Source organism: Anolis carolinensis, chromosome 1 (genome assembly GCF_035594765.1).
Source record: "Anolis carolinensis isolate JA03-04 chromosome 1, rAnoCar3.1.pri, whole genome shotgun sequence".
Classification (NCBI taxonomy): domain Eukaryota; kingdom Metazoa; phylum Chordata; class Lepidosauria; order Squamata; family Dactyloidae; genus Anolis; species Anolis carolinensis.
In genome coordinates this window covers 148730797-148874975 of record NC_085841.1, presented here as the reverse complement: position 1 = coordinate 148874975, position 144179 = coordinate 148730797, and the positions used below count along the sequence as shown (strand labels likewise).

At 39.5% G+C, this 144179-nt stretch overlaps 1 protein-coding gene across 2 annotated transcripts; it reads left to right on the top strand.

Annotated features, from left to right (window-relative positions):
* The first annotated feature begins 31534 nt into the window (after positions 1–31534).
* Positions 31535–135730, top strand: cyria (CYFIP related Rac1 interactor A). Of its 2 annotated transcripts, XM_062983957.1 has the most exons (13): positions 31620–31656; positions 74921–74973; positions 80773–80820; positions 106557–106636; positions 114624–114745; positions 116414–116519; positions 117913–118049; positions 118168–118245; positions 119583–119699; positions 119927–120006; positions 125714–125840; positions 127341–127411; positions 128216–135730. In XM_062983957.1, the coding sequence occupies exons 4-13, from the start codon at positions 106567–106569 to the stop codon at positions 128277–128279; spliced, it is 972 nt and encodes a 323-aa protein (XP_062840027.1). In that variant the 5' UTR covers positions 31620–31656; positions 74921–74973; positions 80773–80820; positions 106557–106566; the 3' UTR covers positions 128280–135730. The 2 variants fall into 2 exon arrangements, with proteins under 2 accessions (XP_062840031.1, XP_062840027.1); XM_062983961.1 differs by lacking the exon at positions 74921–74973 and having other exon boundaries at positions 31535–31656.
* Positions 135731–144179: the final 8449 nt, after the last annotated feature.

The window sequence follows — 144179 nt, the reverse complement described above, 5'->3', positions numbered from 1 at the left end:
ATTGCTGACTAGAATCCAACAAACCACTGTGACTTCAAAAGGCTTTGGAAATATAATACGCCATGCTGTGCTTAGTAAACTGCTCATTAATAGACAAAACTATATTCAGAAGAGTACCATAAGAATCTCAGAAATGATAGGAAAATCAGATCTGTAGAAATGTGAATTTCTTGCATGAGAGATGTTGTGGTTATTAAAAACAGGTTCCTAGCATTAGAGATGAACCAGTCACTATGTAACTGGTGTAGCAAAATTGAGGTCAGCTGGAGTTAAATCATTGTAGGATGTCATTGAATCATCCCTTCCATGTTCTGCCATAATAAGAGGAGACTTGCTGACTCCATTTCAAGTCCCAAATATTTTTTTAAAGAAGCACTTTGAAGACTTATAATGCTTCCAAAGGGATAGGTGCACGGGGGATGTGACAAACATCTAATGCTCTCAGTATGGCCACCTAGACTAACAAATGCCTTTGTAATGTTTTCCATCCTAGTTACATAGTATCTGTCTTAAAAACTGAAAACAAAACAGCGATATTCACCAATTATATGAATGGCTGAGCCATCGTGAAGTTTTACATGCATTATAGTATTTTTAAAGTACAAGTATTATTGCTTTTTTTTTAAAACCTAATTTTCCTAAATGGGGTTTAAGAGCCAAATGAGATGCTCAAATGTAAGTTAAATTTTCCCTTGTCAAATCAGGGATAATTGTATGCATATAACATGAATGTGCCTCTTTTTAAAAGGAGAGAGGCCATTTTGTTTCAGCACTGGACCTGTTATTCAGAATAAACTAACTCAATTCCAATAAATTTTGTAACTGTGATACAAGTCAGTACCTGTGATTAAAATGCAGGATTATAATGTTGTTATTGTTATTTTACAAATTCCAATCATAAAATCTTCAAATGAAATATTTCATCAGGAAAACAAAGTCATTCCTTGGCGATGTCACTGGAATTTTTATGATTGCTCAGTAGCCCAGACCTTGTGTTTCCAAATATTGGTGTCATTCTCAAACCTCCATTGACAATGCTAGTTGGGGTTCCTGAGAATTGCAATCCAGCAATATCTGGGTACTAGGGTTAAGAATCGCTAGTTAATCTGTTTAAAAGTCTACAAGTTCCTGAGAAAAGTTCCGGATTTAAAATATAATGGAAATACAGTATCAGTCTTTCAGGACTTGGCAAAATCAACTAGAGATGAAAGAGCCTCTCTCAAGGCCATTACAGATAGACTCAGAACAGAGAAGATTAACTACACCTGGGCCTTTCCAGTTACTACTGTTGTCTACAAAGGGGGTGGGGGGAATCACGGTAAGGACTCCACAAGAGGGAATTAAGATGCTAAAGGAGCTGAATTTAACTTGTCCTTCACCCAAGAGTCTCTCAGCTGATACAGATCCAGATGAAGGGACTGGCACAACAACTGAGGAAGAAGAAGAAGGAGCCGAAGCTCACACGAGGCCAGATCATTTTTTAAAAAAGAAGGGTCTTAGGGGAAAAAACCTGGGAAACAACAAGCATCCCAGTACAGGCCCCAAACAAGAAGGAACTACAAATAGTGGGACTTGAGATATCTGAGGTGTGGTATATGCACTCTGAACAAAAAAGGCTTATAAAATATGTGTTAAACTAACAGTTATAATTGTTAAAACACCTAATGCATTGTAAGAGATTTAAGACTGACTAATCTCAAGAAGAAAGTACTTTCTCTACTAAAAGTTGAAGAAGGGAATTTATCTTAAGGTGCTTACTAAACAATGTTTATTAAGGGAATCTAGAAATTGGACCATTAATTTTGTATTGCTAATTAGTTGATTAAGCAGGAAGAGAAGTATGTAACTGCTTACATGGGAAGTAATAAGTAGGTGTTATATGGGTTAAGGGGTAATACACGGTAGGGGGAAGCTGCAGCAGGGGACTCTGCCTTCAAAATTCTCTGGATGGGTGTGAGGAGGTCTTTCCAAGCAGCCCCGTCCTCAAGGAGGGGGGCTAGGGATCCAGAGGGGGGGAAGCCAGGGGCTTCAGGACAGGGATTAGGAACAGCTTTAAACCAAATTAAAATAGTGGAATAGACCTGGGGAAAGGGTGGGAAAAGTTCGAACCGGATTAATGGGGGATGAAATAATTGTTATATCAATTAATGTAAATGGACTATCGTCTCTGGTTAAAAGGCAAAAAAATGCCAAGTTGTTGTTGGAGGAGCACGCAGATGTATGCCTACTCCAGGAAACCCATAAGGGAAAGGACACATCAAAATTGTTGAACCTAAATAGATGGGAACTACAATATGAATCCTGGGGGACAAATAAGTGGCAATATTAATAAAGGATATACATAAATTCGAGTTAGAGAAACAAATAGTAGATAGGGAAGGACGTTTTGTGATGATTAGGGGAAAATTAAATAATAAAGAGACTACTATAGTAACTATCTACGCCCCCAATAAAAATCAGTTAGGATTTATACAAAAGTATTGCGCTAAAATTGAAAAACAAGCAAAAGGAGATATAATAATAGGGGGAGATCTTAATATGGAACTCTATAAACAAACCAAAAAAACAGGGCAGACCCCAGGCAGACTTGAATGCAAAATAAACTTTAAAAAATGGAACCTCATAGAAGCACAAAATAGATTAGGAGAGGAGGGAACTACCCCAACCTTTTATTCCCACAGGCACGCAAAATTCTCTGCAATAGACTACTTTATAGTTGGAATTAACAATATACAACCAATAAGGTAGATTAAAGTGGGGAATCACTGGCCAGGTGATCATGCTCCCCTCCTGTTAAAATTAGGAATCCCAATAAGAAAGTCCCCAAGGAAATGGATTTTCAACCCCAAGGCAACCTTTAATGAAAAGGATAAACAGGTCATTAAACAGCAGATTCAAGAATTCTTTCGATTTAACAGACAACCACAAATAAAAGAAGAGATCTTAAGGGATGCTTTTAAAGCAACCATAAGGGGTACTTGTATTTCAATGGAAATAGGAATCAATAGAAAAGAAAAGAATACAATTCAGAAATTAAGATCAGAGGTTGAAGATGCATTCCTTCATTTTCAAAAAATCCCATCAGATGAGAATAAAACAAAATGGAAAGAGAAAAAACAGCAACTAGACAACTTAGATAAAATAGAGACCACAAAAAAATACCTATGGATTAAAAACGATTATCAAATAAACTCAATTAATGATTCGAAGAGGCTGGCCAGAGTCCTAAAATCAAAACAAGCTAGAAACAGAATACTTAAGTTGAAAGATGATAGAGGACATCTGAGAGCTACAGATAAGAAAATTAGGGAGATTACGGCTAGTTATTATGAAAAACTTTACGAAGGTAAAGACTTAACCAAACGAATTGGCCTCTTGGGAAAAACTATAAATAAACAGTCAGAATCTATTCTAAATAGTACAATAACTAAATCAGAAATTGAAAAAAACAATAGAAAACCTAAAAACAAATACATCACCTGGGCCAGATGGATTTACATCAAACTTCTATAAAATATTCAAAGATGAAATTACTCCCAACCTATTTATACTCTTTAATGAAATAATGGGGAAACGATTTGTACCAAATTCTTGGAAACTCTCTGAAATTCTCACAATCTTAAAGCCAAATAAGGATGAAACGGATCCTAACTCGTACAGACCAATATCCCTATGCAATGTGGACTACAAAATATTCACTAAAATATTAGCTAATAGACTGAAAGATATAATCCCAGAGATAATTCATGAAGATCAATACGGATTCATAAAAAACAGGAAATTAGCGGACCCTATAAGGAATATTTTGAACATTCTGAATCATGCCACAGGAAAAAAAATCTAAAGTACTTATACTAAAATTGGACTTTTGCAAAGCATTTGATTCATTAGACCACAAATATTTGAACAGACTCTGTGAGGAAAGCAATATGGGGGGGGGGGGGCAAGTATGTAAGATAATAAAAGAACTATATAGTGAAAACAGCTACTATCTTAGTTAACGGGGAACAAACTAGACAAATAAACATTAACAGGGGAACTAAACAGGGATGCCCCCTTTCCCCAGCCCTATTCTCATTGGCCAATGAACCCTTAGCAAATTCAGTAAGGAACAACTCAGCTATTAAAGGTTATAAGGTGGGCAAGGAAGTCATCAAGATTAATCTATACGCTAACGATGTTATGATAATTTTAGGGAGGTGGAAAAGTCAGTACAATCAATAGTCAGAACAGTCAAGGATTTTGGTAAAACTTCGGGCCTCACAATTAATTTAGGGAAAACAGAGATTCTACACAAAAATCTAACATGGGAAGAACTTAAGAAGGTTCAAAACATCATGGGAATAAAACTGGGGAATAAGAAGATGAAATACCTGGGAGTAGATATACCAAAAAATATTAATAATATTATACCAATGAACTACAATCATTTATGGAAAAATATGAGCAAACAAATCATTTCATGGGGAAAGAAATTTCGAGATATCTCCTCAAGGCTAAAAATTTACAAGATGAAGATCTTGCCCAAGTTACATTCCAAAGGATCGTTTAAAATGTCATTTAAGCATTAGTTACTTTTGGTATTATGTATACTGAAATAAGACATGCATCGCTAAAATTTTGTTAATTGTTGGAATGTAAAAAAATTAAAAAAATTAAAAAAGAACCGCTAGATAGATGATGATAATACCACAGCAGTTTTGACATGGAAAATTATGATCAGATAATGAACATTTTACACTTGCAAAGGAAACAGAGGTGAATCTACTAATCTGCTAATGGAAAGTGCCTCTTTCTCCACCACTACCAATATGGCTGGTTTTGGGGAACTAGAGGCATTGCCACCACTGCTGTCCCCATTCCTTCTCTGGTGGGGAGCCTGCAGGCAAAGATATATATGTGGGCAATACTGAAAAACAGTAAAAATAACGGCTCTTTCCAAAGCGGGGGGTAGAAAGAAGGAAGTAGGTAGACCATCAGCCCATAAGACCATTGACTGAACGAGTGAAATCTGATAGCAGAAGTCTTCAGTCTTAAAACATTCCTGTTATGAAACTTTGAGGCAATAGCCATTCAGTTCAACCCACTGAGTTAAGAAGAAGTGAAAACAACAATTCCCAGGTTTTCCAGATGCACCAAATGCTTGCAACCATGTTTAGGAACACCAGTGCTTTGGGGATATAGGAATGATGCTTCCATCATGAATAGTCTCTCTCTCTGTGAAAACCTGAGAAGGGTTAGATGAGAAAAGTGATGGCAGACAACTGGAGGTAATAAAGCTTCCCTGGAATTGATCAGTCTGCTTTCTCAACTGAAAATGGTCATATCTCAGTGACATGGCATGAAGAAGGAACAGGTTAATGCCATGCCTTATCTTACATTGAACTAGAATCCTGACTCAAGCCATGGAGAAAAATGATTACAACAGTAAGTTGCTATCCCTCAGCAGTCATGGATAGTGGCAGCATACTGAGATGAGCTTCATCGCTATCACAGGTCTCCACAGTCAAGCAACTGTGCCAATTCACTTATTGAAACTGTTTGTAGTTATAGAAACTGGTTTTAACTTTACATGTTTTTGTTTCTGTTTTCAGCTTGGCCCCATGTGAGCCGCCCTGAGTCCCTTCGGGGAGATGGTGGCAGGATAGAAAAATAAAGTATTATTATTATTATTATTATTATTATTTATTATCTATGGTCCCATGCCTTACTTCTGGTTAAGCTTCCTAACACCATAACAGTTGTGCTGCTCCATCATTAAAATACATTAAAATAATTCTGTAATTACATCAAACTTAGTTAAAAATATTAAAAATATAACTTTAAATCAATGAATTACTGTGAAGGGGAGAGAAAAGTGAGAGGGAGAATTCCATCTCCTACATCACTTCATTTGTTATATCATTTCCTTCCGGCGCAGAAGTGGAACAGTGTCATTGCACCAGGTAGGTGACAGGAACGTGGCACAGTCTGTAACTATTAATGGATTTTCTCATTGATAGTTGCGGACGGGTGTATTGCACTTATGGATGGCATTGTGCAATAGGAACCATCAGCAAAAGTGATTGTCTTGCTTCAAAGCTAGTTTGCCAACCTTCATGTGATAAAATCCTCAGCTTTGACAGTGCAGATCAAATGATATGACTTGAAATATCACCCTCTGTTTCTTCCATTTCTTGTGATGACAAACCCTGAGCTTTCTCTGAGAGTTGAGAATGAATGAACCTATTACAAGCTGGCGAAGAATATTTCATAGAATCATAAAATCATAGAGTTGGAAGAGACCTCGTGGGCCATCCAGTCCAACCCCCTGCCAAGAAGCAGGAAAATCACATTCAAAGCACCCCCAACAGTTGGCCATCCAGCCTCTGCTTAAAAGCCTCCAATGAAGGAGCCTCCACCACACTCCGGGGCAGAGAGTTCCACTGCCGAACAGCCCTCACAGTGAGGAAATTCTTCCTGATGTTCAGGTGGAATCTCCTTTCCTGTAGTTTGAAGCCATTGTTCCGTGTCCTAGTCTCCAGGGCAACAGAAAATAAGCTCTTCCCTATGACTTCCCCTCACATATTTATACATGGCCATCATGTCTCCTTTCAGCCTTCTCTTCTTCAGGCTAAACATGTCCAGCTCTTTAAGCCACTCAAAAATAGCATTCACTGATAGTAAGACACTGGTGTTAACTGTAATTAAAGGAAGGTAATGGTGTTACAATAATAAATGCTCAGTGCTTGCAGTGGGACTGATTTGTGGAATGTTAGTCAACAGTAAATATTTAGAGCAGGGTTGGAACCTATTGGACCTCCTGATGTTGGATTTCAGCTTCCAGCAGACCCCATCATTGGCTATGCTGACTAAGATGTTTGGAATGGCAGTTCAAAACTAACTGGAAGGCTGCATGAAACCTTCCCTAAAGGCCACTGCTCTCCCTGATAGAATTTCCCTGTGTATAAATAATATGGTCACTTGGCAGTTAACATACTATTCCTCCATTTCAGGGCCTGCTTGATTTTGACAGAATGGTGATAATTTCTATAGCCCCAGAATCAATCAGATGAATATAGCAGGGCAATGAAATAGATCAGGATACATTCCAAATCATACAGCTGGCTGTGCTTGTTTTCCCCACTATATGAGTCCATCCCCTTTTCAAAGATGAAATTAAGTGCACACTCCAATAAACTTAGTACACATTTTTGGTTAATGTTAAACTTAGCATTATTTTTGTTTTGTTTTAATGGCATGGCCATGTGTTTCCTGCTTGAGGTGTGAGGGACACATTGACAGGATATGAAATGTTAACATGACAAATGTAATTATTGTGTAGGAGGAAGTTCATTGGGGTTAGAAAGCATATTATCCGTATTGTATTGTCACTTTCCCATTTTAGGGGAGATCCTGGAGAACATTTAGTGATACTGGGATCACGCGCTGGAAATAGAAGTTTAAGATAAGAGGAAAATAACCCACCTAGATTTAGTTTTGGAAAAAAAGAACAGGAATCCAGTCTTACTACTTCATCAGATGGGTTACTTGGCCCATTGTATGCTACTTGTTCTCCCCTTTCAGAACAGAGCCCATTATTATTATTTATTTATTTTATTATAGTATTTCTACCCCGCCCTTCTCACCCAATAAGGGGACTCAGGGCGGCTTACAATATAAAATGCATATAAACAATTACAATAGCATTACATTACACAATGTACTTCTGGCTGGGCTCTGTCCAGAAAGGAAGAGTGAGCACCGTATACTGGCCCTGCAACACAGGATCCTTCCCATGTTGCCTTACCAGCAATGGGGGGAAACCAGGTGGCAATGCTCCCCCCGCCCCAGTGGGATGGGGGCAAAGGTAAGTCACACAGGATGTGGAGCGATGGGTTCTCCATGCCCCCTGCCAGGAACTCATGGATTCGCCACGATGAGTGATAAATCCATGGGCCTTTGTGATGAAGTCCTTAGTATTGAGGTTAGAATGTGAGGCTTTGCTGTGAAATCACCCCATCTGAGTAACAGGATTTTAAGGGAGGAATCCAAATGAACATTAGGACAAAGCAGGAAAACCACAATTGTAGCTGTACGTCACGAAACGTCCTATGCTGTGTACATCCTGCTGCTGGTCTGCCTTCTCCATGTGATTATCCTCTCCATGGGAAAACTTTGGTCCTCAAAGTGTTTTGGACTGTTAGGAATTTTGGGCGTTGAAGTTCAAAGCACCTCGGGGGCTAAAGTTTGCCCATGCCTGCTATAGACAGTTCCCAATACCACAATGTTCCTTTTTCCTAGCTGAGTGCAATAGGTCTGTTCCCATTGTGTTCCACTATGCTGGCAGTAAAGGGGGAGGGGTTTTCCTCTTCTACCCCCTCTGCTCCAAAATTATCAGTTTTCCTAAAATTTTGTATTTTATAGTTATATTTGCTTCTTTTTTTTCAAAGATAGAAAATAAAAAAGTTACAGAACAGAACAGCGGAAGTGCAGGGAGGAAGGATTATAAGGGTATGCAGAAGTACAATTGTAGGGCCATGAATTATTGAGTTAGCACAACTGTACAATTGAGGAGAGGTGAGATATCCACTATCAGTGATAGCACAGCTGTAATGGAAAAGCAGATTCTTGAAATGAAGTATGTAAATCTCATATTGAGGAGAGATAGATTTGACTTAAATAAAGCCATGGGACTCATTTCCTCCAAGGTTTAAGCAAACTTGGAATGACTCATTTGGAATCTGAGAGTATCTCAAAATTGCTTCTTCTCTTCTCAATATAGCCACTGCTTTTTAAGACTAAAATTAGTATGTATACTTGGCTGCTAATAGAGACGTAGATTCTTTCTGAAAAGATGGGTAATTTGAATCCTATTTTTTCAATCATAGCTTTTAAAGGATAGCATGACATTAATTTGATACATACATGTTTTCTTGTAAATATAGAAAGTTTCTCTCATTCATAAACATCCCTTTGATCTCTACATACCCAATCCAACCTGGCTGTGTAGACTCATGGATTTTACATTGCAGTGGGTTGGACTAAACAGCCATTGTGGTCTCTTCCAACTGTATGATTCTATACTTATTTTTCTCAGTCTTAATGATTTATAAAGTACTAGCTGTGCCCGGCCACGCGTTGCTGTGGCGAAGTATGGTGGTATGGGAAATAAAGTATTGAGGAATTGGTGGTAGTTAAGGTAAAGGGTAAAGGTTTCCCCTGACATTAAGTCCAGTCGTGTCTTACTCTGGAGGTTGGTGCTCATCTCCATTTCTAAGCCGAAGAGCTGGCGTTGTCCGTAGACTCCTCCAAGGTCATGTGGGATGACTGCATGGAACAGCGTTACCTTCCCACCAGAGCAGTACCTATTGATGCACTCACATTGGCATGTTTTCGAACTTCTGGGTTGGCAGAAGCTGGGGCTAACAGTGGGGGCTCTCTCCGCTCCCCCAATTCAAACCTGTGGCCTTTCGGTCCAGAAGTTCAGCAGCTCAGCGCTTTAACACGCTGCGCCATCAGGGGATATTATTTCCTAAAGGTTGTGAATATACAATATTTCTGATTGGTTTTTTTTGTTTGTTGGAGGCAAGTATGAATGCTGCAATTAGGAAAAATGATTAGGATGTAATGGCCTTGCAGCTTTAAAGCATGGCTGTTTCCTCCCTGAGTGAATTTTTTGTTGGGAGGTGTTAGCTGGCCCTGATTGTTTCCTGTCTGGAATTCCCTTGTTTTCAGAGTGGTGTTGTTTGCGATATTTTATGTGCTTCTACTGTCTGTGGCCCTGAGAAAACAGAGGATTTGCCAGACTTTGATGATGGGAATACTTTGTTGGGAGGTGTTAGCTGGCCCTGATTGTTTCCTGTGTAGAATTCCCCTGTTTATTTACTGTCCTGGTTTTAGAGATTATATTGTTCTGCATTATTCTATCCCAGTAATTATTTCATATTAAAGAAGAATCTCACTTATCCAACATTTGCTTATACAATGTTCTGGATTATCCAACGCAGTCTGCCTTTTCATAATCAATGTTTTTGTAGTCAGTGTTTTAAATTCATTGTGATATTTTAGTGGTAAATTTGTAAATACAGTACAGTAGAGTCTCACTTATCCAACATAAATGGGCCGGCAGTACATTGGATAAGCGAATATGTTGGATAATGAGGAATTAAGGATAACCCTATTAAACATCAAATTAAGTTATGATTTTACAAATTAAGCACTAAAACATCATGTTAGACAACAAATTTGTCAGAAAAAGTAGTTCAGTACACAGTAATGCTATATAGTAATTACTGTATTTATGAATTTAGCACCAAAATATCACGATATATTGAAAGCATTGACTACAAAAATGCGTTGGATAATCCAGAACGTTGGATAAGCGAGTGTTGGATAAGTGAGCCTCTACTGTAAATACTACATAGCATTACTGCGCATGGAACTACTTTTTCTGTCAAATTTGTTGTATAATATGATGTTTTGGTGCTTAATTTGTATAACCTAATTTGATGTTTAATTGGCTTTTCCTGAATCCCTTCTTATTATCCAACATATTCACTTATCCTGCCAGCCTGTTTATGTTGGATAAGTGAGAGTCTACTGTTTATTGATAATCTTATATTATCTGCTTAGAACTGGATTATATGAGGCTCCTTCTTCACAGCTGTATAAAATGCACACTGAAGTGGATTATATGGTAGTGTGGAGTCAAGATAATCCAGTGCAAAGCAGATAATATAAGATTATAAATGGGTTATATAGCTGTGTGGAAGGGCCTTGAGTCTACACTGCCATATAATCCAGTGCAAATTAGATAATCTGTGGAAGAAGTCTAAGTAAGGCCTAAATCTGCCTGTCCCCTAACTGAAACCTGGCTGTCCCTTGGTTGCTAGGCAACCAAGTGGGCAGAGATTAGCCCTCTAAACTGGCAGCAATTGGATAAAAAAATTATTGCTCTCCCTCTAATTAGGACTTGATTTTTTTTCTTTTTGTTGTATCAACCTTGAGGCGTGGATGATGGGTTGTGTTGTCAAATTTTGAGGTTGGGGGGCCTGTACTTTTGTTGTTTTGTGAATTGCCGTGATGCCATCACTCTTTTATATATATAGATGATAGGTGAAGCATCAACCACAGATACACAGGGTATGCCATTTAAAAATACACACACCATTCCTTGTTCAGATATCAGCCAGCAAGCCAATGACTTAAATCAAGAAATAGCTTCCTAAGACCTACAGAGATACCCGCAGGAACAACTCAGCAAGCGAGAGTTCAAAAGTGGCAGGAAAAAAACCCGGAACCTCAACCAGTGGCTGATACCAGGTGAGAGATTCCTTCTTGGGAACACAAAAGATTGGGCAACTTGGAAGACACTGAACAGATTGTGCTCTGGCACCATGAGATGCAAAAGTAACCATAAGAAATGGGGCTACAAAGTGGAGTCCACAACATGCGAGTGTGGAGAAGAGCAAACCACAGACCACTTATTACAATGCAGCCTGAACACATGCACAATGGAGGGCCTTCTTATAGCAACACTAGAGGCACTCCAAGTGGCCAGCTACTGATCAAAGGACATTTAGTATAATGACAAGTTTAATTTTGTTCGTGTTTAAAATACATTATAACTTGTACCTTCAATTCACTTCTGACACGATATATAAATAAATATCTCATTTGTAGACAAGAACTTTCTCTCTATATTCCAATGGGAAACCAGTTCCCTGGATGCCTCTCCTTATATAACCAATATGGAACCTTCTCATTCTAGAAGGAAGTATTTGTAGACTAAGGAAACCTCTAGGCTTGTTTGTAGAAAAGTCTGTAATAAAAATTTCAAAGTTTAAGATCATCTGGGGAAGCCCTGCTCTCGATCCTGCCTTCTTTACAGGTGCGACTGGTAGGACGAGAGACAGGGCCTTCTCAGTGGTGGCCTCTTGGCTGTGGAACTCCCTCCCCAAGGAGATTAGATCAGCCCTCTCCCTCCTGACTTTCCGCAAAAAAAATTGAAAACATAGTTATATGACCAAGCCTTGGAGAACTGGTGGAATAAATAAATACAAAATGATGTGCAATTGACTATTGGAACGGCCCAGACTATGTTTGTGGATCACATGATTAATTGTGATGATATTGTTTGCAAATGTTTTTTAGTGTTGCTAATTGTATTTATAACTCCATTTTAAATGTTTATTTTATCATACTCTGTTTTTAAAGGCATCAAAAAGTTGCTGATGTCTAAAGCCACCTTGAGTCCCCTTCGGGGTTGAGAAAGGTGGGGTAGAAGTATCACAGATAAATAAATGAATAAATAAATAAATAAATAAATAAAATAATAAACCCAATAAGGACTAAATATATTCAGTGAATTGTTGACTGGCAGACAAGAAAGTCAATGGAAAATTGGGAAGTGAAATGGAATACAGCCTTGTGAAAAAGGGCAAGGCTAAAATCTCAAGAGTAGAACATTGATGAACATCATATGCCATTCACTATAGAAAGGAAAGATCATTCTGCATTCTGCCATAATGGATAGATGTAAAACAGCAAAAATAAATGTGTTGCTATCTTACAAATCCACCCATTTAATGCTCTTTGTCAGTTTATCAGTCTTCAGTTCATTAAGATCTACCTGGTGAAATAATTAAAATGGTGGTGATAATAGAAATTCTAAATATGCTTTTTAAGTAGGAAGGAAGGATGGAGAGATAAAAATGTAATGTCATACAACAAATGTAAGTAGCCAGGAAAAACAACAACAAAAGCACAGCTTTAAAGAATGCAGATGCATTATCGAAAGAGGTTTAAGGATTGTAGAATTCAGCACAGGCCTATGTCATTTTGCTATTTCCAAAGGTGACAGTCCAGCTACTGTGCTGGTTTTCCACTTCTGTGCAAGAATGTCTTTTATCACAGCTTATAATGTTGCTGCAGACCACTACTGGTAAGAGTATTTTACAGTGAACTACACATCTTATAAAGGGTTAATGGCTTTGCTATAATATGCAAAACCCAGAGAGAAACAAGGATTGCTCAGATATGTTAACATAGCATCAGCCTTGGGATGATCTGCTTACAGTCCCCAGTTTGGACTACAGAAGATATTATGCCAGACGTGGTAGTTATAAATATAGGCTCAAAATCCACTGCTATTTAAGATCATTTTAATCTTCTGAGATATCCAGGGGAAATGTATGGCAGAAAATGTTTTCTTTATAGCAGTGTCTGGAATGGAAGTTTATTTTTTCCTTTCCTGTTTTCTATATGCGTGTTTACAGGCCAAAGCTGACACAAGTCTAAGACTGCAGTTAAATTCTCCAGCCAGAACATGCGTGGGCTTTGTGGTTACTTTCTGCATAACCTCCTAAAATTTCCACAACTATTTCCTAACCCTTTTCTCATTATGCCACAGTGCACATAGCTGTTTTTTTTTTAAACTATCTGTTGTCGTTTTTACACTCTAATTCTCAAATGCTACCGAAACATTAATGACATAAAATGAATCCAGGCATTACACTATTTCGGTGATGAGCCATTCTAAGAACACAACTTGTACATAACCCAAGTAGAAATTTGACCTTAAACGTGAAACAAGTATGAGAGACAAGTATGAGAGACAGAGACAGATATCAGGCAACAAACGCCCAAAAGGGTGAGCGAAAGAAAGCAATGTGTATTAGTGCTCTATGGTTTACGTAATCACAATCTGGGCCTCAAATGGGTTCCAGGATTTCCTATGGAATCTTCTGCATGGCAAAGCCACTTTCTTCAATACTGGTTTGAAACTGCATTAAATGGTTAGTATAGATGGGACTTCCCTTTGGTTGTATCATAATCTGCATCATAAGATGTATCCGGTCATTTCCATGATGTCTAAATCAGAAATATAATGTAATTACAAGTAATATCCACATCAGTTGTAGAGGAAAGATGTTTCCATATTTGTATTTCCCTTTATGGATTCTTTCCATTGAATGAAACACTAGATAAGCAATCATTAAAATGAAAAACACAACTCCTTCCTGTTGATTTCCCTGACTGTTAGATCCTGAGTAATGTTTATAATTGTTGTTATATGTTTTGTACTCTGCTTTATGACTACCTGATACTAGGATTTTCTTGGTAAAATTTAGTCAGAGATGGTTTGCCATTACAGTCCTCTAAGGCTGAGAGAGTAACTAGATCTTCCATGGCTGAGCAAGACTTTCAACCATGCCATCTCATCAGACGGGTGATTTTAGTATCTTAGGATGCTTAGGACTGATGGACTTGCTACTCATCAGACAACACAGGGGAGCTTCCTGTGGAAGCCCCTCCTCCAACGGGAGTGAAAGCGTCGCTAGAAGCTTCCCCGGCAACACGGGAGGCTTCCCGTGATGGGCTGGCTCTATGGGGCCTCCTCGCAATGGCCATGCTTTCCCCATGTGATGGGGAAAGCGTAGTAGAGAGGGAGCTGCATGTGGGGTGACAGATTCACCCCGCTGCTCCCTCTTTCCTCCTCAGAAGCCCGGTGAAGCAGGATGCTTAGCCAGGGCTTTATGACGAGGTTGTTGGTCTCCTGGTGGTTCCACATTCAAACCACTAGACCAACCTGGGTCTTAGTGGATGTAATTATATGTAGCTCACATTAAAACTCACCATCCCTTTTGTAGACAATGCAGATCTTTCTGATAGTCCTGCAGAGAGCTTAAGTTTGATAATCTAGGACAGTGGTTTTCAACCTGTGTGTGTCCAGGTGTTTTGGCCTACAACTCCCGGAAATCCCAAACAGTTTACCAGCTGTTAGGATTTCTGGGACTTGAAAGCCAAAACATCTGGGGACCCACAGATTGAAAACCACTGATCTAGGAGAAGGCCTCAGTTATTTTCTTGATACAACATGAGAATGCCCAGGATGCACCTAGACTGTAGAATTAACACAGTTTGACACAACTTTAACTGCCATGTAGTTTTGTGTAGCATCAGTTTTTTGGCAGAGAAAACTAAAGACACGATTCCATAACATTGAGCCATAGCAGTTAGTGACGTCAAGCTACAGGCAGTCCCCAAGTTACAAACATCTGACTTACAAACAACTCACAGTTAAGAATGGGGGTGAAACAACAGGAAGTGAGTGAAGGGAAATTCACTCCTTTAAAGGTTATCATGGAGAAAAGATGTTTACACTGAAGCTTTATCACCAATCCTTGTTTCCACAAGAAACCACAATTTTCAAAATCCAGTTATCTCAGGGGCAGAAAGTGAGGTGAACTCTTCTGAACAGGGACACAGCCAGCAAAACAAACACCACAGGGATGTTAACGCTTCTGTCTTAGCCAAAGAGATATATATATATATATATATATATATCTCTTTGGCTAAGACAGAAGCCATATATATATGGCTGGAGTTACGCTTTAAAAATGTTTGTGTTCCAGCATCTTACATACAAATTCAACTTAAGTACAAAACTACAGAACCTATCCTGTTTGTAACTTTGGGACATCTTGTACATTAATTGTATAGTGTAAAGGCATCCCAAGCCGATTTGGAGCATAATTGAAGCTTTTCTTCATAATCTTTCACGGATGCTTACCTTCCCATTATATGTTTTCTGCTTGCTGCAGCTCTCAAATGTAGATTGTCATTCCAGAGAAAACTTCAAAGCCTTGCAAAATGCTTCTTGACAATTGTAACATGATATCAGAGAAAGATGCCAAGTTCTTCTAGAAAAAGACAAACACATGTGTTTATACTATTTCTGTCACAAAGGTAAGGCAACAAGATTCAACAAAATCACAACCTTTTAGACATTTCTTTTTCAGGTGCTCCAAGAATCATGGCAGAATGGCAGATAAAGAGCATGGGTTCTTTTGTAAAATGCATAGTGCCATGGTCTAAATCCGTGATTTACAGGCTAAGAACATATTATTTGGTATAATTCTGTTGTTGTGAATGACACAGACAATATAGTGGCAGGAGTAGTAGTAAACCATGGGCTCTGTTGGGGGAGAAAGAGAAAGTAGACCTAGCTTTCCTGATGGCTTCTGGAAAGCCATCAGGAAAGCCGCCTACACTCTCAAATAATCCTGATTATCAAAGCTGATAATCCACATTATCTACTTTGAACTGGATTATATGAGTCTACACTGCCAGTTCAAAGCAGATAATCTGGATTTTATATGGTAGTGTAAAAGGCCTGTTGTGTTGTGTTTTATCTGTCCATCTTAACCATGTTGTACCCCTATCGGAAGATAGGACTCCCAGGTCGGAAGATGGTCAAAATGCTACTGGGGAGGAGCAGAGGACTAGTCCAACTAGCCCCAGATGTGATGACGCAGTTAGCTCAAAGCTGAAAGGAAGATTAACGGCCGACGGTGCTGGAGGTGAACAACAAATCCGATGTTCTAAAGATCAACACAATATAGGAACCTGGAATCTATGAGCCAGGGCAAACTGGACATGGTTATTGGTGAGATGTCAAGATTAAAGATAGACATTCTGGGAGTCAGTGAACTGAAATGGACTGGAATGGGCCACTTCACAAAAGATGACCACCAGATCTACTACAAGAGGAACAAAGAAGAAATGGAGTAGCCTTCATAGTTAATAATAAAGTTGTGAAAGTAGTGATTGGATACAACCCAAAAAATGATAGAATGATCTCAATTTGAGTTCAAGGCAAGCCGTTTAACATCACAGTGATCCAAGTATACACCCCAACCACAGCTGCTGAAGAAGCAGAATTATATCAGTTCTATGAGGATCTGCAGCACCTACTGGATAACACACCAAAAAGAGATATTATTCTCATTACAGGAGATAGGACAACCGGGATCACAGGCAAATGGATCAAATGACAACCGGGATCACAGGCAAGCATGGTCTGGGACAACCAAATGAAGCAGGATGTAGGCTGATAGAATTTTGCCAGGAAAACTCAATGTGCGTTACAGACACTCTCTTCCAACAACCTAAAAGATGGCTTTATACATGGACTTCACCAGATGGTCAACACCGAAATCAGATTGACTACATCATTTGCAGCCAAAGGTGGCGGACATCCATTCAGTCAGTGAAAACAAGACCTGGAGCTGACTGTAGTTCAGATCACGAACTTCTTATTGCAAAATTTAGAATCAGACTAAAGAGAATGGAGAAAATACACAGACCAATTAGATATGATCTCACAAATATTCCTAGTGAATATGCAGTAGAGGTGAAGAATAGATTTCAGGGACTGGATTTAATAAATAGAGTCTCAGAAGAACTATGGACAGAAATCCACAACATTGTTCAGGAGGCAGTAACAAAGTACGTCCCAAAGAAAAAGAAAACCAAGAAGGCAAGATGGTTGTCTGCCGAGACACTGGAAGTAGCCCAAGAAAGAAGGAAGGAAACAGCGATAGGGGAGATATGCCCAATTAAATGCACAATTCCAGAGGCTAGCCAGAAGAGACAAAGAACTATTTTTAAACAAGCAATGCATGGAAGTGGAAGAAGACAACATAATAGGAAGGACAAGAGACCTCTTCCAGAAAATCAGAAACATTGGAGGCAAATTTCAGGCAAAAATGGGCATGATCAAAAACATAGATGGCAGGGACCTAACAGAAGCTGAAGAGATCAAGAAAAGGTGGCAAGAATATACAGAAGATATGTATAGGAAGGATAATAATATAGAGGATAGCTTTGATGGTGTGGTGAGTGAATTAGAACCAGGCATCCTGAGGAGTGAGGTTGAATGGGCCTTAAGAAGCATTGCTAATAACAAGGCAGCAGGAGACAATGGGATCCCAGCTGAGTTGTTTAAAATCTTGGAAGGTGATGCTATCAAGGTGATGCATGCCATATGTCAGCAAATATGGAAAACCCAAGATTGGCCATCAGATTGGAAAAAATCAATTTATATCCCCATACCAAAAAAGGGAAACACTAAAGAATGCTCAAACTTCCGTACAGTGGCACTTATTTCCCATGCCAGTAAGGTAATGCTCAAGATCCTGCAAGGCAGACTCCAGCAATACATGGAGCGAGAGTTGCCAGATGTCCAAGCCGGGTTCAGAAAAGGCAGAGGAATGAGAGACCAAATTGCCAATATCTGCTGGTTAATGGAAGAAGCCAGGAAGTTTCAGAAAAACATCTACTTCTGCTTTATTGACTATTCTAAAGCCTTTGACTGTGTGTATCATAATAAACTGTGGCATGTTCTTGGTGGTATGGGGTTACCAAGTCACCTTGTCTGTCTCCTGAGAAATCTGTACAAAGACCAAGTAGCCACAGTAAGAACAGAACACGGAACAACAGACTGGTTTAAGATTGGGAAAGGAGTACGGCAGGGCTGCATACTTTCACCCTACCTATTCAACTTGTATGCAGAACATATCATGCGACGTGCGGGGCTTGACGATTCCAAGGCTGGAGTTAAAATTGCTGGAAGAAACATTAACAACCTTAGGTATGCAGATGATACCACTCAGATGGCCGAAAGTGAGGAAGAGCTGAGGAGCCTTATCACCAAGGTGAAAGAAGAAAGTGCAAAAGCTGGGTTGCAGTTAAACATCAAGAAAACCAAGATCATGGCAACTACACCTATTGATAACTGGCAAATAGAAGGAGAAAACGCGGAGGCAGTGACAGACTTTATATTTCTAGGCGCGAAGATCACTGCAGATGCAGACTGTAGCCAGGAAATCAGAAGACGTTTCCTTCTTGGGAGGAGAGCAATGGCCAACCTTGAAAAAATAGTGAAGAGCAGAGACATCACACTGGCAACGAAGGTCTGCATAGTCAAAGCAATGGTATTCCCCATAGTAACCTATGGTTGTGAGAGCTGGACCATAAGGAAGGCTGAGAGAAGGAAGATATATGCTTTTGAACTCTAGTGCTGGAGGAAAATCCCGCTGGGGGCAGCGACAGCCGACAGGGAGCTCTGGCATTATTATTATTATTATTATTATTATTATTATTATTATTATTATTATTGACACAACGACATTGTATGACACAGCAAACAAGATAGATATGCTGGATTTCGTATCACAAAATCACAAGTCAAACACTTCCCAAGTGTTTAGGACTGTGTGATGTATTTTCGGATGATGTGCACAGATCCCAGTAGGGTGACCTTTTGCAGTTGGCAGATCGTAATTTTGTCAATATCTATTGTTTCCAAATGTTGGCTGAGATCTTTTGGCACAGCACCCAACGTGCCGATCACCACCGGGACCACCTGCACTGGTTTCTGCCAGAGCCTTTGCAGTTCGATTTTGAGGTCCTGATAATGGCTGAATTTTTTCTGTTGTTTTTCATCAATGCGACTGTCACCTGGTATGGCGACATCAATAATCCAAACTTTTTTCTTTTCCACAACCGTGATGATGATGATGATGATGATGATGATGATGATTGACACAAAGACAGAGTATGACACAGCAAACGAGATATATATGCTGGATTTCGTATCACAGAATCACAAGTTGAATCAAGGTGGTTAATTACAACATTCACACTGGCCTCCAATAGACAAGAGTTCATTCTCCCACCCTGGATCTTTCACAGATATATATACTTTCCTTTGTTAGTTTTCCCATATACCTTACAACCTCTGAGGATGCCTGCCATAGATGTGGGTGAAACATCAGGAAAGAATACTTCTGGAACATGGCCATACAGCCCGGAAAACACACAGCAACCCCACAAGCCGAACACTTCCCAAGCGTTTAGGACTGTGTGATGTATTTTAGGATGATGCGTGCAGATCCCAGCAAGGTGGTCTTTAGCAGTTGACAGATCGTAATTTTGTCAATGCTTATTGTTTTCAAATGCTGGCTGAGATCTTTTGGCATGGCACCCAGTGCACCAATTACCATTGGGACCACCTGTACTGGTTTATGCCAGAGCCTTTGCAGTTTGATTTTGGGTCCTGATAATGGCTGAGTTTTTCCTGTTGTTTTTCATCAATTCGACTGTCACCTGGTATGGGCTACAGAATCAAAATACAAATGAACAGTCACAGAAGTGGCAGAAATATACAATGCCAGAAAACTGCACTATTATTATTATTATTATTATTATTATTATTATTATTATTATTATTATTATTATTATTCTCTCTGTCTCTCTCTACATTTATCCATGGGATCTTAGATAGATAGATAGATAGATAGATAGATAGATAGATAGATAGATAGATAGATAGCCTGGCTGTCCCATGTTTGAAAAAATTGGAAGGGGAAATAATACATATTTTCTTAAAATCCATTTATTTCAGCAGAACTAGGATAGACAATGTCAATGTGACTTTCATTCTAATGACGCAGAAACAAACATAGGTACAGCCTTGTGAGCACCTTAAGCAAATTGTTGCTCTTCACACTTTGATCTTACGTATGTGGCCTACAGCTAGCATCTTGCAATCACTTGCATACAATAAGCAGAATACTTTGTGATCCAAAAATATAATGTCGTTGCCAAGGATACGGTTTGAGATGCAAGTGGGACTGTGTTTCCACGAAGTCGCTGAAATCAGCTTGGTAACCTAGTGATGTTAATAAGATCTAAGGGGAGATGGCAAATCCATTGAGCAACATCTGGCAATATAATTAAGAATAGCCTTTAAGTTATTGCCAGTTCCGAGGGAATCATCTCAAACTTTAGCAAAATACAATTTATGCTATTTATATTATGTCCAGGCCAACTGTCACTATGGAAGAATCATCATGTTGTATAACTTATTTTGTTTTGAATGTGTTTTCTTACATGAGAGAAGGTTTAACTGTTGTTTCATCTGAGGGTGAAAAATGGGCCTTCTTAAGGCAGAAGCAACATAATTTTCTGATTTGCTTTGTACTGTCCATTATTTGTCGTGGGAGGATGGTAGATTTTGATACGTACAGTTTTGGCAAAGGACTTTGTGTGGGTGAGTGAGCAGGCCTTTTATTTTATGTTTGCGTTGTTATTTCCATAGTCATGTTCGACCAAATCTGTGGAACTCAATGTTAAGACCGCAGGCAGGTTTACAGTGCTTTCCCATTTTCTGAGCCTCCCTCATACATATTAATCACCCTGTGCATAGAACATGAGTATTGTTGTTGCTTTTGGCAGCTTGCACAATGTATGAAAATAGCAGTAGTATTGTTCAACTATTAGCAGGGAACATAAAGCTCATTACAATACATAGGAAAGTTACTTTTTGGACAACAGCTCTTATGACTTCTCAGCCAATATGGCCAGTGGGATCCTGATGGATGTAGCCCAAAAATGCAGTTTCTCCAAGCTCTTGCCAAATGCATGAGGTTCCTAGATGCTACAAGGCAGAGCTTTCCAAACATTCATGTTGGTTTTAGACATGTATCATTTCGCAACACAGTAATTCAGTTTAACTAGCAAAGTGGAGGTTAAACCAACCCCTTTCAAGAGGTGCAGACACATACGTAAACTGCAATAACAAAATGTCTGGGGATACAACATATTTCATGAAAATCTTTTATTTGTATTTTTCTAAATATGTGATCGAGTGCTTATTTCACAGATTCAGAGATTCCCTGTTACGTTTGTGCAACACACCGACATACTTCAGATGACACTCTAACATGTCTTGCTGTAGGGAAATCAGGACCTAGAATCCAGGGCACAAATGTATAAATTCAGGCAGGGCAACATAGGTTTGATAAGTCCAGAGGAAATCCCGAAACAGTTGGGAAAGCTATGCTGGTGTGTAAAGAAATGAAATTTCCTTTTGCTGGTAGTTAATGCATATAGCAGTGGCATGAAATTGCTTCCTGCTCTTACCCATCACTTGCTTTGCCTTGCCTTAGGCACCTGGCAGGCTGCTGGGTGATGTTCATATGCTCACAGGCTGATTCCCAGCTGCTGCCTCTGTTGCTGTTTGCCAGCCCTCTGTACTCAGTGCATTCCTTATCCAATCCATTTAGCTCAGTGCTTTTCCCAAAGCCACGACCCTGCCCTATTCTTTTCCTGACCTGGAGTTTATGTTGAGTCGTGGAGCTCTGTAGTCAGACCATTCCTTTATGGCCCTTGGCCCTGTGCCTGTAGCCAGCTGAAGGCTGCCTCTCTTATCCCAAACATTACAAGCAGGCATTTATTTACCTTGCCATGTCTTTACCATACAGTGAGAAATCTGTAATAAACTGTCACAGCTATGACTGATATTTTGGCTACTGGTCATCATTGTTAAGGAGCCTTTTCAAAAGATATTGCAGAACCAGGTTTCCATGAAGCTGAGAGAGACAAGGCACCACTATCAGATATTAAAGCTAATATCTTTGACTCTCCTTAAAACTGCTAATTTAATAGCCCAGCTCTTTAGGATAGATTCCCATCACAGAGCTCTGCAAACGTTAGTGTGTTGGCTGCAATGTGTAGTAGGCTTGTGCAATCCAGGTAAACTGCTATCTGTTTCGGTGTCCCAGATTTTGGTAGGAGCCAAACTTCGAATTTGGGAGGACCAAAATCTGTTTTCAACCTGAGAAGCCAAAATATTTGTTTTCTATACAACCCATTAAGGGGAGGGGATTTCACAGGCTCCCCTTTCTGTCATTTTAGGCATTGTTTATCCTTATATCCTTTATTAAGACCTGAATTAAAAGCATCAGAGTTAAGATATCACTCTTTCTGCGATCCTTTCCCTTCTACCTTTAGAGATGACCTAAATGCTTCATTAAAGCTGTTTCTATTCTAGAGGAGACAAGAGCTGAAGATGTGTGCAACTCTCTCCCTGCAGGAGGCAGTTTTCCAAGGCATTTTAAGGGGGCTTCCCATTTCTCAGGAAAGGAAGAGGTATCGGCCTGGAGGTATCCTGCCCTGGGCTTCCTTTAAAAAGCCTTCCCTTTTCTCTTGATTTGAGGCCTCAGAAAGGAGAAATGACACCTTATTCCCTCGCGCTGCAATCTCCTTTCTGCTTCCAAATCAAGAGAGAAAGGAGGGCTTAAGAAACCTTGCTTCTTGGGACCCTTTTCCTTCTAGCGGCCGCCTCCCTCCCTGCACTCCCCGTGTAACTGAAAGAAACTGAAAGCAGTCGGTTTTTGATAGCTATTGTTCCATTGTGGTTGGTTAAAAAAATGGCTGCAGAGCCCATGCTGTTACAAGCTTCCAAACAAAACAAACCAGCCGAACACGCTGAAGGCAAACGCACAAAACAAATTTATGCACAAGCCTAATGTGTAGGTATGTCACGTGTTCTTAATGAGAAACCTCTCAGGCCCCTTCCACACTGTCTCATATCTCAGGATCTGATCCCAGATTATCTGATTTGAATTGGATATGTGAGTCTACGATGTCAGAAAATCTGGGATAAGCAGATAACCTGAGATCAGATCCTGGGATATAGAGCAGTGTAGATCCAGCCTATGTCTATGTGTAATAAACAAAAATATTTTAAAATATAAATTAAAGGTTTCCATGAGAGATGTTGTGTCCCCATACACTTCATTATTACCATTTATGTGTGTGCCCGTATCTTTTATAATGGGTTCGTTTAACCTCCAGTTTGCTAGTCAAAGGCGCCATCTACTCTCCCATATAATCAGTTTCTGAATCCAGATTATCTGCTTTGAACTAGATTATATATGGTAGTGTAGATATATATAATCCAGTTCAAAGCAGATAATCTGGATTCAGAAACTGGATTATATGGCAGTGTAGATCCAACCAAACTATGTCATGAAATGATTGCTATCTAAAAAGTGTGTCACCAACATGAAATATTTAGAAAGATCTGTCCTATCATGAAATAGTGGTAAATTTTCAGATGAGATGTGCAGTTATTATTATTATTATTATTATTATTATTATTATTATTATTATTATTATTATTTCTCACATTTATATCCCACCCTTCTCACCCGAAGGGACTCAGGGCGGCTTACAACAGTGGCCGAACAGTTAAAAGAAATTTTCTGTTAGACAGTCCAGCTCTCATTGAGAATGCTTAATTTTATTAAATCACATAGTAGGATATTTGAGTAAAATTAATGTATTTAAACTGGCACAGCTCAATGCTATGGAATCATGAAAGTGGTAGTTTTATAAGGTCTTGAGTTTTCTCTGACAAAGAGTGTTGGGGCCTCAGCAAACTACAACTCTCATTGAGTCATGGCAGTTAAAATTGTGTCAAACTGCATTCTTTCCACAATGTAGGTACACCATTTGTTTTAAAGTGTCACACTTTTTTATTGGTGCTAAGGCATAGTATTCACAATATTAATTAAAATTGAATTGCAGATTAAAGCAACTTTCCAGAATTATTTTCCCCTGAGACATTTGCACATAGCTAAGGGGAACATTTTGTTCCTTTGTTGCTTGTTTAACTTGTCAGCCTGCAAAAAGTGGGGTAAATATCTTTATTTGAACTGATTCAGAAGACTCTTGTATAATGGGAACATATGTAGCTCATATACATATGGAGGGGTGATTCATTGCACTGCCAGGCTTCTGGTTGCTGTGTACTTTTAACATGTTTTAGCAAACTAGTCACCCCAAAAGGGCAGACGTTATCACCTCTTCAACTAAATCTGTGAAATGAGAATTTTGATGAGAGTACCCATTTTTTTCCCTCCTGCTACTCTTAAATGACTTCACGATGGCATAAATATCGTATTGTCTGCCATGCAAAAGAGCCTTGTTGTGGATATGAAACTAGAATAGCTGGCAAGGGTTAGAGACCGTGAACAGGAATGACAAGGCAATAGATGCCTGTCTCTTTCTCTGTTTCCATGACCAAAAGAGATGGCATGCCACTTCTTCTTTGAATTTTTCAGCTGAAAAACCTTTAAAGCCTTTAAAAAGGTTTTTGGGAGTTTTGAGAGTAAAGACTCCCTAACTGTAAGGACTCAATAACTCCTTTGTATCTGTGATTTTTTTTTGTGTCAGCAGCAACTTGAGAAACTGCAAGTCACTTCTGGTGTGAGAGAATTGACCATCTGCAAAGATGTTGCCCAGGGGACGCCCAAATGTTTTATCATCCTGTTGGAGGCATTTCTCATGTCCCCACATGGGAAGCTGGAGCTGACAGGCGGGAGCCCACCCCGCTCCCTGGATTCGAACCGCCAACCTTTGAGCAGCAGCCCTGCCAGCACAAGGATTAGCCCATTGCGCCACCGGGGGTTCCTGTATTTGTAATGGAATTTTGTGACAATTTTGGATAAAAAATAATCTGTTTATGGAGCGGGGGCTGGAGGGGTACCTTGTGAGAAACTGGAGAGCTACAAAAAGTGGCTTTGGACAGTAGCACATGCTGTGTGCACATAGCACTTTCACACTCCTGTATTAGCATGCATCTACACTGTAAAATGGTGCAATCTGCAATCGCTTTGGCTGTTGAGGCTCAATGCTATGGAATCCTAGCTTTTGGTGAGGCACCTGTAGTCTTTGGTAGAGAAGGCTAAAGACCTGGTAAAACTAAAACTTCCATGATTCCCTAACACTGATAGTTAAAGTATCAAACTACATTAATTGTACATCATAGATGTACTCTCTGAGATTTCAGAATCTTGCCAAAGTAGAATGTAGCACAGAATGACTCCTTTATTTGAAAGACTGCAGTCCCAGTATGACCAAAGCCGAAGGTTGTTGCTACCCCCTTTATCTCTACACACCCCTTTTCCCTTTCTCCAGTTCTCATTCCCAAATCCCTCTCCCTCTTGACTTACTACACAGTGTCCTTGAATTGTGTCTTGCTTTTTAGACTTCTCCCCACCATTATGTTAAATATAGATTGTAGAGAGAGGGATCCTCCGCCCAGGTTTATGTAATCACCAATTTCATGCAGAGTGTAGAGTACGTAGGTGCTAACTGTATAGGACTAACTGTGACATTCAGTTCCAAGTGAGCATGCAAAGAACAAAGCTATTAGTATTCAGCTCACTGGGCATGCATTTACAGTGTGGAATTAAAGCAGTTTATACCACTTTAACTGCCATGGAACAATGTTATGGAACCATGGGAGTTGTAGTTTTACAAGGCCTTTAGTCTTCTCTGCCAAAGCAGGCGGATGCTTCCCCCAACTCTCATGATTCCATGGCATGGATGGTAAAGTGATGTCAAACTGCACTAATTCTACAGAATAGATGAATCCTTGGGCTGTTTTCAGAGAACTGCTCCTAACAAAGGGTGGGAACTGTTCTTAGGTTACTTTTATATTTGTCCTGATGTAATTCTGTTTTGAATGTTTTTCCCTTTTTGACATTGAATGTTTGCCATACATTTTGAAAAGAGCCCTGAGTCCCTTTGAGAAGATAGGGCAGTCTACAAATAAAGTTTTACTATATTATTATTATTATTATTATTATTATTATTATTATTATTATTATTATTATTGACACAAAGACACAGTATGACACAGCAAACAAGATATATATGCTGGATTTCATATCACAAAATCACAAGTCCAACACTTCCCAAGCGTTTAGGACTGTGTGATGTATTTTCAAATGATGTGCTCAGATCCCAGTAAGGTGGCCTTTTGCAGTTGACAGATTATAATTTTGTCAATATTTATTGTTTTCAAATGCCATCTGAGATCTTTTGCCATGGCACCTAGTGCGCCGATCACCACCAGGACCACCTGTACTGGTTTATGCCAGAGCCTTTGCAGTTCGATTTTGAGGTCCTGATAACGGCTGAGTTTTTCCTGTTGTTTTTCGTCAATTCGACTGTAATCTGGTATGGCTATATCAATAATCCAAACTTTTTTCTTCTCCACAACCATAAGGTCTGGTGTTTTGTGTTCCAAAACTTTGTCAGTCTGAAAGTCCCACATAGTTGTGCCTCTGTTTGTAGTCCGTCTGTGCGATTTTCTTATAGCAGCTGAGGATATGATCAAAAGTTTCGTCAGCTTCCTTGCACAGTCTGAATTTTGAGTCACTAGCTGATTTTTCAATCTTGGCCTTAATTGCATTTGTTTTGATGGCTTGCTCCTGGGCTGCAAGAATCAGGCCTTCTGTCTCCTTCTTCAGTGTTCCATTGGTGAGCCATATCCAGGTCTCTGGTCCAACCACTGGAAGATCTAGAAAATGCCTGGAGATGACATCTTTTGTCAGACGTGGGTAAATGAAAAGGCAGATACTGCTTCCATGGATACGGGGTCATGGTGAAAGTTTGAAAAATGATATTGTGCAGCTGTTCCCTCTTTTTATCCCAACAGAGTGTTTGTGGTGAGAAAAAACAAACAGGGAAAGCAGCAGGAAAAGACAGAAGAAAGGTAATACTGGGAACTAGGCCGGATGACTAGCTTAGTATAGTATATATAGGAGAGTATAGCCTTTCTACTGGTGTACCGCGCCTAATGCACCAGTGGACAGCCTATCACAGCTGCTGGAGGTTGTGTTGGAGTGGGCCTTGAGGTTCCCCAGGCTTATCGTTTTGGGGGATTTCAATGTCCACATTGATGCAGGCTCCTTTTCCTCAGCAGCTGAAGACCTGGTGTCGACCATGGCGACACTAGGACTCTCACTTTATAATACGGGGCCTACACATCAGGCTGGTCACACACTAGATTTGATCTTCAGAGTTGGAATCCAAGTGACACTAACCTCCGTTCTGGAGGTTCCATGGTCGGACCACTGCGCCCTAGGAATATGTATAGAGCATACCACCCCACCCAGTCTGGGTGCCGAACCTATCTGGGTTTGCCCGAAGAGACTTATGGATTCAGGTTCCTGAATGCTCTGAAGGCCATGGAACCTGTCAGCGACTCACTAGAGGTGCAAGTGGATACTTGGAACACCAATTTATCCAATGCACTTGATGAGATCGCCCCTAGACGTCCGCTCCGATCCCGCAAGAATCGGTCTCCTTGGTTTACTGAGGAGCTCTGTGCGATGAAATGGGAGAAGATACGGCTAGAGGTTGTGTGGCAGGAACACCGTGATGAGGAATCGAAATCAGCTTATAAGATTTTCAGAGAGTCTTATGAGCAGGCTATCACCGAGGCAAAAAAATTATTATTATGCTTCCTTGATAGCGTCTGCGAGCTCACATCCAGCACAATTATTCAAGATTATTAGATCGCTGACAACAATTCCTTCTGTCCAAAACAATAATGAGCTGGCCCCTTCTGCTGAGGTTTTCCAGAGCTATTTCGCAGACAAGATCTCGCTGCTCCGCTGGGAACTCCCTGCCACGATTGATACAGTAATTGAACTTGAGACCCCATGGCCACTCGCTGGGCCCATCCTGGACCGGTTTACCCCGCTGGATGCGGAGGCTGTTGATAGGATCATGAATGCAACTAGGCCAACCACCTGCTCCCTTGATCCGTGTCCCTCCTGGCTAGTAAAATCTTGCCTGGAGGGATTACGTGAACCTCTGTTGAATATAATAAATAGCTCCCTTGAGCAAGTTTTTCCAGAGGGTTTAAAAGAGGCGATGGTATCTCCACTGCTGAAGAAACCGGACTTAGATCGTTCGGTTCCCTCTAGCTACCGCCCAGCCTCGAATCTTCCTTTTCTGGGCAAGGTGGTTGAGAGGGCAGCAGCGGAACAGTTGCAGCAGTTCCTCAATGACACAGTCGGACTTGATCCCTTCCAGTCCGGCTTCCGTAGGGGGCACGGGACGGAGACTGTGCTAGTTGCCATCACAGATCAGCTTCGCTGCCAAAGGGATCAAGGCGGATCAGCGCTGCTCATGTTATTGGATCTCACAGCAGCATTTGATATGGTTGATCACAATCTATTGACCCACCGCCTAGTCATGATGGGGGTTAGGGGGATACCCCTTAAATGGGTGTCCTCCTTCCTCCAGAATCGGGGACAGCGGGTGGTGAGGGGAGGGATGGTTTCCGAGTGGTCTCTGCTAACTTGTGGGGTCCCACAGGGAGCTATTCTCTCTCCTCTATTATTTAACATCTATATGACCGCTTGCCTGACTGATCCGGAGCTTTGGGCTCGAGTGCCACCAGTACGCTGATGACACACAGCTCATTCTGAGGATGGAGGGCTGGCCGGACTCCGTACCCGATAGTTTCCATCAGTGCCTTGAGGCCGTTACTGGATGGTTGCATGCCAGCAGGTTGAGGGTGAATCCAGCGAAGACGGAGATCCTTTGGCTGGGCCATCCGGGTGGGAGTGAGATCCAGCTGCCTAACCTGGATGGCGAGACACTACGTCTGTCATCTTCTGTAAAAAGTCTTGGTGTCTTATTGGACCCTCTGCTCACAATGGAGGCCCAGGTCTCTGCTGTGAGCAGATCTGCGTTTTTCCATCTACGTCAGGCTAGGCGACTAACTCCCTACCTATCTAGGAACGACCTGGCTACGGTGATCCAGGCGACGGTCATCTCGAGGCTCGACTACTGTAACACCCTCTACATTGGCCTTCCTCTGTCAGTGATCCGGAAACTGAAACTGGTGCAAAATGTGGCGGCTCGTCTTCTCGCCAGGGTGCCGGCGAGGTGGCGTATCACCCCAATTCTACAACAGCTGCACTGACTACTAATTGAGTACCAGATTACTTTCAAGATACTGGTTCTAACCTTTAAGGCCTTTATATGGTTTGGGGCCAGCATACCTGAGGGCCCGTTTATCCCCCTACCAACCCCAGAGATTACTTCGGTCCAAAGACCAAAATTTGCTTGAAGTCCCTAACATACGGACTTATCATTTGTCTTCTACTAGGCAGAGAGCCTTCTCGATTGTAGCCCCTCATTTATGGAATGCCTTGCCAGTTGAAACTCAAACTATCCGAGACCTACTTGCCTTTCGGAAAGCCTGCAAAACCTTACTCTTCCGACAAGCTTTCGATGGGTGAAAAACTCGGGGCTATGTCTGTTTTTATTGTTGTTTTTATTGTTATTTTAAAGCTAATTGTATTGTTTTAATCTATTTCTGTAAACCGCTCCGAGCCAAACTGGGAGTAGCGGTATACAAGTCTAATAAATAAACAAACAAATAAATAAATGTCTGCTTAAAGAAAGCTTCATCTAGAAACACCCTGAGGAATGTCCATTTAAGGGCCCTTCCATACTCCCCTGTATCCCAGGATCAATCAGATCCTAGATTTTCTGCTTTAAACTGGAATATATGAGTCCCCATTGCCAGGTAACCTGGGATGAACAAATAATCTGGGATCAGATCCTGGGATAAAGGGGCAGTGTGGAAGTGCCCAAAGAGTGTGCTGCTTCATCATTACCAGAGATTTTTTTATTGTTATTGTTAAGACAAATGTCATATTCAATAAATACCTGGGTGTGGTAAACAAATTCTGAGAGAAGTGCATCCTACACATGCTGCATTTTTTTATTGTGTCAGAAGCGAATTGAGGCAAGTTGCTTCTGGTGTGAAAGAATTGGCTGTCTTCAAAGACGTTTCCCAGGGGATACCCAGATGTCTTACCATCTTGGGGGGGGGGGGCTTATCTCATGTCCCATTCTGCAATTATCTTTCTTTTATTTGTTTTGCCTCTCACTCTTCTTTTCCATAATTTCTTCCTTCCTTCTGTAAGATACTCAGGTACCTTCTGCATTGCCATATAATCCAGATAATCTTCTTTGAACTGGATTATATGAGTCTACTTTGCCATATAATCCAGTTCAAAGAAGATAATCTGTTTTTTATATGGCACTGTAGAAGGGGCCTCAGGGAAAGGGTCCAAGAACTGTGAACAACTGCTCAGGTTATGTGGTCCTTGGTCAAGTGGTCGCTGGTCAATGTTGTCCCTGGTCAAAGTGGCCTCTGGTCAAATGGGTCCTGGTCAAAGTGGGCTCTGGTCAAAGCAGTCCCTGGTTAAGTGGCCGCTGGTCAATGTTGTCCCTGGTCAAAGTGGTCGCTGATCAATGTTGTCCTTGGTCAAAGTGGTCTCTGGTCAAAGTAGGCCCTGGTCAAAGCAGTCCCTGGTCAAGTGGTCCTTAGTCAAAAAATGGTGGCCCCTGGTCAAGTTGTCCCTGATCAATTTATTTATTTTTATTTACATCATTTCTATCCCGCCTTTCTCACTTGAAGGGACTCAAGGTGGCTTACAGATCTGGCAAAAATTCGTTGCCGATAAAAACAACAATATAGTAAAAACAACAGTTAAAATGATTTACATTAAGCATTAATACTTATGGAACAGTATACAAAACTTAAAACATATAAAGTGCATAGTTCCGTTCATCCAAAAACCTTGCATCTAATCCTTAATCCTGGGCCCTGGTCAAAGTGGCACTTGGTCAAAAAAAAAAGAAAACGAAAAGGTTGGGAACCACTGGATTAGATTAAGCTGGTTAACCAGTTAAAATTCATGGGTAAATTAGGAGGGTTTTTTTTTACCTGAAAAAATTCGGGGGGGGGGGGGGAGAGATTGAACCCCTAGTCCGCCCCCTCTCCCTGGGGGCTTGATAGAGGAGGGGGAGGAAGCGAAGAAAGAAGAGGAGGCGGCTGCAACCTTGCAACCTCCCTCCCTCCCTCCCTCCTTGGTGGCCACTTGGCAACTGGCTGCGTCTTCAGCCTCTGTTCGGAGGAAGGAGGGGAGGAGGGAGGGGAGGGGGCGGGCAGCTCTTCCTGATTGACAACCAGCCCCAAGCGCCTCCCCTCCGCCGCCAAGGGGAAGGAGAGCCCTCCTCTTTCTCCCCCTCCTTCCCTCCCTCCTTCCCTTCCCGCTCTTCTCCCGCGCCGCTTTGCCAGAGGAGCGCCGGCTGGGCATGGCTGGGGTCTGCTGCTGCTGCTGCTGCGGGGCTCTGGAGCAGAGGGCGAAGGAGCAGGTGAGCAGGAGCCCCCACTTTGCGGGGAGTAGCGAGTGGGGAAAAGGAAGGAAGGAGCCCGACTTGGGCGAGGCTTAGTCGCAGGGCTGCTGACTTTGGGAGGGGGGAAAAAAAGGGGGGGGGGGAGTTGGAGCGTTTATCTCTTTGCCCCCTTTTCCTTGCCTTCCTTTTGGAAAGCCCCCCCCCTCCCCACTTTGGTACATCCCATCGTCCCCAGTTTTGGCTCCCAACTGCTTTCTCTCTGGGCGCATCTACACTCTAGAATCAAAGCAGATTGATACCACTTTTAACTTCCATGGCTCAAGGCTCTGGGATCATGGGAATTGCAGTCTTAAAAGGCCTTAGCAAGAGGGCTGGCACCTCATTAAACTGCAACTGATATGACTCCACTCTAACAACCACTATGTCAGACTACACAGACTTCCCTATGCTGTCAGTGGTTCCTTTGATCTTTGTCTTTGAGAACACAGAATGGCTGGACCACTCTTAACAACCCCCATGTCAGGCTGCACAGAGAAGCCATTGAAATCCACAAGCAGGGGGACAATTTCAACAGAAAAGAGGAAACCAGGAAAATGAACACAATCTGGCTTCCAATTTTTTTTTTAAAAACCCTCTAAAATCAGGACAGTAAATAAAGAACAACACTCCAAAAACGGGAATTCCAGACAAGAAACAATCAGGACCAGCTAACACCTCCCAGCAAAGGGTTCCCCCAGGCAGGAAGCAGACAGGCTTTGAAGCTGTAAGGCTATTCAATGCTAATCAAGCTGGCCAGTTACAACATTCACACTGGCCTCCAACAGACAAGATTTCTTTTTCCCACCCTGGACCTTCTACAGATATATAAATCTCCCTTGACTAGTTTCCAATATACCTCACAACTTCAGGAGAGAATGCTTCTGGAACATGGCCATACAGCCCGGAAAACCCACAGCAACCCAGGTATGATTCCATTGAGCCAGTGGCAGCTCAAGGGGTGCCACACTGCATTGACTCTGCAGAAAATGCACCCTAGACCTTGGGGAAGAGAAGCTGTTCTTTCTATTTCCCAGCACAGAGCCTCCCTCTTCTGCCAAGGCAGTGTGGCCAGTGAGGCCGGGTGGGTAGGTGGATGGCACAGGCACCTGTTGCGGATTTGGCCTGGCCCGCCTGTTGACCTCCCTTTCAACTGTGGCTGGCTAACAGGATTACAGATCCCGCTGAGCTGCCTCCCCCTCCAGCCTCCACTCCCAGCCGCACTCCTCTGAGCCGTCCACACTGCAGAGCGGATGCATATCCACACTGCTTGCACTGCCCAGGCTCAATGCTATGGGGTCCTGTGAGTTGTCATTTTCCTCCAAAGGACACCAAACTCCCATGAATCCATAGCATTGAGCCATGGTGGCTAAAGGGTGTCACACCACATTCTAGATGCTCCTATATTCCTTACTAGTTTGGGTACCCTGCATTGCCCAGATTATTAGAAGAAGTCATTTTTTTATTTTACAAAATGCATAAGGTTGTGGGTGTACTAATGCTGGATTAGCCCCATCTGCAGGATGAATTGCAACCCCCACCATTGTGGGTCAGTCCCGTCAAATCCCTCCAGTACGTTCAGTTGGTCATGGGGGTTCTGTCTGCCAAGTTAGGTCCAGGTCCATCATCAGTGGGATTCGGAGTGCTCTTTGATTGCAGATAAACTATAAATCCCAGTACCTACAAATAACAAATGTCAAGGCCAATTCCACCCCAAATCCACTAGTATTCAAATTTGGGCATTTTGGGTAGGCATGCCAAGATCCATTGTTGTTTGTGTTCACAGTGCTCTCTGGATGTAGGTGAAGTATAATCCCTATAAATCAAGGTGAATTTTCCCCAAAACCCTCCAGCATGTTTTGTTGGTCATGGGATTCTGTGTGCTAATTTAGGTCCATCATTGGTGGGATCCAGAGTGCTTTTTGATTGCAGGTGAACTATAAATAGCAGTACGTATAATGGCTATAAATCATGGTGAATTTTCCCCAAACGTCTCCAGTATTTTTTGTTGGTCATGGGGGTTCTGTGTGCCAAATGTGTTCCAGGTCTATTGTCAGTGGGGGGGGGGGGGGGGTTACAGTATTCTGACTTGATGCAGGGTGAACTACAATTTCCATCATGTGGAGTCAATCCCCCAAACTCCTTGAGTATGTTTAGTTGCTACTCAGTTCTGCTTTGTTTGTTATGTAGACACAGTTGAAAAGAGTAAGAAAGGGTTAAGGGAGAGGCAGTGGGCAGGATCATGCAAATTCTACACCAATAGAGAGAGTAAGAAACACTGAGATGTTTACGGTGGTGGACGAAACATTTAAAATCTAGGATGAAATTGTCCCCAAATGAAAGCATTCCTTGAGTGGTGGGCCATAGTGCTTGGGGAGGACATTGGCAGTGTTTAGACTACATGTTCATGGCGCTCGCTATAACCTGAAATGTCATTGGAGAGTGTGGTTTTGGTGGCTCCTCAGCACTGTGGGTTATAGCTGTTTGTGGAAGCAGGAGCCAGTCTGTGGAAGTGGGCACCCCAACCACATACACCCATACAGATTTTCATTTTTACTATGTGTAATGTGGGAGTCCTTCACTGTTTTGCCCTCTCCCTTTCGTCATCCCCTTGGGAATTGGCATTCTTTGGGTTCCCAATCCAATTTTGATTCCTTACTTTCTTCATATTACATCACAGCGCTTTCCCTTCAGCCCCTTCTTTTTTTTTTGTTTGTTTTTGTTTGGTATTATCCTCTTCTTGGCGAATTAGGGAGGTGAAACTGAGGTCACATCAAGTGAAATAGGGCTTTTGTGTCCATGGGCTGTCTGGCCCTGCCCTTCCTTGGTTGGTCATATGAGGCTGACAGGTATCCTGTGCTGTTCAAGCGCCGCCAATGCCTGGCAAAATAGAATAAGATGAAAATCAGGAACCCAACTTTTATAGAGTGGGTGAGGCTCCTTTAAAAAGTAATAGGCCCTTCCACACAACCATATAACCCAGACAATCAAGGAAGAAAATCCCACAATATCTGCTTTGAACTGGGTTATCTGAGAGCCCTTCCAGGCAAGCCCTATATTCCAGGATCCGATCCCAGGTTTTCTCCTTTAAACTGGATTATATGAGTCCACACTGCCAGATAATCTGATATGAACAGAAAATCTGGGATCAGATTCTGACATATAGGGCCTGTCTGGAAGGGTCCTGACTCCACACTGGCATATATTCCAGTTCAAAGCAGATAAGGTGGGATTTTATTCAACTGTGTGGAAGGGCCCGATGTAGGGGCTTCTTCTGGTGACATGGTTATTCTGCTCTTTCATGTGTGTATATATTTGTGCCTTAAGCTGCCTGTTGAGTTACAGTGGCTCTATGAACTTTGTAGGGTTTTCTTATGCAAGGAATACTCAGAGGTGGTTTGTAAGCTCTGAAATAGAGCCTACAGCACCAAGTATTCATTGGGAGCATCAGAATACTAACCACCGCTGATCCTACTTAGCTTCCAAGATAAGACAAGATCTTTAGGGTATTTAGCCTCTGTCAAGTCTCCATAGTTCCCTGGATCCCCCCCCCCCCTTTCTGCTTTTGACAACCTCGTGGTTTTTATGAATACTCAAGATCAGCTAAGCAATTCAGGTACAGGTCATCCCCCAGTTGCAAACATTTGACGTACAAATGACTCCTAGTTAACAACAGGAAGTGAGAGAAATCTATCCCTCAGAAGGGAAATTCACCCCTGAAAGAGTTATCATGGGGGAAAAGTCTCTCCACTGAAGCTTTATGTCCAGTCCCTGTTTTTACAACAAGCTAGTTTTTTTTTCAAAACCCAATTATCATAAGGACATAAAGTGAGGTGAGATCTTCTGAACAGGGACACAGACAGCAAAACAAACGCCACAGAAGTGTTAACTCTTCCCCATGCCATTAATATAGATAGATAGATAGATAGATAGATAGATAGATAGATAGATAGATAGATAGATAGACTGGAGTTACACTTATTTGTATGTTCCCACTTACATATAAATTCAACTTAAGAACATACCTATAGAACCTTGTTCGTAATTTGGGGACTGCCTGTATACAGAAAGGATATATGATGCTGATGTCTCAGGCCTGTACTTACTCAGCTTGATCTCTCTCTTATGTTCTGATGCTGTACAATTCTGTTCCATAGCAAAGGAAAGAGAGCTGAAATTTCTCTTGGGAGTGCTGCATTAAAGATTGCACTCTCATACCGTGATAAGTATTTCAGAGTTGGGGGAAGGATGTTAATGGACAGTGGGATTCTCTAAGCTAAAGTCTTTCATTTTTTAGTACAAATAATTTTCAGGCTTGTTTCTTAAGCTCTGCATTTAGCTTTGTTGTCTCCCTATGCAGAGTTGGGTTTGTGGCCGGGTGGGGTGGGTGGATGGTGCATTTTAGTACATAGTGATATTCACTCATTCTAATTTTACCATTATTCCTGAATTCTGGTTGAGAAGGTTATGCTGTCATCCACACCATCTGGATAATAGTTTAGATAATATTTTACCTTGTATCCAGGTTGTTTTACCTTTTGTTACCTAGCAGAAATCTGGTCTAGGTTGAAACAAGTATACATTGAGGATCCCTTGTCCAAAGTGCTTGGGATCAGAAGTGCTTTGGATGTTGGATAATTTCATATTTTGGAATACCTAAATTTGTATATGACCATAATGAGATATTTTGGAGATGGAATTCGAGTCCAAATGCGAAATCCATTAGTATTTCATATACACCTTATATACATAGTCTGTACACAATGTCATATAATTTTTAAACTTGTGTACATGAAATTTTATGTATACCCAGAACCATCTGAAAGCAAAGGCATCATTATCTCAACAACCCATTTGGGTTCTGAAGTATTTTAGATTCCAGAATTTTGAATAAGGTATACTCAGCCTTTTCATTGTTGGCATTGCACCAGTGCTATGGCAAACTCAAAAGCATCTCAGAATAATTGCATGGATGTAGGTCTTTAAGGAAGGCCTCTATATTTTTTTTAAAGGCACAAGATTCTGTCTGATCTTGGAAGCTAAGCAAGGACAGCCCTGGTTAGTACTTGAATAGGAGACTGCCAGTGAATATCGGGGCCTGAATGCTATATTTCACAGGAAGGAACTGGCAAAAACATCCTCTGAGTATTCCTTGCCTAAGAAAACTGTTTTGAAATTCATAGCATTGTCGTGACAGGGAATTTGAAGGCCACACAGATCTTTAAAGGTGCTAAATTTCCCATCCCTTGTGCTCCTTTTAAAAAACAAATTACTTGATTAACTATAATACTGTACTAGCATTAACACATGAAATCATGTTTCTTTTAATCTCTTATATATTTAAAAGGTGTATTTATTTAGTTTGGTGGGGTAGAAATTTGAATGAAACAGGATCTGCCAGAGTTTGTTGTGATTTGATGTAAATCAGCATTCTCCCCTTTGCCATGAATGTTACAATCTCCTTAGTTTTCAAAACAAGGTTGGGATTCAGCAGTTAAGACTTTCAAGAAACTTCCAAATGCAGAAAGAGTTTTTTGGAGTGGGCAGGGGGCCCTCACGAGTTGGTGATGTGGCTGTGATCCGTCCTAGTGGTTGCTACTTATTTGGGTCACGGCAATGCCTTGCAGTGCCAACAAGGGTTCTTGTGTTCCAGGATCTTCATTAATACATGAGCAAAGAGATGGAAAAATCCATTTCCCAGACAGCTTGTTGTCTTGTGCCAGGCTGGTGTGTGTGTGTGTGTGTGGGGGGGGGGGGCAAACAGAAAATTGCAAAATGAAAATTGTGTCTGAGGAAAGCAAACAAATGCTGTAAAGTTGGAGTTGCTGTGCTTTTTAAAGGTATTAGGTGTTTTTATAGCCATAATGAATGGGCACACCCAATCCCTCATTGGACAGACATAATTTTATTCTGGTTATTTATACATGTAGAGTGCATGACAAAAGCATAATGTAGTAATGTTTTGTTATCCTTGAATACCAAGTGCTGTAGGCTATGTTTCAGGGGAATGAACTGGCAAAGCCTTCTCTTAGTATTCCTTGCCTAAAAAAACCCTATGAAATTTATGGGGTTTCCACGAGTCGACTTGAAGGCGTACACACACACACACACACACACAGAAGGAAGATAAGATGCCATTGGTTATATATCCAATTTCCTTTTGAAAAGCATGTCTGTGCCTTAATTACTCTCCTGTGGCCTGTTTGTCTTTTGGTTGCTGCTGGAACCTAGCTGTGACACTATGAAAGTTCCCTTGCCTTGAGCAGTACAATTCACATTGTCTAAATTGAAGGCCAAAATGGCTAATGAAAGGATCTTTGTAGTGTTTGTTGTGTACTGTTGGTACGTCTCCTTGTTCCTTTCTCTACACTGGTGCTTTTTTTTAAAAAGGCTCTGGTGTTGGGATTGATTTTATTATTTTTCTTTGCCCTGATTGGTTTTACAGAACTCCCAATTTTTCCTTACTGTCGATCCACCCACATGTTATAGGACTGCACTCTCCTATCACTTCTCCTTTCCCGTTATTGTGCAAAGCAAATAACCATGAATACAAAGCTGCTTTGCACGGATAACCCTTAAAAGACAAGCACTTCCTATTTTCCTGTTGTTTCAGTTTTAGCATCCTACATGTATCCACCCCTCTTGGGTTTTCCCCTCTTTATAGACAGAGATAAATGCTGGTGATATGCACTTCCCCTTCTTTGGTGGTGGGAAAAGTGGAAATGTATTTCATATCATTTTCTTTCTTATAGTAGCTATTTTTTTTTCCTTTTAACCCCTTCACAGTTGTGCTACTCTTATGTCATATTCTCTTCCCATGTGTTATTAGTCCATAATTTTCTTTTTGTATTTCTCATTGTAGTGGTGCTGAAGTTCTAGAGGGCTTGAATCACTTGCATTTTTTTCTCTATTATGTTTTTTCTATTATTGAATTCTTTCCTATGATATTTAAGTAATGCATGGATGTAAGTCTGACCTAAATAAAGCTGTGTAGTCCAAGAGGAATATTTTAGTTAAACCCCCTATTTTCTGTTATTCTTTATAAACAGATCTAAGGATCATATTTTCTCGCCTCCTACTATCTCACACACCAAGCTGCTTCAGTGTGACAGTATCAGAAATACCAGATTTCTTACTCATTGGCACAGTCAGAGAATGGCAGGTGTAGCTGGCAGTCATTGTTCTCTGGGAAACAGCAAGAGAATACAGATACAATCACTCCATAGAAAATAGTGAGAAAACCTTGATGGCGCTCCTGCTATTTATTAGATTCTAGCCTTTATTATTATTTTTTTTATTACCAAGGAGTGAATTTTACTCCCTATGATGGGAGTCTTTCACACTCACTCAGCTGCTGTTCCCTTTCTAGGTTGCTTGAAACATGAAAGACGCTTTAAATACTGCCAACCCCACCCCTGAAGACTTCTCACTCAAGGCATAATTTTAGCCATGCCAGCGTCATACCATGATGTCATGGCAATACACGGGTGGGATTTGTCATTGAACACTTAATATCCAAAACAAGATAATGAAAGATTTGGCACTTGGCTGCCATATAGCACATCTGCTCTGCAAACCTGCTGACAATTTATGTGGGTTTTTTTTTTTGTAAAATCCACACATTGTCATTTTTTGCTTGAATTGTCACTATGTTTTTCTCTTTGGGGAACCTAATTTCATTTGAACACTTAATTCCCATATGCCCATTACAAAGCACATTTCTGTGCTGTGCTACTGCCTTCAGACAAATAAAAGAACATAAGAATTAGTCAGAACAATATTGTAGGAGAGATGACTATTGATTTCATTGTGTTGGCTCATCCAGGTGGATGAGCAAAAACGCATGCTCCCCAAAATGTTGGTTTGACATTACCATTTTTTTTACTCCCAATACATTTTCTATAAATAAGGTGATTTCAAAATTTGTTGCACATGTCTGTGCTTGCTGAATCATTTTCCCCATTAATTTTATGTAATGAAAAGTTTTTATACAAATACAAATCTATCATTATGATTTCTCACATCCCTCCTTCTCTCTCCTCTATTATCTGTTAAATTTGTTGTGTGCTTTCCAGTTGTTTCTGACTGACCTATGGTTATTGTAAAGCGAACCTGTTTTTGCTCTATTTATTTTGGTCAAGATTTGTTCATAAGGGATTTTCTGTTGCCTTCTTCTAGGGCAAGGGAAGTGTGATTTCCCCAAGGTCGCCCAATGTGTTTCCATGGCTAAGTGGGATTCAGACCCTAGTCTCTCAAGTTGTAGGGTGGATTACCACTGTAGAATTACATATCACTTTTAACTCCGTGGCTCAATGCTATGGAATCACAGAGTTTTTGTTTTACAAGGTTTCTCTATCAAACAATGCTGGTGTCTTACCAAATTGTAATCCCCCTGACTCCATAGCATTGAGCCATTAAAATGTAGTCAAGTTCAAAAGTTGAATGCTCAAAACAGCATTTGGTGAATGTAATCAATGTACTACTTACAATTTAATCTTTGACTTTGCTTGTTTTGAAATTGTCATGTTCCTCTGTATTTCTGGGATCCTGTGCATTTTGCCCAAGAGGGAATTACTGCAGTTGGCTTCCACGTTTTTAGACATTCTTTGAACTACAGTGCATTTCTAGGTGTACTTTAAGCCTACATACTTTTCAATTGTCATTTAGTCTTCAAGTTTTTTTTTTTTTTTGTGTATCAGGAATGACTGCAAGTCACTTCTGGTGTGAGAGAATTGGCTGTCTGCAAGGATGTTGCCCAGGGGATGCCTGGATGTTTTACCATCCTGTGGGAGGTTTTGCTCATGTCCCTGCATGGGAAGCTGGAGCTGACAGATGGGAGCTTATCCTGCTCCCCGGATTCAAACCACTAAATTTTCAATCAGCAATCCTGCCGGCATAAGGGTTTAACCCAGTGGTTCTCAACCTGTGGGTCCACAGGTGTTTTGGCCTACAACTCCCAGAAATCCCAGTCAGTTTACCAACTGTTAGGATTTCTGGGAGTGAAGGCCAAAACATCTGGGGACCCACTGGTTGAGAACCACTGGTTTAACCCATTGCACTACCGGGGGCTCCAATCTTCAAGTGATCATAACCTCATCCTCATGGAAACTAAATCTTTGGTTGTTTTTTTTTTCTTCCAATATCCTATATGTTTTGCACCATTAACCTCAATAAAAGTTCTAGAGAATTCAAAGGATAACTTTTGTGCTATTGTAGTTGATCATAGTCAAAGCAGTGCTTATCTGTGCACGTTGCTTTTTTTTAAAGTCTGAAGATTGTAAATCTTCTAGTTTGTTACATATTATATTCACATTAAAATAGTCAGCTAACACTTTTAATGTAGATCATTAATTCCCCAATACAGTTTTCAGGAAGTCTGGGCCAAGGGGAGCAACACAGCTCCTGCAACTCCAGCATGTATTCAGTTGCATGCATGCTGTTAATTAATCATTTTTTCTTTTTCATGTTCTTTCAGTTGCCTTTTTGTCTTACAGATATTTGCGTGCTTGCCATCTTGTTGACCTAGTTTAAAGTTGGCAGTGGCTCTTTAATATGACCCAATTTATTCCATAATCCCCGCCCCCCCCCCCCCCCAAGTGAATTTGGGACTATTTTATTATTCACAGTAGGAATACTGTTGAATATTGGGACATGGTAATTATTTGAACCGATACGCTATTATGCCTTCAGATCAGATAATATTTAAATCTCAGAGAGTAAGCTTGGTAATTAGATATATAAATTTGAAAAGAAAAATCATTAATCCAGAAAGTAAGTTGTAATGTTCCTGGATTTTACCCAGGTGTTTTCAATATGGGACTTCTTGATTGTCTGAAGCTGTGTCACCCATCCCTGTCCATCTCATTTATTGTTGAGAAAATATTGAAAGCATTTAAAATTGTATCTGCAGTTAATTAAAAGATTAGATCTAGGGCCTTTCTTCAGAGGCCTAAAGCAAGGCTTCTCAGGCTTTCTGATGTTGAGGCTTCCCATTTCTCCACCAATATGCCAGTGATTGGTGCTGTTTTTGTGTCCATTAGCTAAAATGGTTTCTTTCTTCTGTGGAAACTCACTGCAGACTGACAGAGGATGTCTTCAGGACCACCATTGCCTCGTGGATCATCACTTTGAGTAAACTCCTTCCATTTGCAGAGGGCTTTGGTATCCAGTACATCATTTTCATTGGGGTTACAATGGGAGAAAGTAGTCCTTTATCATCCACTCATTGATCTTTGGAATAATGGAGGTTGCATTAGAAAATGCAGAGAGAATAGAAAAATTGAGAACGGTTGTCTCTCATAGAATCATAGAGTTGGAAAAGCCTACATGGGCCATCCAGTCCAACCCCCTGCCGTGCAAGAAAAGCACATTCAAAGTACCCCTGACAGATAGCAACCCAGCCTCTGTTACAAGCCTTCAAGGAAGGAAATTCCACCACACTCCAATGCCGAGAGCTCAACTTCTGAAGAGCTCTTACAGCCAGGAAGTTCATCCTAATGTTCAAATGGAATCTACTTTCTGGTCATTTGAACCCATAGCTCCGAGTCATAGTCTTAAGATTAGTAGGAAACAATCCTGCTCTCTCTTGCTTATAGCATCCATTCACATATTTATACATGGCTATCATGTCTCTTCTCAACCTTCTCTTCTGCGGGCTAAACATACCCAATTCCTTAAGACGCATGGTCTCCAGATCTTTGATAATGTTAGTCTCCTTCCTCCAGACTTGTTCCAGTTTGTCAATATTCTGTGTGCCCAGAATTGCATGCAGTGTTATTCCAGGTGAGGTCTGACCAAAGCAAAATAGAGGGGTACCATGACTTCCCTCGATCTAGACACTATACTTCTTTTGATGCAGCTCAAAATCCCAGTGACTTTTTTAGCTCCTGCGTCACATTGTTAGCTCTTCTTTTTTATATGAAGGAGCATATCCTCAGTTGAATTCATTCCATTCAGATCTCTTAGTATTAGAAAAGAACCTGAACCTAACTATGTGTGTGACTTGTCAACATTTTGATCCTTCAGATGTTTTGGATCTCATCCCAGAATCTGTTGTCATTAGCCACACTGGAGGAAGCTTCTGGGAGTTGAAGTGCAAAACAACTGGGAGAACACTGGTTGAGAACTTCTGGGTTAAAATGCTATACATTTAGGATGGCCTGTTTCTATTGTTGAATTCAAAGTAAATTGAATTTGCTTAATATACAGAGTGTTATCTTCTGAGTTTGAAATAGTTCCTTGGAAAAGATAGTGAGTTGATTCCAGTAGAATTTAAATATACTTAAGAGCCTCATGTTTGAACTCAACTCAGTCATTTGAATCTGTGCAGTATCATGGTGGAGTTGGTGTATCCTTGTATCCAGAAGGATACTAAAGACTTAGAGTTTACTGAGGTAATAATTATGAAAGTGATATGTGATTTGGGTTATAACAGGGCCAAGGCACTGACATTTTTTTTTTTTAAAAAATCATAGAATCTTCCAAAGGCCATCTAGCACAACCTCCTGCCATGCAGGAATCTATAACTAAAGCACCACTGGAAGATGCCCATCCAGCCTTTGTGTAAGGATCTCCAAAGATGGAGGGTTCACCACTTTCTGAGGCAGTCTATTCCATGACTGAACAGTTTTCTCACACGAAGGAAGTTCATTCTAATCTTCAGGTGGAATTTCTTTTCTTGTAATTTAAATCCGTTCGCTTGTGTTCTAGTCTGTGGAGCAGCAGAAAATATGCTTGCTGCATTTTCTACATGACATCCCTCCAGGTATTCAGAAAGTGCTATCATGTCACCTCTCAGGCTTCTATACTTATCCGTCACTTTTAGTTGCTCTCATAAAGCTTGGTTTCCAGACCTTTGATCATCTTGATCACCTTTATCTGATGAAATTGGAGAAATCACAAGCTGCTTTGAAATCTATTCATTGTTAGGCATATTTCTCTTGCTCCACCCCATGAATACAATGCTTTCTAGTAGCCTTTTAGCATTTTCTGCCTATGTGGAAATAACATGCATTTATAAATGCATACTATGAACATTTGGCCCTTTATTTTTTTTCCTTTTTTGCTTCATAACTATTTATATCTGTAAGCAAATAAGCTAGGTACAATAATCCAACCAAGCATATATTGTACCTAGGTAGTACAGATAATTAGTACAATAGCTATAGGAAAAATATTCTGTGTGCTCAAACAGAATGGCAGAGTGCTTTCCACCAACCTGTTATGTGGCTTATATAGCTTTAGGGTTATATTGACTTGACTGTTTCATTCTAGAAATAGATCACTTCAGAAATGCTTCAGTGGTTGGGAAGTGGATCAATTTAAAGTGAATTTAAAGTGTTTATAGTTTCATGGGGATATTTTCTTGTTTGTCTTCATATACTAAATATTTACTGCAGTGTAGTTACATTCAAGTTCTTCACACTATTCTGTGTCAGTTTGGAAGACATTTTTAGTAGTGATATTAGGAGGTGATGATGCTGAACCTTGTCCTGATTTTTAGAAATGCATCATATTATTTTTAAAACCCATGTTGTGTTGATTTTTAGGCCATTGGACTACCACACTGGAGACTAGGGTTTGAATCCCACTGGTTGACCTTGAGAAAGTCATACTCTCTCAGCCTCAAGGAAGGCACTAATAATCTCTTTTGTACAAATCTGTCAAAGAAAACCCCACAATTGGGTCATCTTGAAGGCACATAACATTATGTTATTTTCTTGGCATCTCCCTGAATGATCAATTTTTTTCCCCATGGAGTTCCCTTTCTATACTAAGTGTGGTGCTTCATGACATGTGAGTGAGTACAAATGTTAGTATATTGTTAACATTGCAGAGTATTTAAGAATATTTCATCTGCCTTTTGGTGGTTTTTTTCACTTCTGAATTTTCAAGGTAAATTCTAGATGAAAGGCACTAATAGCACATAATGTGTTCCAAGCACTGTGGTTTTTCAGGGAGGCCTCTAGGTCAGAGGATAGCATTCAGCTCAATACAGTATTGCATTGATTAAATGTGCATGAATTAAGAGTAATGCTGACCACTGCTCTTCTTTGCTTTGAGGCATCTGTAGGGGATGTTAGGTTTTTCTTTTTTGAAAAATTACACTAATGGGCTGGTAAGTACAGCCTAATTGTTTTATCCCCACATCCATTTTGCCAGAAGTCAAAAACTTAATCCAGCGTGTCATGTGGAATCAAGAACTTTTGGGGGTAGGACATAGAAGAATCTTCTTAATAAATAAGGTGGGTTGTTGCTCTGCTTTTATTTGTTGTGGTTCCTGTAATTGTAGCTAGCTTTAAGTTTTAGGATTGCTGGATTTTATTCTTTCCAATTGGAAACTTCTCTAAATTTATGTAATTTTATATGTTTTATTATGGCAAACATCTTTTGGCAGGCTTTGATTTCTGAGAGTGTGACAAAATGGTAAGCCCATTTCTGAGGCATCCTTCTATAAGCATTGTGTGCTTTGTATTTTGTGATTGTGCAATGAGAATTAAGAGAGATTTAGTGGGAGTGGATTGATAGATTCTTTTTTTTTTTTCTAAATTTAGGCCATGCCTTGACACACAAGAGTGTCCAAACTTTGGGCTTCCCTGGGTCACATTGGAAGAAGAAGAATTGTTTTGGGCCAGACATAAAATACTGTAACACTAACAATAGCTGATGAGGATGAAAAAGAAAAGAAAAGAGGTTCATGCATAAGCAAAAAACAAAAAAAGGCCTCACAAAATAATCCTAATTATGCACCACCCTATTCAGAGGGTCTTTTAAAATTGTTGAGGAGGTCTTCTGGCTGAACTGTTTGCAATTATAATGCAACTTTTGGATAAAGCTCCAATATTTGTAGATGTAGAATACTCTGATTTTTCTATTCTGTTCCATTGTTGTCAAAAAGGTTTGTGCTTGAGAACTGCACAGTGGAGTTACAACAATCTTAATGTTTTAGGTAAGATTACCATTTTGTGTTGGGCTGCATTCGTAGGTATCCTGGGCTGAATGCAGCCCACGGCCCACAGGTTGGGCAAATCTATTGTAGTGTTTCCTCTTTACTATTTATAAGATTTCCGAGTATGCCATTACTAGCTGTAAAGCCAGTAACTCTCAAGGCAATGTGTGATTTAAATGCTGTAATCCATGTTCCTCATAAACATGGGTTAGGCATTATGTTTCTGAATTTAGCTGTGAGCCTGAATGTCCAGGAATTGGAAGTAACATTTGTCCACAGAAGATACTGTGCTTATTGTATCCATTCTTTTGAAGTATGTGATCTGGCCGCAATGGCACATGCCTTGGTTACATCCCACTCCTGTCAGGACTCCTGTCAGGTAGACAATGTAGAGATGCTTCTGTATTGCAAAAGTCAGCTAGTCCATATGGCCTAAGAGTTGATTGAGCAGGCAGGATATGATTGTCTTGGTCTGGGAACTGCAGCAGTTGCCTAGGCACATAATACATAATAATAATACACTTTATTTATATTCTGCTTTATCTCCCTGGAGCGACTCAGAGCAGATTACAGAACACATATAAGGTAAAAATTCAATGTTTTTGCACAACAACGACATACACTACACATACACAGACAAAAGTAAAGGCCTTCCCTCTTTTCATCTCTGGCGACTGAAGGCGATGCTCAACTCCAGCCATGGGGAAGTGCTCTTGTTTCTATTTTCCATGCTGAGGAACCTTTTGTCTGTAGACATCTCCAGTTGTATTTTGCCGGCATGTCTGCATAGGGCGTCCTTTTACCTTTCTGCCAAGGCATGCTTTCAAACTGCTAGGTTGGCAGAAGCTATAGCTAACAGTCAGGAGCTCACCCTGATTCGCAGCTTTGAGTTTCTAGCTTTCCTGCAGCTAGCGGTTTAACCCGCTGAACTATCCACAGTTCTAGTAAATAAACTGCATCACTGAAAATGGCCAGAATTATTGGTCTGGGCTTAGGCAACAGATCCATAGTATAACTGATTTCTAGTTAAAGAGTCAACCAATTTCTTACCAAAAATAAAAACCAAAAAATGACAACAGAAAAGCATGTGTTCAAATTGCCTGTCAACATAGGGCAACACATGACATTTATAGGCTTAGATTATGCAAAGAGTGATCACAAGTGTTTTGTCTTCTTCTGAAAGATAGCCTAGTATTCCTTCACTGTTGCCCATCCAAGTACTAATCAGCTCTAACCTTGTTTAGCTTTCAAGATCAGAAGGGATCTAACACCTTCAAGGTGTTTATACCTGTTGTCATAGCTGTAATGCTATGTAAAAACACAATATACCAAAAATGTCAAAGGTTCAAAGACTTCATATCACTTTCCTTCCTGGCTTGTTGAAGCCAAAAAATAACATTCTTGGAAAATGAAGTAGGTTGTTTCTGCAAATAGTTTTCTGTATTGAGCCTGTTATTGAAGAGGCCTGCCCTGAATATTTACCCATTGTTCCCAGTATGTGGAAACATCATGCTTGAGGAAAAGAACATCTTCAGAGACTGTGGCCCAAGCTATTAGATTAACCTAGTACTTTGAATTGGTCTCAAAAATGAAGTGTTGACCCCTTCTGTAACTTGTTATGTAATAAGTAATTTTAACAAGAGACTTTTCAGAGCAGTAATGTGTCTTGTTAGAAGCCAGTCTTTGCAAATCTGTTGTCAAAATCTGTTGTGTAGTCATAAAGCAGCCATTGGTTGGCTATTAAACCCCAGAACCTTTGATGGGATCAATTTCTTGAGATTGTGAATTTATTGTAAAGTGGCTGAATGAGATGCCCACTTCCAAGGTAAACAAGGCCCTCCATCAAGCACCATTGATCAAGTTTGCTGTTGCGAATGTAGTGTGGTTGATGTGTATGTGCGAGAAAGGAATGCACTTTCTTTAGGAGCAATAGCCCATATGTTGCATGGACATAATTCAAGTGATTCACATGCACATGTGTCAAACTGAAGAATGAGCACAAAAAACTAATAATTGCCAGATGTTCAGAGGAAGACATTTTTGTCCTGCAGATGTTGCTTTGTCTTTTCCATTCCTGGAGGGAAAAAAGCACTAAGTTCATTCTCTTCATGGGGATTTGTTTTGGCCTAGCCTTGCTCCAAGCCTTCAACATGAGGCTTCTGAATAATCCTTGTAGCAAAGATTGTGAGAACAATGTTTTCAGTACAGGCAAGAAATTCAAAAGAAGTGATGACAGATTTTATTGAAACATGCATTCTAGTGTAGGAACATGTCGACTTCCTTGTTGTGAAGCTGAATGGTGTGAGATTCAGGTCAGATAAATGGAACTCCTTCTTCATGTACCATGTAGTCAAACTGATAATCACACCTCCTTTCCAGATCTTTCTTCAGGCTTGTGTATGATATAAGATTCATGCTTATCGAGCATCTGACTGAAAGGTTAAAACAATATTTAAAACACAATAGTGTCTCTTGGCCGATTTATCCCACTGTTATACATTCTGCCAACAACTTGGCTGGCTTGGTTCAGAAACCAGGAAACAAAGAAGAGTCTCGAATCAAACAAAACTTGTGACAGCTTCAAAAGGGATTAATAATTCAATGGAGGATAAGGCTATCAGTGGTGCTACTTCTGATGCTGAGGGGGCCGAAACTGCTTGAACTAGTTGGGCCTGATTCTACATGATGATTCTTCATTAGGCAGAATGAAAAGGATGCCAAATAATGCTGAAACAATGATGAGAGATTCTGTCATGGGAGCAGCAAAGGAAGCTTAACTGGCAGAGTATAAAGATGACTAAAACTGCAGTGGCTCAATGCTATGAAATCATGGGAGTTATAGTTTGGTGTGACACCAGCACTGTCGCAGGAAAAGCTGAAAACCTTGTAAAAGAGAGATCAGGCAAGCCCCCACCCTCCTAATCTTTAGGAAGACCCTAAAAACTTCTTCCAGCAAGCCTTTGGTGATTGACCCTCGCCCCTGTAAGGCTTGTCCTGGAGATAATTTATTTGTTTGCACTGTATTCTATTCCTTCAGTTGGAATAGTTCCAATGTTTACCTTATCCTTAGCCCCTTACCTATAATAACAGTCTCAGGCATCTTTTTTGACTTCATTCTTCACTGGATGCACTTTATGGCCCAGTCATTTTTATGCGGTTTTATGTTTTTATTCAATCCATGTCTTATGGATCTGTTTTATTGAGATATTGTATTGTTTGTTTTACTTGATGTGTTTTCATTATGTCTGTTATTTTTGGGATTGGCCCCATGTAAACCGCCCCGAGTCCCTTCGGGGAGATGGTAGTGGGGTATAAAGTTGTTGTTGTTGTTGTTACTACTACTACTACTACTACTACTACTACTACTATTAAAACTACAGTTCCAATTGCATTTGGAAATGTAAGTTGAAGTGGTGCCAAACTGTATTGATTCTATAGTGTAGTACACCTTACCATTTTCCCCCTCTGGCATCCCAAAAGGCCAGAAAGAGTGTTGCACCAGAGAGAGATATTCACATTGGTTCGTGTGGAACCAATTTGGGGGCCAGTTTTTGTCATTTCTCCCCTTGATTTATACATAAGCTTATATGTTACTTAAAGATGACATGAAAGTTTACTTTCATGTTCAAAATTCTATAATTACATCATATGAAAATACTTGAATGAAGCCAGAAGTTTAACTCAAGATAGTAAATTTGTTCAGCTATGAGTTGTCAAAAGAGAAGATAAGGCGTTCTTCACATCCATGCGTGAATCAGTGCTGCAGGTCAAAGGAGTGGAACGCTCACGTTGGAACATTGAAACCAGGCTGTAATTAGATTTTAAGTCTCCTTTTAGCTGAAAGATCGGTCAGGAAGACAGAAATGGAAAATAAATGAGTCAGTTGCTGAAGTTTAAATGGGAACATAAATGTCTATGTCTTCTGTCATCTTGGTCAGTATACTAGCGTGGGTAGACTTTTAAGCTAGCATTACTGCTGTGGTTAATGGGCTTTCAAACGGTTGCGCCCTGTGATGCATCAAAAGCCTGTTGATCCAGTGTGCCGCTTCTACTCCTGAGAACTAAACACTTTTTGAAGAAGGAGTCAAGAAAAATCACAAGGTTTCTTATTTTATGAAAATATTGCCTTATTTCCAAGGCTGCAATCCTGTGAATGCTTTCCTCAGGGCAAGGCTCATCAGGGCATGCTTTTGAGTCAATATGCATAGAGATTGCTTTGTTTCTTGGAGCTTTACTATTTGGGCAACAACTTAATAGCTCACTGGAAAGGGTTGATTTATTTATGCAACATGGTATATTTTGAAAGTGTGTGTGTTTTCTGATAACATGTTATCTTTCTAAGATATTGATTGATCAAGTGTCAACATAGTGACTGTTCCTAGAGAAAACTGAAAAGAGGATTTGGACAGGGATGAAGGTCAAAAGGAAATTTAAAAATTATTGGCGCTAATTTTTAGCTCCAATATGCATTAAAGAGCTCTCGCTAAGTTTTCTTTATTAGTTCTCTCTGTTTTTCCGATCAAGTCCAAGTTATTTGTCCTTGTTCATTAAAGATTCCTTCATGGCCCTGTCCTGGCCCACATTTTATCCCATATTTAATTTAACCCTTGTTGAGCCTTCTAATGCTACATGTTATATAATTCTCTTTTTCATCATCTAATTTGATAATGTTCTTTCTATATTTTATTTCTGAAATTATTTCCTTTCAAAATACTTCTGTTTTGTTGCATCACTCTCATCTCCAAAACCATATTAAAATCTTTTAAACTCTTAAATTTGCACTCCCTTGCTTGTGTTCATACCCACAACACAGCTGTTATAAGGAAACACATTAGTTTGGACACTGGTGCCAATATATTGTGATTATAATGAGTGGCCACTGAAATCCCCATCTCCTCTTGTATAGCTATCCAAGCTGGCAACCATCAGATGAAATTATAGATTCCATAATTTAACTTTAGATGTTGACAAATTTAACTGGAGGAAGTATAGTTATGGGGGAATGTTTGTTTGCAGGGTTATGGTAGGTGATCATCTTTCTGAGTACACGTGTACGTGTGAAATAGAATGATTGAAACCAATGAAGAGAGTATTTCATGGCAGCTTTACTATAAATGTATAGGTGATAAGGGTGGTCAGGACTAGCATGCAAGCTCAATAAGATTTGGATTAACTGAGTAACCTAGTCTGAAGACTATCCTGGGGCAATCCATGTTTGAGGCCATGTGTGCGTTTGTATTCCCTGCCCACACATTATTTACTTCCAGATTTATGACTGTGCTTAGGTTTCTTTCTTGTGTATGTTGATTTCCGGTTGAAAAAGCTGAAAAGAAATTTTACAGCCCCCAGAAAGGGTAAACAGTAGTCATGGTCCTGGTATCTGTATCATCCATTTAATTCATGTTTCCGTTTTGTCCTGTCCATTTTGACGGAACGAAAATAAACTGAATACTTAAGCAGGCAGGAGTGGGTACCTGCTCCAAGCCTTCTTTTCGGCATCATAGAGAGAAGAGGCTTGCCCTCCATCGCATTTGCTGGTGGCCTTGCTTGGCAACCGTGCAGGCCCAGAAAGGCCCTGGCAGGCCCGCGTGCTTTGGGCCTAGGCATGTGTGCCTGCTAGGGAATGCAGCCAAGCACTGAGTAAGGAGCATTCCTTACTTGGCGCTCAGTTGCAGGCCCTGGCAGCAGGCACTCATGGTTTGGGCCTACACACCACACTCGCACTTTCTGGGCCTGCACAGTTGCTGAGCAAGGTTGCCAGCAAACGCGATAGAGGGCAAGCCCTGGCAACTGGCAAGCCGCCAGCCCCTTGCCAAGGATCTCCGATGAACAGACCTCAGCAGCAGTGGTGCAAGATAGGTTTCCCAGTTGAAGGGGGAACAGCAGCAGCCCTAAAACTATGGGGAAGGGGAGCATTTGTATAGAATCGCCTGCCCATTGCCACCAACGGGATGAAAATATTCATTTTTTAAGGAAATGGGATGAAAAAGCTCCTTCAGAAAGGTGCTGTTTTCAGAAGTGGCACTCGAAAACAAAAAATGGGCCATACGAATGAAACAAACAGAAACGGATAGCAATCCTGTACAAATGCACGGGACTAGTAAACAGACATTGATTTGTTTTTGATTAACAGGAATGTTCCTCTGGGAAGTGATTCACTTCCATGTATGTGGGTTGTGGAGTTCAGTTTATATTAAGTGATGACATTTGAGTTTTCAATACTGGCACCTGTAAATTGAGCAGGGACCATTGTTTAGGAGAGAGAGTCTTGGATATGCTCCTTGTTATATCTATTGGGGAGTCCTGTAAAAGACATCAAGGGTTGTGGGAGACACAGACTATTTTAACGTAGAAGCTTCTTGTCCATTATACTGCTGGACCTCTTGGGGCATATCCACATGGGCAGTTTAACCTGGGATGGATGAGAATTGAATTTGCGGTGTCCGGTGAGCAGTCCCACACCTTGGGGTCTTGTAAACAGTTGAGCTGAATCTGAGTTGGAATTGGCCCTGCTGTTCACATGGCCATCCTGCTTTCCCTAGGCTCCATGGTGCAGAGACAGGAGGATAGCATCTATTTTGTGGTTGTCGCTATCATCATAGAAGCCACTGTGCTTCAAAGAGCTCTGGGCCTCCCCTGGGTTCCATTGTTGACGTATGCAAAGTCATCCATGTAACTTGGGAACCCTTGCAAACAACAAAGATAGTGACAGGATGACCGAGTTAAGGGTGGGCTTTACTGTTGGGATGAACCAAGTTGACCCCTCTGGATGGTCCCATTGCCAGTGCAGGACAGAAGGAGGCAATGAAACAAGGATCATTTGGAGTACTGCACTTTGCACCAGCTCCAGCAGGTCTTGCCCATGTAGATGCATCCATAATGGACTGGAGCAAAAACTGGTAATTTCTCATCAGTAGCAGATTAGCAACATGTTTCAAAGTCATAGAAGCTATAAATAATGCTGTTATAGTTTGGTCTTGACTAGGACTCAGTAGTGTATTTCAGCCATTTTCTCCTCTTTGCTTCTTGCACAAATTAAATACAAAAGCTTCATTTACATTGTGTATCATTCCCAAATGACACTCCTGATGCTATCCAAACATTAGAACACTCTTTTTGACAAAGAGACTAAGTTCTGTCTTGTAACGAGTTTCATGTAAAAAAAAAATGCCCTTGAATTAGCACTGCAAACCTTTAATTGTATGAATAATGCGGTATGAATAATTGGTAGAAATAATTTTCCACATAGCTATTAATTGCTGAAAAGGTTTAGAGAGTTAGATGCAAGGCCTCTGAAAAGATGGTGGGTGATACTGCCTTATACAAGAACAGAGTTTGGTGCTTGAGAGTTTTAACCCGTTTCCTTGGCCTTTGGCAAATAAGGTTTGGCCAGGTGGGTTTCATGGAAATTAGCAGTTCCTTTGTTGCAGACCATATGTTTTTTATTTCTGTAGGTTGGTCATTCTTTTATGATTTGAAAGGCTACATTTCAGTCCCAGCATTTTCTGCAACTCTAGGAGATTCGGGATCTTTGAATTATTTAGTTGAAGGCTTCATTTTCTCAAGTGGATTCTTATTGTCCTTTTTATCATTTGTTGTTATGTGCATAAAGCATCTACAGCAGGAACATTTGGAACATTTCAGTTTCTGTCTATTTTGACTGTGTCAGAAACATGTGTTCCCTATAGTTGTTAGTGTTTGATTATATTATGGCTTTTTGCTTAACTTTATATCATCCTTTCTTACTATCAATTTTTTTCAGTGCCATTTCCATTTGGAGTGTTGTTAGATCCCCTTTTTAGTCTCCCATTTCTATCTTTATTCTTTCTACTACATTTCACCCAGAATAGTTACTCTTTCCTTTCGTGATAACATCTGTCCTATTGTGTGGCAGATACTAGACAGCTGTTGTAGGGAGCATTTTAATTGAAAAAAAAGGGGGAAAGGAAAGACCTCTGTTTCTATCTGGTTATGGGAAATTTTGTTTCCAGATAATCAGGCCCCAGATAAGTCCAGAGTTGATTGCAGTAATTCAATCTACACACAGTACTGCCTTTGAGAAAAAATGTAGGCTTTATCTGTTTCAGATTTGTCCATAAGCTATACCTGTTCAGCATCAGCTTTAGTAACTGCTCATCTGCTTGCTGACCCAATCTAAAGTGCTGGTGTTTTTCTTTAAATCCTTGAAAAGTGTTTGTCTGGAATAGCAGTATCCAAAGATATCTTATAGCACCTTAGAGACTGAGAGAACAAAGTTGGTAGCATAATCTTCTGTAGTCTAAATCTGCTTCCTCAGAAGTATTTGAGGAAGAAGATTTAGAGTGTGACTTATGGAGTCATCCAGGTTAAAGTGCTCTGGAGCTGTCCTGGTGCAGCCAAATCGGTCTCTGGAGGACCCTTTGGCCATCCAGGCATCTGACTGGGCTTGCTGGTGATGTAACACCAGGGTGCCCAGCCATGTGATCAGAAATAGGACTGGATCTAAACCAATTCACAGCCCACTCCTTCAAAATGCCAGGATTACTCTAGAGCTTTCTGGAATTTCCAGAGTAAGTTCAGTTTCCTCTTGACCTGCATTAACGACTGCATGCAGTTCTTTTGCTGTGAATTCAACCAAGCGTTGTCTGAACTCCATATTGCAGTTTAGAGGTGCACCTACTTTATTTTGGCCATATAGACATGGTCCCAGTCTATGAAAGCTTATGCTATCAACTTCATTCTCTCCATTGTGCTACTGAGAGTCTGAATATCTAACGTACTACAAAGATCCCTATGCAGTGTGGAATAAGGTTATTTAAAGGAGCATCTACTAGTAGTGTGCATTTGGGTAAAACCTGTCCCATTTCATTTCTGGCTTTCGTTGCAGGGCCTGATCCATTTTCAGAAAGCCTCCCAAAATTGGGAGAGTTGTTTTCAATTGCTTTGTTTCGGGGGCATGAAATTTGGCCCATTATGGGGGAGGGGTTTCCCACCCACTGGCTCCCTTAGCTGTGGTATTTGGCTGCCTGGCACGCACCATCGTGCTTCTTCTTTTCCTCCCCTCCCTCCCTCCCTCCCTCCCTCCCTCACACCCTCAATGCCCCACATTAACTCACGGGAGTCATGACCAGGCAGCCTCACATTCAGACCTCAGCAAGCAAGCAGGAAGGAACCCTTCCCTCCTTTCAACTCGGAGAGTGTGGTGGGCAGCGGGGCGTGTGCGTTGGTGGGGCGTGTGACTGTGCAGGTGCTTGGCTGCACGCAGGCACTGAGAGGCGCACACAAGCTTTCCAGGCCTGCCTGCATGCCCCATGCCACACACAAACTCTCCCTGGAAAGAAAGTGTGTATGCCTGGAAAACGCACACTTGCCTCTCAGTGCTTGCCTGCAGCTGGCACAGTCACAAACTCACACCCACATGCCTGGAAAGGAGAGAGGGGAGGTGGTTCCTTCTGCCCTGATGGTGGGGCTGCTTGGCCATGATTCCTGTGAGTGAATGGGGGCATTGGGGTGCAAGGGAGGGAGAAGGAGAAAGAGAAGAAGCACACGAAATTTTGGCTCGATACAAAATCAGGCTTTTGTGTCGAGCTGAGTTTTGTGTGGGGAGGAGGGCTTTCTGTTTCGTGCTTCCGAATAAACAGAAGACACAAAAGACATGGAAGAAATGGTAAGAACGAATTTCACACTCATGTCTAGTGTCTACTCACATTTGAAGCCAATGAGCATGTCATATCTATCTATCTATAGATAGATAATGAATGTCCTACTGATATGACCACCAGATTGGTGGCCAGAAGAGATGGGCATGTTGGCCCTTCATGTGGAAAAAACATGCAATTACATCAATTGTTGTATTCGTATAGGCATGTTCTAAAGATTACGCAAAGTGGGGATACACTGTTTTTTGTTTTGTTTTTTGCAATTCTATATTTTTGTATGTCAGTTTATGATAAAATGTGTGATTGAAATTATGTTATATATTTTTATGACTCTTTAAATGTTTTTTACATTTAATGTGTGTTCTCTTGACTTTTATGTCACTTTGTGAAAAATACTTTATACTCTTGGCCTGATCTACCACAGTTCTTTCTGTGGCCTTAAGAAATAATTCTACATACAGTAATTTTGGTTCAAGCATTATCATGCATTTCTGTGTCAGTTTAGTGTAAAATGCCATGTTTTCTTTTTACCTCACTCATGGTTGTACCAGTGTATCAGTTACCTCATTGGAAAGCGACTATTAGGCTTGTGCATATCAGCTGAACCTCAATCCATTTCTGCTGGCTGAATTCCAGGAGATCCGCAGATCTGTTTTTGCATGCCCCCTGAAAACAGGCAGGTTGTCGAATAGCCCTTTCTGGTCCACAGCTGAAAGATCTGGGAAGATTGACGGGAATGGGAAACTTTCAGGGGTCCCCTTTTTATTCCCGGGATCCTTTCCTTTCTTCCTTTCAAGGTAGCTTGGGTTTGAGCAACAGGATTACGGAAGCATTCCTTCCTGGGACCCCTTTCTATCTTCCTTTCAAGGGAGTGTGGGTTTGAGGAATAGGGTTAAGGAAGCATCCTTCCTGGGACCCCTTCCTATCTTCCTTCCAAGAGAGTCTGGGTTTGAAGAGCGGGGTTAAGGAAGCATTTTTCTTGAGACCCTTTCCTTAGACACAGCTTGTGGAAGACGCATCACTGTGTTCTTCTATTCTGATTTGCCCAACATACAGGGCTCACAGGGAAACCCTGCGCGAGCAGCATGCGGCAGCTTCTCCATGCCGCATGGTGCCGAATAAGGGAGGAGGAGCCATGATGGGTGGGCACGTGGTCTTGTAACAGACGAAAAACTTGATGATTGAGCCTTTACCGTTATGGCCATCAGTCCAAGCTGAACAAGGCGGATTAGCCAAAGGGAACCGACCACTCTGAATCCATTCACAAACATAGTAGCAATGGATTGATCCAGTAGATCCTGTGTCCTTTGAAATCATTAGAAATAATTTCACACTATCCTCACTGTTCTGATTTTTTATGGTGGTCGTTCAAATACTGATGTAGGTTAAATGATCAGACTAGAGTTCTATTCTTCAATGAAACAAACCTACAAGCAAACAAAGGTATATATAGAAAGGCAACTTTCACAAGTCAAAAAGATCATATCCCCCTTACAAAAATGCAACAGACACTTTTTAAATATAAAACACAAACCTAAGTAAGTAACAAACTTGCTATTGCCAGTCACTCACACACACATACACTGGCATGCACAAATGGACATTGAACAAAAAAAAAATCCTTAGATCACTAGAGGTACAGTTTCCAAGATCTTCCCCAGACTAAAATACTAATGACTGTTCAGGTTGGAAGAATGATTGCTCTGGAGTTGGTGTTCAGCTGTTTTCTGGTTCTGAAAAAAACAGTGTTTGACAGTTCAGTTGTGGGGAGCAGATGCTAAAATGTTATGGGACTTCTGTAGAAATCTGTGGAATTGCAAATGCCAGATTATGCAAGCATGGTGTTTTTATTGTTGTTCTATAGAATCCAGTACATCTGCTTGGAGGTGGGTGGTGGGTGGAGAACAAGCTGTGCGTGTTAAAGCTGTGATCACATTTACACAACAATGAATAAAAGAAGGCAAATGCATATGATACAGTTTCCAATATATTTTCTGTGCTTTATTATTAAGGTTCTAATAGCAATTCATAGAAATGATCTTGAAGTGGCGGGGTTACTTTCCTGTGTCAGAATGTGTAGGAACCAAAGGTTTGTATTACAATTTGCAGTCTGTATAATTCATGTGTCTAAAGTGAACGGTTTTTGAGCCGAACGGGCTTCCTTCTGGTTTTTGACCATAAAAGGAGAAAAGCATTTCCATGTGACTTGTATAGTGAGGAGGGGAAAAAAAATCACAAGATCAAACACTGTCTTATTTCAGAAGGCATAGTGTTGGTGTTTAGCCTGGATTTGTCACACTTCATTTCCATACAATTAACAGTGGTAGCCCCTGAGATGTAGGAAAAACGTTCCTCATTTTGCTACTGGGAACACAGAGTTGTAAAAGTAACATTGGATGTTTTTAATATAATCTTTTATTTGTAGCATTCTGGATGGCTGTGTTGAATTGACAGATTTATTGCAGCAAAGGGCTCCCGTTAGTACATGTCAACTCAAAATTCATATCGTTCAACCAGATTGTCTCCTACTTCCTTTTCATTGGTTTCATTTATTTGTTGCAGAAAGAGTCATCTGTCATTTACAGGAATAAAGCATCAAATTATCTCATTCAAAAACTTCCCTCTAATGGGCAATGATTTCATCTTTCTGTTGTTAAAGACCAATTCTGCGTAACTTTCTGAGGAGACTGTCCTGATGAGGAAGTACTATAGCGTGACATTCTCTAACTGTATTCTTCCATGTTTCCGAAAGTACATAAAAGCACTGAAAGAAAGAAACAATCCCCTCTACTTCACCTGCTGTCATGAGTATCTGAATCATTGGGACAATCTGGCCTGATTTGCTGAATTTAATGATGTAATTTCCAGTAAGGATTTATTACTTATCCTGGCCAACAGCTTTATCACACCAGCCTGTAGTCTTGTGGCAATCATTTGTTTAAGCAAATGGAAACATGTTGTTATTGGAACTATCACTTTCACATCTCATTGTAATTGTGCTTTGCAGTAGGCTTGTGCACAGATTTGGTTTGGTCAATCCAGCTTGGATGGCTAGCCATAATGGTGAGGGTTCAGCCGCCACATATTTTTCAGCCGAAACAGGCCATGCGGCAGCTGTTCACGGGTCCCCTATCCTATTTGGCATCACACAGCTTGCAAAGAGGTTGCCACGTGCTTGGCTATTGGGATGGGTGTCTCCATTGCTCACAGTTGTGTCCTGGCTCTAGAGGCTCTAGAGGTGCTTTAGTTTGATTGCCTTGCCACTTGCTCTCAGCTTTATTTTTTGGTTTGGCTTGACCTCTCTCTAGCATTGAAACTTCTCGATTTTCTTTTATTTTTCTTTATTTTCTTTATTTATTTATTTAGTGGTACTGGAAGTTAGGAAAGAGACCAGCCTATCCAAGCCCCAGTCATGTGGGAACACACAACCAGGTCATTCCTTACAGATACTGTAGTTATTATGCTTCTGTTTAAAAAGCTTCACTTCACCACACTCCAAGGCAGCATATTTCACTTTTGAACAGCTCTTATCATCAGGAGATTCTCCCCAACTTTAGATTTAATCTCTTTTCCTATAGTTTGAATAAATTGCTGTGTTGTAGGTGTTTGAACAGCAGAAAACAAACATGCTCCCTATTCATTATGGCATGCTTTAAACTATTTAAACATGACTATCAAGTCATTCTTTAAACCTCTCTTCTCTAGGCTTCTCTGCTGGTTTTGACCTACAAAGCCCTAAACGGTTCTGGTCCAATTTACCTGTCCAAACGCATCTCCTCCTATGAGCCCACGAGAACCTTAAGATCATCCGGGGAGGCCCTGCTCTCGATCCCACCGGCCTCACAAGCACGGCTGGTGGGGACGAGAGACAGGGCCTTCTCGGTGGTGGCTCCTAGGCTGTGGAACTCCCTCCCCAGTGACATCCGGCAGGCTCCATCCCTTCTGGGGTTCAGGAAGAAGCTGAAGACCTGGCTATGCGCGCAAGCGTTTAATGAATGAACTCAGTTAGCATTGACATGGATTGGATTTAGGCTTTTGCACAAGGTCTGATGGATGATTGGTATATATATTTGGTGTTGCATTGTCTTAAATTTTTATATATTGTATTTTACTATGTTATTTAATTATTTTAACTGGTTTATTCTTATTTTATTGTATTCTGATGTACTGGTAGTGATCCTACCAGTTGTGTAAGCCGCCCTGAGTCCCCTCGGGGAGAAGGGCGGGGTAGAAATATTGGAAATAAATAAAAATAAATAAATAAATAAATAGGCTAAACATATCCAGCTCTTTAAGCCAGTCCTCATAAGGCTTGGCTTTCAGAGCTTTTATCATTTTGGTCACTGTTTTCTGGAAACACTTTATTTATTTACTTATTTACATCATGTATATGCCACCTTCCTCCCCTAGGGGACCCAAAGCGATTTATAACATAATATATTAAAAATGAACATAGTGTTAAATATGGTCAAGCCATAGCATTTAAAACATCCCAAGTGAAAACAGATTAAAACATCGCACGTAAAAACAGTTAAAATCACACAATCCGAAAGCATCAACCCAAGGTCAATCCAATGTCAGTTCTCCTTTGCACTTATGGTTCACTGTCTCTTATTGCTGTTGAGTAAAGGCTTGGCCCCACGACTAGGTTTTATTTTCTTCCTAAAGACCATGAGGGAGGGCGCAGATCTGATATCACTGGGAAGGGATTTCCACAGCCTGGGGCTACCACTGAGAAGGCCCTGTCTCTTGTCCCCACCAATCTCGCCTCCAAAGGAGGCGGGATCGAGAGCAGGGCCACCCCAGATGATCTTAGATTCCAGGTGGGCTCATAGGGGAAGGTGCGTTCAGACAGATAAGATGGGCCAGAATCGTTTAGGGCTTTATAGGCCAAAGCCAGCACTTTGAATTGTGCACGGAAGCAATTGTATGCTCCCTGTACACCGCTCCAGTTAGCAATCTGGCAGTTGAACTTCCGAACAGTCTTCAGAGGTAACCCCACGTAGATCGCGTTGCAGTAATCTATCCAGCCAGCAGAAATAGATCGAGCTTTAGCCAAAATGCACAAGTCATTCCAGCTTGTCAATATTCCTCTTGAATGTTGGTGCCAGGAACTGGACAGGTGAGGTCTGAATAGAGGTGTATTATTACTTCTCTTGCCCTTGACACCATTCCCATTGATGCGGCCTAGAATCATGTTGATTTTGATAGCTACCGCATTGCACTGTTGACCCAAGTTCAGCTTGTGGTCTACTAAGACTCCTAGATGCCTTTGTCATGTCATTGTCACTTATCCTATATCTGTGCATTTCATTTTATTGCCAAAGTTTATTTTCTCCCTGTTGAAATCCTTTTTGTCAGTTTTGGCTTAGCTCTCTAACCTGTTAAGGCCATTTTGTTTTGTAATCCTGTTCTCTAGGGCAGTGTTTCTCAAACTCTGTTCCTCCAGATATTTTGGACTTTATCTCTCGCAGTTCGTAACAGCTGGTGAGCTGGTGGAAGTTCGTAATAGCTGGTGGAGCTGAAGTCCAAAACACCTGGATGAGCAGAGTGTGAGGAACACTGCTCTAGGGTATTGCTATCTCTCCCAATTTGGTGTCATCTACAATTTTTTTTAGCAGGCCCTCTATTCTGTCATCCAAGTCATTGATAAAAATGTTGAATAGCACTAGACCCAGTACAGACCTCTCTGGCACCCCACTAGCCATTTCTGTCAGGGATAAAAATATCCATTTGTGAGCACCCTCTCAGTTCAGTTGATCAACCTATATTTTTGGATATTTTCTAATAGTCTTATCAACCTAAGTGTGAATAGAATCTAAACAGTGTACCTCCTTGATTAACTGAGTTTAGTGGGCAAAATAAATATTGTGAGTTGCTTAGGAATTGCCAACACACATTCATTCTGAAGAATCATAGTCTAATTTTCTGCTCCCTCTCCCTGCACAAATACTTGTTTCTAAGAGTTTAGAGTCCCAGGTATCGGCAAACCCAGGCCTAGGGGCCTCTCTCTCTCACCATCCTATTCTTCCTTCCCTTCCTTCCTTATCCCCCTATTTCTCCCTCCCTCCTTCCCTTCCACCCTTTCAACCTTCCCTCTCTCTTTCCTCTCTCTTTCCCCCTCTCTTTCTCCTTCCTTTCTCCCTTCTCCCTTCCCTCCCTCCATTCCCTTCATCCCCTCCTTCCATCCTTTTCTTCCTCCCTTTCTTTTTTGCTTGCTTCTCTTTTTCCTTCCTCCTTTTCTCCTGGGAGTTGTTTAGCTGGGAGAAGAGAAGGTAGGGAGGAAACATGAAAACCATGTTTCAAGATGTAAAAGAGTCCCATTTGGGGGGGGGGGAGGGGCTGACTTTCTGCTGCTCTAGAGACCAGAGCACAAGGAAGCAATGGTTCAAATGGCAGGGAAAGTGCTTTGATTGTGCCTTGTTGCATGGAAGGGGGTTGTACTGGATGGCCCTTGCGTGTCTCTTCCAGCTCTAGAATTCTAGGATTCTATATCAGGAGTAGGCAATATGGGTTTAATGGATAGACCTTTTCTCTCCTGTCCACCATCTCATCCTGACCAAGGCTAACCCTTTTGGGATCAACTGTTTCTTGTCTTTCCTTCACTTTCTTCCTCTGAAAGAGAAAAGGAAGGAGAGGAAAGGATAGGAAGGGGACTTGGAGAGAACCCCCTTTTGGCCCACCCCCCCTGCTCCGGCCCACCCTGCGTCCCCCAAGCTAGAAAGTGTGCCCATGACTTGTTTAGACTAATGTGTTTTTGCTTGTCCACATGGGCTTTCAATGCAAGCCAATCTTAGTTAAATGGTTCACTCATATATTTTGTAATACCTCCCTATTGTTTCATAAGAAGAGGGAGGCAGACCTTATAAAGGGGAAAACCATATACAGTAGAGTCTCATTTATCCAACACTCGCTTATCCAACATTCTGGATTATCCAACACCTTTTTGTAGTCAATGTTTTCAATAAATCGTGATATTTTGGTGCTAAATTCGTAAATACAGTAATTACTACATAGCATTACTGTGTATTGAACTACTTTTTCTGTCAAATTTGTTGTAAAACATGTTTCGGTGCTTAATTTGTAAAATCATAACATATTTTGATGTTTAATAGGCTTTTCCTTAATCTCGCCTCATTATCCAACATATTCGCTTATCCAATGTTCTGCCGGCCCGTTTATGTTGGATAAGTGAGACTCTACTGTATAATGAAGGGCACATTCTCTCCTTTTTGAGGCAGTAAAAGAGGGGCTTGAGCAGGTAAAAACAGTTTTTGGTATAAGAAGTTCTAGAGGACTCTTGTTTTATGTATGATTTATGAAAAGTTATTTGTAATAAAGTGTTGTCGAAGGCTTTCATGGCCGGGATCACAGGGTTGTTGTATGTTTTCCGGGCTGTATGGCCATGTTCCAGAAGTATTCTCTCCTGATGTTTCGCCCATATCTACAGCAAGCATCCCCACAACCTCTGAGGATGTCTGCCATAGATGTGGGCGAAACGTCAGGAGAGAATACTTCTGGAACATGGCCCTACAGCCCGGAAAACATACAACAACCCGTATTTGTGGTATATTTTTAACTGCCATTACACTGTCTTTTTCTCCCTAATGGCTTAATTTTTAATGCATGCTGAGAGACTGATCATATGGCCTTCATTATTTCTTCCACAGCAGGAAGCATCCAAAGCAGCAGCTGTGTATTGTCTTAAGTTAAATTGACTGTAAAGTATGATTGCTCAAAATTGGCATGGATAAAAAGCTTGTCTCCCAGAACACACAGCAGATTGCTGTGTTACAGGTACTGAATATCTTTTTGAAAAAAACCCTACATTTTAAAAAGTATGTCCATGATTAAATGGATGTCCTAGATGTCACTAAAGCTGTAATATGTATCAATTTTTGTTTATTTTTATTTTTGCTAGACCAGTAACACAAAACTGTGTCTCTATGTATTCAGAGCCCCGCCCGCCAGACTTCCTACACTGCCAAGTGCGTTTGGAACTATAAGAAATTTCAAATGCAATGTCTAATATGACATAGAGGCTTTACTGTTCAGATATTCCCCCCTCCCCAGCATGAATTCACTTGTCATGGATCAAGTAGCTCTTTGGCCACTAGCCACAGCAGCTCATATGGGGATGAAAAGGCCCACTTTTGTTAACTGCGGAAAGCTTTCATTTTTTTTCTCTTTCATTTTTTGTTTTCTGGTTAATTGATACTAAGAACTGGAGTCACCGCTGTAGTACGCATGAGGTCATGTGGGGAGTCCATAAAGAAACGAAAGCCGAGTCACAGAATGAGTGGTATGGTGCTTCCCCACCGCACAGTGCCTAACTTTGAGCAGGCATGCCGTAATCCCCCATTTTTCAGAATTAGATCTGCTTATGGTTGGGACTATTAGTTACCTTTGCAATAACTTTACTTATATTTCTTACCTTTGAAAGTTGGAGTGGTTTGAGCACTCCAATTTGGAGACCAGGGTTTGAATCCCTGCTCAGTGATGAAAACCCACTGGCTGACCTTAGGCAAATCACACTCTTTCCCCCTCAGAGGAGCACAGAGAGGGAGAGTAAATCTTATTTGCCTTACAGTCTCCAGGAGTCAGAGATGATAAACGTATACAACATTAACTTACCTTTGCTCTAGGTCAGGGGTTCTCAAACTTTTAAAGCCGTGGAGCTCTTTTAGAAGGAAAAGTTTCTCATGGAGCCCCAAGAAATCTTTGGACACAGGAGCTGCATTGCATTTAAAATTTGACAGATGGGCCGGGCCAAGGGTTGTGAGGCTGCGCATGCAGCGGGCCTCGAGAGGCCGCACAATGGCAATGGAGGTTGTGAGGTCACGTGCGCAGTGGGGCTCTAGAGGCCACATGATGGCAATGGGGGGTTATTAGGCCATGTGCAGTGGGGCTCTAAAGGTGCACGATGGCAATGGCGGGGTCTTAGGCTACGTGTGCAGGGTTCTGGAAGCCGCATAGTGACAATGGGTGGGTGCTTGGCTGCACACACAGAGGGGCTCCAGAGGCTGTGTGGTGGGACTCGGCAGTGCTTCTTAGGCTGGGGGGAGTGGGGGGGGGTGTGGGATCTCCCAGAGCCTCTGACTGCTTCGTGGAGCCCTAAGGGCTTCAAGGAGCACAGTTTGAAAACTGCTCTAGGTCTCAGAATAGAATTGATGGCTATTCTCTGTTTTATATTCCCCAAAAAGTACCACACATGCTGAATGACTGAAACAAAATATGGTACATACTGATGTATAAGATGACCTTGTGTACAAGGAGAGGGCAGACTTTGTGACCAAAAGGATGGGTTTTGATATGACTCATGGATAGGTCAAGAGAAGCCATCACTGGCTGCTGCTTCTGTCTTCCCATTCAGGCTTTCAAAATGACCAGAAGTAGCATTGCAATGGAGCAGGGATTGGCACTTCTTTTAGGGTATCCTGGAATGGATTAAGCACTTGCTTTTCGATACTCTGCTCGGAGAAGGAGATGGTTCTTTTTATCTTCTTTCTTCTTTCATGGCAGCGGACAAAATAACAAAACGATCACGCCACAATCTCGAAATTTGACAGCACAACCCCCCATCCACGCCTCTAGGTTGATACAACAAAAAGAAAAGAAAAATAAAGTCCTAATTAGAGGGAGAGGAATAATTGTTTTTATCCAATTGCTGCCAGTTAGGAGGCTAAGCTCCACCCACTTGGTCTCCTAGCAACCCACTTAGCCCAGGGGACAGGCAGAGTTAGGCCTCACTTAGGCCTCTTCCACACTGCCTATAAAATACAGATTATCAGATTTTAACTGGATTATATGGCAGTGTAGACTCAAGGCCTTTCCACACAGCTATATAACCCATTTATAATCTTATATTATCTGCTTTGAACTGGATTATCTTGAGTCCACAATGCCATATAATCCACTTCAGTGTGCATTTTATACAGCTGTGTAGAAGGGGCCTCATATAATCCAGTTCTAAGCAGATAATATAAGATTATCAATATACAGTAGAGTCTCACTTATCCAACATAAACAGGCCGGCAGAACATTGGATAAGTGAATATGTTGGATAATAAGAAGGGATTCAGGAAAAGTCGATTAAATATCAAATTAGGTAATCATTATACAAATTAAGCACCAAAACATCATGTTGTACAACCAGTTTGACAGAAAAAGTAGTTCCATACACAGTAATGCTATGTAGTAATTACTGTATTTACAAATTTTCCACCAAAATATCACAATGAATTTAAAACACTGACTACAAAAACATTGACTACTAAAAGGCAGACTGCGTTGGATAATCCAGAACATTGGATAAGCGAATGTTGGATAAGTGAGATTCTACTGTAATATGAAATAATTGCTGTGGTAGAATAATACAGAACAATATAATATCTAAAACCAGGACAGTAAATAAAGAGCAACACTCTGAAAGCAGGGAAATTGGGAATTCCACAAAGGAAACAATCAGGGCCAGCTAACACCTCCTAAGAAAGAATTCTTCCAGAAAGGAAGCTGAGAAGGGAGTGAAGCAGTGTATATTACCAAAATCATCATTATTACTATCATTACTATTATTATTATTATTATTATTATTATTATTATTATTATTATTATTATGTTGCTGTAAACTGTGAAAATGAATACAATCTGGGTCCAAGTATTCAAAAACAGTAAAATCAGAATATATAAAAATTACTGTGGTATAATAAAATTGAACAATACAATCTCTAAAATCAGAACACTAAATAAAGAACAACACTCTGAAAACAGGGGAATTCCACACAGGAAACAATCAGGGCCAGCTAACACCTCCCAACAAAAGATTCACTCAGGCAGGAAACAACCAGGCTTTGAAACTGCAAGGCCATTACATGCTAATCATTTTCTCTAATTGCAGCATTCATACTTCCCTCCAACAGACAAAAAAAAATCAGAAATATTGTATATTCACAACCTTTACGAAATAATATCCCCTGATGGCGCAGCGTGTTAAAGCACTGAGCTGCTGAACTTCTGGACCGAAAGGTCGCAGGTTTGAATTGGGTGAGCGGACAGAGCCCCCACTATTAGCCCCACCTTCTCCCAACCCTAAAGTTCAAAAACATGCAAATGAGAGTAGATGAATAGATACTGCTCCAGCGGGAAGGTAACGCCGCTCCATGCAGTCATGCCACATGACCTTTTAGGAATCTACGGACAACGCCAGCTCTTTGACTTAGAAATGGAGATGAGCACCAACCCCCAGAGTCAGACACGACTGAACTTAATATCAGGGAAAAACCTTTACCCTTTACCTTAACTGCCACCAATTCCTCAATACTTTATTTCCCATACTTCACCACAGCAACGCGTGGCCGGGCACAGCTAGTATCTCTATATATATAAAAGACAAATGGTGTCCTCCCCTCCCACTAAACAACAAAAGTACAAGCCCCAGAACCTAGAAATTTGGCAGCACAATCCACCATCCTTGCCCCTACGTTCCGACAACAAAAAGAAAAGAAAAATAAAGTCCTAATTAGAGGGAGAGGAATAATTGTCTTTAGCCAATTGCTGCCAGTTAGAAGACTAAGCTCCACCCACTTGGTCTCCTAGCAACCTACTCAGGCCTCACTCTCTCTTCCACACTGCCTATAAAATACAGATTATCTAATTCGCACTGGATTATATGGCAGTGTAGACTCAAGGCCCTTCCACACAGCTATATGACCCATTTATAATCTTACTAGCTGTGCCCGGCCACGCGTTGCTGTGGCGAAGTCTGGTGGTATGGGAAATAAAGTATTGAGGAATTGGTGGTAGTTAAGGTCAAGGGTAAAGGTTTTCCCCAGACATTAAGTCCAGTCATGTCTGACTCTGGGGGTTGGTACTCATCTCCATTTCTAAGCCGAAGAGCCGGCGTTGTCCGTAGACTCCTCCAAGGTCATGTGGGATGACTACATGGAGCGGCGTTACCTTCCTGCCGGAGCAGTACCTATTGATGCACTCACATTTGCATGTTTTCGAACTTCTGGGTTGGCAGAAGCTGGGGCTAACAGTGGGGGCTCTCTCCGCTCCCCCAATTCAAACCTCTGGCCTTTCAGTCCAGAAGTTCAGCAGCTCAGCGCTTTAACACGCTGCGCCATCAGGGGATATTATTTCCTAAAGGTTGTGAATATACAATATTTCTGAATGGTTTTTTTTGTTTGTTGGAGGCAAGTATGAATGCTGCAATTAGGAAAAATGATTAGGATGTAATGGCCTTGCAGCTTTAAAGCCTGGCTGTTTCCTCCCTGAGTGAATTTTTTGTTGGGAGGTGTTAGCTGGCCCTGATTGTTTCCTGTCTGGAATTCCCTTGTTTTCAGAGTGGTGTTGTTTGCGATATTTTATGTGCTTCTACTGTCTGTGGCCCTGAGAAAACAGAGGATTTGCCAGACTTTGATGATGGGAATACTTTGTTGGGAGGTGTTAGCTGGCCCTGATTGTTTCCTGTCTGGAATTCCCCTGTTTATTTACTGTCCTGGTTTTAGAGATTATATTGTTCTGCATTATTGTATCCCAGTAATTATTTCATATTAAAGTAGAATCTCACTTATCCAACATTCACTTATACAATGTTCTGGATTATCCAACGCAGTCTGCCTTTTCATAATCAATGTTTTTGTAGTCAGTGTTTTAAATTCATTGTGATATTTTAGTGGTAAATTTGTAAATACAGTACAGTAGAGTCTCACTTATCCAACATAAACGGGCTGGCAGAATATTGGATAAGCGAATATGTTGGATAATGAGGTATTAAGGATAACCCTATTAAACATCAAATTAAGTTATGATTTTACAAATTAAGCACCAAAACATCATGTTAGACAACAAATTTGTCAGAAAAAGTAGTTCAGTACACAGTAATGCTATATAGTAATTACTGTATTTATGAATTTAGCACCAAAATATCACGATATATTGAAAGCATTGACTACAAAAATGTGTTGGATAATCCAGAACGTTGGATAAGCGAGTGTTGGATAAGTGAGGCTCTACTGTAAATACTACATAGCATTACTGCGCATGGAACTACTTTTTCTGTCAAATTTGTTGTATAATATGATGTTTTGGTGCTTAATTTGTATAACGATTACCTAATTTGATGTTTAATTGGCTTTTCCTGAATCCCTTCTTATTATCCAACATATTCACTTATCCTGCCGGCCTGTTTACGTTGGATAAGTGAGACTCTACTGTATATTTCTAATCTTATATTGTCTGCTCAGAACTGGATTATATGAGGCTCCTTCTTCATAGCTGTATAAAATGCACACTGAAGTGGATTATATGGTAGTGTGGAGTCAAGATAATCCAGTGCAAAGCAGATAATATAAGATTATAAATGGGTTATATAGCTGTGTTGAAGGGCCTTGAGTCTACACTGCCATATAATCCAGTGCAAATTAGATAATCTGTGGAAGAAGTCTAAGTGAGGCCTAAATCTGCCTGTCCCCTAACTGAAACCTGGCTGTCCCTTGGTTGCTAGGCAACGAAGTGGGCAGAGATTAGCCCTCTAAACTGGCAGCAATTGGATAAAAAAAGTTATTGCTCTCCCTCTAATTAGGACTTTATTTTTCTTTTCTTTTTGTTGTATCAACCTAGAGGCGTGGATGATGGGTTGTGTTGTCAAATTTTGAGGTTGGGGGGCCTGTACTTTTGTTGTTTTGTGAATCGCCGTGATGCCATCACTCTTTTATATATATAGATATTATCTGCTTTGAACTGGATTATCTTGAGTCCACACTGCCGTATAATCCACTTCAGTGTGCATTTTATTCAGCTCTGTAGAAGGAGCCTCATATAATCCAGTTCTAAGCAGATAATATAAGATATACAGTAGAGTCTCACCTATCCAACATAAACACCCTGACAGAACATTGGATAATTGAATATGTTGAATAAGAAGGGATTCAGGAAAAGCCTCTTAAACATCCCATTCCCTCACGACCCTATCTGCTGCCAAACTGCCATCCAGGTCTATGCCAGGCATCCTCAGAGATTATGAGATCTGTTTGAAAACAGACAAGTGGGATGTTTATTTTTATCTCACCAATGATATCCAGGATGGGACAACTCTTATCTGTCTGAGGCGACTGTGAATGCTCCACTTGGCCACCTTGATTACCATTGAATGCCCTTGCACCTTCAAGGCCTGCCTACTTCCTGCTTCGGAGAGGAATCCTTTGTTGGGAGATGTTAGCTGGCCCTCAGTACATCATGTGTGGAATTCCCTGATTGCTCAGTGCTGTTCTTTAGTTAACTGTCCTGATTTCACAAAATTTTTTAATACTGGGAACCACATTTTGTTCATTCCAGGCAGGCAGGAACCATCCAGGCTTTGAAGCTACACAAGGCTATTCAGTGCCAATTCCAACATTCACACTTGCCTAAAGCAGACAACAGTTCTTTCTTCCACCCTGGTCACTCCACAGATATATCAACCCCACTTCCTTTCGTTACAACACATTTCACAACCTCTGAGGATGCCTGCCATATGTACAGGTGAAACATCAGGAGAGAATACATTTCAAACATGACCAGGCAGACCACAGAACTCAGAGCAACACAATACAAAGAGAAACAAAAATACTAAAATAAATACAAAAACTAATAAAAAACAAAATAAAATAATACAATTAAAAATAAATAAATAGAAATAATATAATCAAATAATAAAATATAATACATACAAATAATAAAATAAAATAATAAAAACACAAATAATAATGAAAGAATAAAAATAAAATAAATACAAATAATACAATAAAAATAATAAAAAAACACTAAAATAATAAAAAAACACTAAAAATTAATACAATAAATACTATAATAACAGAAAATAACTAAAAATAATACAAGAAAATAATAAAATATAATAAATAAAAAAGATAAGTTACAATAAAATTAATTAAAAAATACAAATAACGTCAAATAAAAATTCCACAACAATTTTTAACCAATACCACCACCACTTTGCCACAGCAACGCGTGGCTGGGCACAGCTAGTCTATCTATATATATAAAAGAGTGATGGCATCAGGGCAGTGGACAAAACAACAAAACTACAGGCCCCCCAACCTCGAAATTTGACAACACAACCCATCATCCACGCCTCTAGGTTGATGCAACAAAAAGAAAAGAAAAATAAAGTCCTAATTAGAGGGAGAGCAATAATTGTTTTTATCCAATTGCTGCCAGTTTAGAGGGCTAATCTCTGCCCACTTCGTTGCCTAGCAACCAAGGGACAGCCAGGTTTCAGTTAGGGGACAGGCAAATTTAGGCCTCACTTAGGCTTCTTCCACAGATTATCTAATTTGCACTGGATTATATGGCAGTGTAGACTCAAGGCCCTTCCACACAGCTATATAACCCATTTATAATCTTATATTATCTGCTTTGCACTGGATTATCTTGACTCCACACTTCCATATAATCCACTTCAGTGTGCATTTTATACAACTGTGAAGAAGGGGCCTCATATAATCCAGTTCTAAGCAGATAATATAAGGTGATCAATATACAGTAGACTCTCATTTATCCAACATAAACAGGCCGGCAGGATAAGTAAATATATTGGATAATAAGAAGGGATTCAGGAAAAGCTGATTAAACATCAAATTAGGTAATCGTTATACAAATTAAGCATCAAAACATCATATTATACAACAAATTTGACAGAAAAGGTAGTTCCATGAGCAGTAATGCTATGTAGTAATTACAGTAGAGTCTCACTTATCCAACACTCGCTTATCCAACGTTCTGGATTATCCAACGCATTTTTGTAGTCAATGTTTTCAATATATCATGATATATTGCTAAATTCATAAATACAGTAATTACTACATAGCATTACTGCGTATTGAACTACTTTTTCTGCCAAATTTGTTGTCTAACATGATGTTTTGGTGTTTCATTTGTAAAATCATAACCTAATTTGATATTTAATAGGCTTTTCCTTAATGCCTCCTTATTATCCAACATATTCGGTTATCCAACATTTTGCCAGCCCACTTATGTTGGATAAGTGAGACTCTACTGTACTGTATTTACAAATTTACCAGTAAAATATCACAATGAATTTGAAACACTGACTACAAAAACATTGATTATGAAAAGGCAGACTGTGTTGGATAATCCAGAACATTGTATAATCGAATGTTGGATAAGTGAGATTCTACTTTGATATGAAATAATTTCTAGGATAGAATAATGCAGAACAATATAATCTCTAAAACCAAGATAGTAATAAAGAAATAAAGAAAGTAAATAAAGCAAGGAAATTGGAAATTCCACAAAGGAAACAATCAGGGCCAGCTAACACCTCACAAGAAAGGATTCTTCCAGAAAGGAAGCTGAGAAGGCAGTGAAGCACTATGTATTACCAAAGTCATTATTATTACTATCATTACTATCCTTACTATTATTATTATTATTATTATTATTATTATTATTATTATTATTATTGTGTTGCGGTCAACCGTGAAAATGAATACAATCTGGCTCCAAGTATTCAAAAACACTAAAATCAGAATATATAAAAATTAATGTGGTATAATAAAACAGAACAATACAATCTCTAAAATCAGAACACTAAATAAAGAACAACACTCTGAAAATAGGGGAATTCCACACAGAAAACAATCAGGGCCAGCTAACACCTCCCAACAAAGGATTCCCATCATCAAAGTCTGGCCAATCCTCTGTTTTCTCAGGGCCACAGACAGTAGAAGCATATAAAATATCGCAAACAACACCACTCTGAAAACAAGGTAATTCCAGACAGGAAACAATCAGGGCCAGCTAACACCTCCCAACAAAAAAATCACTCAGGGAGGAAACAGCTAGGCTTTAAATCTGCAAGGCCATTACATCCTAATCATTTTTCCTAATTGCAGCATTCATACTTGCCTCCAACAGACAAAAAAAACAATCAGAAATATTGTATATTCACAACCTTTAGGAAATAATGTCCCCTGATGGCACAGCATGTTAAAGCGCTGAGCTGCTGAACTTCTGGACCGAAAGGCTGCAGGTTTGAATTGGGGGAACTGTTTGAATTGGGGGAACTAACAGAGCCCCCACTGTTAGCCCCAGCTTCTGCCAACCCAGAAGTTCAAAAACATGTAAATGTGAGTGCATCAATAGGTACTGCTCCGGTGGGAAGGTAACGCTGTTCCATGCAGTCATCCCACATGACCTTGGAGGAGTCTACAGACAACGACGGCTCTTCGGCTTAGAAATGGAGATGAGCACCAACCCCCAGAATCAGACATGACTGGACTTAATGTCAGGGGAAAACGTTTACCCTTTACCTTAACTACCACCAATTCCTCAATACTTTATTTCCCATACCACCATTCTTCGCCACAGCAACGCGTGGCTGGGCACAGCTAGTATATATATAAAAGAGTGATGGCATCAGGGCAGCGGACAAAACAACAAAACTACAGGCCCCCAACCTCGAAATTTGACAACACAACCCATCATTCACGGCTCTAGGTTGATACAACAAAAAGAAAAGAAAAATAAAGTCCAAATTACAGGGAGAGGAATAATAGTTTTTATCCAATTGCTGCCAGTTAGAAGGCTAAGTTCCGCCCACTTGGTCTCCTAGCAACCTACTCAGCCCAGGGGACAGGCAGACTTAGGCCTCACTTAGGCCTCTTCCACAGATTATCTAATTTGCACTGGATTATATGGCAGTGTAGACTCAAGGCCCTTCCACACAGCTATATAACCCATTTATAATCTTATATTATCTGCATTGAACTGGATTATCTTGACTCCACACTGCCATATAATCCACTTCAGTGTGCATTTTATATAGCTGTGAAGAAGGGGCCTCACAGATGGCCATCCAATATCTGCACAATAATAATACACATCGAATCATAGCATCAGACAGTTAGGAGACACCCCTTAAAGCCATCCAGCCCAACCCAATTCTGCCATGCAGGACACAAGCCAAGCACTCCCAACAGATGGCCACCCAGCCTCTCAATACTAATACTAATAATAATAATAATAATAATAATAATAATATCATCATACAATCCTAAGGTTTGGAGTGACCCCTAAGGGCCATCCAGCCCAACCCTTTCTACAATGCAGCAGGACACAATCCAAGCATTCACAACACATGGACAACGTATAAATACTATACAATACTACACAGGGACATAGACCCCCCTCTACACTCACCACTTTCACAGTACACAAACAACCAAATGCATACTAAACATAAAGACAACCATACAACAGACATGCAATACCACCACTACCTCAACAATTTCTCAGCAACACAACCAGACAAAGCCACAGTAACGCGTGGCCGGGCACAGCTAGTATATATATAAAAGGGTAATGAAATTTCGGCCTAGGACAAAACAACAAAACTACACATCCCAGAAACACTAAACTTGGCAGCACAACCCCTCATCCATGCCTCTACGTTCATACAACAAAAAGCTCCAGCTACTCCAGAAAACGGCCAGGCTTTGAGACTGCAAGGCTATTCACTGCTATTCCACCTGGCCAACAAAGGATTCCCATAAGCCACAGCAACGCGTGGCCGGGCAAAGCTAGTTCTTTATAAAATAGTTAAGGCTCAGAACTCACATTGACCTGTAAATTTTTTGTCAATTTTTTGACTAAAATTTCTAGACTTATACATGAATATGTACAGTTAACTAGTGAATCTTGTGGCTGAGTGGGGTTAGGATTTTGGAGGTCCTCAGTTCCACTGCCCTAATACCTATAGACGCTGTCTGGAACAATCCCTTTACTTCATCAACTGATACTCAACTGACAGGTACTAATACTCCTGAGAAATAGCCATGATACTGGCAAGCATAGATAGAATGACTTGTGTGCTTGAAAAGTTCTGAAAATGCTTTAAAATATACTATAGTGTGTGGTGGTTTGATATTACATCCATTCTGTGCTATGTTTTGTTAATTTATTCCTGTTCCTTCTAGATTTCCTAATTACTTTTAATCTCTTCTTTTTTCCCTTCTGCTTTTTTAAATTACGTGTAAATAGCTGTATTCATAGTTTGCATTTGAACATTGTCTTTCCCGAAATAGTGCTTGTCCTCTTTAATGTCACTGGTGGGAGTAAGTAGATAATGATGTGTCTATATGATCCCAAAATGATGTATATGTAAGCATAAAGCTAAAATGCATATTTAATAGCTTCTATAATGAAAAGGAAAAAAGTCTTCATTTGTAAACTATCAGAATTATGAGAGTGTTTAGCAAAAAAAACCCCCTGATTTGTAGGAGGAATTGTACTCATACTAAAAGGGTTTCTCTGTTTTCGGGAATAATTTTTTTCCTTTCTTCCATCTTCACATCTTTCTATGCTTAGAACATAAACAAGAGCTTGAATGCATAGTTAGAAGCAGGTTTACAAGACTTGGTTCAGGGGGCGCGACATTAATATTTTAAGAGCTTGTGTGATCAGGTGGACAGTGCTGCCCTTGAATAAATCATTAGTCATCTCTACAAAACTGTGCAATTTTTTTGTTATTTCTTGTTCTAGGTTTCTTTACCTATAAAATAAGCTTAGCAAACTACCCTTGAAAGAAATACAATAAATAAATAGCGATAAATTAACCTTCTGATTTTCAATTTGCCAGGTTTCGCTCGTCTCTTAAACCTGCTGAGAGGCTTTGGAATATCTCTAATAGAGGTAAGATCACTCCAATTATTGTTATTGTTGAGTGCTTTTCTCTATGGAAAATTCTTATTTTGACAATTCATTTTTGTTGGAATACAGATCTAAATATCCCAAAGTTGCCAGACCCCATCTGATTTTGGGTATGGTCATGGTTTTTGAAATGTGCTATGATTTGAAAATATGATGCTCCTCTGCATCCACGCTCACTAAGGGTGCACTGTAGAATTAATGCATTTTGATACCTCTTTAACTGCAATGGCTTAATGCTATGGAATCCTGGGATTTATAGTTTTACAATGCCTTTAACCTTCTGTGGTAGAGTCCTAGGGCCTCATCAAACTACAAATCCCAGAATTCCATAGCATTGAACCATTGCAGTTAGTAATATGAAATTGCATTGATTCAACAGGGTAGATGCACCATCTTTCCTACTCTGAGGTTCCTTTGGTTCTGCTATCCCTGTCTCTGTAGTCAATATGGACAGCTAAAATCAGATTGGGGCAATAGTCATATAGGAATGTGTCCTTCCTCTTTTGGAACTATTTGAGTTCTGAGAAGTGGGCAGTGGGTGTGGGAAGAGAGGATTTTACAGTGAAGTCATCCTGTGAATAAGCATTAGTCTGGAATTGGGAAGTGCTCATTAAACACTCTTGGGAACACACTGCTGTGGAAAAGACTGATTGGTCTAAGTGACATAAGGGACATTGGATCCAGAGATAATTAAAACACATACCATGTAAACAATAATTGTTTGCACAGTTGGAAGTCCTATGGCTGGATGTCTTATAAGAAGATCAGTCTGCATCTCATCTCTCAAAGTATAAGTAGAGTCAAGAGATTCAAAAGACAGAGCTACATTATTTTGAAATATTGGTAGGCAAACACATCTTGTAACAGTTCAGAGAATTTGGTAGCATAAACCTTCGTAGATTAAACTACGGTCCAGAAACTGCAGTTGGCAGCTAGGTTACTAACGAGCTGCTTACAGGGAGCGGTCAACCCCCTGTTCAAGCAGCTCCACTGGCTGCCGATAATATTCCGGGCCCAATTTAAGGTGCAGGTTATTACCTATAAAGCTCTAAACGGTTCGGGACCTGCCTATCTCCGTGACCGCGTCGTCCCCTATGAACCCACCCGATTGCTGAGGTCTTCCGGGGAGGCCCTCCTCTCACTTCCGCCCTCCTCACAACTGCGTTTGGTGGGGACAAGAGAGAGGGCCTTCTCGGCCGTGGCCTCCCAACTCTGGAACTCCCTCCCCAGGGAGATTAGGTTGGCTCCCTCTATATCTTCCTTCAGGAAACAACTGAAGACTTGGATGTTTTGGCAGGCCTTCGGAGATACAGTCATTAATTAATCAGCCCCAAAGGGTTTTTAATAATCTATCCTGTATTTATAACGGTCTTACCATTTATGTGTTTTAAATGTAATGTTTTTATCCTGTATTGTTGTTTTAATTGATATATTACTGTTTTATCTTTTTTATATTGTGATTTGTACTATGTTGCTTATATTTTGTTCTTACGTTGTTTGGACCGTTGTCCCATGTAAGCCGCCCTGAGTCCCCGCGGGGAGATGGTGGCGGGGTATAAATAAAGTTTTTTATTATTATTATTATTATTATTATTATTATTATTATTATTATTATTAGATTAAGTACCTTCACTCCATGCATCTGAAAATGCTGAATATTGAAGTATTTCTACAGTTCTTTGTAGAACTATTTTGTGGTTTAAAGCTTATCCCAAAACATTGTGTTGTGTAGCAGTTTTTATGTCTTTGGAGTTTCAGTCTTGAACCGGATAGGGGAGGAAGAAAGAGGATCAAGGGACTTTCTTGGTTCTGGCTTACTGTACAGCTTCTTAAAAGAAATCTGTTTGCCCTTCTTTCTCAGGTTTCAGGAGGATAACATTCTGCTCTACCTTTATTTTCCAATCCTATTCTCACTAACTAGAAAATAAATTCCGTGAACCCAGTGGGGCCAGGGATTACATTTGAGCACGCATTATAGGATTGTACTGTTAATCTGTTTTAACTTCCTGCTGTGGCAGTGTATTTTGAAAATGATCCAGGTATTTTATTCTCTTCTTCCCTCTTGATCTGTCCTTTTAATGATATGCACAATCCTACTCAAACATAACCACCACTGAGTACAGTCATATTTATTCAGTTCAGTCTTAATTGAAGTGTGTGTGTGTTTTATTTTTGTAGTTTTGCATTTTTAAGTCATGATTGCTTTTGTAAGTCTTTGTGTCAGGAGGGTGTCCGAAGAGTGAAATAGAATGTTTCTCAAATGAATTGAATAAATTACAGAAAATCATCTCTCCTTCTCTGCCCTTGCTGCATGTATACACAGTATGTCTGGCACTGCAGCATTTGTTGCTCCACCCTGGTTTTCTTATGCCTTCATCTAAAATCTCAAGGGAAGGATGAATAGCATTTGAAACAGTGAACCAAAATGACACTTAGAGAGTTTGGGCATGAATTGGTTGGCACAATCTTAGAGAGAGTTATGGGAGTGACTGCTTATGATTGTCAAGTCTACTTATATTCAGCAAAGAAGTTTTTTTCCAAAACATGTGGTCACACACAGTTAATTTGCATGACTGATGTTTTTACATCATCCTCCACACAGGCAGGATTAAGATGCTTTTTTAATGTCCGGAGTAACTTGAGAAACTGCAAGTCGCTTCTGGTGTGAGAGAATTGGCCATCTGCAAAGACATTGCCCAGGGGTTGCCCAGATGTTTTACCATCCTGTGGGAGGCTTCTCTCATGTCCCTGCATGAGAAGCTGGAGCTGACAGATGGGAGATCACCCTGCTCCCCAGATTCGAACCACCGACATTTCAGTCAGCAGTTTTGCCGGCACAAAAATCTAATCAGTTGCGTCACGGGGGGCTCCATTAAGATGTTTGGGGCTCTGGAGAAGTCCCAAAAAACTACCCACAATTTGTGGACTTTTGTGAGCTTCCCCATTAGATGGCCTGCTCAAAACAGAGTGGAGTTGATCAGTGGAATGTCAAACGAAGATGTCTAAAAGCCATCATCTTTCAGGCCTATAGTTAGATCCGCACTTGATATGTGTCCCAGCTGGGTTGATCAAGCAGTAAGGTGCATCTACACTGTAGAATTAATGTAGGAGCCCCCAGATGGCGTAGTGGACTAAGTGACTTGAAGGTTGGGTTGCTGACCTGAAAGCTGCCAGGTTCGAATCCCACCTGGGGAGAGTGCGGTTGAGCTCCCTCTATCAGCTCCAGCTCCATGCGGGGACATGAGAGAAGCCTCCCACAAGCATGGTAAAAACATCCAAAACATCCGGGCGTCCCCTGGGCAACGTCCTTGCAGACGGCCAATTCTCCCACTCCAGAAGCGACTCAAGTTGCTCCTGACACGAAAAAAAAATTAATGTAGTTTGAGACCACTTTAACTGCCATGTCTCAGTGCTCTGGGATAATGGGAGTTGTGGTTTTACAAGGTGTTTAGCCTTCTCTGCAAAGAGTACTGGTGCCTTACCAAAGTGTGGCTTCTATGCTCCCATAGTATTGATTCATGACAGTTAAAGTGGTGTCAGACAGCATTAATCCTACAGGGTAGATGCACGACATTGACTCCAACGTATTGCCAGCCCCTTCCCTTGCTATGCTGTTGTGAAATGGGTCAAGTGGGGCAGTAAATGCTACCACCTATTTGAGAAGGCAGAGAAAGAGAAGTCTTCATCCTCTGCTTACCCAGTAGCATTTTTCCTGGATACCATCATAGTACAAGAAGAGATTGTGTGTAACATCAACAATAGCCCTAAAGCATTTATTCCTTTTGCACCATTGATAATCCTGCCTTGCTCCTATCCAGATTTCTGTGTTTCACATCACTGAAACAGAAAGTAGATTATATGAAAGAATCAAATTTCTTCTCTGAATCTGGGTCTGTTTGGATTTCCATATGCATACATCATGAGATATCTTGGAAATGGGCCCTAAGTCTAAACACAAAATTAATTTATGTTTCATATACATCTTATACACATAACGTAAAGGTAATTTTATACAATAGTTTTAGAATACTTTTGTGCATGAAACAAAGTTTGTGTTCATTGAACTAACAGAAAGTGAAGATATCACTGTCTCAACCACCCATGTAGACAGTTTCGAATTTCAAAATTCCAGGTAAGGGTTGCTCAACCTGGATTAGGCATTCCGAATAGCTAGAGATTCAGATTTGCATTTTAAATGAACCAACACAACTGCAAGCAGATCCCTTATTCTTAGGTTACAACTGAGTGAAGTTAAATTATAAAAAATAAAAATAAAATAAAATTATATCTCCCTTAAAAGATTTCATTTTACTTTAACCAATTGTTAAAATGGAACATTCCTGCTTTTGTGCAGTTCACATTATTTTGGATGGCATCTTGAATTGTTGGGTCTGCATACAATACAAAAACAGGGTTGGCCAACTCCAGTAGGTTTGGGAGTAAATTGTCTCCTTTGAGACTCTGTGGAAGCCTCTTAGACTGCAAAAAATGTGCCTAAAGCAAAACAAAACTACAAGTTTCCAGCAGTCCATTTCTGGTTTTGAAAAAAATGTGTTTTTAGTTTGAATATTAAACAGCTCATTTTTGAAAATGTAATATCATTCTTGATGCTTCGAAGAGAAAAAATTATCTTTGGGAGGAGAAAGGGGGCAGTTTGGGAAATCTGGACAAATCAAGGCCATAAAAACAACTGGGGAAGTGGGGCAAGAGCTGCATATGGCCCCAGGATTTTGCCCAGATGGGTAGCATGGAAACTTACATAATGGCGAAGAATGGAGAAATATGTAGTGTGCTTCCAGATGGAGGATCCTTATGCTAACAATTAGCTGGTACTGTGCAGGGATTCTAGCATCTTTGCCTTAATGGATTTTCTATGGTAAGGAAAAAGACAGTAGGAGCCATGGAAAATGAAGAAAGAGAACAGAGTTGCATGCAGACCGCTTTCACTTTTAGTGATGTGATAGAAACTTTGCCTTGTTGCAGAAGACTGGAAGATAGAAGCATTATGATGCAGACTTGGTTCAAAATCTTGATTCCTTTGAGCATATTGTTTTCTTTTAATATCACAGATGTGTGACCCCCATACTTCCCTATTGTTTCTGATGATGAATATATTCTTCTGGGGTGTTGGGTGGTTTCTGGGTTATATGGCTCTGTTCTAACAGCTTTTTGCCCTGACATCTTGGCCATCTGCCGGGGGTGCTTTGAATTCAATTTTCCCACTTCTTGGCAGGGGGTTGGAGTGGATGGCCTGTGAGGTCTCTTCCAACTCTAGAATTCTATGATTCTTGGATTTTATGATTCTATCTGTAGTTCTTTCTCCTATGCTGGACAATCTACAGGTATACTCCACTTACTTTACCACTATCAGATCCTCTGAAAATGCCAGGCACAGATGCAGGTGAAATGTCAGAACAAAATGTTGCTGTACAACCCGGAAACCACACAACACTAAAGTGATTCCAGCTGTGAAAGCCTTGAACAATACAACATGTTCTTCCATGCTTTTTTGTGTGTTTATGTGTCTTCAGGTCACTTGTTTGACGCACGGTGGCTTTATGCATTCTATAGAATTTTCTTATAAATATAGTGAATGTTGACACACAGAGTGAGTAATAAAGGATTTAAGAAATCTAAAGGGAATGAGGAGGAACAATAGTACAATAATTGTGCAATAATTGAAGATCAAGAAAGTGTTGCTTAAATCATTTCTTTGTGCACATACATATAAAGTTCTTTCTGTGATACAGTGCCTGACTTTTTAAAATTACTTTGTTACAGGTCATTATTGCAGATTGTTGGACCTGGTACAGAAGAATACACTTCAAGGTATGATTTTTTCAGTGTATTAATTGTTAAGCCACATACCAAAAGAAATTTAATCATATATTATAAAGTTAGTTTTCTGTGTTCTGTGTAAATATGCACTTGCCCTCAATCCATAGCTCTGTGGGCTTATGCTTGTGTGTGGCTTTCCACCAGGGGTTTCTCCATAGTTAAGTAGCCATAATTAATAAATGAATTTGCAACCTTTTTTTCTGAAATGAATGGGAAATTTTTCATTTTATAAAATTAGTGATTCAGATCCTAATCAAAACTGTAGTATGACTCCTGAATCTGCAGGGAATATGTTCCCGGAACCATTGATAGTAATGAACCCTATTGAAAGGAAAGGCTGCTGGCCCAAGAATTCCATAAAATCATGCTGAAGGACTCAGAAAATATCTAGAGGAGACATATTTTCTTGTACATGGATACACAAAACCACAGATCCCAGGGGATTGTATTGTAACTGTGGGCACCACAGTTGAAGGGAGATGTTGACAAGCTGGAAAGCGTCCAGAGGAGGGCGACTAAAATGATTAAGGGTCTGGAGAACAAGCCCTATGAGGAGCGGCTTAAAGAGCTTGGCATGTTTAGCCTGCAGAAGAGAAGGCTGAGAGGAGACATGATAGCCATGTACAAATACGTGAAGGGAAGTCATAGGGAGGAGGGAGCAAGCTTGTTTTCTGCTGCCCTGCAGACTAGGACACGGAACAATGGCTTCAAACTACAGGAAAGGAGATTCCACCTGAACATCAGGAAGAACTTCCTCACTGTGAGGGCTTTTCGACAGTGGAACTCTCTCCCCGGGGCCGTGGTGGAGGCTCCTTCCTTGGAGGCTTTTAAGCAGAGGCTGGATGGCCATCTGTCGGGGGTGCTTTGAATGCGATTTCCTGCTTCTTGGCAGGGGGTTGGACTGGATGGCCCATGAGGTCTCTTCCAACTCTACTATTCTATGATTCTATGATTCTATGTATTAATTCACTGCATTTGTGCAAGTAATATGTCTCACAAGAGGCCAGATGAAGCTAGTTGAGGTGAAATTAGGAGGTAGCTTAGGCAACTAACAAGCTTTCCATTTGTTGTTGTTTGACAGAGGAAGAAAAAATAGGATTGTTCTCCATCTGGAAGGGCAATTTTGTTTGTTTTCCTCAACTCCATTTATAGCTGAGATTGGCTGTTTCTGGGTTACCTGAATGATTCTCACTGTGCCCATCTGTGAATATCTGCAGCAGTAACCTACCCCAAGGCTTGAAGTTGCTCTGGAGAGTAGATGTTTTAAGTGGCAAACAGAAGCTTCAGAATTGCTCTTTGTGTGTCATTCAAATTACACATACATAATTCTCAAGTTGTGCGCTTGTATGTCACCAGTAAGATTCTAGACAGTTTGTTTTCCATTAGAAAATGTCGTTTGTATATGTACAAAATCTATAAGTTATTTGGTGTTTTTAAATTAATTAGATTCTCATCTTGTTTTTCTAATAACAGTTGAAGAGCAGTGTTGGGCACAGTGACTCTTCCCACAGCTAAACCAGGGGAATACTTGTTTTGAGGTGCTGATATTTTCCCTTTAGTTATGTTAGGGATGTTTCAGATTGTTGTCTGCTCACGTTTCAGTAAATGTACCAGATACAAGATTCTTAGAGCAACAAGATGTGTATAAAATTCATATTTAAGAATGCAGTGCATATTTATGCACGTAAAAAGCGCTGAGCTGCTGAACTTGCAGACCGAAAGGTCCCAGGTTCAAATCCCAGGAGCGGCTTGAGCACCCGCTGTTAGCTCCAGCTCCTGCCAACCTAGCAGTCTGAAAACATGCAAATGTGAGTAGATCAATAGGTACCGCTCCAGCAGGAAGGTAACAGCACTCCATGCAGTCATGCCGGCCACATGACCTTGGAGGTGTCTACGGACAACGCCGGATCTTCGGCTTAGAAATGGAGATGAGCACCAACCCCCAGAGTCAGACATGACTGGACTTAACGTTAGGGGAAACCTTTACCTAATAGTTGAATATTGCATGACAGGGTGGTGTAGTTTGAGTGTCACTAGAACATTGGGTAATCAGAGTTTGAATCACCACTTGGCCATAGACATCCATTAGGTGACCTTGGATGAGTCATGTGTTCTCAGCCTCAGAGAAGGGCAAGGACAGGAACAAACCATTCTGAACAAATTCTCCCAAGAAAACCCTGTGATAGGTTCACCACAGACTATTCATAAATCTGAAATGATTTGAAGGCACAGAACACCAGCAATATCACCACCAAAGAGTAGTGGATGGGTTGATTTTTTTTCTTTTTATAGTTTTAACTGTATTTAAAAAAATTAAGTTAGATTAAAAGTCAAAAAGTAAATTCAAGAAAAGAAATATAGAGTAGAAACACAAAAATGCCAAGAAAAACGAAGAAAAAAAGCAAAAAGAAAAAAAAGAAAAAGTAGATGAACTTGGATCTGTCCTTACATAGCTGAAAGAGAACATAAACTTCACTCTCAAGGCCTCCCAATGTTGTCTTCTTTCTCAAACAACCCCACCCCACACCCCAATTATTTTTCAAAATTCAAAATTGACAAGTTCTTCTCTTCCTCATGCAAAAAGTGAACAAAGGGTTTCCAGTCTTTCAGAATTTTTCCAATGTACCTTCTTTTAATAAATAGGATAATTTGTCCATCTTGGTCAAGTCCATCATTTTTATCATTCAATCCTCTGTTGTTGGTGCTGCTGAGTTCTTCCATTTCTGCGTTTAGAGCAATCTGGCTACTGTGATCATATATTACAACTGTCTATCATAGTCATTTATATCAGTCAAAGCAAGTAGAAAAAGCTCAGGTTTTAACTGGATATTTCTCCCCAGAACTTTCTGGAACACCTTATGCATGTGAATCCAGCATTTCTTGGCATGTTTACATGTCCACCACATATGGTTGAAAGACCCCACGTGTTGTTTACATTTCCACTAAGTGTTGAAAACTTCTTTAGACATTTTGAAAAGTTTTTCAGGTGTCATATAACATCAATACATCATTTTATAAAAATTCCCTTTCAAGTTATAACATATTGTAAATTTTAACCTCTTGGTCCCCATTTTCTCCCATTGGTCCAACATATTATGCCCAACATTTTATGTCCACTTCATCGATTTTTTAACTTGCTTGTCTATAATATCCCATTTCAATAACATCTTGTACATTTTAGCAATCACTCAGTTTAAAACCAACTACTGGCAGTCCCTGAGTTACAAACATCCAACATACAAATGACTCATAATTAAGAATGAGTGTGAGACAACAGGGAAAGAGAAATTACATCTTGGAAGGGAAATTCACACCTGAAAGAGTTATCATGAGGAAACGGTGCCTCCACTGACGCTTTATCACCAATCCTTGTTTCCACAACAAGCCAAATTTTTCAAAATCCAATCATCATAGGGACAGAAAGTGAGGGGAAATCTTCTAAACAGGGGGTACAGACAGCAAAGCAAATACCACAGGGGTGTTAACCTTTCCCTATGTGATCCAAAGCAGTTACACTTTAAAAATTTACCTATTCAGACTTACATGCAAATTCAACTTAAGAACAAATATTTTTCATAACTTGGGGACTGCTTTTAATTGTTTGTCTTGCCTAAATCTCTCTGTTAATTGTAAATAAGAAAACCAATGAAAACCAAAACCCTTTGCAATCAATTGTTTTAATTCTATATTCTCCTTGTACATTTTCTAGGAGATCTTGATAAATTAACAATTTCTATTGCCTTGTGCGTCTTTTCTATAAAATGCTTCTTGCACAGATACCCACATTTTCACTTTGTCAGTGTATGAGTTGATTTGTGATTGAACACATATAGAACACATGGGTCATGGTTAGAGTACTGTTGTATGTCTATAACCTGGGTAGACAGGATAGGACAGGAATGGTCTTGAAGATGTTGCTGAATTCCCACTTTTATTATCCTTCACCATTGATTGTACTGGATAGGACTTACGGGCTTTCAATTTTAATATCTGGAATTCCCCATATTCCTAATTCCAATATGAATAGTAGTGAAAGCCATTTGAGGAGGTAATGGATGGACAGAATCATGAAGATTCTGCCCTTCCAAGTTTCTGTGGCAAGTTCCATACTCTAAGCAGTCGTGACAACTCCATTAGATCTGCCTCTATATAGTCTTCATAAAATGTTCCTGTCTTGGGTCATTTACAGCAGGATGTTCAATCTGTAGCTCTCCAGATATTTTGGGCTTCTGCTCCTTGAAGCCCTAACCAACATGTCAAATAATGAGAAATTCTGGAAGTCCAAAACTCCTGGACTTCCAGAGGCCAAAAATTGATAACCTTTTGTACAGAGAAGGAAATAAGCAAGAAGCTTTGTTGGCTGAAGAGTTTCCAGGATCATTGAACAGTTAACAATAATGACATTTTCTGTATGCTTGTAGAGATATTCATGAATAAGCAGACAGAGGAAGGAGCAAAGCTTTACTTTCTGTAATTTTTTGCAAGTCTATACCCCAATAGATATTCATGTTTATACCTGCAAGAAAAGAAAAGCCTTGAAGATTTTTTCATGAATGCAGTGCTCTTCAGTGTCATCTTCATAGCATTGAACAGATGAGAATCATGGGGACTTCCCAATGTTAATTGTTTGTAGTATCCATCTTTCTTCGCCGTTGACTGTGCTGTTTTTTGTCCAAGTATGCTTGGACTCTTGGTCCTGGTGCAGAAGGTGGAAAACTCCTTCCTGCTTCTGCTGTAACCGATTATTTTCTGTCCTCAGTGAAAGCATTCTGGTAACTGCAGTGCTTTGTGCTGGTGATTTTGAACATTGGAGCTTTGGCTAATACTGTGGGTTAGAGATCTAAGCACTGTATGTATGTGGTGTGTTAGGAAAGTGCTATTGTGTTTATCTGAGAAGAAATCATGACTGGAGAGGAATGGGCTACAAAGGGTTTTTTCTTCTTCGTTACTACTCACTGGGGATATCACCTTGAAAAGACTGTTTATTTACTATGTCGGATGATGGAGTTGGAGCAGTGTTTTTCTCAAGTCATCTTAAAAGCTAATCCTAGCTTTACCTTAAGATTTCAGGTCAAAGTAGTCTACTTATATGATGTAATAGTTACTTTTTTCCTAGTTTTGGTGTCCAAGTGAGATACATTACTTTAAAAATAATGAGGAAAAATGGAACCCACTTGAAAAAGAAAAGATGCACTTTGGAAGCGCACGCATGAAAAGTAACAACTGTCAATCAGAAGACTGCAAAAAAAAAAATGAACTTACAGCTCAACAGTGACGGCCAAACACTTTCCAAAATAGAAGCCTGTTAAGCTGATAACGGAAGACGTATAGGGTGAGGGGGCAGCTGGAACGGTTCTGCAAAGAATTCCAGTGGGAGAAAGTATCACCACCAAGGATGCTTCTAGGAAGAAGGCGCCTGCCATTCACAAGGCAAGAACATTAAACATCCTTTCCTGCTGCCTTTCCTTTTTGTCTGGTAAGAAAAATAAAAGAAGAAAGAATGAGAAACAAGAGGAAGGGACCTGGAAGTTTGAAGGAGTTGAGTTCTGGACTTCCATCAACCTTCTATATAGACAACACTGGGATTGTGTAGTTACAATTTCACGGGAAGGGTGATTTCAGGATTTTATTGTGCCTTAGATCTGCCTGAAATCTGGTATTCCATGGGGACCTTGAAGGAGTTAATTTTGGAACTACAACTACAAGAATCTGCCAGCTGTTATTTAGTGGATTCTAGGAAATGTAGTTCAAAAATGAACTTTTTGAAGTTGAGATTTTACAGAAGATCATGTTGACATTGCATTGCCATTCATATCAGAGGGTGATTTTTTAGCAGAAGTGTAGTGTACAGAGGATTAGTTCTTTGCCATTATTATGGGAGAAGATATAACTAGAGTTTTATGTCAGACATTATCATATTATTTCACTTTCTGATATAGCAGCGCTAACTGAGCACGTGTAAAGCGATCCATATGGAAGAACAAGAACATTCAAATGCTTATTCTTTGGCTGAAGAATTCTGTCTATATGGAGAAACATTTTGCTAGTCAAGTGCTGAAAATCTAGAGAACAAAAAATATGTTATGGTCCATTAAGTGAGTCAGATGAGTTAAATACGATTCTGTTTTTCCTGTGCTGCAGGAATACGTCTGGGTGCTAGGATATGTTTCCAGAAATGGATTTAGAGACACACCCAAACAAAGCTGCAAAACAGGATATGTCCCATAGTGTGTAGAGTCCATCTGCAAATAGTGTAGATTTGATGTGGTCTGCAGGGAGTGGAAAACTCAATAATTTTTCACTGCCAGTTTTTATACAACTGAATAGTTCTAATACTGTATAGTGAGCTTCTCTTGTATGGTGCAGCTATAAAAGATCAGTCAGTCTATCAGCTAACAAATTACTTTTCCTCTGTGGATCATATAAGCCCAATAAGCAATTTCCAAATACAGCAACATTGAAGAAGTAACAAACAGTAACCAAACTTGATAGAGTAGTTCTGTGTGTTCCACTTACATAGGAATCTTTCCTGGGTTTCCTAATTTGATGAATTGTGTAAAATATCAGTGATGTCTAAGAAACAGAATTTAAAAATATTCCAATTATTTAATAGTTCCCTTCTTTTAAAATTATTTTATGCAACTAATTAAATCTTCCTATGTGAGCCTGCCTGGGCCTTGAGATTTTCATGAGAGGTCCTCCTCTCAGACCCATCTTTGAAAACAAGGCAAGATAGTGCCTTTTTGCGGTTGCATCTTGGATCTGGAGCTCCCCTTGTTAAAGCCCTATCCTTGCTGGTTTTCCAATGACAAGCAAATACATTTTTTTTTAAAAAAGCAAGAGGCTTCCAGAACTGAAGGTTTTTTTAAAAGGAAAATACTTTAGGTGGTGCTATATTGTTTTCATCAGTTTCTTAATCATTTCTCCTTTTAAAGTTTGTGTTTAACATTATTTTAATATTGTGAATAGTTTAATTTTGTTTTAGATAGAGTTTAAACAAAAGATAAAAGTTGAGTATCCTCTATCCAGATTTCTGAAAATGTCCACATGGATGGCTGAAATAGTAATACCTTTGCATTATTATGGTTCATTGAAAACAAATTTTGTATCATGCACAAAAGTGTTTTTAAAATGTGTATAAAATTACCTTCCCGCTACATGTATGAGGTATATGAAACATACATTAATTCTGTGTTTAGAGTTGAGCCCTGTCTCCAAGAAATCTCATGTGCAAGTATTTTAAAATCTAAAACACTTCTGATTCCAAGTATTTCAGATGAACAATATTCAATAATAACTGTAACAAAGAGTACATGTTCCAAAAAGGCTTGTAAAGGTAAACATATACTATCTGTCATTCAGTAGTTGTTAGATCTTACTGCTTTAAGTGCACTGAAATGAGTGTTTTACAGATGCCAACCTCAAGAACTGAACTTGTATCTTTAAAAAAACACTATTTTGGCTAAGGTATATGCCTAGTCCCCATGTTCAAATTGTATATACTAGTCCTTTCCTTCCCCACTTCTTGCTTGTCTCTGTTTGTAATAATCATAGTTTAAAAATCCACTAAAAATAAATGTATTTAAAATAACTATAATAAAAGGTTATATTCCAAAATGAATGTAACGCTTCTTTCCATCACTTACCCCAAAATGTCCTTATTTAACTGTAGTCATCCTGTCATGCCACTCTCCTTTCAGTTTCCTGTTATCCTAAACAAGAGGACACTGAAATAGCACAAGATTAAATTTACAGACTATGAGTGGAGAGGAACAGAAAAGCTAATATGCTACTCTGCTTTCCCAAATGAGAGAGCTGTAGAGAGCCATTACCGTGATATATACAGCAAAATAGACATCATGATTATAGGCCACATAGAAGGTACAAAATACATTACACTACCTTTTGAAACTGACAGGTTTCTTCATCAGGCAAACATGTAAAAATCATACAGGAGAAGGCAAGTGACAATATTAAGTGTCACAGCTTTTCATCTTGTTTGAATTGTTTGCTTAAGATGGTGCTCAAACAGGAATTAGGTGTTATCTATATCCATGGGGGAGACACAGCAAAGGAAAGGATAAATGGAAAAAAATTAAGCAAGATGGGTATTTTTTTTAAAAAAAATGGTAGGGACAGATTAGCAAGACTTATTTTTTTTAAAAGGTCAACAAATAGTGAGCAAATAAAATCTACTGGTAGTTTAATGTAAAAGGAGAACGTTGAAGGATAGAGAGCATTAGGCAGTAGTGAACCACAAAGTGTTGCTGACAAAGCACATCATTCATATATTGGTTCCTTTTAGTTAGAGTCAATGCCAAATTTCTCTGCAGATGTAAAGCTATCATATAAATGTAGACTCCATTGTAAATTCCATTAATAACTTTAATTATTCTAGCCAGATGAGATAGCATTAAGTGAATAAGAGCGGTTTGTAATGCTTTTAGACTGTTCAGCCTAAATTTGGGTCTTGAGTTGAAGGCATGTCATTTGTAGGGAAGAGCTTTAGGATGAAAGCAATCGTCTGTAGCTTTTTAATCACCACCCTCTTTATCACATAGATATTCATGTGCCATAGCACATAGAGATAGAGATAAGTTCAGTGATGTAGTTCTGCAAAACGTAAATAGAGTTAACTCTCATTCTCAATATCATCAGGAGTGGAAACTGATAGCATCCTCACACTTATGAAGCTTCACCTACCATATCTAACATTGAAAGCACTGGACTTGTTATCTCTTTTAATCATACCAAAGATAATTGGAGCCCCCGGTGGTGCAATGGATTAAACCCTTGTGCTGGCAGGACTGCTGACGGAAATATTGATAGTTGGAGTCCAGGGAACGAGGTGAGCTTCCGTCTGTCAGCTCCACCTTCTCATGCAGGGACATGAGTAGCCTCCCAAAGAATAGTAAAACATCTGGGCATCCCCTGGGCAATGTCCATGCACAGCCAATTCTCTCACACCAGAAGTGACTTGCAGTTTCTCAATTTGCTCCTGACATGAACCTCCCCCCCCCTCTCGAGATAATTGATCTACAGTGGTTTGCTTTACAAAAAAAGACCTTAAACATTTTCTAAGAATTTGGAATGCATCTGTTTTACTAATACCCTTTAAATCTAAGAGTGCATCCAGACTGATTGAAAAACCTCCCAGATTTTGTTCTTGTTTTTTCAAGTTTTATATTGGCCTAAAATCAACCAATCTAGAGAGCTGATTCCAGAAGTCTCTTGTCATACCAGTAGCTGACAGAAAAGAAATCTGAAATAAATCAAACATGTATGGATATCCAAAATAAAATTGGAAAGACCAGGAACAAGATGTGGGGCCTTATGAACTCGTTAACCACTCTTTAATCCTTATTCAGTCTTGATTAACCTTTTCCTTCTGTAATAACTGCACTCTTTAGGCCTGGGTTCAAAATAAACATGCTTGATTCCCTTTCATTTGAAGATGCTTGGATTTTGTTTGGGTGATCTAATTGCTCCCTCCTTACTTTTAATGACTTGATTCTGAAAATACATGAGGAGATGAATCCCATTGGTTCTTGAACAAACAATAATATGGATTTCCACCTTTAGTAAGAAGTACTGGTTATCCAGGAGCCGGATTTACTGTTTTTTAGAAGAACAAAACCAGGCATCTGCAATGCGATTTTTGGGAGCAGTTTTCCACTTTGGTTGAGTAATATTGCCACTTAGTGGTTGAGTTCTCTAACTGCATTCCTGTTAGAAAAATATAACAAAGTTTTTTTTTGCATGGGCTTGTTTTTAGGTGGGAGCGGTTTGGGCTTGATTGCTGAGTATCTCAGAATAAATCAACACTCTATAGTGTGCTTATGTTAATTTTGGCTGCCTTTTTGACAAGCTTGTATATGCCTCAACAGTCTGTCTAGCAGTGACATTAAAAAATGCTGAAAAAAAAGGAATGAAGAAAAGCAAGATTAAAATGACAGAAATTGGGTCATGATCAGCAAGTTCATTTATTACTTTTTTGACCTGTAAATATATTAAAGAATATCCATTCTAATAGTTTACCTGCAGAGTGATGCACCATAACACCCTCTTTGGTTTCCATACAAGAATTCCAATTAAACCTGAATATATAAAGTATTTCAATAGGAGAAATGGGTGGGCAGAAGTAGATGTTTGATGCATTACCATGTGGGAGGCTTCTCTCATGTCCCTACATGGGGAGCTGGAGCTGACAGAGGGAGCTCACCCGCTCTCCTCGTATTTGAACCACCAATTTGTCAGTTAGCAATCCTGCCAGCACAAGGGCTTAACCCATGGGATCGTCGGGGGCTCCATACGTGGAAGATTGCAAGGCCACGATTTATGAAGCAAACATGAGATTTCCATTTCCACATTCATCTAGTACTGTGTGGATGTTTCCATTGTAGAGGTAGAGCAAAAGAAGCGTGTACACATATGTGCACAAATGCATGTCCTTAGTTCTTTCCCATTGAAAGTTTTTCTTCCACAACTCCTCATCTTGCTGTCTGTTCCATATGTTCTAGGTGAAGACGTTGTGGAGGAGAATTGGTTAATGGAGGAAAATTCAATCATTTATTGGAACATGCCATAGATAATCTAATAGTTCTCCATTGTCATAATTACAAGAAAATTTCAAGCAGCATAGATTTCTTTATAGATTTTATGTCAAATGAACATCATTTGTTAACAGCTTTATTACAAGCCAAGAAAGAAACATTTAAATGTTTGAAACATCCAGTGACACTATGCAGAGAACTGTTTTCAGTGTCAAGTATGTTTTGCATTTATCAGAGATGAGAATCAGAAGGAGATACTTTAAAAAAAGATTCTGCTGTAATATGGGGACCTTGGTTTCTAATCTAGAAACTTTAGCTAATATTTGTTGCTAAAGCTCCTTTGAAAAATCACAGTGATATCAATTTTAATAAAGCAGCTGATGTGCGGAATTCACACTACCATGAGATTATGAATCACTCTTATTGTTGTGGCTGTTACCAATATTGGGATTTACCTCTTAGTTGAATTTCTAAACTAGAAGACATATTGAGGCCATTCATTAAATCTCATAAGCGTATCTATGTTTGACTAGGAATTCCACACAATAACTTTATTTCAAGTAAACAAAGTTCTTTCAAACTGGAAGTAAATTTGAGTAGAAAGCTTCAGTCTTTCCTGTCTTCAGATACCTTAAGCTGAATCTGAAACATTTTGTGCACCAGATGTGTGCTGCATAACATATGTATGCTCTGTGTGTGAACCCAGTTTATCCACTTTCAGTTTTTTTTTTTTGGTGGAGTTTTTTGTGTGTGCAGGAAGCATAGCATACAGTGAGAAGAATGTATGCTTTACTGAGAAGACAAGTGAATCCCTCAAGTAAATTAGTGTGCATGTCTGTTGCATTAGTGCTGCCTTTTCATTCTTTTCAAAATGATAGCCAGCCAAAAAGATATATATTAGTTGTTTTATTTATCTTATTTATTTCCGATATTTCTACCCCGCCCTTCTCCCCGAGGGGACTCAGGGCAGCTTACACAACTGGCAGGGTCACTACGAGTACATCATATATACAATAAAAAAGAATAAAACAATAAAAATAGTTAAATAACATAGTAAAATACAATATATAAAAGATTTAACACAGTGCAACACCGAATATATATGCCAATCATCCATCGACCTTGTGCAAGAGCCTTAATTCAATCCATGTCAACGCTGAGTTCATTCATTAAACGCTTGCGCGCATAGCCAGGTCTTAAACTTCTTTCTAAATCCCAGAAGGGATGGAGTCTGCCGGATGTCACTGGGGAGGTTGTTCCATAGGCAAGGAGCCACCACCGAGAAGGCCCTGTCTCTCTTCCCCACCAACCGCGCTTGTGAGGCAGGTGGGATCGAGAGCAGGGCCTCCCTGGATGATCTTAAGGTTCTCGTGGGCTCATAGGAGGAGATGCGTTCGGACAGGTAAGTTGGACCAGAACCGTTTAGGGCTTTGTAGGTCAAAACCAGCACTTTAAATTGGGCTCGGTAACATATCGGCAGCCAGTGGAGCTGGCTTAGCAGGGGGGTTGTACGCTCCCTGTAAGCCGCCCCAGTTATTAATCTGGCTGCCTTCCGTTGTACTAATTGGAGCTTCTGGGCCGTCTTCAAAGGCAGCCCCATGTAAAGCGCATTGCAGTAATTTTAGTATTGTTCACATTCCTTGCAGCATGTGAAAATCCAACTGTATATAAATATATACTCATGGTATATATAATGGCATGCCCAAGCCTTTGGGAGAACTATGGTGTCTAGCTTTACTCGGAGACTATGTATACCTTCTGTTAAAATCAAGACCCTTAACATGCAGATGCACTTTAGGCAGATGAAAGTTAACCAAAACAAGTTTACTGAAAACAAGAAGAACAAAGGGCTAACTCCACCCAGGACTATTGTAAAATAGCTTAAAACAATACATTACAAATGGAGAATTTGCTGAATGCAGTCATCTTTCTGGAATCCTGGAAAGTCTTTTGCCTCTGATGCAAAGTGATGGACTTAGTTTTCAACTTTGTGAAACTTGGGCTGACCACAAGCTTCTGTTGTCACTGGGACTGATGGTATATTAAGAGTTTATAAGTGCTAAGGATGCCTATTTGAATTGCTAGGGCCTAGAATTTCTAGACAATATCCAGGCCTCTGAACTCTGTAGCTCTATTGCAAAAACCTAGCAAGAAAGCTCTGTGCAGGCAAAAGGACTGAACCAACTGAGGCTGGCCACTAGGGGTTTTTTTAAGCTCCACCCAAAAACTAATGCAAATGGAAGCATCTACAGTATTGGGGAACCTAAACAGAGGAAACTCATGCAAAAGAGAGGAAAGGCAGAGCCAAGACTTCACAGTATAAATCTAGAAATTTTAGTCAAAAAATTGACCCCAAATCCTGTGCCAACATCATCATCATCATTATTGCCCCACATTTTCTCTTCACAAAGGAGACTCAAAGTGGCTTACATAAAAAAAAATTGTGTCGGAAGTGACTTGAGAAATTGCAAGTCTCTTCTGGTGTGAGAGAATTGGCCGTCTGCAAGGATATTGCCCAGGGAATGCCTGGATGTTTGATGTTTTACCATCTTGTGAGAGGTTTCTCTCATGTCCCTGCATGGAGTTGGAGCTGATAGAGGGAGCTCATCTGCACTCTCCCCAGATTGGATTCGAACCAGCAACCTTCAAGTCAGCAACCCAACTTTCAAGTCATCAGTCCTGTCGTCACAAGGGTTTAACCCACTGTGCCACTGGTGGCTCCTTACATTAAAATCATTTCAATACAATTTGAAATCTAAAAATTTACAAACATTAAAATAGAATTAAGCATCAGTGGTTTTAATTGAAAACTAATAAGTTAAAATGCTTCGAAAAACATATTCAAAGCTAAAACCACAGCATCCCATGACTAGATCTTAACCTCCTTCTTTAAAAGACTACCTGAATAACAAGTCAGTGCAAATCAGTGCAAGTCTTCCCCTTTCATTCTTAGATAAAAAGGAGCCACCTCTTTCTCTGATTAGAATAGTGATGGGGAGGAGCGTCATCCATTCTGGGAGAACCCAAAAGAAAGACCAACTTCCTTTACTCTCTCCACCATACTGCCATACTGGTATTTTTGAATGCTTGATCAGAAAATGGCAGTAGTAGCAACAGCTCTTTTGCACTTCTGCTCAGAAGTGAGAGACTAGTCATTGCTTTCTCAGAGTTCTCTCATGATGGACTAAGCTCTTGTCTTTCGCCACTCTTCTCAGAGAAAAGGGTGGTTCCTTTTTTGGATAAGTGTTAATACTGTATCATAACTTTTATCATCACATGCAGGCTTTCCCTCGTTTCTACACACTTTCAGTATAGAGCCTCACGAAGACCATTCAAATGATGCAGGACTACCTCCAGAGGCTTCCCTTGAGACTCCGGTTTTAAAGTGTCTAGAAACTGATGTTTTAGAGTTGGGTAGCCAGATCTCTCAATTCATTTGGAAGTGGGAAAATGCAGGTACTTGAAGGTGTGATAGCAACTGTCATCTGATGTCTCTGTTGTAGTTTATGAAGGCAAATGAAGGGGGTGATTATTGTTAACAGTAGGAGTAACACATTTGATAAAGGAGACAGCAATTATCCGGTTGTAAACAACATGGAAAGGCACAAAAAAACAATACTTAAGAAGACGGTTCCCCTCGCTTTTCCCCACTTCCCCTTCCTCATGGGATGAGGTCCTCCTGGGTAAATGTCAATATATTCCTCTCTGTAGAATGGCCCTGATTTACCTGTGCATCATATCAAAAATCATAATTTTGGCCCTAAAACCTGCTCTCAACTTGTACATGAACATATATGGTAATTACAGAGAGAACAAGAAAAGGAATCATATGTTTCCCTTCATGCCTGTGCTGATCCACAATAAGATCAGGGTTTTTTGTAGGCTTTGGAAATAGTTGTGATCAATAAAGGCTGCATTTCTATTTGTCTGTTTATTCCTTGTATGTCACTGTGGTATCTTCAGATCACCTGATATTGTTCTCTGTATTTAAGGAAAACATGTCTCGGAAATTGCTTGATTTTTACTGGATCTGTGGAATCATTACTTTTTCAAAACTGACAGTCAAGAATCACTTGTATTAGATGTTGCCATTTGGAGATTCAGTTCTTGGCTGTATACAATGTGCAATTGGTCAGGGGACAAGAATGAATATGTGAGGATCAAAGAGTGATGTGGTTAGTAATCCCATAAACACTTGCCTAATGCTTATTCTTGAGCACCTGGAAGGTGGCATTTCATATTTCAACCTAAGGTATACCTTCCTACGCAGCATAAAGGGATGTATAAACATGCATTGCTTCCTCACTCACTTCCTGTGAAATATCCAACAACAGGCAGGATTTCAGAAACCAGTTTCCATGAGGATGTTAAAACAATAACAACTCTTTAGCCCAAATCAAGTTGTTATTCCTAATGGAAGTAGATTTGTTTAATCAGTTGGGCCTTGGTAAGTCAACATTTTTGTTAAGGCTCATTGATTTCATAGGTCTACTCTTAGGTGGGTCTAGTAACTAGATCTTAGTCCACAGAGTACAAACTGTCTTTTGTTTCATGGGCTAAATAAACAGAATATCTTAAAAAGGGCAGTTGAGCTCACAACCCCCCTGTTTCAATTGCTTTGCTTTCGTTATTTTTGCCAAGAGAGAAGTTATACAAAGCTTGTTCTAATTTTGCATTTTCACTAGTTGATCTAGTTAAAATTGTCATCTTAATCTGTTTAGTTGCATGTGTGAAAATTTCAACTCCATAGAGAACATCATCAATTTATAATCAGCTCAGAAGCCATCAGAACATCTTTCATCACTTTCTGATTTCAAGCTTTTTTATTTTGTGATGTGTCAATCATGTGGTGGGGTTTCTCTTACCAAATATAATACCAGTGCTGAATGCATGTTCAGTTCAAATCCTTTTAGTGTAGGGGTGGGGAAGAATGACATTGACTTTTTAATTTTAATGTCAGACAGCAGAGGGTGCTATGTAATTAATAAAACCCACTCTGAGCTAGACTCCCCCCCCCCCCAATTTCTCTCCATTCCTCCTCCCCTCCCTTTCCTTCACGTGAAGCCATGTTGAATGAGCAAATGTCTATAGACTGGTCTGTGAGTTTTAAATGTCTCCTTCACAGGAAATCCACTGTGTAGCACTGCAGGGTTGTCCAAACAACTGCACAATGTCCACTTCTGTGCATATGTTTAACTTTGCTCACATCACTGAACAATGTCTGTTTTCTTTGTATAATAGATCACTTAAGTCACGTGCATCAAGCATTATGAAAAGAGCAAATGATATTTGCCATAAAGAGTGTCTGTGTGTGATTAATCATCATGCGGATTTGTCATGGCTTAAAACTAGCCGCTTTAGGACAGACTTGATCTTGAATGTATAAGTGGGACTTTGTATAAACTTAATTGTCTTAACAAGATGTTACTGTCTGGATTTTACTGCTCAACTGAGATAAGTTTCTAGTTGCTTACTATTAAATGTGCTACTTAAAAAAATACCACTATTTACATTTTACAGTTTTTCACTTGGAATGTGTGCTTGCTTGTATTTGAGGAAAAAAAATTAATCTGCTGCTGAGCTTTTTTTTTTACTGCCAGACTAGTCATTATTTTGCCTTTTCTAGGCAATAGGCTCTTGTTATAAGGCACAATAAGAATGTTTGCCCTATAAATTGATTGAACAGGACTGGCTGATGTTAAGCTTTTCTCTAGTTAAATCTGATTGATGTCTTGCCCAAGAATTTCTACTGTTTCAGCCAGGATGCAATGCAGAGGTGATACTTCTTGTTCATTAATATGTGTCCAGCTGCTATGTGATCTGTTCACTATTAATAATAAAAAGTGTGCATGGGCTGGACAGCTCTAGGCGTGTTTCCTGTAGACCACTATTTTTTCCTTCTCCGATTGCCTGTGAATAGTCGAAAGAAGAACCAGAAGAAAATTAAATTGAGCCAAAAATGTTATGGTTAATTTTAAAATAAGTGTAGATTTCTTCCTTTGCTACTGGTTTCACTTTTGGAAGTATTGTTTTGGGTGCAAGGTGTTAAAGGATTTGTTTGTTTGTTTTCTCTTTCCTTTCCCCCAAGTGGGACCCAAGGCAGCCCAAATATGAGGTAAAACAAGTTACATGAATTAAACATTAGTACCAAAACATAATTAAACAAGCCACCACATTAAAACATCAATATTCTCAAAAGATATAAACATTGAAGGATGCAGTTTTACAACTAGCCCTCCACATTTACAGGAGTTTGGGGTACAAAAAACCCACAAAAGTGAAAGAACTGAATCAAAAATATATTTGTTTTTAGTTGAAAGAACACCTTTCTAATAATCTCTAGGTCATTTAGCACACCTTTATGATCAACATCCACATGAAGTTAGCCATAGAATTGCACTGAAAGATCTAGGCCCCATCTATACTGACCATTTAATGCAGTTTCAAACTGGTATTGAAGAAAGTGGTTTTACTGTCCAGATAATTACATAGGAAATCTTGGAACCAGTTTGATACTCGAATGGTGATTACACAAAACACAGAGCCCTGGTGTGCATTAAGGGTTTAATTGTGCATACTTTTGGGAGTCTTTGTTGTCTGGCCACCGCAGTTTGAAGCTAGTTGAACTGCATGAAATGATCGCTATCACCCAGGGATTCTTAGTGATATATTTTCTATAGGACTCTCTTTGTCTTTCAGCATGAAGTTGTTGTGAATGAGTCTTATGAGGCTGTTAGTACTAATGGTGGGATCAGGAGGGGAAGAAAGACGCCTCGCGAGGAAGGCTCATTGGAAGATTTACACAGGAAAAGGATCAGGGAAATACTTGAGGAATCCTCAGATGAGGATTCATTTGGGGATCTGGAAGGGGATCCTGAGGTAGGAATGACTGTTGAAGACCCGGTGGTGGTGGAAGAGGTTGGCATGGACTGGACGCGTGCTCTGGAGGATCTTGGGGAGGAAACTGGGTCCATGGATGCTGAGGACGCAGGAGAAGCTTGGGCTCCTTCAGAAGCAGACCCCACATGGTCTGCCTGGAGGAATGAGGGTAATTCCACAGGTGTGGACAGGGTTGGGTGTGGGCAGGGCGATTCTGGCTCTGATGAGGAACTTGGGACGCCTGATCCTAAGGCGTTGGTTATTTGGAAACCTAAATAAATTAGGGGTTTTTGGCCATTGTTCTTTGCTTGTGGCAAGGGGTTGTTGGGCACCATTGGGTTTCTTGTACGTGACTCCGAAGGCTGGCTTGGGACTTCGCAACCTATGTAAGTTAATCCGGGTTATTCTACGACGGAGGGCTGGAACTGTGTGGGTTTTCTCTTGGACTGCATTGTTATTACTATTTTGCATTAGCTGCTGCTCGCTTCTGTCGTTTTGGCTCTTTGTGTTATCCTGCGACGTGGACCTTGCTGTGACGACTTCACCCTTTGGACCTTGGACCGGAACTCAACTTGGCATATCTCTTCTCTCTTAAACTCGGCTTGGCATCATTCCCGTGTTCGTGGCTGACTTCCGTTGCTGACCGCTGGCTTCACCTTCGACTCTGACACTGTTCTCCAATCCTGACTCCGGACCGGTTTGACTTCGCTACAACGTTTCGTTCCCTTGACATCTGGCTTGGCTTTCGACTCTGCAGCGGCTTGTTGCTATTGCCTCAGCGTTTTCCAGCTTTGTTTGCCTGTGCCGTTTTTGGCGAAGAACTTTAGCCCGGTTTGGGCTTTCTCTTTAGTTTTGGGCTTTTTGCTATACTTTTGGGTTTTGGGGAGGTTTTGAGCCTTTGGGATTTCTTGCCCTTGTTTGTTTTTCTGTTTTGACTCTGCCTTGTAATTCTGAGCTGTTTTCAAGCACTTTGCTTTTAATCCGGATTATATCTCCGGATAATCCGGATTATATTCCGGTTTGCGTTTTTGAGGTTTCTTTGCTCTGAACTGTTTAATCACACTGAAGTTAAAGTGTTGTGAGCTCTCTGGACTTTTTTGAGTTATTTTTGAATAAACTATATTTATCTAATTGGCTGACCTTTGACAGAAGTTGATTATGGTGAAGGACCTAGAGATTCCTCTAGAGACCTATTTTAATCAATGGGCGAACAATCAATAGCCAAGCCTGCAAATATGAAGGGCCAGCTAATATAGAGTAAACTTGACAAAATTCAGTTGCACATATTTCTGATCAAATAAAAGAATCAAACTCTGCAAGTGTCATGTTCCTTTGTTAGTTAAGGCTATTAATTCTCACTTCTCATCTCTCTCGAATTTCTCTTTTCATTCTTCTAGTTTCATTAGAGATCTTGGGTGGACTGATCAGTGTGGATATCATTGTGGGAAGTGATAATCAATGGTAGCTGCTACACTTCCTGCTTAAACAGCATTTCTGCTCTCAACCTTTGGGCCTCCAGATGTTTTGGACTTCAACTCCCACAATTCGTAACAGCTGGTAAGATGGCTGGGATTCTGGGAAACAGCTGGAGGCCCAAAGGTTGGGAACTACTGCTCTAGAGGAAATGATTCCTTGGTACACAGAGCAGCATGGGAAAAGCTCCCCCCAGCCCCAAATGCCAGACCATGGAAACCATTTTTACCCTTTGTGCTCCATAGGTGCTGAAATATGCATAATGCATGTAGAATAAATATAAGTTTAATAACAATAAAACAAGAGGAGAGCTGCCATGCCTAAGGTCTTCCTAAGTAACTTCAGTATCAGGAACATCGTGTCTGGAAGGGTTCTGTCCTTGTCATCAAACAGAAATAGTATTCCACTTTTCTGATGGGGCTGTTAGGCATACAGATAAGGATGAAGTGGCTGTGGCTGTGGTGTTCCCATTCCAAATTTCACAGGAAATGTGGCCAAATGCTGGAAGCAATGAACTTTAAAAGCAGTTTCCTAAGAAACTATTTTATACAAGTTTTAAGGGAGCACTACTGGTTCTCTGTGCAAAGTGCTGTTGCAGATTTTTAAAGTCTTAAACAATCTAGGTCTATGTCGTTTGAATAAGATTGAATACCTCTCATTAGTTATTTTTTGGATATTTAAATCACCATCACTGTAGAATTAATGCAGTTATACACCACTTTAACTGCCATGGCTCAATAATTTGAAATCACGAGAATTGTCTCACAAAGTCTTTTGCCTTCTATGCCAAAGGATGCTGGTGCTTCTCCAAACTTCAAATCCCAGGATTCCACGGCATTGAGCCATAGCAGTTAAACTGATGTCAAATTACATTAATTCTACACTATAAAGCCAGCCTAAGTGTGCTTTACTTGGAATCAAAGAAGTAGCAACTAGGTCTAGAGTAATTTGTGTCATAGCACATCAACACTGGCATAATATGAGAAGAAGCAGTTGGTGTTTCAAATTACTGTGCAGAATAAAGCTTCCCTCAATTTAGTTTGGGATTGGTGAAGATGTAATCCAACTAATATTGGGTAGATATAACAGGTCAGTGAATGGTCACTGAACATCTAAAGAGGAACAATGACATTTTCTTGCTGAATTCTGGTCTGGTTCTGATTATTTTAATTTTCTGTGCTACTTATAAGGCTTTGCTATGAAGTGAAGTAGAAGGGAAAACCACATAAGTAAATTAAAGGCACCAGCTAGTAACTCTCTAAATTTAGGTTGCTCAAAATGTGGTGTGGAATGAGATACTGTAGTGAACAACATATTCTCTTTTACTCCTACCCCCTTATCCTGTATCCTCACTCTTGTTGCTTGTATTATGCTAATTTATTAACAGAAATCTTTAAGCTTCGTGGCTACACATGCTGTGTCAGCCTTGCAGCCCTGCTATTCTCATATCAATGCCTGCAGTCTCTCATTGTCTAATATCCTCTAATCCTTTACACTGTAAATATTATTCTCCTTCTCACTTTCCCTCCCTCTCTCCCTGTGGTTTTCAAGGATTATTTTGAAAAAACACCTTCTGGAAACAGTGGATTTATTCTCATTAGAAACAGTGTAAACTTAGAATTTAGCTAATGCTTCATCTGTATGGTTGGGTTGAATTGTCTAGGGGCAGGCAGGACTAGTGATAAGAGAAATCTAATGAATTAGTTAGATAACCAGGACTATTTTGAATGTGATTCTAGTTTTGTCCATCACAGAAACCAGAAGCCATGTTGCAGCTCAAATGAAATTGCCATGGAAAACATATATAGTGGATTTTCCTCTGTACCTGAGTTTATGGGATATGTGTAGCCCATATGATTTGTTATTTACAGTTTCTTACCCTCCAACCCATTGCTCCCATGATCACGTTTCCCTCGGGTATGTTGCCTTTGTCCCTCTTCAAGAACTCTGCTCTCCTTTCCTTCAGTCCTCATTTTTTTAGCACAGTATTATGGTAACTTAAAACTTCAGTTGAGTACTTAGGAACCCAATAAAGAGGGGCAGGAAAGATACTGTAGGGAACGTAAACACAGAAAATCTAAGAGGCCTCTTTGTGTCTGTGATTGCATGTGATGACCCCATGAATTCAATGGGGTTTTCTTAGGCAAAAAGTAGTTAGAGGTCAGTTCCTTTCTCTGAAAATATAGCCTATGATATCTGTTACTTGTTTTCAGTTTCTCCAAATACTGGCTGACCCTTATTAGCTTCCAAGATCTAGTGCATTTGGTTTATTTAGGCCTCAGTGTATCACCTTCTGCAATGCAAACAATTGGGAGGTAAAAGGAAAATCCCATGGAAGGGGAAGAAGAGAGTTCTTATTTGTAGGGACAATACCCTCACTTTATTCTCCCTAAACTTCAGTGCTGATCAGTGACCTGGAAATATCTAGCATGACCATATCTCCATCTCAGTATTAGGCGCATGAAGGCAACAATCCCAACTGGGTTTGGTGGTAGAAAGGCTTTCATCTTCCCCTCCCTAAGTGATCATGAAACAATAGGAATTGCTCTCCTCTTTTGGTGAGAAAGTTGTTGGTGTGCTACATTTGCAGTTGAACTTTCCAAAGTGGTGGCAAGGAAAGATAGACAATATCTGCCAGCTATTCACAGCCCAATTCTCAAATAACTTCCTTCATGGTTGCTTGACTTCTTGTCCACCTGACACCATCTTGGTGTAGCAAAAGCAGTAGCAATGTTCTGACCCTCTTCTCAGAAATGAATCTCTCATAGTGAGAAAAGAGCTTCTCAAATAACTCTTTTGATCATATCTACATTACACTATGTTGTGTGGTTTTTAGAACAAGTAAAGTGAATGCTCTCTTTGTTTTGCCATATTTTATTTCAGATGTTTTTGTATTGCCTCTCAGTCCACCAAGGACCGCAACATGGTGCACACTGATTTTTAAAAAATTAAATAAGGGTATAACAAACAAAAAACACTTCTTAAGAATAAGGCTTGCATTCAGTAGAAGGAGAAATAAAGTAAAAACAACAGTGAAGCTGTTCCTAATATATTAGTTCTCCAGCATTGGGGGGAAAAATATCCTATCATGGGTTGTTCCTTTGTGTCACTTCAGTCAACAGGAGTCAGCAGCTGGGAAAGGAACCTTCACTGTCTCTCAGCCAAGTTTCGGCTTTTCCTTCTAGTAGGCTGTTGTTTAAGCTGCTTTTCTGCCCTTTTTCACTCTAGATCTAGTTACAATCAGTCCTCCACATTTGGTGGTGCTAAAAGCTCAGGATCCCCATTAAAGCTTGCATTAAAAAACTGAATTTCCTTTTACCTGAGAATCTGTAGGTCCTCCAGTGTGATTCTATGGTCAACTTTTGAGGGATGCTAATGATAAAGTTGCACTGGAGTGACTTTAACATTAGAGATTCATAAAGGATTCATAGAGAGACCATATTAATCAAATATGTGAATAATCAAATCCACAACTGTATTTACTCCATTTTCCCGTTCAATTTCTATTCAACTGCAGCTTCCTGTCTGGGAAATTCTGAATGTCCCTTGCAGCAACTCCTTAGGCATTTCATTAATGTGGAATTATAGTGCTGTAATTGTGTAGCTTTAAAAGACCCTCCATTTATATTCATCAATTCACTTGCTCTAATGGACCTTAGAGTGTGTATGAAACTGGATCTGTGTTATGGGAAAATGCCATTAAATTGGTGACTTCTAAGGAGGGAAGGGGGTCAAACTTGCTATTTGATGGGGCTGAGAGTGGGGACCACATTCTCTCATGGTACCTTCTGGCTTAGTTAACTATGTTGCCCACAACCTTTCTTCTTCCAGTAGATGAAGACTAGTGGAACAATAACATTGTGAGTAGTGGGATATCAGCTGCAGCTGGTGGCTTCCATATGAGTCAAACGTGTTGTGTGTTTTAACCTGAACTGTAAACAAATTATCCAGAATGCTGAACTTAATTCCCCAAATAGTCTCAGCACTTTGGATAAGTTCTTTAAAATTAGTACAAAAACTAAGGGTAGATTCAGCATCCTGTTGATATGGAAACCATCAGCCACTATGGGGAAAATACATTTTAACAAGACTAGTGTGGAAAATGGATTTTAACAAACATATAGCTCCACAATTTTGCATTTAAACTATTTATAGTGAAGATTTAAAAAGCGTAGATAGTTGTTTTTTGGGGGGGAGGTGGACACAAATCTGTGAGAAATGTTTTGACAAGGAAGCAAGTTCTAGACTCTGTAGTCCCAAAAGCTGTGTGGTTTTCATGGGATTGGAAAGAAAAATGAATTGGTTGTGACTGTCAAATTCAGGGGACAGAGGAAGAAATTTCTTTCCAGTGGTACAGTATGCTTGAGACAAAGTGGGATAAAGCATAGTCATAGACATTATGTGGAAATGCAGAAAGCATACATAGAACACTTTTTGGTAATCTTCTGGAAATGCTGCCTTAGGATGCATCTACACTATAATGCAGTTTGATACCACTTTAACAGCTGTGGCTCAATGCTATAGAATCCTGGGGGGTTGTAGTTTGGTGAGTCACCTGTATCTTTTGGTAGAGAAGGCAAAAGATCTCAATAGAGTCCTCAAACTAGAAAAGCCATTAGCAAGCAGATTCTGGGAACTGGTATCTACAAAATTGACATCTTTGAGTTCTGAGTGTTAATTTTGAGATGTTAGTTTGTAGTTTTTGCCTTTGGAATGATCCCTGTTTTTGTTGCCCAGAACCTCCTTTCACATGACAGAATTATAGCACTATTATTCCACTTTGACTGCCATGGTTCCATCCTATAGAATCCTGGGATTGACAATTTGGGAACGACATTTAGAGGGCTTTTCTGATGTATTTGACCTAAACCAGCAACCCAAGGATTCCATTGGAAACATGCATGGTAGTTAAAGTGCAATAATAGCATGATAATTGTACAGTGTGAATGAACCCCTGGTATGGGCTGCTGAATGTACAGACATTGGTATTGCCATTTGTCGTGAATAACAATTTATTTATTATTATTATTTATTTGCAACATTTATATTCCGCCCTTCTCACCCCAAGGGGGACTCAGGGTGGTTTACAAGTATATATACATATAATATATTATATTATACGACTATATTGCAATATTATTAGTAATATTGCATGTAATATAAATATACAATTATAATAGTGAATTATAATTATTATTACATTGTATTACATCATAATATTATTATTAATATTACATGTATATACAATATATTATAATATAATTATATTATATATTATTATATATTATATCATTAAATTGATACAGGAGACATGGTGGAAAGATGTCTTCCTGGCCCCGCCTTCTTCATTCTGGTCCAGAATGGCAGTTAATGGTAATGCCATATAATGGCATATACAATGCCTTGATATGAACTAGGGGTGTTGTGGCTTTGGAATTAAATATACTCTGAGGTTTAATTTCATTTCATTCTAATAATGAGGTAAGTTTCTTTTAAAATTAACATTGAAGCATGTAATCCCTAATTATATTACACTCTGAGATAAATTGATGTTTTCAAAGCATGATTTGTGTTCTGTATACTGCTCCTTATGCATGGTGAGATCAGCAATAGTGTGAAGCTTAGATAGGCTTAAGTACAAAGTTTGCAATACCTTTCAAAGTTTTAGTTGTATGTTAATGTTTTTACCCTTGTTGTATCATATTTCAAACTTTGATTTGAAAAAGCAAATGTGATTTCCCCTCTTACTTCCTTATAAACTGGTTATGCTTTCTTAAAGTTGTGTTGATCTTGCATGTTTTAATACATTGTATGCAAAATGTTACTAATTGAAAGGGTTTGACATGCCTTCTACTAGAGAGAGAGTGAACATATTGTAACCACAATATTGTAACCACAATATGTGTACAAAAAATATGGAAGACTGGATTGTAGCCCTGTGGTGTATTGGTAGTTGAAAATTGATGTAATATTTGATTTCACCAGTGAGCCTTCTGTTGCTCATACCTATTTCACTAATAATTTTTTATAAATATTGGTGAAATGCTCCTAATGTGGCTGTCTTTAAAGACTTTCAGCGTCAGCCTATGAAGAGATCCCATTTTAGATAATATTAGAGTAATATGAGGTTTTTCCTTTAATATGATTAATCGATGCTTTGTTGAACCTTCTTGGATATTTTCTTTTAGTACAGAAATTTGATTGTTCAACATCTTCTGTTTAATAATTAACATTGCATTTACATCTAAAATCAATTCTGAGTTAATTTGGCATGGCAAATAACACAGTGAAAATTATTTATTCAGAAATAGTTTCATCGGATTGCCTGCCAATATGAATAAGCCATTCTCAATGTAACTGTACTCTTAAAGGAATAGAAAACAATCTCTACACTATAAATTCCAACTCTGCTCACATACAATTTGTATAAATAAATTAGAACAATGTATGTTTTATGTACCTTGGATATACAGGCTAAGCATCCTTTATCCAGTGTCCCAGAATAATCAAAGATCCAAAGTTGTCCACATGGCTAGCTGAGATAGTGACACCCATGGTTTCTGATTGTTGAATGTACACAAATTCTGTCCACAAAATTATTTAAACTATTATGAATAAGTTTAGCTTCAGGCTAAGTTATAAGGTGTATATGAAACATAAATGAATTGCATGTCTAGATATAAATGCAAATAGAGATGTTGCAAAATCCAATGAAAATTCAGTATCCAAAACAATAAAAAAGCAGTGCATGTCAAGCCCTTACTATTTTCAACATTCTAATTTTGCATATATAACTCTTTATGATTTTGTTGCATTCACTAGGTTTGCTGGTATGGGTAATCTTCTTAAAGTCCTTACCAGGGAAATTGAAAACTACCCACATTTTTTCCTGGATTTTGAAAGTAAGTTCAAAGATTGGAATGTCATTTTCCCTGATTTAGGAACTGGTTGAGAAAGGAATGTTTAAGCTTGATTTGCTTTGACAGATAAAGATGTTCAAGCAATGCAAATGATCTAACCCAATGCTTTTAAGAGTTGTTGTCTGAGCACGTTTCTTGTTCCTTTTCTATTTTCCAGGAACCAAATGGGAAATCTTTTAAAAGTTCTCACTTGCACATAGTTTGATCAAGGGCCATTTTTTTCCCTTGACTTTGAAAGTGAGCAAAACTCATTGCCTAGCTTGCTTCATTTTCTCGTGTTCTTTATCCCTGTATAAATTGCATGTGTTATACCTCTAAACAAACAAGAAGTACAGTGCACTTGTACTTTTCTTGCTTAATCCCAAATACTAGCTGCTCAGTTTGCCGCAAACCCCAACCATATTATTGCTGTTCTTGAAGCATTAATTTAAAAGTGCTTTGCTAATGGGCTGGCATTGACTTATATTCCGGGATGGTAAATGCTTGATCTCATGGTTTTGATATTAAAATATCCTGTTACTACAGTATAGCCCCTATATCCATGCTTCTGGACTTCACATGGATACATAAAAACCATGGATAATAATGATGAGCCCTATTATTTTCAATGGGACAAGTAACAGGGTATAGCATATACAGCAGGGCCTAAGCAAAAACTATTAATAAGTAAAACTGTCTATGTCATTTGCGTGGATATGGGGCTTGTAATGTATTTACAAAGAACAGAAGGCTTAAATGAATCTAATGGGATACTCTCAAGAACTACATTTCCTTCCTGGGTTTTCCCTGTAGGGACATGGATGAACTGATCTCAAGGTCAAATGCTTGCCCTCCCTTACTCTGTTCTTACCACAGTCCATACACATTGGTAATTATATTTCGCTTGGCTGTATTTGGAAGAGACTTTGCTTGGCTTTGTCCTTTTAACAATTTACTTAAATGCATACAGACTAATAGAATGCTCTTATGCATAGTATATATGGAAGAAGACATTTTTTTCTCTTATAAAGAAAGAGAGCTAAGTTCAGAGATTCAGAGATATATCTCTTAGATTCCAATATATTGTTCTTACATTTTCTGAAAAAAAAATATTTTTGATATATTTGAACGATAATGCTACATAATAGATTTGTCCAACACTGGGCAGTATATGACCTGCAGGACTCCATTTTTGTATCCCTTGACCCCTCTGCCTTGACCCCTCTGCCTGACCCCCCAAAGACTACCAATCCTGCAATTTTAAATTTTAAATTAGTAGGATTGTGGTGTGATTTTAAGGCATTTGTGCCTGAACACCCAATGGAAAGCTCCTTCAGATATGTGTAAACAGACTCCCTTTCCCCACAATCCATCTGTTTTTGTCAGGATCCTTCTCAAAATGGTCAACAGAAAGTGAAGTGACATCATTTCCATTCCTTACTCTGAGGAATATAGAGGTATATGTGAGCACTATGGGTTATATGCCCCATAGTTGGTTGGAGGTGAGAAGGAAATTTAACCTTGTACAGTTGCCTGTCACTGGTATAGATGGCACTTTTCTAAGCTTATTTCATTGTTTAATTAATGCAGAGGTAGACAACCTTTTTGTCCCTGTGCACAGCATGGAGATTGAGGGGTTATAGGCCAGTTGTAGACACAATGAGTCTACAGTGGGCAGGGACTGGGATCTCACTTCCAGCTTATGGATCTGCTCCTATTCTCTCTGCTCACCCTACTTCTGCATGTGGAAAGGAGGGGTTTTAACTTCCATTCTTGCATGTTGAGCTCTTATTGTGTGCTTCTCCCAACTTCATGGCCCAGCTAATTGACACAGGGAAGAGCTAAGGAGCACATTATGTGGCACATTTCTAAACAGCTGGCAGTAAGGAAGACAAATCTGTTTATGAACAGTGGAGGAGTCACAGGCTACATATTGATGGGTTATATGTTGTCTATATGTGATTCAATAGGATTGCCTTCATGAAGTGAAAGACAAAACAAAATATAGTAATTGAAACGAACCCTTGGTTACCTTTCTGTTAGCTCTGTACAAATTACTTGTTGAAGTATATACTCTGCATGTGAATTATCTAATCACATCTTTCATTGAATTACAACTAATGCAGGCTTTCTGCTTACTATCTATATGCATGTAGCTTGAGCATTGCTTTGGAAACTTATCAGCAAGTCCACTAGACTCCCTTCATCCACTAAAGATATTTTACACCTCAGCTCTGATTCCTATATAATATTTTTTAAAACACAGACGAAACAGGTGACTGTTATTTTTCAGCAAAAGCTTATCTATTTTGTAACTCAAATTTTATGGAAAGAACTTTGAAACAGCCACTCTGCCTGTTCCAATCCACATCTATGTTTCAGTAATCAAAAGTAAATAAATTTATCTGAACACCTGCATCCTCAAATCTTCCTGGTAATCTTGCAGAAGGCTACCTGTGACCATGTGTAGGTTTTTGGGGACATTTCTATATTGGGATTAAATAGGATAGGTATAAGAGGACCGAATATTCATTAGAATATTCAATATTCAATGATTGGAGAAGTGACTTTGTAAAGTGTGGTTTAAACCATCAGTCAAGGACTCTTGGTCTTCTGGAGACTTTCCACTGCTGGAATAGCATGTCCAAAGTTTTTGCCACATCTGGAAGGCTAAAAGTTCCCCATCCATGGTTTAAATGAGAGAGGATGAGTTTGTACAAAATTGCACTTCCCTGAAGAACACAGTCCACAAAACATTAAATGAGAGTCCCTTCCTGGTAGCTTCCTAATACATAAATTAAAATGGGAGGTGATTACACTGCTAGATTGCCTAAGAGCATGATCCTTTTTCTACAGGACATCTAGAGTATTTGTGGAGAACCTGTGGTAGATATGAACCTCAGTAGATATGAATAGTAGGAAGAAATGAGGTCAACGGGAATTGAGGTCAACCTTGAGGACGACACATGTCCCACCAATGACATGGATGATCCCAAAACTTGAATACCTCTGCTAGTGACAAGGCTGTGGTTTGTCAAATGTGTATGCTATCATGATCTCAAAGGGAAACATATAGAAAATTGGAATTTTGCAGAATCTCTTGAGTGTTCAGAGAAATTAAGAAGGTGAAAAGAAACTTTCCAAAAGTATAACTTCAACATGAATAGATTTTTCTGTTTGAAGGAGTTATAAAATACCCATGGCCTTCAAAACTCAGTGGGGTATGAGAAGTAAGAGGGTGAATGCTTAGTGGCCTAAGCCAACATTTCCGGAAACAAATGGTAGAATGACTTCCAAAAATAAAGAAAGCATAACATTTTACAGGGTAATCGTCTTGTAGATATCTAACATGAAAAATTGCTTGTGATTTATTTCAAAAATACCCTCTTCCTCTCAAAAATGTCCTCCTTTGTAGAAAAATGAAGGTCAAGACTATCTTTCAGAACTAAGATGTTGAAAGTCCTGATATTTTTCAGAACGGTATGTTTGCACAAACTTTTCTATATGCAGGCAGTCCCCAAGTTATAAACAAGATAGATCTGTAGGTTTGTTCTTAAGTTGAATTTGTACATAAGTTGGAACAGGTACACCTTTTAAGTATAACTCCTCCCAAATGCATTTTTTAAGCTTTGGGGTAGCATAGGGAAGGGTGAACACCCCTGTGGGGTTTCCTTTGCTGTCTGTGCCCCTGTTGAGAAGATATCACTTTTCTTTCTTTCCCAGAGATTACTGGATTTTGGAAAATTGGGCTGGTTGTGGAAACAAGGACTGGTGATAAAGCTTTAGGGGAGACATCTTTTCCCTATGAAAACTCTTTCAGAAGTGAATTTCCATTCCTAGGAGTAGATTTCTCTCAATGTGTTGTCAAAGGCTTTCATGAATGGGATCTCAGGGTTGTTGTGAGTTTTCCGGGCTGTATGGCCATGTTCCAGAAGCATTCTCTCCTGACGTTTCACCCACATCTATGGCAGGCATCCTCAGAGGTTGTGAGGTATATTGGAAAAACTAAGCAAGGAAGGTTTATATATCTGTGGAAGGTCCAGGGTTGGAGAAATAACTCTTGTCTGTTGGATGCCAGTGTGAATGTTGTAATTAATCACCTTGATTAGCATTAATAGACTTGCCAGCTTAGTGTCCTGGCTTCTTCCTGCCTGGGGAAATCCTTTGTTTGGAGGTGTTAGCTGCCCCCGATTGATTCCTGTCTGGAATTCCTCTGTTTTCAGAGTGTTGGTCCTTATTTACTGTTCTGATTTTAGAGTTTTTTTAATATTGGTAGTCATATTTCGTTCATTTTAATGGTTTCCTCCTTTCTGTTGAAATTGTCCACATGCTTGTGGATTTCAATGTCTTCTCTGTGTAGTTTGATATGATAGTTGTTAGAGTGGTCCAGCATTTCTGTTTTCTCAAATAATATGCTGGTTCATCAAGTTCTCTGCTATGGCTGACTTCTCTGGTTGAGTTAGTCTGCAGTGCCTTTGGTGTTCCTTGATTCATTTGGGCAATGCTGCGTTTGGTGGTCCCTGTGTAGACTTGCCCACAACTGCATGGTATACAGTAGACTCCTGCAGAGTTGAGAGGATCCCTGTTGTGCTTTGCTGAATGTAGCACTTGTTGGATTTTCTTAGTGTGCTTCTTTTTTGACTTGGGTGATGGTTGGAGTAACACAATCAAAGCCCTGACAGACAGTGCCCAAAGAATCTAAGAATCCCACCTCCACCAAGGTGAACTAAACCACATAAACTGTTGTCTACAGGCCAGTGGATACTCCACCACAGACATCAGAAGAGCTGTAAGGCCAAGAACAAGCCATGAGAGTAAAGACAAAGATCCACCCAGAGGAAAAGTGTTCTTACCATACATCAAAGGGACCACTGACCACATAGGCAAACTGATGAAGAAACACAACCTACAAACTATCTACAGACCCACTAAGAAAATCCAACAAATACTATGTTCATTGAAGGACAAGAAGGATCCTCTCGCCTCTGCAGGAGTCTACCGTATACCATGCAGCTGTGGAAAAAACCTCGCAGATGTGGGCAAAACGTCAAAAGAGAATGCTTCTGAAACATGGCCATACAGCCCGGAAAACTCACAACAACTCAGATTTCTCTCACTTCCTGTTGTCTCACCCCTGTTCTTAACTATGAGTCATTTGTAACTCACGTTTATAACTCAGGGACTGCCTGTATGTTTTGATGTACTAAGAACTGATGACTGTCTTTCAGTTCAGAAGCTCATTTTATAAAAGGACAGAGGTAGAACAGAGCTTCTCTTCTGTGGTGAACCTTTCCATTCTCTTTCTCCTTCTCTTTTTCCTTCTTTCTCTTTCTTTCTTTCCTGATTCTCCTTTTCTTTCTTTTTTCATTGTTGTACTTCTTCCTCTTTCTCTTCTTTTCTCTTTCTCTCTAGTGGCTGTGTCCTTAACTGGGTGAGTGATTGGACAATCTGGACAATCTGGCAAGGTGGCACTACCTGGAGGAATCCTCCACCTTGTGTGACTGTGGAGCAGAACAAACAACTCCGCATATGTATGCTTGCCCATAATGCCCTGCCTCATGCACGGAGGAGGAGTTGTTTAAAGCTATGGACAATGCAGTTGCTGTTGCCCGCTTTTGGTCCAAAACTATTTAGTTGCTTGTGATTTCCTTTTTCCCCCCCATCATTTTTGAAATGTATTTGTCGTGCAATGCTTTTGACACGAAATAAATATTGGACAAGTTTTGTCTAGGCCCTGGATAAGTTACTTTTTGGACTACAATTCCAGAAGCTCTGAGCAAGCATAGACCTTTTGGCTAGGTTTCCTGTGTGTCATAATCTGAAAAAGGAATGTTTCTCGCTCTGGATTTGTCACCACTGTAGCCATGTTCCTGCTTGCTGTTATTGCCATTTTCCATTGGACTGAGTGACAACTCTGAACAGGTTTGCACAGAAGAAATTGACTTCTGTTGGAAACATTATTTATATGAACATTAAACATATTCTCAGCCCCTGACAATCTCAGTTGTTCAGGTCGAATCTTTCATTCTCACCAATTGTTCAGGTCAGTTTTGGGTTCACATTTTCAGCCCACGTACATGATTAAAAACTATCCTGCAATGTACTGTTTGACTCTTGCTTAGCTCTCTGTACCATTTAACACATACAACATGCAAATGTGTGACAGGCTTGCCTGTGTTCTAAAACAGGATAACTTGTTCGGTGTTTACTGATATTTAGAGCTTAGAGAGATGAGGCTTTTTATTACATTTCCAAGAAATCCATAGCTAACATGGCCACTGGCCGGGGCATTGTAGGAATTGTAGGCCAGAAAAAATAACTTCTCCCCTGATATGTATGAAGGGTTTTTTAAAAATAATTTTGCTAGCCAAATTCTGACCTTGCTAAAATGATGGGGGTAAAATCTTAGATCACTTTGGGTTCTGTAGTTTGCCCTCCTAATGAAGGCTCGTTTTTTGCACCTGCAGTGAATTCCATCACACTGAATCTTGTTAAAACTAAGGATCTCTCTAGGCCTTTTTAGACCTTGTACCTGCCGAAAATTAATAACCAGAAATCTGAATTCTGAACACTTAAGGCTATTTTGCAGCAGGCATTTTTCTCATAAAATGTGTACTGTTAGATTTTACAGCTGCATTTAAATGTTAGAAGCCTTTCATTTGATGTATGTGAGGCTGGAATAAACTGATCTTCAGGGGGAGTCCTTCTTGCAATCCCCAAAATTGATCTCCAAGCCTTGTTCCATGCAGGTTTTGGAATATTAAATAAACACCCATCATGACTGATTTGTGGAACCCTGGATGAAGCAGAAGGTTGCATATTGGGTTTTTGCTTAGGGAATACGTTCATGCATAGAGCTTCAGAAAATTATTATTTTTTGGACTGCAGCTTCCATAGTCCTTAAACCTATGTGCGCCTTGGCTATACAGGCTGGGACATTCTTGGAATAACAGTTCAGAAGACCTTGTCTATGCTGTGGTCTATATCACTGCTTTGTAAACTGTGGGTCACGATCCAAATGGGGTCCCCTTAGTTCAGTGTTGGGGTCTCAAAAATTTGTCAACAATAAACATTTCCTGAACATTACCTAGTGGCTGTTTTACATTTACAGCAGTCTGTTGTGTACTGTTAGCAGTAGACTCTCAGAAGATGCTTTAGCTGTGCTTCATAAAAAGGAAAATCAGCCTGTTTAACAAGCCTTGCAAATATTGTTTTGTTATTAAGTAAATGTATGATTTTTATATTTTATATATCTATATACTTTGGGTCACGTAAAAATTTATCGGCCAAAAGGGGTCAGAATAGGAAAAGTTTAAGAAGCCCTGGTCTATATTATGTCCATCTCCATTAATATTATTGTTCTAAGTGAGTACTCCAAAGTAAGAACTTTGCTGAGCTATTTAAAGTTGTTGCTCAGCAAAACCTCTTTTAATCAAGGAGTATTTGTTGTCTGATGCTGCAGAGGGTGGACTGCTATCTTTAGCAATAAGATTTGCTGGTGATTGTTTTATTTGGGGTCTTAAGGCATGCCTATAATATGTCATTAGAAGAGGTAACACAGAACTTTGTTAAATGGGTTTTTTATTTGCAGTTTCTAGCATCATTTGAGGATATAATTAATTTCATTGACTTCTGCCCAGAAATACACACAAGGAATGTTTTAAATAATATATCCAGCTTCTGGACTGAATGAGATCTGTGATCTTTTGTTAGTTGCAATTTATTTAAATTAATGGGTGTCCATTTGTTTCTCTCAGCAAATAATCTTTTTAATATCTTCTGTCTTTTGGAGAATAGAACAGAGAAGTAATCCTGAAAATATAAGTAATCCTACTTAAGTTTGACCTGAAAACCAAGGCATCACCTGAATTGTCTGTTACCTAATGAAGCATAAATCAAATAACAGTTTCCTGTGATCTGCAGAAGTTAGTTGTGTTTTTATACCTCTGCTAACACTTATTAAAATATATGTTTTATATGTTTTGCTTAGATGCTCAGCCATCAGATGGAGAAAGAGAAGTATGGAACCAAGTCAATGCTGTCCTACAGGATTCAGAAAGCATGCTGTCCGACTTGCAGTCTTACAAAGGAGCTGGACAAGAGATTCGAGATGTGCGTTAAACTGTACACTGACACTAAATCTTTTCTAAAGAGAAGGAAAAGATTTAAACAGTCTGCAGCGTTTCTTTCTAATTTGCAAATCCAAACTCTGATTGAAATATTGTTTTAATCATGTTTGTGTCCATAAACTTACAATTTAAAACTACAAATTATGAGAAATTATAAGAAAAAAATATTTTTTATTTATTATCCTTCTCTCCTTACGACTCCTTACATATTTCTTATATGTATATACTTTATATACTCATGTAAAACTCTAGAAACTAGTTGTAAAATCGCTCTAAAAAAGCCTGGGTTGACTTATCTATGGCTCAATGTAAGTTCTATACCTTAACTTCTATCAAAAAAGGAATCACCCACTATTCTGGGTAGAGTAACAAAAGATGAAAGCTTAACCCATCCCAGGAGATCTTAAAAGAAGCACCCACCTCCCCAACTTTCCCTGCCATGGTACTACTACTGGCCTTTTTGAATGCCTGGGTGGAAAAGTGGCAGCAGTTGTGGCAGTTCTTTGGCACTTCCTCTCAGAATACAGGAGAGTCGGTGCTAATTTTAAGATATTCCAGGACGCACTAAGTTCTCATCTTCTACCACCCTCTGCAGAATGTTCTGCAGCTTGTCCATAAGTCATTTCAAAATCCATAATTTTGTCCCTCAAACTTGCCCTTGATTTATACATGAGGTTGACCTATCCATGAGCATATACAGTAACAGCAAACTCAAGTTTGCCATACTTTGATTTACTCAGTGTGTGTGTGTGGTGTAGATGTATATCTGATGGTTCACATATGGTTCACCTGTACCTGAAAGCTTTGAGAAGTAATTTGTTGTTGTTGTTTGTTGTTGTTGTTGTTGTTGTTGTTGTAAGACTGTTGCTATTAATGACTCAAGTAATGAGTGGTATAACCTATGCACTTATGATGGCAAGGATGTTTTTAACATTTGTGCCAGGGCTGCGGTAAACTTCAAAGCTAGGCTTTAACAAAGCTTGATGTGGTGATGTAGGTGCCTCTTTGTTTTAATTTAAAGAACCTTGTGATTGATGATGTGCTCTTAATGTATAAAGTACTAACAATCTACATACTACTTTGCAGAATAACATTGTAAAGGAGTGGTGGTTGGAGACATATGATAAGGTTCTGACATATGAGCTTAAGAGTGAAAAGGGGAAGAAGAGGGTAACAAAGAAAAACAGATCTATTGGAATAGTTAGCATCCTCCTTCTTCTAAATTCGGGGTGATCCACATGCCTTGAAAGGTTTAGGTAATGTTAGGGGGCAAATGTTAGTCATGAGTAAGTGCAAAGTTGGTCAGTCATCAGGTAGAGTTCACTTTTTCTCTTTCTGACATCTCCCTCCCTCCCTTCTTTCCTTTCTTTTCATAAGTTGCAAGTGAAAGGATCCATCACTTTGGGAGGTGGTTTGATGGTAGGTTGTGAGTCGCATAAACTTAGTGCTGCAGCCCACCAATACCCATAATATTGAGACATTTCCTTTCAGGTATACTAAAATAAGATGACAGCTGTGTACCACTCCTTTGGCTGTTTTATGTGATCTCATCTTTTTGATATTGCTCAGATGCTATCCATTTCAGTAATGCATATCCGCCAATATATATATATAAAAAGAAAAGGATAAAGTTCTCACTGTTGTTTTCCAGGCGATACAAAATCCAAATGATATCCAGCTTCAGGAGAGAGCCTGGAATTCAGTGTGTCCTCTGGTTGTGAGGTTGAAGAGGTTCTATGAATTTTCCCTTCGACTAGGTGAGCAGCTACATGGTAGCATCAAAAGGGTGCAATAGCTTTTAAATGTTTAGTGAGATGATCCACTTCTTACAGGCATTCTGTTTTGACATATAGGCTCCTGAATGTGTTTGTTTCTCTTGTTTTTGTTGTTGTTGTTTAGATTAGTACACTTGTGCGTTGTCCTGTTTTCTTTGTCTAGGGGCTTACTGCTAATCTTAAAAATCTCTTTAATACCTTTAGGAAGAATAATGTAGTGCTAGCCATCTGTAAGCAAGAAAATGATGCCTCTTTAAGACCCAGGTTTAGAAAACTAGAAAGTCTTAAAAATAGAGCATAGCATTTCCAGAGAGGAATGTATGTTAGTCTATTGCAGCAACAATCTTTTGGCACTTTAATGCTAGTTCATTTCTTATAGCAGAGCTTTCTTTGGCATAGGTTTCACTGAATTATTTGCATATGAAAAAGTATATTCTATTTCATGAGACTTTATGCTACAAAACAATTTCTTACTGTTTTTTAAGGCACCTGAACTCAGAAACTCAGGCCACTGCAGAAATATAATTAGATGACAGCCAATTCCTGTATAGCTCAGTCATCTAGAATCATGCAGAAATAAGTCAGGAAGATCTGCCTTTTCCATAGATCTGAACTGAACCTGAGAGTAATTGAATGACTAAATGTTCCTCCTTATTTTAATTTGCTAAGTTAACAGTAAATGTTATTTTCAGGATTAGGGACACCTGGTAAATTATTTGATTTTCACATGTTAATATGTAAGTAGAAGAGGAAGAAGAACATAACACCATACCCTTTCTTGCTGAATGTTCCCATATATAAATCTAGAAATTTTAGTTAAAAAATCGACTTCCCAAATGTGAGTCAACTTATTCATGGGTCAATGTAAGCATTATATTGTTCCTTAACTTTTATCAAAAAAGAAAACTATCCCCTTCTCTGAATAACGATTGGATGTTTTGAATGGCAGGACCAGAAAATTGCAGCAATGGTCAGGAGCAGCTGGCCTCCATCAGTGGCATTGACATTTCCCCCTTTCTACAGAATGACTGTCAACTTACCTATGGTTAATATCAGAATCCACCATATTGGCCCTAAATCTTGTCCTTGACCTATACATGAGGTTAACTTATACATGAGTATCTACAGTAAATTATCTTACTGTGTAACTTGACTCCTCCTTGGGGATCATCCAGTCTCTTTAGATTTAAATGTCTTTATACCTTTGATCAATTAAGCAAAATAATAATAATAACCCACTATATTATTAGCTGACAAAGTTGTACCAAAGACAGGCATATAGATGTTGATATGATAAAATATGAGGGTTTCTTTTCCCTGAAAAAGAAAGAGATAAAGCTACATGTCTGTCTGTGTGTATATTGTTTTTCCCCAGAGAAAGCGCTGCAGAGCTTACTGGAATCTTTGACTTGCCCTCCGTATACACCAACTCAGCATTTAGAGCGAGAACAGGCCTTAGCAAAGCAGTTTGCAGAGATCTTGCATTTTACTCTTCGCTTTGATGAACTCAAGGTTAGTCCTAGGAAGAAGTAATCAACTAAGACATATCTCATTGCTTTATTGATTTGAATGCTCTGGAAATTGATCTCTCCTCTTTTTTTTTCTTTTTTACTTATTCTTGTCTATTAAGATGAGAAACCCAGCTATTCAGAATGACTTCAGTTATTATCGGAGAACATTGAGCCGCAACAGAATAAACAATATGCATGTAAGTAATTTTGGAGACCTGCGCAACCTGTGACCCTCCCAACTCCCAGAAGCCCTAGCTTTGCCCAATGGCCAGGAATTCTGTAACCTGAAGTCCAAAATGCCTGGAGGGCCACAGGTTGTACAGGCCCACTGTATGCTGAGACTGGGACGAGGATCCAATACTATAGCTCCATTAATTTTCCATTGGTTCATATTCCGTACTTTTCTTGCCATGTGCCCTAAAAACCTTTTCTAGAGGTCTGGGAATTTCCCTGGAACAGCTTTTTGACCCCATAGAGAACTATAGTGGAAAGGAGGGAGAAAATCTTGGTTCTGTATGTATTCATATGGTTATACCTGATTGGAGGGAGCCCCCTGGTGGCGCAGTGGGTTAAACCGCTGAGTTGCTGAACTTGCTGACTGAAAGATCAGTGGTTCAAATCCAGAGAGCGGGGTGAGCTCCCACTGTTAGCCCTAGCTTCTGCCAACCTAGCAGTTTGAAAACATGCAAATGTGAATAGATAAATAGGTACCGCTTTGGCGGGAAGGTAACAGTGCTCCATGCAGTCATGCCGGCCACATGACCTAGGAGGTGTCTACGGACAACGGCGGCTCTTCGGCTTAGAAATGGAGATGAGCACCAACCCCCAGAGTCGGATACGACTGGATGTAATGTCAGGGGAAAACCTTTACCTGTACCTACCAGACTGGATATGGAACTATCTTGGGCCTTGTATATGCAGTTGTGTTGTCAGGGTTTCACAACAGCAAAAAGGGACAGCCACGTATGGTTCACAATCGGGAAGTAACTATTAACAAGTTTGTTCTAAAAATACCAAATGTAAGTATTGACTTCAATTAACCTAGTCATGAGTTTCTGTCAAATTAACAAATTGTCCATATTCATAAAGAACAGACAAATTTTTGTCTTTATGAAGGGCTCACATCCAAAAATACAGGATTTTTAGACATCTTGATCAGTCCATATAACAGGAAAAGTTTTATAACCTAGAAATCCCAATAAAATAACATAGGAAGTAGCCTTTCACCAAGTCAGCATCGATTGTAGTATGGCTTGTACACACTGTACGAGGAAACTTAGTGAAGAATTGCAAGTTGTCTTTGAAACTTCTCTCTTGGTACATTCTGCTTCTTGTACTGAATGGCAATGGTATTCAGGAAACAGAAATCCAGATTTCCTTTGTTAGAATCTGATTATTAGCTTTAGGAGAACATTGTGGTTTGAACATGATGGACTGGTGATTTGTTCAATTGCCCATCATCTGTTCTGGCAGCCAATGCAATGGAATCATTCTTTCATTTTAAAAAATAATATTCCTGTGTTTCTCTTATCAGCTCGACATTGAGAGTGAAGTGAATAACGAGATGGCTAACAGAATGTCCCTGTTTTACGCAGAAGCTACACCAGTGCTGAAAACTCTGAGCAATGCCACAACACGTTTTGTTGCAGAAGTGAGTGGTGCTTTTATGTTTTTTTTTCTTTTATTCAATTAAAACATGTTGATACCACTTTTCTTCAAAGTGGTTTGCAGTAGTACAGTGTTAAGAACAAAAATGCAATAAAATTTAATGGTGAACATCTTTATTTTTTTTTATAAAGTATGGAGGCAAATTATGATGAGTTTGTTGTATTATGACTGGGGTTATTATTTCTCCTTGTTTGTTTTTAATCTCCATAGAACAAAACTCTGCCAATTGAGAATACAACAGACTGTCTGAGCACAATGGCTAGTGTATGTAAAGTCATGCTGGAAACACCGTAAGTTGTTTATAAGCAATGGGCACATATGGTTTCATTTTATTTAGTTATGTATTTACTTTGATGTAATGCCTCAAAAAAATCTACATTTACTAAAAGTAGTCCTTTTATAACCTTTGGGAATACCTTCTTTCTTAGGCTAGAAGCAGGCAGAATAGTTCAGAGCGTATGAAAGAAGCATTGTAGATCTGGTTGCACACTTTAATTTCACTGTTGTTAAATGTTTTAGAAGGTTCTTCTTGTGCTTTGGGAAAATACACAAAATGCATAATGTTTACAGGTTTACTTGTATTATAATTATGGATATTGTTGTTAATTTATATAATGCCATTTGATGTACACTGGTAAGAATGCCTTTTCCACATGCAGCCATTCCCCATGTTTTCTTGAGTGAATGCAGTGCAGCAGCCCCATGTCATTGTCTTCTTAACCCATCTAGGGATATTCACTGCATGGTCTGGCATCAAACCATAATTATCCCTAATCCACTTCATAACTTAACATTTGCAATACATAGGGGCGGGAAGGAGGGAATCTTTAATATCATATTACATTGGGTACAGATTTCTTCAGTTGTTCATCTGGAACACAAGTAGGCCTAAAACAGGGTATGTGAATTTGCACAATAGATCTGAAGAAAAATACTCAAACTAATAATCAAAAAATGTTACTAGGACATTGAGTAATATTGTGAGAAACATGTGGAATATAAATAATAAGGATGATTATGATGATGACGACAACAACAGCAAAAACAAGGCAATATAACTAAACATGTAACAACATATAAGATCATGGAACAGTCAAATGACAGCTATATGATTATTTTAGTGCAAATAAATAAGCATCAACTATATAATTCTTTCAACTACAAAGTATAAAGCAGTATGTAATATGAAACAGTTGTAGTCTGCAGACCGTACAGTATGACAGTGTATCATCAATAGTATAAGAACAGTTTCAATTCTACTATATAATCTTAATATCACATATGGAATGTATCAATTGAAATTAAAACTGTAAACATATTTATAAAAATATTAACATGTAGAAACAACTTAAAGAAGTGGTTCTATCCTGTGTTCCACAGAGCCCTAAGCGCTCTGCATGCATTTTCCAGGGGCTCCGCAGCTGCTCCAGGAAAATAAAATACATGAAAATTGAATGAAATTTGCCAAGTTGAATTTTGCACATCCTCTAGCAGAAAATACTTGGTCATTCTGCTATCACTAGCTTCAAACCTGTTTTAGTGTGAGGTGGACAGATGATGAGACTGAACAGGGTGCCATCAGATGAGGCAACAAAAAAACCCTAAGCGATGCACTCCAGTGTTTGTCAGAACAGCTTGCCAGAAAATAAACCAAAATAAACACAAAATAAAATGTGTGGTACCTCATGACTTTGAATGGGTATTGAATGTATTAATGAACAAAAAAGCACCCAGCTGAAACTCAGCAGAATACAAGAATCTCAGAGATTTGACATCTTATAGCAAACTAAAAATCGCGGCTCAAAACCAGTGTACCATAGATTTGGCTGCATTTACAGGCCAAATTCAAAATCTTGCCTGAGAAAGCAAAATTAGTATTGCCTCCTTTCTCAACAACATATCTCTGTGAAGCGGGATTCTCCACCTATACAGGGGCTAAAATAAAATACAGAAGCCGTTTAAATTCAGAATCAGACATTTGTCTGCAATTATCATCAATTAAACTGAAAATAAGAAAACTGCAAAAAAAAAGTAACAACGGGTGTCTTATCAAACCTTTATATATTATTTTATGTTATGTTTTAATTCACGTCTACAGTTTCACTACAGTGCATTCTAGTTCTGTTGTAAGGCAAATGGTTTGATTTCTTGAACTTCGGATTTTTTTTTTGTGTGGCCAAGTTTTGACAATGTTGTGTGCATTGGTGGTCGTTGAGAATAAACTGATATATTATGGTAAATTTCTAAGTTTTTAAAATATGATTTCATTGCATGGACATTGCACAATTGTTTAGATATCTCTTTGCTTTACATTCCCTCGTGATCTGTCCCCTCTTACTACTTCTAAACACCATTAATTTGTAAGACATAGGGTAGGCCTAAGAGTCTCCATCATAGAAATGGAGTCTAAAAAGGGCTCTGCGAATAAAAGATTGGGAGCCACTGACTTAAAGGAAACAAAAATACTATTTCCAATAGCTTTTGATGCATTGGTTCACATATAATTATGAATACAATTCCTATTAAAGTTTTTGCTCTTCAGCTCAACACCAGATGTAACTGGATCCCAGAAAGCTCTGCCTCCACACTCTTCCTTACTGCCCACATTACAAAGCAGCAGACCTGGTTTTAAGAGTTACACAAGAGCCTCCTGTTTCCTGTAACAACTGGAAGACGGCCTGGAAATTACAACTAGTACAGCGATCAGCAGCCAGGCTTCTAACTGGAGCGAATTACAGGGCGCGTTCAACGCCTCTGTTTAAGGAGCTCCACTGGCTGCCGTTTACTTTCCGGGCCCAATTCAAGGTGCAGGTTATCACCTACAAAGCCCTAAACAGTTTGGGACCCACCTACCTTAGAGACCGCATCTCCCCCTACGAACCCGCACGTTCTCTCTGCTCGTCGGGAGAGGTCCTTCTCTCGCTCCCACCACCCTCGCAGTTGCGGTTGGTGGGGACGAGAGAGAGAGAGGGCCTTCTCCGTCGTGGCCCCCCGGCTTTGGAACTCTCTTCCTAGAGAGATCAGGCAGGCCTCTACCCTCCTCTCCTTTCGTAGGAGCTTAAAAACATGGCTCTTCCAAAAGGCCTTTGACACCTAATTTGATGTTGGACTGATCCATCTGCCCATTTTATAATAGCCCCCATTTCTGAGGTGTTGCCAATGCTATTTTGCACTTTATTGTCCATTTCTACCAGCACATTCTGTTCTGGATTCTATGAATTAGTCTCCTGTTTTAATATTGTATGTTTCTTGTATGCTTCTTGTCAATTTTAACGATTGTTTTATTGATATTGATGTTTTACTGGTATAATTGTTTTATAGTTGTGTTGCTGATATTTGATTGTTTTATTGGGTTAGGCCCCATGTAAGCCGCCCCGAGTCCCTTCGGGGAGATGGGGCGGGGTATAAAAATAAAGTTATTATTATTATTATTATTATTATTATTATTATTATTATTACTACATGGTTATAGGCCTAGCGTCTGTGCACCGTGATGGGATGCAGGATTCAGTCCACCCCGTGTAAATCTGTAGGAACGGGATGGGTGGAACTGTATGATTTAAAAATAGGGTTCCTAGGGTCAAAACTGGGGAGTGTTCTTGACCCTTTGATGTTTATGCAAGAGAAGGGATTTCAGAAAAAGTTCTTGTGGCCTGGTTGTGTGACAAGGGATACCTGCAGAAATGTTCTCTGCTACACAACAATTAAAGAGGCAGGAGCCTACTTTAGTTTTTAATGTGTCAACCCCACATCAAAAGAACAAAATTTAATCCAATCCACCCATGTATAATATTAGCTCAGTCATTCTTGTGTTTTCAAAAGGTACTTTGAGCCTTTTCATAGAAGAGAAGCAACAACGTATAAAGATCTTTTTTTCTCTATGTTGACAAGTACTGCGTAAGAGATTAATGCTTAAGTGAATTACACTGGGTCTCCTATCCATATATCTTTAAAGTATAAATATTTAAAGTTGTGAAAGGGGGGATGATGCAGCAGGAGAAAAAGAGAGGGGTCGGAGTTCTTTAAAACAGGTCACTTTCCACATGACTTACCCTTCCAGCCAGTTGTATATTTTTACAAGCTTTGATGTTTGGAGATTGACCATTCTGTCTGGGATACCTAATGAACCTTGTACTCTTCACCCATGCTGACATGACTGTATATAGACAGTGCAAACATCTACACTTCATCTTTTCCTAACTATTTGTGTATTTATTATTCAAAGCATTTTACTATACTCTGCTGCTGAAGGCATGTCCAGATTGGTTTGCAGTGGTGCCATTTCCTATCTTCCCAGCTGCTTGAAATCTTAGTGCATACATCCATGTTTTGAATCTCTAATAGTCAGCATTCCTGTAAAGTTGCCTAAAATAACAGTTTTGTGACATGAACTGCTGAAAAGATCATATGACAACATTTAAGTATTGAATATTAAGTCTTTTTGACAGTGATTAGTCAGTCTCTAGGATATGGATTTACGGTAGCAAGCCACCTTTTAGCTCATAGGAAAAACTGTGTTTTTAACAATGTTCATAATTTTATTGTTAATTTTTGTTACTTGATTGTGCTGTATTTTGTGATTTATATTGTTTGGATATGTTATTAATTATTCCATTTTACGTATTTTATTGTATTGCGCTTATTGTATTATTTATGTTGTAAGCCGCCCCGAGTCCCCTGGGGAGAGGGGTGGGATATAAATAAATTTTATTATTATTATTATTATTATTATTATTATTATTATTATTATTATTATTATTATTATTATTACTGCTACTACTACTATTATATTTGAATTTCATAAAGAAGCTTATTCAGCAGAGTAGTGAGATGTTCCAAAAGCAGACATTGGTTTGCTTTGGAGAGAGAGAGCATTGGGGATTTATGGTATCTTTTTAGTACTTGTTTGATGGCAAACTACGATTGGGCAGCTGCAGGGCGGTGGGACCATTAACACCTCCTGGATACTCCTGGGGGCCATGCAACACTTCCTATTCTGGGATCTGCCCAAAATATGGCTAATATGCACATTTATTTTGAATTTTCAAATAACAGTGGGAAGAGGGGGGGCTCAAACTGACACAGTTTTGAATGATTTTAAGGGTTTTGGGGGTTTTTTTTGGTTTTTTGCTGGACGACAGAAAATGAATGTGGCCTTAGGGCCACATTTTCCTTGACCTCTTGTAAAAGATACAGTGAAACCATTATAAAGGTAAATTCATAGGTGTGATCAAGAAGTAAAATCCCTAATATTACATTAGGCCTGCAGAGGACATGTTTCCATCCTAAGCCTGCTTCATTGTGCCTTTTGTTCTCCCCAATTAATGTGGCAAATTTCTTGCTAGCTGGAGTATGTTCACTTTCCATTATAGATATTACATTCTTAAGTATTCTAAAGGAATTGCTAGTATTTCAAGGTATATTAATACAGTATTGGCTAGGATCTTGTATGGGATAATTAGGATGCTGTGTAATGAATCCCAGACCAATACGTTCATTCATAGCTGCTGCAATCAATGGGGATCTATCACCCAATTGCTTGGGAAACTACTTCCACCCTTTAATGATTTCTAGTTGGATGGACAGAAACAGAACTCCAGGGAGTATGGGACTGTCAAACAACCCAATCAACTGGAGAACAGACCTCCATCAATTACAGTAGCTGCTTCCTAATGGGTGAGGACTTGGGGAATTAGTCCAGAGTTCATTCCATAGCACCCCAGCTACATTCCTAACACATGTAGATTCTACTAGGCGTATGTAAATACATGGCATCTTTGTGAATTGCTGTAGTTCATTTTTCTGTGTTACATTTTTTTTTTTGGATTTTCCAGAAACAAGTGGGGTGCCAGTTTCCTTGAGATCATTGTTATTTTACTTAACTTTAATCATGATTTAAATTCCTTTACTCATTTGAACATGAAATTGTTGAATTTGAAAGAAGTTGATGCAGAACACAAGCTATGATTGATTCCACTCCCCTCCTTTTTGTTCCAGAGAATACAGAAGTAGGTTCACGAGTGAAGAAAGCCTTATGTTCTGCATGAGAGTCATGGTTGGCGTTATCATTCTGTATGACCATGTTCATCCTGTGGGAGCTTTTTCCAAGGCCTCCAAGATAGATGTAAGAATAACGTAGAACACGGTTTTATGGTTCTCGGCAAAAAGTATCATAGGTATTATCAAGAGGTCACTCAATGTGTTAGTCATGAGCTCTTTTCCAGCCTAAGAAAAATAGTAGAATAATTTTGACAAATGCATATTTAAAAATCTGTATCTGCTGATATGATGTATGCCGAGGTAGAAGGCAGGCAAGTGACAGGGGTTTGTAAGCACATATTTAATCTTGAACATACCTGTTCTCTGCTTCAAATGCTTTTCCAAACTGAGTTAACTTCTCACTTCATACAGTGGGAGGGCATAAAAGGGTGGAACATTAGGAGATTGAGGAGAGAGTTAAATACATGTAGCTCCCTTGTACTTGAAATATATGGGAGATAGTTGGTTGAATCGTTGGGCACCTCCCAGCTGTTCTTAGTTCTCCCTGGATGTACTTGCTGTAGAATTTGGAGTCTTGTTAAATCTTGTCCCAGCATGAAGATGACATTTCGAATTGATTCAAAATTGAAAATGGCAGGAAGAGGAGATTACTTTTCGTGATAGTGACTCAGAGATCAGTTTTTACAGGGCAAGCTAGAAACGGAATAGATAATGTGAAAAATTGAAGCAAAATTTGTGATCTCAAGGCGCTCTGCTAGTGAAATCTGTGTTTTACACAGGTTTGTTTAATAGGAAGACACATTTAGTGAAGCTACTTCAATCCCAAATTTAAAATAAGCTTCAGCTCTTGTACTGTTTTTGAAGACTTTCTCTCATTTGGAAGAAAATTGCTAAAATTAGGCATTACTTCCTCCAGGAAAAAAACTAGTAGAGGATTACATCCCTAGTGCATAATTAAAATTCAGTATGCCGGGGGGGGGGGGGGGGGCTAATCTAGTAAATCTTGAATTTAACTGCATTGGAACTAGAGCGGGTAGACATGAAGGGGATAAACAGTGGGACATTCAGAGTGGCTACAAGGAAACATTTCCAGAAAGCAGCTATTAAAACCCTGGAATTTCTACCACAGGATGGAATAGTATATAGTTTTAAAAGCACATTGGTCAGTGCATACAAGTGTGGCTATTAGTGACTACTAGTCATGGTGGTTATATATCTCCTCCAGTCCCAGAACCAGCACATTTCTGTATCGATGGCTGGGAAGGTGTTATGCTATGCACTACTTTGGGCTTCCCATAAGAAGCTAGTTAGCCACTTTAGGAAACTGAATGCTGAACCAAATAAGCTTTGGTTTAATCCTGAAGGTTCGTCGTATGTGGGACCTGGATTTTCCAAATTGAACTCCATGACAGCAGCTTATTATGGGCGTTGCTTTCCTGTCTATATCTTATTTCCAAGCGCACGCAGGGAAACAGTTTTTCTTGCCCTGCACTCTTCTTAAAATATTCAAGGAAAGGTCACTGGATAATAATATGTGGGATTCTTACCCACCTACACATTGTTTATTTAACAAAATGAATGTATCTAACTAGTAGCATTTATTCTTTAATGTGTTTTTCCACAGATGAAGGGTTGCATAAAAGTTTTAAGGGAAGAGCCACCAGACACAGTTGAAGGACTCTTGAATGCTCTCAGGTGAGTATTTCATTGTTTTTTTTAATAATCTGGTTCCTTTATATTTATGATAAGTATTGCAAAAGAAAACTTAAAGTTGACAGATTGTAATTTGGAGTACCTCTCTTGTTTGTTGTTAGTACTGATGGGAGTCTTTGTTGCCACTGGAGGTATAAGTGATGAGGGGACAGGGATGAGTGTTAGAGCAAAAAATCAGCCTGTGTACTGGTTTAGAATTGTATGTGGGTATTCACAACCAGAGCTTGCAGTATCTTGACAAGCAGCGAGGCTTCCCTAATGTAGCATGGATAGATACAAGCAACTTGCAGTTTTAACATTTGCAGATTTGATTATTTATGGATTTGATTAAAATGTTCTCTCTAGGAATCCCTAGGTCTTCCGGTAGGACTTTTGGTCACCTTCCTTCTGTCATTCTGGAGAAACTAGCTATTTCTAGAGCAAATATCATTATAGGGATCTTTAGGCCTTCTAGTGTAATTTTGTGGTCAGCCTCCAGCCAAAGTCAACCATGGCGTCATGCTGGAAGACCTAGAACTTTGTGGAGATATGGATTAAAAGAGCAAAGCGATTTCTTCGTTTGTGACTTTTCAGTTTAATGTGGGTCCTGTGCCCCTAACACAAGTGAATGTGGAGGGCAGACTGTCTGTATTTGCTTTTTAAAAAATCATTCTGAGTAAATATACATAAGATCTATCTGGTAGATCCTTACTTTTGTCCAAGCATAAATGAAACTCGAGGGTGAGAAGGTGGTTCTGGCTCACATTCATATGACAGAGTTTTAACTATCTCTTTTGTTACTTCCAGGTTCACCACGAAACATCTGAATGATGAATCAACTTCAAAACAAGTTCGAGCTATGCTTCAGTAGCACTCTCCTTTGACAAATGGACTTTTGTATTATTTAGAGAACATGTTTGTTTACATAATTTAATAGTGTGTGGTGTTAATACATATGCGTAGTTTACATAATAGAACAACTGGTTTCTTCCTGTTGCTGTAATATGTGGACTTTGTATCAATAACATGACTGACTGACTATAGGGCACAGCAACCATTTCTATGGCTAGCCTTGCTACTATTCAACAGTTTTAAAAGGTACCTTTAATTTGAATATATAAATAACAGCATTGTCTATGTGCCTTGCTTTCTTGTTGGTTGGCTGGTTGGGTTTGTTCGTTTGTTTTCGTGGAAGTATCCAGATGTTTTGTGTTGTGGCCTCTGAGCAGTTCTACAAATGGACACATGCCTATCATAGAGCTTGGAAAAATCATTTTTGGGCTGTAACTTCCGGAATCCTCTGGACAGATGACTAGTAGAGATATTTGTTGGTGATTCTGGCAGTTGTAGTCCCACAAAAGTCAATGGTTTCATGTTCTGGCTTGTGAAGACCTTGGAATATAGAATCTTGTACAGACTGATATGACTTGATCAGTCTCCCCTCAACTCAATCTGTAGCCATTGAGTGTATCACACAATGGATAACTGAGTACATTACTCCCTTTAACACTAATACACATATTGTGTAGGCTGTTGAGGTCCTCTGTTTTGGTGGAAGAAGTTTCCTTTTCCTGATAATTTCACAAGGTTCTCCACTGAGGACCACCATTTTTTAAAACAAACAAACATTGACATTTCTGTAGCTGTATATCTGCAGAGAACTTCTTCACATATGAATTCTTGATATTAAGAAATACTGGCCCAGTTCAGATATATATATGTTGGATTATTAAGCCAAGATGTGCAAAAGCCTTGTGCCTGCACACTCTCTAACTGTATCATGTATTTCCTCCTCTTTCTCCACATGCCACAATTCAGCAGTTCACATCACTGATTCATTCAGACTGGGAAACTTTCATTTCTAGAGTTTAATATAGCCCAGCTCTTAAACTGACCAAACTTTTAAAGGAAAAGATTACAAGGGCAAAATGTTAGAGAACAAAGCTCTTATATATCTCAACTGAAGCCAAAATACAGCATATGTTTGGATCAGGCCAATATGTGGGACTGCGCAGAAGCCCAGCAAAAGATGGGCAGCACTGCTGTATATATCTTTGCCTGGTTTTGTATGCTCTTGTCATAAATTGCACTGAGATTGGCTTTATTCCATATGGGATTCCTTGCTTTTCTCTTTATGCTTTCTCTCCACTGCTCAGAGAGCTCTGCATGCGATGGGGGATGCCACTCATATTTATTAACAACATGATGTTGGAGTTCACACTTTCTCTTGCCTTGGAAATCTGTGGATTCAGGCTTAGACTCAGAACTAGGCCTCCCAACTCATCTGATCTATAACTCCCAGTGAAGTCAGTTGAGACCCACATGGAAGAAACTTTCCCAAGAACCAATTATTTTTGACATCATTGATTGAAAGATTTATTTAGCGGGATCTTCACATCATTTGATGCTCCCTATCAGCAATTGAAACTGCTAGCTCAGTAACCTCTTGTGTTTTGTATATTTCAATGTTTTGAGATTCCTTCCGGTTTTTGTTAAGCCACCTTACAAAATATTAGAAAATTACAAAATAAAAAATGAGCAGTTTTCTGTTTTTCAGTTCCTGTATTTGAAATAGTGGGTCAAATTTTGGTTATGTTTGTGGTGTAATAAGTGGGTAGAGAAAATTCCAGAGATTTGGTGACCTTGGGAGACATACATATCTTGTTTTTAACTGGCTTCATTCCTATGATATTCTCATAATTTTGCTCCTTTCCTGCCTAAACCCCTTGGTTTTGGGAAAATTACTCTGAAAACTAAGTATTTCCTGGCAACAACCATGTCCCATAGATAACATACTTGTCTACGTTATTTTCAGTATTTTATAGTTTTACTAGAAGGAAATCGGCTCATAAATTCCTGGTTAAATAAATAGCAGTCCATTCATTTTACGCATAATGAAACAAAATGTCTAGAACCAAATATTCTTTAAACTCTATTTCTAAAGTCATGCTCTGTGAGTCCTAAATTTATTTTATGTCTAGGAATATCAGGTAGTTTGAAGTGTGTTGGAATTGCCATAGCTTGTCTTTTGCTCAGGTATCTCATGCCACACATCTATGTCAACATGAGAATGTATGTTATTGCTGGTAACAGATACAATACTTTCCTTAAGTTCAGAAACTCAGTGCAACTCAACTTCAGGACACACATTTTACACTGCACTAACTTAATCGTTTGTACATTGCACAGCACTTGTGTTCACTTCTACCACAGTGACATTGCAGGTGCTTACTTCAAGTTAATAAAGAGTTAGTAAGCCGCCCCGAGTCCCTTCGGGGAGATGGGGCGGGATATAAGAATAAATTTATTATTATTATTATTATTATTATTATTATTATTATTAGACAACAGGCAAAAATGATTCCGTTATGTCAGAGTTAATTTGTTTACAAGAAAGCCATTCTATTCCAGTTTATTGCTGTGTTCATCAGCTGGTCTTTATGTTTCAATTCCAGGCTGGTTCAAATATCGCATTTTCAGGCAGCAAAGTTTCTGCATTCAGCTGCATTTGTCTTACTACAGAGGAGAATCCCCAAACAAAGAACAGTTTTTGGCAGTTACACGTTTGATTGTCATGAACATGATCTGCAGTAGTTGTGATGTTGTTCGCTTATACAGGTTTAAAAAGAAAAAGAAAATGCTATCTTTTCAATATGGAATGTGGTATTTCATATTTATATCCTGTAGAGTTTACCACATTCCTTTGCTATTGTTCCAATTACCCAAGATCTATGTAGACTGATTTGTATGTCTGTATTTGAATTGTTGGAAACTTGGGACTCTGACAACATAGACAGGTAAGATGTTTTAGGCTCACTACAAACCCAAAAGCTAAATATTTCAGATTAGTCATGCAGATATAATAATAATGATAATAATAATGATAATAATAATAATAATAATAATTTATTTATATACCGCCCTATCTCCTCAAGGACCTCAGAGCGGTTTCCAACATAATAGGAAACATACAGTGAGTTAAAACATACAGCAGTTAAAACCATTATACACATAAATGGTATAAAACTGATAGTCATAAAAGATGTTGGTTTGGAGTAAGCAAATTGCTTGGGGCAAGGATTTATATCTGCCTTTAATTTGTACAGGAAGCTTTTCTAGCTGTGAAATATTCTGAAATAACACGTGGTAATGTATAATGCAGCTTACGTTTCATTGCAAATAAACACAAAAACCTAGGCTGTTCAGAGGAATTAGTCATCGTGACAGATACCTTATATTAAGAAGGATTCCAGCCATGAGAAAGTGTGCCTGCTAACAAAGAATGAAGAACTGCAACACAGGGTGTATCAATACTGCATAAGTAATGCAGTTTGACACCTCTTTAACTGACATGACTCTGCTATGTAATTTGTAATTATTGGGTATTACTTTGTTTCATGCAATAACATGTGTGCCATTCTCCTGACCAATCAAATTTCTCATCAGACCCATCATTTATTTGTATTCGCAAAATTTTATGTGTACAGTGGAGGGACGCTCTAGAACAGATTTTAGGTTTTTTTATGTGGAAGAAAGGGAACGAAACCTTTTATACTTAGAGTGGGAACTTTCTCACAAAATACAGTAGAGTCTCACTTATCCAACTTTCACTTATCCAACACTCTGGATTATCCAATGCAGTCTGCCTCCCACCTGAATCCGCAGCTGTTTCTCTAAGCAGCAAGGACTGCACTTTTTAAGGATTTAGTTTGCAACAATGTTGTTACTGTAAGTTAATTTTATGCAATTCTATCTTTATTTGTAGTCAATTTGTTAGTAGCCAAAGTTTTTGTAGTCAATGTTTTCAATGCTTTGCAATGTTTTGGTGCTAAATTTGTAAATACAATAATTACTACATAACGTTACCATGTATTGAACTGCTTTTTCTGTCGATTTGTTGTAAAACATGATTTGGTGCTTAATTTGTAAGATCATAACGTAATTTGATGTTTCATAGGCTTTTCCTTAATCCCTCCTTATCCAACATTTTTGGTTATCCAATGTTCTGCCGGCCTGTTTATGTTGGATAAGTGAGACTCTACTGTATTAGCTTTAACACTTGGGTAGAAATGGTGATGAGGGGACTTGGAAATCAAGGGTATGAAATTATGCAAGTACTCACTATCCTTGATAAAATGAACTTCAGATAAAATTCACACTGGTACTCCAACCATGGTGTGTTTCAAGATTGTTAAATAATATGATTTATTCCTGATACTTTAAGCAGGTACCTTGCTTAAGATTCATCTGAAGGACCATGAAATAAATAATCAGTTTCATTTTGGCACAGATGAAATCAGATGATTTACGAGTCTCTTCCAAATCATTTCTATACTATTGATTTAAGGTATGAAAGCAATGACCCTCAAAAAAAATCTGTGGTTGCTGCAAGGATTTAGGGATGTCAACTCCTTATTCTTCCCTCTACAAGCAAATGTGCAGAAATTTATTTATCGTGTCAGAAGCAAATTGAGGATACAGTCATAATGTATTTAAAAACACAAAGTTAAAAATTTGGCATTATACTAGATTTCCTTTGACCAGAAGCTGGCCACTTGGAGTGCCTCTGGTGTTGCTGTAAGGAGGCCCTCCATTCTGCATGTGGCAGGACTCAGGTTGCATTGTAGTAAGTGGCCTGTGGTTTGCTCTTTTCCATACTCGCATGTTGTGGATTCCACTTTGTAGCCCCATTTCCTAAGATTGCCTCTGCATCTCGTGGTGCCAGAGCGCAGTCTGTTCAGCACCTTCCAAGTCACCCAGTCTTCTGTGTGCCTCATCTGGTATCAGCCATGGATTGAGGTTCCGGACTTTATTATTTATTTATTTATTTACTACATTTATATCCCGCCCTTCTCACCCCAAAGAGGACTCAGGGCGGCTTACAAATAATATTTACATACAGTGTATTATATCACTAGCATAGCACAACACTAGCACTATATACCAGCATATTGCACCACACCACTATACTGTAATATTACCAGTATTAGCCTGCCACTTTTAGACTCCCGCTTGCTGAGGTGTTCCTGCAAGCATTTCTGCGGATCTTAGGAAGCTGTTTCTTGATTTAAGGCATTGGTATGGTGGCTGATATCCAAACAGAGCATGGGCTGGAGATGTCAAGGCCTTGGTCCTTTCATTACAGGCTGCTTCTTCCTGACAAATGTCAGGTGGTGTAATACCAGCTAAACAGTATAATTTCTCCAGCGGTCTAGGGCGTTGACATTCTGTGATAATGTGGCATGTCCCATTAAGGGCCACATCCACTGTTTTAATGTGGTGAGATGTATTCTACACTAGGCATGCATATTCAGCAGCAGAGTAGTAAAATGCAAGGGCAGATGTGCAGAAATGTTTGCTTATCATTATACTGTCCTGCTTATCCATGGCTGTATAAGTGCAGACACTAGCTTTAGGATGAGTAGGGAGTACAGTTGCCCTCCTCTTGGTTAAGCACCACATTGGGGTAGGAATGCTATGCCAGTCTGATCAAGAGGATTAATGCCCACCGCATTGGCTAAGGCTTGCATAGTCTGGAAGCATGGCCACTTAGTTCCATCTTTCGGTGAGCTAGAGCTTGAGTAATAATCTTTTTGGTCCATTCCCTTTTGTCTCTTACTGGACCAGTCTGTAACATTGCCCAGGAAAACGGGTACAGTCATAGAGTTGGAGGAGGCACATGAGGCATCCAGTCCATCCCCCCTGCCATATAGAAACACACAAAGCACTCCCAACAGATGGGCATCAAGCTCAAGCCAAGTTGTTTCTCCTTTCTCTTAGCTCTGATCACACAGAAAACAATAACCTTGCATATAAATATATTTTCTTGTGCAGAAAATTGTGCAGAAAAATTGTTTTCTGCACAAAAGAGCCATGTGCAAATTTTGTCAAGAATTTGTCCTGAATGGCAAAGATTCTTGCCAGTTCAGGGTTCATCAAGGCTTCTTTAAGCTTAAAAATGTGCTTTACAACAGATTATCAAATATTTTTGAACATTCTTTCTATCTCTAGCATAAAGATCCTCCTTATGCAATCATGGACTAAAGCGATAACCAGTGGTGTAACCCATAGCTAGCTACACAGGCATAATGTCTCAACAGCATTCCAGCCATGGACACTTAGGAATGTCAGCCCTGATTTCCCTGTGACATCAAATTTCTTTCAAGGTTATAAAGCTGACAAACCTAAAACCACTTGAGTATTAGCTCTGCATCGTTTCATTGTTAGTTCTGTTTTCTTCTATGTATGAACACAAAATCCATGAACAAAGGCTTTTTGTGTGATTTTTTACACCAGAAACATGTGTCAGGAATCTTCACTAATAAAAGTTCTTTCCTTCAACGTCACCATCCAAACCTGGTGGGAAGGACACACAAGGAGTAAAAGCATGGTTGTGTTTAGTATGCTTGGTTTTCAAATGCTCAAATCGACCCATCTGATTCACAATATCAGAAGGGATTGGGCATGACTGAATTCACTCAAATGGCAAACAAGCAAGCTTGACAAGAACAACTGGCAGCTGGGCTTAAATTTCATGTATGAAGGCTTCACTAGATCTTAAGTTCTGTATCCCCCAGTGCCAACCTACCCACCAAGTCTGCAGGCCACCTCAAACAATATCTGTATCTGCAGATGATGACACAGTGAATGTATCCCAAGATCCAGCCACACACGATGTTTGTCAAGGCCAATATTTTCAGAGATCAGGAAATACATGGTGTGAATGTTGAAGGTTGTCAAATGATTCACCTGAAAAGCCTATTTTACAAATCTATAAATTGTAGACAGTATTTGGGTTGTTTTGTTTTGTGACAGCTGTGTTCAAGTTGTTAATCTTGATGCAATTAAAACACAGGCTCAGAGTTTCAAATGTATGTGATTCTGTTTTTTATCTTTCTGGACTGGAAGAGAATATGGCTTGTATTTTATTGTACTATAGCATCATTTTTTGGTTGAATTTTGCGGCATAATGTGCTATATTTAAAGCATCCGGTGCCGTTTTCAGTCTGTCTGATCTGTTTCCCATCAAACATATTTCTCTTTCGTTGTTCCTTTCAACTTTTTTTTTTAACGGATTGTGCCCTATCTCAGAAACTTTTCTTACACTTCATTTCTTAGGAACTGGAGCTTCTAAATGGTAACTTTTCAATTTGTATATGCTTCAAAGTAGATCTTTTGGGCCTTGGGGGCATGGGGAAATCTTACACTGTTGTTTTGCATTTCAACTAACGCTAATGTTTATTTGCTGAGGGCAGAGGAAGAACTGGTTGGAGAAAAAAGGAAAATGTCAAAAATGAATAATAAAATGATATATAAACAGAAGCAGATTTACTGTGATACATCCCCCCACCCCCATAAACCTGGTAATGTTTCCCAAATGTGTTGGTTGGTTTCAGAGCCAAGATGACTGGTCAGGTTTTATATGCTATTTTTAATTTGACTGCTTAAGAAACCTGACATCATCCTAGAGGAATTCCCTCCTACTGCATCGCTGTATCTAGTTATTTGTAGGTTAAAATTCATCTTAATGTAGACTCATATGAAACATGTGTTACCACAAAAGCAGATATGGGTGGGTAAAACAATCGGAGCTTCCAAGGAAACCATATTTCTGTTTGGGGAGTTGGTTCCTCCCTCTCTTGTTTCTTCCTTCACTTTCTCCCTTAAAGGAATATGTTTTTCTTTAAGGTCACTTCACTGTTTGATATTGTAGATGCTAAGGTCTCTCTGTTTGGTAAACTTCCCCTGCCCTTTAGCGCAGTAAAATCAGGCTGTGAAATGGGAATACTAACAACCTAGGAAAGAAAGCAAAGGACACATGCACATATACAGAGAGGAAAGAGTTCACAGAAGCAGTCTGGATTGCTGCTGTGATACAGGTTTGACAAAATAATTTAGTGTGTTATCTGCTGTGTCATAAAAAAGGACCTTTCTTTTGGTAGTTTCTGTATTGGTTCCCTTTTCAATGTATTTATCGCAGGCTACCATCAAGGATATGACTGTTGTCAAGCTGAAAGAATGTTCAAATAATTAGCTTTTTCAACAAAGAAATGGACAAAAGCCCTATTTTCACTACCAAGAATCAGGGTAGACTTAAATGCATGAAGAAGGAGGGTGTGCTAGCTTTTACTCCTACATTTCCATGGCTGTGTATATGTGTGTGTGATGCATAGCTTTCTGAAGAGTTTCCACGGATAGAGAAGGCTATTCTCTTTAGGAAATCCCTCTGTGTAAGGAGAGCAGAGTAAGGCCAAATTCAGTTTCAGATACATTCCCAGCTGTCCCCCAGGTGGTGAGTAGGTCAAAGGCAAGAGGGTGGAACCAAACATAGCTGTATATTTGAGCTTAAAGCTTGGACCACTAGCAATCAACCCTTTGGAAGTTTACTGAGATGTCCAATAACGGAAATGTTATGAAATCACAAGATAAACGGTAAGTATGATTTGCAACTCTATATTTTTTGACAATGCAAGGTCTGCGTTGCTGCACAGGGATGACAATTTGAACACCTTACATAAAATTGTAATTTACTATTGAAATGGCAGCTCTGATTAAATCATTATTCATTTATTCTTCCATATATACATATGTATGTATTTACTTAGCCTTCAAATACTCGTCATAGCTACTATTAGCTGTTAAAGGGTGTATTCAGTTTTTGGGACATTCTTTATGTGCAAAAGTTGCCCCAGGGATCCCTACAGTGGGCCAAGTTTAAGGGGTGGTTGCAAGAGCCTTCCTTGGGCCTAAGCTAATGTCACATTAATAGTATATTGAGACTTCTTATAGCTGCAACCACAAAACTGGCAATTTACAGAATAGACACTGTTCAAATAGGTAATGCCTAAAATTATTTTTGGAGTTTGATTTCACACCAAGAAAATCTTGCTGAAACAGACTAACAGTCTATCAAGTCAAGTTTCATGGCCCAGTCAGGACTAAGGATGAGGAAATTGTAACCAAGGCCCAAAGCCAAGTCTTGCTTCTTTAAAGCCCCTTCTACACTGCCACATAAAATCCACATCTGCTTTGAACTACATTATATGGCAGTGTAGACTAAAGCAATCCAGTTCAAATCAGATAATGTGGTTTTTTTGCTTTGATAACCTGAATTATCTGGCAGCGTAGAAGGGACCTAGGCCTCTGAATCTGAATCAGTGACAGTTGGTGGTTTTGATATTGAAGAAGCTGTCAATCCACTCTGGGGTTTGCTCAGAACTTTAAAGGATTTGTTTAAACTATTGAACTATATTCTGAAGAGGTGTTCAGCACTTTGGATAGCTCCTTTGAAGTTTGCATTAAAACTTGAAGATGTACAGCCCTATTGAGAATAAACCCACCAACTGCCACTGACTGCTAACAGCACACCTGATTATGGGCACCGTCAAATAGGGATAGAAAGAATATCCCAATATCTTGTTTCGAAAGAAAAACACTGCTTTCCCAGTATCAACAGCTCCATGCTAGTAAAATGCAAACATGCAGTAGCAATTTCAGCAGCAGGGGCTTGGAGAGCTACAAGAAGGAGCAGGGAGCACATGGGTGTTGTTCAACTCTGGGAATATATATATCTTATATATATAAAAGAGTGATGGCATCACGGCAATTCACAAAACAACAAAAGTACAGGCCCCCCAACCTTAAAATTTGACAACACAACCCATCATCCACGCCTCAAGGTTGATACAACAAAAAGAAAAGAAAAATAAAGTCCTAATTAGAGGGAGAGCAATAATTGTTTTTATCCAATTGCTGCCAGTTTAGAGGGCTAATCTCTGCCCACTTGGTTGCCTAGCAACCAGCCAAGGGACAGCCAGGTTTCAGTTAGGGGACAGGCAGACTTAGGCTTCACTTAGATTTCTTCCACAGATTATCTAATTTGCACTGGATTATATGGCAGTGTAGACTCAAGTCCCTTCCACACAGCTATATAACCCATTTATAATCTTATATTATCTGCTTTGCACTGGATTATCTTGACTCCACACTGCCATATAATCCACTTCAGTGGGCATTTTATACAGCTGTGAAGAAGGGGCCTCATATCATCCAGTTCTAAGCAGAGAATATAAGATTATCAATATAGAGTAGAGTCTCACTTATCCAACGTAAACAGGCCGGCAGGATAAGTGAATATGTTGGATAATAAGAAGGGATTCAGGTTAAAGCCAATTAAACATCAAATTAGGTAATCGTTATACAAATTAAGCACCAAAACATCATATTATACAACAAATTTGACAGAAAAAGTAGTTCCATGCGCAGTAATGCTATGTAGTATTTACAGTAGAGTCTCACTTATCCAACACTTGCTTATCCAACGTTCTGGATTATCCAACGCATTTTTGTAGTCAATGCTTTCAATATATCGTGATATTTTGGTGCTAAATTCATAAATACAGTAATTTCTACATAGAATTACTGTGTATTGAACTACTTTTTCTTCCAAATTTGTTGTCTAACATGATGTTTTGGTCCTTAATTTTTGAAATCATAACCTAATTTGATGTTTAATAGGCTTATCCTTAATCCCTCCTTATTATCCAACATATTCGCTTATCCAACATTCTGCCGGCCCGTTTATGTTGGATAAGTGAGACTCTACTGTATGTATTTACAAATTTACCACTAAAATATCACAATGAATTTAAAACACTAAAATATCGCAAACAACACCACTCTGAAAACAAGGGAATTCCAAACAGGAAACAATCAGGGCCAGCTAACACCTCCCAACAAAAAATTCACTCAGGGAGGAAACAGCCAGGCTTTAAAGCTGCACGGCCATTACATCCTAATCATTTTTCCTAATTGCAGCATTCATACTTGCCTCCAACAAACAAAAAAAACCTTTCAGAAATATTGTTTATTCACAACCTTTAGGAAATAATATCCCCTGATGGCGCAGCGTGTTAAAGCGCTGAGCTGCTGAACTTCTGGACTGAAAGGCCGCAGGTTTGAATTGGGGGAGCGGAGAGAGCCCCCACTGTTAGCTCCAGCTTCTGCCAACCCAGAAGTTCAAAAACATGCAAATGTGAGTGCATCAATAGGTACTGCTCCGGCGGGAAGGTAACGCCGCTCCATGCAGTCATCCCACATGACCTTGGAGGAGTCTACGGACAACGCCGGCTCTTCGGCTTAGAAATGGAGATGAGCACCAACCCCCAGAGTCAGACATGACTGTACTTAATGTCAGGGGAAAACCTTTACCCTTTACCTTAACGACCACCAATTCCTCAATACTTTATTTCCCACACCACCAGACTTCGCCACAGCAACGCGTGGCCGGGCACAGCTAGTATATATATATATATATATATATATATGGACAAAACAACAAAACTACACATCCCAGAAACACTAAACTTGGCAGCACAACCCCTCATCCATGCCTCTACGTTCATATAACAAAAAGAAAAGAAAAATAAAGTCCTAATTAGAGGGAAAGGAATAATTGTTTTTTATCCAATTGCTGCCAGCTACAAGGCTAAACTCTGCCCACTTGGTCTCCTAGCAACCTACTCAGTCCATGGGACAGGCACAGTTAGGCTTCAGGCCTCTTCCACACGGCCTATAAGATACAGATTATCTGATTTGAACTGGATTATATGGCAGTGTAGACTCAAGGCCCTTCCATACAGCTATATTACCCTTTTATTTATTTATTTATTTATTTATTTATTACATGCATTTATACCCCGCCCTTCTCCCCGAGGGGACTCAGAGCGGCTTACATTCTGCCACGAGGGCCAGCAACAAATATACTATAAAAACAAAACAATTAAAACATGATAAAAACATGATAAAAACATGATAAATTATAAATATACTATAAAAACAAAACTATAAATATACTATAAAAACAAAACAATTAAAACATGATAAAAACATGATAAAAAACGTAAATTATAAAAACATTTATAATCTTATATTATCTGCTTTGAACTCGATTATCTTGAGTCCACACTGCCAGATAATTCACTTCAGTGTGCATTTTATACAGATGTGTAGAAGGGGCCTCATATAATCCAGTTCTAAACAGATAATATAAGATTATAAATATACAGTAGATTCTCACTTATCCAACATAAACAGGCCGGCAGAACGTTGGATAAGTGAATATGTTGGATAAGAAGGGATTCAGGAAAAGCCGATTAAACATCAAATTAGGTAATGATTATACAAATTAAGCACCAAACATCATGTTATACAAAAAAATTGACAGAAAAAGTTGTTCAATGGTCAATAATGCTATGTTGTAATTACTGTATTTACAAATTTAGCACCAAAATATCACAATGAATTTAAAACATTGACTACAAAACATTGACTACTAAAAGGCAGACTGCATTGGATAATCCAGAACACTGGATAAGCGAATGTTGGATAAGTGAGATTCTACTGTAATATGAAATAATTACTGTGGTAATCCAGTCCAACCCAATTCTGCCATGGAGGACACAATCCAAGCACGCCCAACAGATGGCCACCCAGCCTCTCAATAATAATAATAATAATAATAATAATAATAATAATAATAATAATAAGAAGAAGAAGAAGAAGAAGAAGAAGAAGAAGAAGAAGAAGAATATCATACAATCATAAGGTTAGGAGACACCCCTAAGGATCATCCAGTTCAACTTCCTCCTACCATGCAGGAAGACACAAACCAAGCACTCCTGACAGATGGCCATCCAAGATCTGCACAGTAATACTACAAATCGAATCATAGAATCAGACAGGGAAGACCCCTAAAGGCCATCCAGTCCAACCCAACTCTGCCATTGGACAATACAATCCAAGCACTCCCAACAGATGGCCAGCCAGCCTCTCAATAATAATAAGAATAAGAATATCATACAATCCTAAGGTTAGCAGATACCCCTAAGGATCATCCAGTTCAACTTCCTTATATCATGCAGGAGGACACAATCCAACCACTCCTGACAGATGGCCATTCAATATCTGCACAATAATAATACACATCGAATCATAGCATCAGACAGTTAGGAGACACCCCTAAAGGCTATCCAGCCCAACCCAATTCTGCCATGCAGGACACAATCCAAGCACTCCCAACAGATGGCCACCCAGCCTCTCAATACTAATACTAATAACAATAACAACAACAACATCATCATCATCATACAATCCTAAGGTTTGAAGTGACCCCTAAGGATCATCCAGATCAACTTCCTTCTACCATGCAGGAGGACACAATCCAAGCACTCCTGATGGATGGCCATCCAGCCTCTACATAATAATAATGATGATGATGATGATGATGATGATGATGATGATGATGATGATAATAATAATAGAAGCATAGAATCCAAGAGTTTGGAGAGACCCCTAAGGGCCATCCAGCCCAACCCTTTCTACTATGCTTGGACACAATCCAAGCATTCACAACACATGGACAACGTATAAATACTATACAATACTACACAGGGACATAGACCCCCCTCTACCCTCACCACTTTCACAGTACACAAACAACCAAATGCATACTAAACATAAAGACAACCATACAACAGACATTCAATACCACCACTACCTCAACAAGTTCTCACCAACACCACCAGACAACGCCACAGCAACGCATGGCCGGGCACAGCTAGCATATATATATATAGAGAGAGAGAGTATACATTTATGCTGCAAGTCCTGCTTCTCATTAGCACTGACAGACCAATCTTTACTGATTTTATGTAACCCTCCTTTAAAGCTCCTCATTTTATTTTTTAAAAGCCTGCACAGTTAAGAAGGTAGTTTTTGAGCTGGAATCATTGGATTTTCCTGGTTGTACTGCTCAGTCACTAGCTTTAATGTCCATAATTCCTCTTCCATGTAGCACTATGCTTCTGCGCACAACTCAAGGGATTTTATCATAAAGCCCGACAATCTGACTTAACAGCTATAAGGCAAAGAAGGTGACAAATGTTATAGCAAGCCTGACAGTCCAGGAAATATTCCACCTTAATGTCTGGCTGTGCTTAAGAGGCCGCTTAATTCACAAATGCTGACACCATCTGCCAGCCCCTTTGATGAATGGATAAAACCAAAGCAGCCATTTCAGCAGGACCTTGAAAACTGATCTGGTTTAGAGGCTTAAAGATCAATGAAACCAGTTTCAGCTCCAACCTAAAACTTCATTTCTTCTGACCAAGTGCCATCTTCCAGGCGGCACAACACCTAACATTAGATAGCCGCAGAAAGAGTAATGCATTAATAATGTATTCCACACTGTCGGGTGCTGACCATTTCTCGATCCTGAGCCAAAAAAGAAAACCAAATTAAAAAATGAATCCATCCCCTCGCATTCCAACTCAGTTTCCTTTAAGGCAAGCTGTTTCAGCTGTCTAGAATCATCTGCATGCTGGAAAAATGTGTGGGCACTCACAGATGCAAAAAGAATAAAGACATTCTGTTAGCTTGCTTGCTTGCTTTTATGAGAGGAATGGCATACACAGAACCCAGGAGAAGATGGTGGCCCACTGTAGGATATATATACATATAATTGTTTGGCTCCTGCCCAGTACTATCAGCTGTTGGCTGGCAAACCAGATATGCTCTTCACCTGTCTTTGCAGCTGTCAGCAAATGCAACTGCAAATCAGAACACTGATGCTGTTAATGGCTTTGAGCCACTTCATGTCTTTGCCCAAACTAGCATACACTCAGGGCAGCAATGTCAGGCAGAACAAGTCAGATGCTTGATGCTGTACCACAGAGATAAGCAATGTTATGCTTAGAATCTCACTTTGCCTTTTTTCCTCCCCAGAAAGGTCTGCCTTCCTCTCCAGGAAGATCTACATCAAGATGAGGCAACTTGGACCTCTAGTTGCAACTCCTATCATTCTGTACTCTTGGCTTGCTAGGTGAGTCCCCATCCAACATATGCAGAGTCTACAAATTGTCTCCATTACATTTAGTGAATAGATTCATAGAATAATAATAATTGGAGGGACTCCATGGGCCATTGGGTTCAGTCCCTTGCTTAATTCAGAAACTCCAGCTAGAGCATTGCCAGCAAGTAGCTCTCTTTTTGATGCCTTCCAGAGAAAGAAAATTCTCTGCTTCCCAAGGCAATTGGATCCATTGCCACACTGCTCTTACTGTCAATAAGTTGCTTCAAATATTCAAAATGTGACCTCATGTAACTTAAAACCATTAGACCTAGTTCTACCATCTGGGACAGCAGAGAACAAGCCTACATTCTCCTCCGTGTCGTCCTCAACATTCACAATAGTGTTCAAAGAAAAGTTAATTGTGAACATGTTACAATTATAAAAAGTAACATATTTTCTCACTGGCACTGTCTGTTATAGTTTTGTTACATTTGATAATTTTGTTTGCGGGAGGGACTTAAAATTGATCTGAGAATAAAATAAAACTTGGAAAATTCATGTAAAAATTACTCTCTCAACGTAATTTCAATAAAGCTATCAAGAAAATGTTAGTCTTTAATATTAGTGCTGTAGCTTTGTTTCCACTAATCACATTCTTTCCTTGTTATGAAAAAGTAACTGTCACAATTGAATTGAGTCCACTGATCAAATTGCTGAGTGGGAGTCAATCCTTAGATAAATCCTGTGAATTCACTGAGTCTACTCTCATTGTAAAATTCAGGCCTAGGTTACTGGCAACTGGTTACTTCTGAGTGCTGCTTTTTATCCTAGCTGCAGCAAAGAGAACAACTGAACTTATACTTAGACATGAATGCAGTAGATTTACCTAGTTTGGCTTCTATCCATGTTTTAAGTGTTAAC

Excerpts from the sequence above, each read along its gene's own strand:
- cyria (XM_062983961.1), top strand. The coding sequence starts at position 106,567 with ATGGGTAATCTTCTTAAAGTCCTTACCAGGGAAATTGAAAACTACCCA. Across the intron at positions 114,746-116,413 it reads CTGGACAAGAGATTCGAGAT|GCGATACAAAATCCAAATGA; the intron begins GTGCGTTAAACT and ends GTTGTTTTCCAG. Across the intron at positions 118,050-118,167 it reads TTCGCTTTGATGAACTCAAG|ATGAGAAACCCAGCTATTCA; the intron begins GTTAGTCCTAGG and ends TTGTCTATTAAG.